The following is a 144,179-nucleotide window of genomic DNA, read 5'->3' on the forward strand; positions in this document are numbered from 1 at the left end:
AAAAGTCTTATGATATAATGTTAAATGAAAAAAATTGGTTATAGAATGACGGTTGAACTCACTTGTACATTTGTTCTTTTAACAATTCTGGGTTTAATTTTTAAAGATGCAGGGCACTGGGCTACAAAGAAGAATTAGGATCTCTTTCATTTAAAATTTTTAGTAAAGAGGTGTTGCACACCTTTCAACAGATGCCTAGAATAAGATGGGGTAAGTAAGTGAGAGGAAATATGAATATTCTGGGTGAGGAAGTTGGTTTAGTCATGGTGTAAAGGCTCCCTAGAGGAAGTATGACATCCATTACTTAAAAGGTATGGAAAAGATATGCAAGAATGAAGTAAATATCCAATATGTTAGAGACTATTTTTAGGTGGTGTGATTATAGGTTATTTTTATTCTCTGTTGTATTCCTAAATTTTTTACAATAAACATCCACACTGCTGTATAAACAGAAAACGACAATTTGTTTAAGATTTATAAAAAATCCATTTTTAAGAAGTACCCAATGCCATGATAAGTTGGCTAATTACAGAAGAGAGATAAAACAACTCTTGATCTTGGGGTGCCTCAGGCACCTAAGTGGCCAACTCTTGATCTCAGCTCAGATCTTGATCTCTGGATTGTGAATTCAAGCCCCACCTTGGGTTCCACACTGGGTGTAGATCCTACTTAAAAAACAAACAAATAAAAACACCTTTTGATCTTAAAAAATAATAGGTACTTTGAATAATGAATAGCTATTAGATTTTATCACCTTTTTTCATTGCTCAATAATATTTTAGTTAAAGATGTTGTGTTTGTAGCATCTCCCTTATTACATGTCCATTTTTATACAGCGTGGTAGATAAATAGTAACATAGAAATACATTTGCCCACAAAATAATGAGGCTTACTTAGATGCCTTCTGATCATGCGTGGCCATTCTTCCTATAGCCACAGGGATAGTGCATGCACCAGCAGCTCCGTAGTCCAACGAGACTTAAAGTTATTCTCACTTCTATTCAACGAATGTTGGAGATGACAAGTGCTATGCATTTTGTAAGGAAACTTTCATGGAGTTATGAAGTAGTAGATTATATGGCATGTAGATTTTTTTTACTTCCTTACAGTATTGGCTCTTTTTATTTTTTATTTTTTTATTATTTTAAAAAATATTTTATTTATTCATGAGAGACAGAGAGAGATAGAGAGAGAGAGAGGCAGAGACATAGGCAGAGGGAGAAGCAGGCTCCATGCTGGGAGGCCGACGTGGGACTAGATACCCGGGACTCCAAGATCACGCCCTTGGCCAAAGGCAGGTGCTCAACCACTGAGCCACCAAGGGATCCCCAGTATTGGTTCTTTTTAAATTTATACTTTCTTTGTTTAGTCTTTCTCTTGGCATGTTTTTTTTTCTTTTTTTTTTCTCTTGGCATATGTTTGATGTTAATTTGCATAGCTGTTAAGATACATAGTACAAATTGCCATGTTAAAAATATTTATAGTCTTTGATATGGACTGGGTTACAACTGGGATGCCTGTATAGTCAAAAAATGCCAGAAGCAAAGTAGAATCTTGAACAAAAGCCGGAGTCAACATGAAACAAATAGATCAGCTGATGGACGAAAGAGGAGGGAGAAAATTGGAAAGTTCAATTGATCTCCTCTCCAGTTGCTTCTTTACTACCTGCAATACATCTGACTCCTCCCCCATATCATTGCAATGTGTTTATATGATAAATCAGATGGCTCTTTTAAAGATAATTTAATGCCTTTTAATTAAGGAAGCCTATTTTAATAGTTAGCCTTTGATCAGAATCAAAGCCACTTTGATACATGTGGTGCTCACAGCTCCCAACACATTGAACACCACTGCTCATTAGGAAACCCTTTAAAAAGTCATTTAGTGCAGACAGTGGATTCTGCTTAGCAAATGCAAACCTATAATTCAGGCTCACCATAACTGCATTATTATTCACAAGCTCAAAGACAAATATTATAAACATCTAAAAAAAAGTTACACTTATGTGTAGAAGATCACTGGACACATATACCAGAATATATCTTAAATGGGCATTAGAGAAAACTCACCATTTTAATTTTTCTTTTACTGGGAATCTATGCACTGGCAAGAACTTAGCATTATCTAGAAATTAATAAGTCAATATTTCATTGCTTCTACCTCTGCAAATGGCTTTAGATTTAAAACATTTATTTTATTGATGGAAACAGAAGTCTAAACTCCAGAAGTCTAAATTAAATTTAATGACATTCTCTTTGCTGAGTCCGTGTCTCACCCAGACAGGTTAAAGTGCACGGAGAATGATTTGATCTCATTAACTTGCTGCGGCTGGTGGCCGGTGGTTATCACAGATGGTGAGGGTTTTCATCACAGAGCTATGCAACCTGAGACCCTGAACAAAGGCGGCCCTCCTAGCCTCCAGGTGGTCATTCCTGGTAATTAATGCCTTGGGGAAGGTTCAGCTCTGTAACAGTACAATAGCTGGTAAGCCTGCCGAGGAGGTGGCTCTTTCCAAAACTTTTCTTTCCTTTTTTTTTTTTTTTTTTTTACCTTTTTCTTGTCAGTCTTATAACACAGTAGACAAGAGATTTGTTTTCTAACAGAGGAGCCAATTAGAAGGTAAGTATTCAGTGTAGTTTTTCCTCTTGGTCTTGTTGACAAAACCCAGATATTCTTTATCTAGAGCCTTCAGTTTTATTCATCACTTACCACTATCTGGATTTTCCTGGGAATGGCTTATGCATCTTAAGTGCCCGATTTGTGCCATATACAAAATCTAGTGAAGCTAATCACTTATATGTTGTGAAAAGGATTATTTGCTTAGTACTTGGCAGACTCTAACAGCTTCTCTAGTTGCAAAGGGCTAATTGTATGTTTCCAAGTAAGAAAGCTGTTAATAACTATTATTTCTGAATCCCAACTTGGAATTATATATTAGCTGCTGAAAAATCTTAAGAGATATGAATAAGAAGGATTAGGGATTTGTGAAGGATTGTAAGCTAAACCTTTCAGAATGAACCATCCTGTGGCAATGGCTACCATTTGCTGAATGCTTATGTGTCAGTCTCCTAGCAGATGTTATATTATGTAATCTTTATGACAAACCCATGAAATAGAAATCATTATTTTAATTTTTCAGAAAAGGAAATGGATCCTTAAAGAAGTTAAATAATTTACACAAATTCATAAAATCAGGTGTGGACTTGGACTACAGCTCAGGCCCCCTTGCATTAATTTTTTCTTCCCATATAGCGGTCCTCAAACTTTAGTGTGCATGAGAATCAAATGGATTTGTGTCAAGACACAGATCTCTAAACTTCAGTCCAGAGCTTGTGATTCAGAAAATCTGGGTTAAGACCCCAGAACTTGCATTCCTTCCTTGTCATACCTGTGTGATGCTGATGATGCTCATCTGGGGAATCACACTTTGAAATCCAGTGCTCTATACCATGCTGTGTTTCCTAAGAAGTAAATTGAATTTAGGAAAGTGGACTAATGGATATCAAAGTTTAGATAACAATAAACTGTAGAAAAGCTTTAGTTATAATTAACACCATTCAGTAACTTAATTTGGGGGCTATTTCATTTTTGACATTGTTGATAATGAAAAGTTTTTGCTTAGGGAGTATCAGTTCAACTCTACGAGCTTTAATCTATACGATACATATATCAAGTATCCAACTAGAAGCTGATTTAGGAGGTACAATGATAAATTAGAAATGATACTCCTTTCTCAAGGGTTTAAAAATCTCAAGAGATGTATATTTACAAATTAGTAGGCAGAGCACATAAATATACAAGGTAAAAACGATACATCTGAAAATACCAAGACTGGAGATATTCATTCCAACAGGATATTAATTTCACTTTGGGAAAAATGATTTCTGAATATTAGGTTTATTCTTTTTAATTTCAGATGTATTTCATGCCATACTTCTGTTAATCTTTTTGCTTTCATCACACTGTAGGTAAATAAAAATACTTTTATGAGTTTTATGTAGAAGGTGGGCATTATTCAGCAGGTGAGTCCATCTCCTGTTATAGTCTAGCAATAGTGACAGTAGTCTAAAAATGAGTTATAGCCTTCCCTCTCATGTGGATTTGCTACTGAGTTTGCCCTTAGAGTGTCTCCAAAGGGCCCCTGGCCAAGAGACAGGGAGGACCCAGAGCTCCATGAACTAAAAGGTTGTAAATTTTGCTGCAGGGTAATGCCTTGCCTGGCTGGGGATCTGCTTCACTCCGAGTGCCTCTCAGGAGTTTGATGTGTTCTCTGAGGCAGAAGGGAGGGGCAAAGGAGTTTTGCTCTAGATAAGAAATCATTATTAGGGTGGGATAGAGTATGAAGTGAAATCTGGGATTTACTAGGAGGTATATTCAGACATAATCATATTTAAATTCTTCCCCCCAAAATTATAGAAGGTAGATACTTTGTTTTTCTACACAAGAAATTAGCAAAGCCTTTTTATCCTTTCTCTTAACCCCCTCCTCCACTGTCCATTTCCTCTATGCAAATTGTTTTTAGAGATTAGTTGTAGCTCAGGCTGGAATATTTTCCTTGAGAATCCTCTAGAAGTGGAGAATGGGGTGCTTATTCTCCCCCCCAGGCTGCACTGGCAATCCTTTGAGGCCTTTGAGGCCTCTGGACATCCACAGAGCCTTTGTATCAAATGTTCTCTCCATGTGGTCCCCAGACACAGTGAGTGACATTCCAGCAATTGTTCCCTAATAGATCCTGTTTCTTAATATTTTCATTTAATACATTATTCTCTTTTTTAAATGAAAGATTCTCTTGGTTTTTCTTTAAATGCCAAGGTCTTTAGTAACGCTGAAAAAAAATATGCATTTAATCTAGTATTTGAACTTTAAGAAATTATGTGCCAAAGTATTTTTTATTTTCTGAGGGAACGAGAGAGGGAGGTGTAGGGGCAGAGGAAGAGAGACCATCTTAAGCAGGCTCCAGGCTCAGTGCAGAGCCAACATGGGCCTCGATCTCATAACCCTGAGATCCTGACCTGAGCAAAATATCAAGAGTTGGATGCCTAACCAACTGAGCCACTCAGGTGCCCCAGAAATCATGGGCCAAAGTATTCTTAATATAGACCCTACATTTGCTGAGATACCCTAAATTACATTTGTCTTGTGCTTACTCTGTTGTCCACAAAGGATGTGAAGTGAAAGTATGTTTTTGTTCTAATTTTGAAACTAGTAACTGATATTATGAGTCTTCTTATAGTACACTAGCTTCTATGTGAAGCCTTTCACATGCATTAAAAAAAATCCATCCCCACTATAACTAGGTGATAGGTGTTATTGTAATTCCTACTTTTTAGACGGAGAGTCTGAGGCTATATAGGATATATGATTTGCACAAGAACATACTGACAAGGCTGGCTATATAATTTGTGGGACCCAGTGCAAGATAAAAATGTGGGCTCTCCCTTGCTCAAAAAGTAGAAAGAAGCCTTCCCTTTTCTTTTGCAGTCTCTGTCTAAAGCTGTCATAGTGCTTTTTACTTGCTGTGGAGTGTTGCCCTTACTTGGATATGAAAATACTCACCTGATACACATTCTCCCAGATATCCAGAGCCTTACCCTGCATCTGGCTGCACTGAGGATACAAGCCTAACTTGCCTGCCCCCCATCCAAGCCCCCAACAAGGGGCGGAAAGCAGCAGCAGTCACAGGACAGACCCATGATGGGAGCTCAGGGTTCTAGGGGAAGCTGGAGCAGGCAGCTGAGAACAGCCCCAGGAGGGCAGGACTTTGTGGGAGGGAAGATCACGCATGAACCCAGACTCCAAGCACTTATTGAACGTGTCGTTGTCCCCTTAGACTTTGCTTAACAGTTGCAAGTTAAGAGATAAATTTATGGAGAATTTTAGGACACTGGCTATAAAGCACTAAAATCCAAACACAGGACGCTCTTCTGAGCTTTTCCTTCAGAGGGAAAGAGTTCATGAAAAGGACTGAAGTTCATGAAACTTCATTAGGTCAAACACTCGTGAAGCCAGTGCTTGTTAGTACCAAGTGCACAGTTTAGAATCAAACACTGTTATGAAGGGTTCCAAAGCCTAATTCCTTCCCATCTTGGAAGTCATATCATACCAAAGAGGAAATAGGAGTCACAGAAGTTCATCGAGGACCAAAAAATACCCATGGAAGCCTTTGACTAAGATAAGAGGCATCCTCATATAGGTCTGATGTTGAGGTGGGAAGACCAACGTCTACCTTTTAGGCATCTGTGCCACCGTGTATGCTGGACTCTCGGTAGTCATTATGCTTTCCTTCAAATGGTTTGACCTGCATGTTGTCTATGTAAAAGCATGCAACATGAATAATGCATCATTATTATTGTTTAAAAAGTTTTCTTCTATTATAGTGACCTGGAAACTCTCTTCCTTAGCCTGTTAATTAGGTTTTTCTGAAGCAATGCTTAATCTTGACCATTTGATCCTCAGCCTCAGATGGTAGCCAACTGGGGATGTGATGACCAACTTCCCCAAGAAGTTAGGCTAGAGTCCTCTGTTTGGAGTAGGAGGCTGACACTCGGCCCAACCCACTCTGCTACTATAATTTAATGACAAATTTCCCTATTAAGTCTGTGGTTCAAATTTCATCTGAGGAAAGAAAAGCAAATTCACCACCAGACCTTCACGTTTCCCATTACCCTTAATAAAACATATTCCACAGTGAGGAGTGACATTTTAAAAGAACAGACCTTTCAGCAGACTGTCTCTATGTCATTGTGCATAACTGAAGCCTGCCAGGTCACAAAGGGAGATGCTTGGGAAGTGGATTAATATGTAAACCAACCTAGGCGACTTAAAATGATGAATTCTAGGGCATACTTTGTGAAATTCATTTCATTTTGAGAGCAGTTGTACTCAGAAATGAATTTGTATTCATAAGGCTTCTCCCTTTTTTCTCTTTAGAAAATGAGAGGCTTTCTTCTTGAGAAGTTTGTTTTTAACAATGTGGCAAATTAATTCTGTAGAATAAATATTTGTAACCAAAGCATGATATAGAAAATTATGGATAGAGAATTAAATATATTTTCCTAAAATACATAGAGTGTCCTAGTTCTCCCATAGTACCTGACTTTAAAATTCAATGGATATAGTCTATTGTGTGTTTTTGGATTTTTAAGCAACATACTAAAATTCATATATGTAAGCCTTGCTGATTTTAACATGATAGACGTAAAAGCACTCTTAATTTTTAAACTAATCACTACAGCTAAAAGCACCAGAATTTAATTATTGCCCCATTCTGAGTGCTTGCCAGTCCTTCATATCAGATAGGAGCCAGTGGAGAACAGCATAGGGGATTTGAACAAGTCTCCTGAGGACAGGATCTGCATTGACCTGACATTCTTCTGGAAGTTTCTTTTTAAAGATTTTTTTTAAGATTTTATTTATTTATTCATGAGAGACACAGAGAGAGAGAGAAAGAGAGAGAGAGAGAGAGGCAGAGACACAGGCAGAGGAAGAAGCAGGCTCCATGCAGGGAGCCCGACGTGGGACTCGATCCCAGGACCCCAGGATCACACCCTGGGCCAAAGGTGGCGCTAAACCACTGAGCCACCCAAGGATCCCGCTTCTGGAAATTTCTATTGTGTATCACTCTATCAGTAGTATCTTTCTACAGGATGACAAAACATTATCTTAACATATAGTAGAATATCTATGATAATTACATTTCAAACTCCTAGGTCTTAGATCCCACCTAATGGATTGTCAGAGAGAAACATGGAGCCATGGGTCATACATTTGTCAGCTGGCAACTCCATACATCATCTTCAGTACTGTCTTCAGAGGGAAAGTTCATTAAAAAAGACTGAGCTCTGCAAACCATGCACTTCCTTTTTAAAAATAGGAATAAAGGTGCCTCTGGTTAGTCAGAGAGCATTAAAGGATGTGTTTGACTATGTGATGGGCATGCAGGTTTTGTTGGTGCAGTGACTCAGCTTTAACACTTTTCTTTCCTGTGGTGACTATTATTAAGACAATATTTCTACAGATTTCAAAATAATCCATTGACTAGAAAAATCTGCAGCACTATGGCTTTCAATGAGGAAAGTATTCAAGACAGTACTTGGAATTGCTGTTTGTCATTTATCCAAACACAAAAGGGAAAGAACAGAGGAAGATAAATACTATGTGACAGCTCTTAAAGATGGCAGCAGAGTCCCAGGAACAATGTTGAGTCAACCTGCATTTCTGAAAATGTACTCAGAACTCTTTTTCTTCTTGTATACTGCCCAAGTGGAATCGCTTCCAAATTTGCCTTAGATTAAATTTGCCCAAATAGCTAAATGAGGCTTACCTGCCCTAGTACCCTCCCTAAAGAAACCCCATGTTAAAGAAATATGCTGCAAGTGCAGGATATTCCTTTTTGACTTCTCTGGCTTGAATCCCACACGAGTCATCCTGTATCAGCACTGGAAAGGGGTGATCCCCTTAGACTCCAGTTAAACATAAAGAGCTAAAAAAACCCACACGTATTTTTCAAATGATAGAAGATTTAGACAGAAATTGTAACCAAAACATGACTGTCTTCTCAAAATTCTTAAAGTACCAGTTAGGTCATGGTGACTCCTCACCTCACATGCCTGCACCAACTTTCCACACTGCCTCCTGGCTTTCTCTTCTCTGGCCCGACTGATGTATAGATCCTTCCCAGGTTTGGCCCTTCCTCTCTCTTCTCTGGTCTTTATCCTGCACAACCTGCAAGTAGTTGAATTACATGTAATTGTATTGCAATTTTTAACCTCTCCGATACAGCCTCATATGTCATAACTACACATTTCTTCCATAATCAGAAGATTTTACTCGAAAAATAAAATAATTAAAATTAAGGGATATATAAGATGTTTAAAATAGTTTCCTTTGTAAATTTTCTTTCCTTATAACAGAATTGCCTACTTCACATTCTCTCTCTTCAGGAGCATGTCACTAAGTATTTTTTTTATGGCCACACATATCACAGGATGCTCATACATTTACGTAAGCACCACCAGTTTTTAATCCACATTACCTCAACCATCCTTGAGCTGGTTGGCAGCAGGAAGCATCTCTAACCCAGAGGGTGTAAGTTTTAATGTGGATGGACCACAGATTCATGGTAATAGTAATGGTGGTGATGTCACCCAGTTAAGAAGAAATAGCCTATCCATATAGTTTATTTTCTAAGCTCCTATTTATGTTTTGAAACAGAATGAGAAAATTTTCGATTTAGTTTTCCTAATATAAAGAAAAAAAATGTAGTCCGATGTCTCAATGTAAAAACTATTGCTCCAATTTTGCAATCTCCTGCTAGAAATTATCAGAAAAATAATTTTTTTCATTTGATTTGTGGATTTTTTTTTCATTTGATTTGTGGATTTTCATCCTTTTAAGAAACATTCTCTGGAGAAACTAAATAAGCACCATCTAATGTTAATGTGTCTACAAGTTAGAATGAAGGAAAAGAAAAAAGTACTAACCATATTTTTAAGATTATTAGCTGGTGTGTGTGACGTACTTATTAAAGCTACTGAACTAAGTAATGTGTGTGTGTTTCCTTTCATTTTTTAAGCTGATTTTGTCTAGAAAACAAGTGATTAAATAAGGAAAAAATGACAAAACATAATAAAGTCTTTGGCTTTTTAAAACATTTTTTGGGTTGAAATTGTTTGACTCTTTCTCCTGAAGTGCCAGAATGTGAGCAAACACCACCTAAAGGGTAAGTTCTCAGAGGAGTGGGGACTCTTCTCCTTATGGCCATTACAAAGCTCTGTCTTTAATCCTGGGCCATTTTGTCAGAGTAGCAGAATGTTAAACTGATTTATTGATATTCTGGTTGCAAGTCAGCCTTTCAACTCACAGCGAAACATTATTCCATGTCCCAATAACTAATTAACCAAAGGATAGGATTTTATTTTTGGAGAGAGGAAGGTATGTGTGCATTAAGATAACAATGAGATGTAAAACAGAAGTACACAACTATGGCGAGTGTGTGTGTGAGAAGCCTATAAGGGCTATTACGTGCCCACAGCATTACTCGAGAGCAACTGTAAGTCAGTGATGATTCACTGTAGGTAAGATCGGCAGGAGCAGTGCTTGTGCACATTTTATCTGTCTCTGGTGAATTGGACCCATATGGTGTATTTTGGTTCAGTCCCATTGATTGCCCTTGGGTAAGCTCAGTTAATCTAGGAGAGTTTCATTTTAGTTCAGTTTGTATTTTTATAGCAAAAGGCCTATTTTTCTACCTATACCATTCTTCTCAAGGATCGCACTTGACATTTCAGGATGCCTAAGATTGTCATGTTCTGATGTTCATTGATAAGAATAGCTTTTCAGTAGGACATCATCCCTGTGCTGAGATGCGTGGGTTAGGACTCAGAATAAAGGCCAGTGTTTCAACTGCTGCAACAGAAGCACAAAGAACAGTTTGGCCAGGTACTTTCTGAAGTGCAGTGTCCAAATATATTGGATTTTTCAATTCCCAATCTATCAAATCAACAGCAACCTCTAGAGAAGAATAAATGGACAGCTTGCTCTCATCCAACACAGTCCACACCAAATATCACATTGTTTAGTAGAGTGAAAGAAAACTTTATTGATTTTTTTCATGGGGAATGTGAAAACAGGCTAATAATTTAGCTAGACTTGTCAGTTAATCTGGCAAAAAATGGTACCATGGAAGAACTTTTCCTCTTAAAAGTATTATTAAATCAGGAGAATCTGGAACAAAGATAATATAAATATTATAAGTATATTAAAAACATTTTTATGAAGAGGAGAAGCTTTCAAAAAATATGGTATGTTTGTACAAGACTCAGCTCATATTTCTTTATTTCTTCATTATGGATTAGGTATTCACTCATAATTAATCTCTGTATATGGCTGTCACAGAATACTGTAAATACTTTATTTTTTTTGCCTTCAATATAACACAATCTCTTTGCACATAAGGGTTTTGGCATTTTCACTCTGTGAACCCAGCATATGGTTTAATGCCTTGTGTAAAGCCGTAGAAAATAGGTATCTTCTATTTTGTATAAGTATGAAAAAAAATTGATCAAAAGGAGGGTGGTATTATAATTCCACACCTGATCTCAGTTGCATCTAGTGGCTAACAATGTGGGTTCCCTAATCAAACAGAATGTAAATCTAGAGCATTCTGTACTAACTCTGTGACCCGGGACAACTTACTGGAGCTCTCTAAGCACTCATTTCTTGATGTGTAACATGAGGGAAATTGTAGTGCATACAAAGGCTTCATGAGGATCAAATGAATCCCAAAGTTTTCTTCCAAAGTTTTCAGAAGACTGCCCGACTTATAGTAAGTGCTGAGTGAAGGTTATTTATATGTATCCTTTAAAAATCAAGCATCACATTATCACTCTTCTTACAAATTATAGCTTTTCTCTTGTAAAATAACATAAAAGAATAAAAGAACGAATTTGGAGGTTAGACACTTGGATTTGAATTCTAGCTTTGCCACTTCTTAGCGACCAGGAGGACCAATAGATTTGCTTCTCTAAGTATTTTGTGGATTAAGGATATTAAAATTTAATATTTAAACAAGTTTAATATTTGTTGTGAGTATTGAATGGAATGACATTTGCAAAGTGCCTAAAGCAATGCGATAGCACAATATATAACTCACTTTCCATTTAGCTAACTTACTGATTGGATTAGTTAGCTTTTCAGTGCAGAAATTATATATCAATTTACCAAAAATTCAGGAAAAGTAGATTTGAGGACCATATGTAATAATGAAGTTACATAGATATACATTATATTGCTGAGGGCAATGACTAAACTTTGACATTATTATAGGTCAAAGATACTTTTCCCACATGTTCTGATGGTTTTGTCTTTCTAGAAATGTCTTTTGGTGGGAGGGAAAGTTCACTTTTGTTTCAAGGTAGTAAGTCTTAAGGGCAGACAGGTTGTATCTGGTAATTTGTATTTTCCAAAGTATACCATGCAATAAAGAATTCATGACAGGAAACCAACAAAGAATTACTCATTAATAACTGATAGATTTGTGGGGTTTTTTTAAAGATTTATTTATTTATTTTTATGATAGACAGAGAGAGACAGAGAGAGAGAGAGAGAGAGATTGGCAGAGAGAGAAGCAGGCTCCATGCCAGGAGCCCGATGCGGGATTCGATCCAGGGACTCCAGGATCGCGCCATGGGCCAAAGGCAGGCGCCAAACCACTGAGCCACCCAGGGATCCCCAGATTTGTGTTTTATTACACAGAGCTGCTGAAATGAGATACTGCCTAATATGACCAATATACTAACTGGACAAAAGTGAGTAAAATCTCTTATAAAGCTTAAAGGCCATTCTGGTTTTCTTATCATTAAATATTTTCATAATTAACATATGAATCCATTTTCTAGATCTCAATAGGCTCTTTGCAAGTATGTTTATAGAGTACTCTATTACTCACCAGATTAGATTGATGGAGAAGAGAGTAACCAGGTATACAGACTACAGACAGAAGTAGAGATCTAGAAAATTTTCAATTAATTTGATCATTTAGATAATGGGTATTTATCTTCTTTTTCTGTGTAGATATATCCCTGTTGTGTTGGAATTTGATGCATGTAACAATAGGGAATAATTTAACTGAATACTTTCCATTTCATAAATATGTCATCTTGATTCAGAATTGGGAACACATTTAATGGAAAAATCATTTATATTTAAGCACTATATCTCAGCAAGTAATTCAGATTAAATCTAATTACTGAAGGTGTTTATTTCAACTGATTATTCTTTATTACACTGTATTACCAATTTATCCTAATTAAAATGCTGATGTTCTATGTTAATAAAGGATTATAATTAAATTTTTTAATTTTCCTAAATTAGCAAGACTGAAACATTTACAAAAAATTCTACTTGCCTGTGTACTAAATAATGGAATTATTTCAAAATAGGATCAGAAGCAAACTGGGGCGAGAAGCTGTTCTGGTGTTTTTTTATTTTTCTTGAGACATTTGTAAATCTTGCTTGCCTAGAAACTTTTTAGATGCCACTTCTGTAAATATTAAAATATAGGGATGGAAGTAGAATCTTGAACTATTTGTAGCAATTCCAAACTCAATTCTCTATCTTCCCTCTGCTTAGAGTTTATTACACTAGCCCTTATTTGTGCTAATAGTACCAAAAATACATTGCATATTAGTAGGTATATTTGTCAAAATAATGCATTTGAAAGTAGCAGATATTGGTTCTAATTATCTTTCCATTATCTAATTTAAATGGGAATTAAGTCTCAGCCACCATTTGTTTACTTAATTTACATCATGTTTATACTGTCACGTTAAATCCCCATAATGTGATATCATTGTGCATCCTAACAAGAGGCATTCAGGGACATACAGCTTGTTTATGATTGAACTGAATACTTATATATACACGTTTAGCCAGAGAGGTTTAAGAATTTTTATGAACCAAGAAATGAGGTTTCCCAATGTAAATAGAATATACTTTCTTGCCTGTAGTTCTGCAGGTTACTTAAAAATTCTATGCAAAAGACCTTTATTTACTTATATTTGTTTGTTTGTTTCAAGTTTTTAGTTACATTCCAGTTGGCTAACATATAGTATAATATTACTTTCAGGAGTAGAATTTAGCGATTCATCACTTACATATGACACCCAGTATTCATCCCAACAAGTGCCCTCCTTAATATCCATCACCTATTTAATCCATCCTCCCACCCACGACCCCTCCAGCAACCCTCAGGTTGTTCTCTATAGTTAAGAGTCTGTTTTATGGTTTGCCTCTCTTTTTTCTCCTGTGCCCATTTGTTTTGTTTCTGAAATTCCACATGAGTGAAATAAATATGATATTTGTCCTTCTCTGACTTATTTTGCTTAGCATAATATTCTCTAGTTCCATTCATGTCATTGCAAATGTCAAGATTTCATTCTTTTTTATGGCTGAGTAATATTCTGTTGTATACCTACACCCAACTTCTTTATCTATTCATCAGTCAGTGGACATTTGGACTCTTTCCATAATTTGGCTATTGTTGATAATGCTGCTATAAGCATCAGGGTGCATGAGTCCCTTCAAAACAGTATTTCTGTGTCCTTTGGAAAATGCTTTCTTAACGAAATGGGCAGAAGACATTTTTCCAAAGAAGACATCCAGATGGCTAATAGACACATGAAAAGATGCTCAACATCACTCATCATCATGGAAATACAAATCAAAACTACAATGAGATATCACCTCACCCCAGTCAGAATGGCTAAAATTAACAACATTGGAAACAACAGATGTTGGTGAGGATGCAGAGAAAGGCTAAAATTAACAACATTGGAAACAACAGATGTTGGTGAGGATGCAGAGAACTCCCTTACATCTTTGTTGGAATGCAAACTGGTGCAGCCACTCTGGAAAACAATATGGAGCTACCTCAAAAAGTTAAAAATAGAATTACCCTGTGGGAAAAAACTTTAGAAATAGCTTTCGATCTTGTTGGATCTTCACATTTTTTAAAAGGTTTTTAAAACCCCAGGATCATGACCTGAGCCACAGGCAGATGTCCACCCACTGAGCACCCAGGTGTCCTTGCATCTTCACATTTTTATCTTACTCTGAAATATACTACTACCTAAGTCTAGTGTTAGGAACATGCACTATGATGAAATGTTTGAAAAATGAAAGAATTTAGGGGGAGGAGCAAGATGGCGGAAGAGTAGGGTCCCCAAATCACCTGTCTCCACCAAACTACCTAGAAAACCTTCAAATTATCCTGAAAATCTATGAATTCGGCCTGAGATTTAAAGAGAGACCAGCTGGAATGCGACAGTGAGAAGAGTTCGCGCTTCTATCAAGGTAGGAAGACGGGGAAAAAGAAAGAAAGAAACAAAGGTCTCCAAGGGGGAGGGGCCCCGCGAGGAGCCGGGCTGAGGCCGGGGCGAGTGTCCCCAAGACAGGAGAGCCCCGTCCCGGAGGAGCAGGAGCTGCACCGACCTTCCCGGGCGGAAAGGGGCTCCAGGGAGTTGGAGCAGGACCCAGGAGGGCGGGGATGCCCTCGGGCTCCCGGGGACAGTAACAGCAACTGCGCGCCCAGGAGAGTGCGCCGAGCTCCCTAAGGGCTGCAGCGCGCACGGCGGGACCCGGCGGGACCCGGAGCAGCTGAAGGGGCTCGGGCGGCGGCTCCGCGGAGGGGGCTGCGCGGCCCCGGGAGCAGCTCGGAGGGGCTCGGGCAGAGGAAGAGGCTCCGTGCGGAGGGGGCTGCGCGGTTCCAGGAGCAGCTCGGAGGGGCTCGGGCGGCGGCTCCGCGGAGGGGGCTGCGCGGCCCGGGAGCGCGAATCCAACAGCGCAGGCTCCGGAGCACAGGGCGCCGGGACACAGCCCAGGATCCCGCCTCCCCCGGGACAGGCAGAGGCCGGGAGGGCCCAGGACAGCAAGGACGCTCCTGCCCCAGCTGAGCAGATCAGCGGCCCCGCCCCGGAGCCTCCAGGCCCTGCAGACGGAGTTCCTGCCGGAGCTGAATCCAGGGCTCCAGAGCTGCCCCGCCACTGGGGCTGTTCCTCCTGCGGCCTCACGGGGTAAACAACCCCCACCGAGCCCTGCACCAGGCAGGGGCACAGCAGCTCCCCCAACTGCTAACACCTGAAAATCAGCACAACAGGCCCCTCCCCCAGAACACCAGCTAGACGGACAACTTCCAGGAGAAGCCAAGGGACTTAAAGTACACAGAATCAGAAGATACTCCCCGGTGGTTCTTTTTTTGTTTGTTCGTTTTGTTTTTGTTTTTGTTTTGTTTTGTTTTGCTTTTTGATTTGTTTCCTTCCCCACCCCCTTTTTTTTTTCTCCTTTCTTTTTCTTTCTCTTTTTCTTCTTTTTTTTTTTTTTCGTTTTTTTTTCTTTTTCTTCCCTTTTTTTTTCTCTTTCTCTTTTCTTTCCTTCTTTCTCTCCTCTCTTTTTCTCTTTTTCCCAATACAACTTGCTTTTGGCCACTCTGCACTGAGCAAAATGACTAGAAGGAAAACCTCACCTCAAAAGAAAGAATCAGAAACAGTCCTCTCTCCCACAGAGTTACAAAATCTGGATTACAATTCAATGTCAGAAAGCCAATTCAGAAGCACTATTATACAGCTACTGGTGGCTCTAGAAAAAAGTATAAAGGACTCAAGAGACTTCATGACTGCAGAATTTAGAGCTAATCAGGCAGAAATTAAAAATCAATTGAATGAGATGCAATCCAAACTAGAAGTCCTAACGACGAGGGTTAACGAGGTGGAAGAACGAGTGAGTGACCTAGAAGACAAGTTGATAGCAAAGAGGGAAACTGAGGAAAAAAGAGACAAACAATTAAAAGACCATGAAGATAGATTAAGGGAAATAAACGACAGCCTGAGGAAGAAAAACCTACGTTTAATTGGGGTTCCCGAGGGCGCCGAAAGGGACAGAGGGCCAGAATATGTATTTGAACAAATTCTAGCTGAAAACTTTCCTAATCTGGGAAGGGAAACAGGCATTCAGATCCAGGAAATAGAGAGATCCCCCCCTAAAATCAATAAAAACCGTTCAACACCTCGACATTTAATTGTGAAGCTTGCAAATTCCAAAGATAAGGAGAAGATCCTTAAAGCAGCAAGAGACAAGAAATCCCTGACTTTTATGGGGAGGAGTATTAGGGTAACAGCAGACCTCTCCACAGAGACCTGGCAGGCCAGAAAGGGCTGGCAGGATATATTCAGGGTCCTAAATGAGAAGAACATGCAACCAAGAATACTTTATCCAGCAAGGCTCTCATTCAAAATGGAAGGAGAGATAAAGAGCTTCCAAGACAGGCAGCAACTAAAAGAATATGTGACCTCCAAACCAGCTCTGCAAGAAATTTTAAGGGGGCCTCTTAAAATTCCCCTTTAAGAAGAAGTTCAGTGGAACAGTCCACAAAAACAAAGACTGAATAGATATCATGATGACACTAAACTCATATCTCTCAATAGTAACTCTGAATGTGAACGGGCTTAATGACCCCATCAAAAGGCGCAGGGTTTCAGACTGGATAAAAAAGCAGGACCCATCTATTTGCTGTCTACAAGAGACTCATTTTAGACAGAAGGACACCTACAGCCTGAAAATAAAAGGTTGGAGAACCATTTACCATTCGAATGGTCCTCAAAAGAAAGCAGGGGTAGCCATCCTTATATCAGATAAACTAAAATTTACCCCAAAGACTGTAGTGAGAGATGAAGAGGGACACTATATCATACTTAAAGGATCTATTCAACAAGAGGACTTAACAATCCTCAATATATATGCTCCGAATGTGGGAGCTGCCAAATATATAAATCAATTATTAACCAAAGTGAAGAAATACTTAGATAATAATACACTTATACTTGGTGACTTCAATCTAGCTCTTTCTATACTCGATAGGTCTTCTAAGCAAAACATCTCCAAAGAAACGAGAGCTTTAAATGATACACTGGACCAGATGGATTTCACAGATATCTACAGAACTTTACATCCAAACTCAACTGAATACACATTCTTCTCAAGCGCACATGGAACTTTCTCCAGAATAGACCACATATTGGGTCACAAATCGGGTCTGAACCGATACCAAAAGATTGGGATTGTCCCCTGCATATTCTCGGACCATAATGCCTTGAAATTAGAACTAAATCACAACAAGAAGTTTGGAAGGACCTCAAACACATGGAGGTTAAGGACCATCCTGCTAAAAGATAAAAGGGTCAACCAGGAAATTAAGGAAGAATTAAAAAGATTCATGGAAACTAATGAGAATGAAGATACAACCGTTCAAAATCTTTGGGATGCAGCAAAAGCAGTCCTAAGGGGGAAATACATCGCAATACAAGCATCCATTCAAAAACTGGAAAGAACTCAAATACAAAAGCTAACCTTACACATAAAGGAGCTAGAGAAAAAACAGCAAATAGATCCTACACCCAAGAGAAGAAGGGAGTTAATAAAGATTCGAGCAGAACTCAACGAAATCGAGACCAGAAGAACTGTGGAACAGATCAACAGAACCAGGAGTTGGTTCTTTGAAAGAATTAATAAGATAGATAAACCATTAGCCAGCCTTATTAAAAAGAAGAGAGAGAAGACTCAAATTAATAAAATCATGAATGAGAAAGGAGAGATCACTACCAACACCAAGGAAATACAAACGATTTTAAAAACATATTATGAACAGCTATACGCCAATAAATTAGGCAATCTAGAAGAAATGGACGCATTCCTGGAAAGCCACAAACTACCAAAACTGGAACAGGAAGAAATAGAAAACCTGAACAGGCCAATAACCAGGGAGGAAATTGAAGCAGTCATCAAAAACCTCCCAAGACACAAGAGTCCAGGGCCAGATGGCTTCCCAGGAGAATTTTATCAAACGTTTAAAGAAGAAATCATACCTATTCTCCTAAAGCTGTTTGGAAAGATAGAAAGAGATGGAGTACTTCCAAATTCGTTCTATGAAGCCAGCATCACCTTAATTCCAAAGCCAGACAAAGACCCCGCCAAAAAGGAGAATTACAGACCAATATCCCTGATGAACATGGATGCAAAAATTCTCAACAAGATACTGGCCAATAGGATCCAACAGTACATTAAGAAAATTATTCACCATGACCAAGTAGGATTTATCCCTGGGACACAAGGCTGGTTCAACACCCGTAAAACAATCAATGTGATTCATCATATCAGCAAGAGAAAAACCAAGAACCATATGATCCTCTCATTGGATGCAGAGAAAGCATTTGACAAAATACAGCATCCATTCCTGATTAAAACTCTTCAGAGTGTAGGGATAGAGGGAACATTCCTCGACATCTTAAAAGCCATCTATGAAAAGCCCACAGCAAATATCATTCTCAATGGGGAAGCACTGGGAGCCTTTCCCCTAAGATCAGGAACAAGACAGGGATGTCCACTCTCACCACTGCTATTCAACATAGTACTGGAAGTCCTAGCCTCAGCAATCAGACAACAAAAAGACATTAAAGGCATTCAAATTGGCAAAGAAGAAGTCAAACTCTCTCTCTTCGCCGATGACATGATACTCTACATAGAAAACCCAAAAGTCTCCACCCCAAGATTGCTAGAACTCATACAGCAATTCGGTAGCGTGGCAGGATACAAAATCAATGCCCAGAAGTCAGTGTCATTTCTATACACTAACAATGAGACTGAAGAAAGAGAAATTAAGGAGTCAATCCCATTTACAATTGCACCCAAAAGCATAAGATACCTAGGAATAAACCTCACCAAAGATGTAAAGGATCTATACCCTCAAAACTATAGAACACTTCTGAAAGAAATTGAGGAAGACACAAAGAGATGGAAAAATATTCCATGCTCATGGATTGGCAGAATTAATATTGTGAAAATGTCAATGTTACCCAGGGCAATATACACGTTTAATGCAATCCCTATCAAAATACCATGGACTTTCTTCAGAGAGTTAGAACAAATTATTTTAAGATTTGTGTGGAATCAGAAAAGACCCCGAATAGCCAGGGGAATTTTAAAAAAGAAAACCATATCTGGGGGCATCACAATGCCAGATTTCAGGTTGTACTACAAAGCTGTGGTCATCAAGACAGTGTGGTACTGGCACAAAAACAGACACATAGATCAGTGGAACAGAATAGAGAATCCAGAAGTGGACCCTGAACTTTATGGGCAACTAATATTCGATAAAGGAGGAAAGACTATCCATTGGAAGAAAGACAGTCTCTTCAATAAATGGTGCTGGGGAAATTGGACATCCACATGCAGAAGAATGAAACTAGACCACTCTCTTTCACCATACACAAAGATAAACTCAAAATGGATGAAAGATCTAAATGTGAGACAAGATTCCATCAAAATCCTAGAGAAGAACACAGGCAACACCCTTTTTGAACTCGGCCATAGTAACTTCTTGCAAGATACATCCACAAAGGCAAAAGAAACAAAAGCAAAAATGAACTATTGGGACTTCATCAAGATAAGAAGCTTTTGCACAGCAAAGGATACAGTCAACAAAACTCAAAGACAACCTACAGAATGGGAGAAGATATTTACAAATGACATATCAGATAAAGGGCTAGTTTCCAAGATCTATAAAGAACTTATTAAACTCAACACCAAAGAAACAAACAATCCAATCATGAAATGGGCAAAAGACATGAACAGAAATCTCACAGAGGAAGACATAGACATGGCCAACATGCATATGAGAAAATGCTCTGCATCACTTGCCATCAGGGAAATACAAATCAAAACTACAATGAGATACCACCTCACACCAGTGAGAATGGGGAAAATTAACAAGGCAGGAAACAACAAATGTTGGAGAGGATGCGGAGAAAAGGGAACCCTCTTACACTGTTGGTGGGAATGGGAACTGGTGCAGCCACTCTGGAAAACTGTGTGGAGGTTCCTCAACAGTTAAAAATATACCTGCCCTACGACCCAGCAATTGCACTGTTGGGGATTTACCCCAAAGATACAAATGCAATGAAACGCCGGGACACCTGCACCCCGATGTTTCTAGCAGCAATGGCCACTATAGCCAAACTGTGGAAGGAGCCTCGGTGTCCAACGAAAGATGAATGGATAAAGAAGATGTGGTTTATGTATACAATGGAATATTACTCAGCTATTAGAAATGACAAATACCCACCATTTGCTTCAACGTGGATGGAACTGGAGGGTATTATGCTGAGTGAAGTAAGTCAGTCGGAGAAGGACAAACATTATATGTTCTCATTCATTTGGGGAATATAAATAATAGTGAAAGGGAAAATAAGGGAAGGGAGAAGAAATGTGTGGGAAATATCAGAAAGGGAGACAGAACGTAAAGACTGCTAACTCTGGGAAACGAACTAGGGGTGGTAGAAGGGGAGGAGGGCGGGGGGTGGGAGTGAATGGGTGATGGGCACTGGGTGTTATTCTGTATGTTAGTAAATTGAACACCAATAAAAAAAAAAATAAAAAAATAAAAATAAAAAAAAAAAGAAAAATGAAAGAATTTAAACACAAATCTGGGAGAGAAATCTTTATCATTTTAAATCTTTCTGAATTAACCAGGATAACAGCAACATAAAGGTGCCTAAAGGCATCACTAGCAGAATTTAATGTGGAACCACAACCACTACTTAGAGAACTACTTCTGCCAATCACAGGGAAGACAGATGGCAATGAACGTAACAATGAAGGATTGTTTCTACTTAATCTGTAACTGCTGGGAGGTATACACACTAATGATGCCTTGTATACTAGTGAGTCTGAAAATTTACCCTTTAATTTTTATTAAACTGTTTGAAAAATGTTTGGTATCGGCAACTATTATCTATGATAGGTCCAAGTAGTTTGAAATAAATTATCTTTAATTGAGCCAAGAACAACTCACATGGGAGCAATAAGGAGTAGATTCCCCTTAAAATGTTTAATTATGAGATATTTTAAATGCGTGGAAAAATATGTAACAACAGACACTCGTGTGCTCATAACCCATAGTTACCAGATATTGCCATATATATGCTATGATCTGAATGTTTGTGTTTTCCCAAAATTCATATGTTGAAATACTAACTTCTAAAAATTATGATATTAGAAGGTAGGGCCTTTGGGAGGTTTTTAGGTCATGAAGGAGGAGCTCTCATGAATGGGATTAGTGTTCTAACAATTGACACCTCACAGAGATCCCTCACCCTTTCCACCAGGAAATGGTACAATGAGAATGTGCTATCAACCAGGAAGTGGATTCCTACCACAACATGACCATGCTGAAGATATGATTTTGGACTTTTAGCCTTCAGAACTGTGAGAAATATGTTTCTATTGTGGTATTTTGTTATAGCTACCCAAGTGTACCAAGCTTGTACTTTTTTGGAAAAAAGGAAGTATCTCATATACATCTAAATCACTTCTTCTGTGTTTCTCCCTTCCTCCCTTTTTTACCACCAGAGATTATCACCATTCTGTGGCTGCTGCAACTCATCTCTAGATATGTCTTCATACTTTTTAAACATATGCATAGAACTGTAGGAATAAAGAAAATTGTTTTAGACATTTTTCAATTTCATAAAAATTGTATAGTATACATATCCGTTTGCAACTTGCTACTTTAACTCAATTTTAATTTTTATATTTATCTGTTTTAATGCATGTATATTAGTTAATTCATTTTAATGTGTATATTATTTCATACTGCATGAAAAAAGCCATTTTCTCTTTTTTATTGATGTGCATTATTAATGATTTCCATTCTATAAAATGCTATTGTAATACAAGCATTCTGTGCACAAGTACAAGAAATACTCTAGTATAGGGGCACGTGAGTGGCTCAGTTATTTAAGTGTCTGCTTTTGGCTCAGGTCATGGTCTTGGAGTCCTGGGATCCAGCCCTGCATCTGGCTTCCTGTGTAGCAAGGAGTCTGCTTCTCCCTCTCCCTCTGTGTGTTCTCTCTCTTTTTTCAAATAAATAAAATATTTTTTTAAAAAGAAATACTCTAGTATATTTATCTAAAACTAAAATTGCTAGATCAAAAGTGTGCATTTTAGCGATTTTAATGAATATTGCCAATTGCTTTCCTGAATGATTTTTCCAAATAATACTCTCATTTGCAGTGAATTTGAAAACAGCTCCAGTTACTTCACATACTAATAAGCAACACTTTTAATTTCTGCCAATGTGATAAGTATGAAATGATTGTTTTAAGTTATATTTCATGAAACTGTTACCATGAAGGATCTTTTCATCTAATTTTTAATTAAAGAAATATCAACATATAATTGAAGAATTAAGCAATTTTTCTAGTTCTCTCTAGGGCAAGAAGGAGGAACAATCCCACCATTTCAAGAAAAAAGAGCCATACTTTAATTTTAATTTCTTTCCATATCCATTAAATGCATGGCAAACAACTGGCCCCAAATATAAAGAGAAACAGTAGCTATAGAAGAGAGGGGAGGTGTAAGTACTCACTCACCTGGCTGTACAGAATGTAGCACTGACTTCCAGCTTTCCACAACAATTATAAGACCTTATGAGAAGGCAGGAAAAGGCACATTCAGAAGAGACAAAGCAATCATTGGGATTGCTTGGATCTGACACAGATGTTGGAATTATCTGATAGGGAATTTAAAATGATTGTGATTTACATATCAAAGATGCTAATGAAAAAGGTAGAAAACATGCAAGATCAGATAATTTCAGCACAGAGATAAAAATTATAAAAATGAACCAAATTGAGGGACACCTGGGTCGCTCAGTTGGTTGAGTGTCTCACTCTTGGTTTCAGCTCAGATTGTGATCTCATGGATTGTGAGATTGACCTGGTGTTGAGCTGCACACTCAGCATGGAGACTCTGCTTGATGATTCTCTCCCTCTGCTCCTTCCCTTACTCGTGCATGTGCTTTCTCTCTCTCAAATGGATAATTTTTTAAAATTATATTTATTTATTTGAGAGAGAGAACACAAGCAACGAGGAGAGCAGAGGAAGGAACAGAGTCCATGCTGAGCAGGGAGCTTGATGCAGAGTGTGATCCCAGAACACTGGGATCATGACCTATACCCAAGGTAGCCACTTAACCAACTGAGCCACCAAGGCACCTGATTTTCAAATGAATAATAAATCTTAAAAAAATGAATCAAATATAAATGCTAGAAATGAAAAACACTGTAGTAAAGAATTTTTTTAAAAGACTCATCAGTAGATGTGGCATAGTAAAGGAATAAGTAAACTTGAAGATAGGACAATAGAAATGATACAAAATGGAACATACACCTACACACACACACACAAAGAGAAAAAGAGAAATAGAAATGAGATATTAAGAGATATGGGACAATAGTTAACATTTTAACATAAGCATAATTGGAATCCCAGGAGATAAGAAAGAAAATGCATAGAAGAAATCGTTGAAGAAGTAATGAGCAGAATTTTCCAAGATTAATGGCAAACTCCAAGTCACAGATTCAGAAATTCAGAGATCAAACAGAATTAATCCCACCATATACCCACCCCCTCCTTAAGACATGTCATATTCAAACTGTTAAAAACAATAGACAAAGAGCAGATCTGGAAGGCAGCCAGAGAAAAAAAAAATTAATGTTATTCACAGAAGAACAAAGAAAATATTTATGGCAAACTTCTCTTCAGAAATCATGTAAGCTAGGAAGGAAGCTTCTAAAGTTCTTAGAGAAAACAAACAAAAAAAACCTGTCACAGCAGAATTCTATACCCACTGAACATAAATTTCAAAATTAAAAAATATAAAAAATTCTCAAACAAAAAACCTAAGAAATTCATTGTCAGCATATTTGCTCTACAAGAAATGATTGTTTAGGCACAACTAATATATCGGAGAAAAACTGAATCTGTACAATGAAATGAGGAGTACAAAGAATGAAATAGGTGGGAGCATGGAACAAGGAATGCAGATTGCTTCCACAGCCTGAAAAAGGCAAGGGAACAGCTTTCCTCTTCAGTGCCTCCAGCGGGAACTGCCTTGCCAACATCTTGACTTTGATCCACAAAGGCTGATCTTGGACTTCTGACACGCAGGACTGGAAGATAACAAATTTGCATTGTATTAGACTACTAAGTTTGTGGTAATATGATACAGCATCAGTAGGACACTAATATAGGTGCATATTGTAAATATTAGGGGAACCATAAAATATCTTTAAAGACATAAATAATAAAGACAATGAAAATTTTTAAATTCTTGGTTATTGTAAGAGAAGGCAGAGAAGAAAAATAAACAAAGAATAGATAGAATAAGCAAAAAGCAGTCAGCAATGTAGATTTTATTGCGACCATATCAATAATGACCTAAATGGGAATGGTCTAAACACATCGATTGAAATAGAGGTTGCCAAACTGGATTTTAAAAGCATACCAAATCATAAGAGGTCTGTGTGAAACCATTTTTAATATAAAATATATAGGTTGAAAGTACATGAATGATGCAAGCACTAGCCAATAGAAAGCTGGAGCATATTGATATCAGACAAAGTAGATTTTAGAATGAAAAGTACTAGAAATGAAGAGGGTCAGTACTTAATGCCTAGGGGTACAGTTCTCAAGAGAACGACTCTAAATGTGCCTATATCTAACAATAGAGCTTCAAAATACATAGGATGTATACTGAAGAAACTGAAAGGAGAAATAGATGAATCCACAATTATAGCTGAATACTTCACGACGCTTTATTGAACAAAGTAAAAGGTCAATAAGGATAGAGATGATCTGAACATCATAAGCCAACTACATCTAGCAGAGAGCAGTCTATCAAGAAAAATAGCATATACTTTATTTTCAACATAAATGGAATATTCACCAAGACAGAGAATGTTCTATGTCAAAAAAGATACCTGAACAATTAAAAAAAAAATCCTACAGAGTATGTTTTTGGACCGTAACAAAATTAAACTAGAAATCAATAATAGATATCTGAAAAATCCCCCAGTATTGGGAAATTAAACATCATTCTTATAAAAAATATTTTATTTCTTTATTTGACAGAGAGAGAGAGAGAGAGAGAGATAACAAGCAGGAGGAGTGGCAGAGGGAGAGGGAGAAGCAGCTTCCCTGCAGAGTAGGGAGCCAAATTTGAGGCTTGATCCCAGGACAGTAGGATCATGACCTGAGCCAAAGGCAGATGCTTGATTGAGCCAGCCAGGCACCCTTAAATAACATTATTTATAGAATTTATGCATCAAAGAAGAGTGTCAAGGGAAACAAAAACATATTTTGAACCAAATGAAAATTAAAACTACATCATATCCAAACTATGTACCTGATACGAGTTCTTAGAGGAAAAATTACATGGTTAAAAGCTCATGTTAGAAATGAGGAAATTCTAAAATCAATATCCAAGCTTCAAAAAAAATATCCAAACTTCCAGCAAAATAAACCAGTAAAAACAGCAAATAAAGAGAAGGCAATAATAAATATAAGATGATGTCAATGAAATTGAAAATAGAAAAACAGTAGAGACAATCAATGAAACCAAAGTTTCTTTCAATAATATTGATAAATCTCTAGTTAGAATGTCAAAAAAAGTAAGAGAGAAGACACGAATTACCAATATCATAGACGAAGATATATCACTATAGTTCCCACAGATTTTACAAGGATAAGTCTATAATGCAGCCCCCCAATGACTTCTAACGATCACCACTTGGTATTCATGCTCTTGTGTAATACTCTCCCTTTGACTATTAACTGGCCTTACTGACTTGTTTATAATGGAGAGATTATTCTAGATACAGTGGGATATCTCTTCCAAGATTAGGTTATAAAAGTACTTTGATTTTCACCTTGGGTCCTCTCACTTCTTTTTTCCTATAATCCTTGTCCTGGGGAACTCCAGATACCATGATGTAAGACAACTTTATGGAGGACCATATAACAGGAGACTGATGTAGGCTAACAACAATCTGAGTAAAGTGGATTCCCCCTCTTAGATCAAGTTCAGATGAAATCATTGCCCTGGTCAATGGCTTACCTGCAACCTCATAAGAGATCATGAGCCAGGCTCTTTCTTTGATTCATAGTTTCTGACCCACAGAAACTGTGAAGAAACAAATGTTTAATGGTTGAAGCCTCTGTCTCTAAATTTTAGTGTAATTTGTTACCCAGCAATAGATAACAAATTCAATAAGGAGATAAAACAATTCTATGCCCATAAAGTTATATTATAAATCAAATTGATACTACAAATAAAATGAGCCAATTTCTTGAAAGACAAACTACCAAACATTACTCAAGAAGAAACAAATACCCTAAATAATTCTATACCTTTTAAATAAATTGAATGTATAGCTAAAAATCTTTTACACACACACAAACAACAGGCTCAGATAATTTCATTTATGAATACTACCAAATGTTTAAGGAATAAATAATAAAAAAGTCTCTTCTAGGAAATATCAAAGGAGGGAATATTTTCTAACTCAGTTTCTGAGAACAGCATTATCCTAATATCAAAACCACGAAGAAAAGTGTTGTGAGAAAAGAAAACTACATGCCCTCATGGACATAGACACAAAAATCCTCAAAAAAAAAAAAAAAAAAAAGATCTTTGCAAATCAAATCCAACAATGTATATAAAGGATAATATATTATGACCAGTTTGGGTTTATCCCAGAAAAAAAAAAGCTCATTTATTACAAAATCAATTAATATAATGCAAGATATTAACAGACCAGGTAGAAAAAAATTAATTTTAATATATGTAGAAAACAATTCAATAAAATTAAATATCCATTTATGATACAAACTTTCAGCAAACTAAGAATAGAAGGTAATGTATTCTCTTTTTTTAAAGATTTTATTCATTTATTCATGAGAAACAAACAGAGAGAGGCAGAGACATAAGCAGAGGGAAAAGCAGGTTCCCTGCAGGGAGCCTGATGCAAGAACTTGATCTCAGGACCCTGGGATCATTACCTGAGCCAAAGGCAAGATGCTCAATCATTGAGCCACCCAGACGTCCCAAAGGTAACTTATTCTACTAAAGGACATCTATAAAAGCCTACACGTAACATCATACTTATTAGTGAAGACTGAATGCTTTCTCCCCAAGATCTGTAGCAAGGCATGAATGTCATTTTTCATGACTCCAATCTAATATTGTACTATAAAATCTATCCAATGCCGTAAGGCAAGAAAAAAAGAAATTAAAAGCATACAGATCAGAAAGAAGAAATAATTCTTTTTGAAGAAAACATAATTGTCTGCTTAGGAAATTTCAAAGAATATATAATAAAAATTAAAAAAAAAAGGGGGATCCCTGGGTGGCTCAGCAGTTTAGCACCTGACTTCAGCCCAGGGTGTGATCCTGGAGTCCCGGGATTGAGTCCTGCATCGGGCTTCCTGCATGGAGCCTGCTTCTCTCTCTGCCTCTCTCTCTCCCTGTCTCTCACGAATGAATAAAAAAAAAAAAAAAAAGAATATATAAAAATGCTCCTAAAGCTAGTAAATCAGCTTATCCAGGTCACAGTATACAAAATCAACACCAAAAGAAAATTAATTATATTTCTGTAAATTATAGGTAACCAATTGTAATATGCAATTCCAAGAACAGTACTGTTTATTATTACATCAACAAATTTAATATGGAGGTATAAATCTGAAGGGAAGAAAGTAATATATAAGGTGAAAACAATGAAAGATTGACAAAAGTAGTAATAAATAAATTGAAAGATATACAATGTCCATGGATTCGAAGACTCAATAAATATTAAGATGTCAGATTTCCTCAGTTTCACTCACTGATGAATTCAACTAAATTTCAATAAAAATCCCAGCAGAGTTTTTATAGACATTGACAAGGCTATTCTAAAGTTTATTCTTTTTCAAACACTTGGTGATCTTTGAATACCTTTTAAAGTCTAAGTATTAGGCTCTGAAAAGTTCACTGAAACCTCTGTATGCGTTGGTGAGGCTTGCCATTTTAGTGAGCTTCACTTCAGGATGACAGCACAGAGCTTCGCATTTTGCCGGAAGACACACATACCAGTATTTGTTGAGCTTATCTTTGGGCTCTTCAATTTCTCTTGGAAAGAACCATTCGGTTTATGACTTATGATGTGCTGATAAATGCCAGGCTTTACACATTTTGTTCAAAGGAGCTGGGAAATAAGACTTGGGTAGGGAAAGTGCTTCACTATATAAGGGGTAAAATTTCACTTAATATCTTTTTTCTTTTTTTCTGCAATATCTCATCCCCACTTTCAATTGACTAGTTTCTCTGAATCTAGAGTTTCTATAGTTCAGTTTATCCCAGAAAAAGGCTTCTGGTTTCCCCACAGGGAATTGGCAGGGAAGCAGAGGAGACTTTGGTTCTAACTCCATTTTATGCTCACTTTAAATTGGCCACTGTACTTTTCATCCCATCTTTCATCTCCTCTGGAAATAAATGATGCTTCCATCCTGAGCCTTTTATAGGTTTTACTTGCCGAATTAGTGTTCTCTGTTATAGGCATCCTCTGTGCTGGAATTGAAGCTTAAATTCTTTTTACTCCTTTATGTCAAAAAACCCTAATTTGTCCACTTCAATAATATATCTTACAAATATTTATGGATATCATTCATTGACTGTGGTTTCCTTTTCCATTGATACCCATTTACTATTATTTTAGTGCAGCTGCATAAGGCAGTAAAAATAAAGAACATTTTAATTCAAACCATTTAATTTTATGTTTGAGGTTGATATGATCATTGCTTATTCTCTCTTTCTTTTGTGAATTGTCAGTTCATAATCTTTCTCCATTTTTCTATTGGGTTGTGTGTGTATGTGTTTGTGTTTGTTTGTAGGCAATCTACTTCCTGGGAGACGAAAATAATTGGAACAAGAAAGAAAATTGTATCATAAGACACAGAAACATGACATCCCTTTTGATTAAGAAGAGCAAAATATATTTATTAAAAATCTTTCTAATTATTTAAAAAAGTGTTATGGAGCTCCTACTACATGTTACACATTATGCTAAGAAGTGGAGATTGCAAAACTTAATTTTTATTTTTCTCAAAATACAAGATTCAATTTTTGTGGCCCTTCAGATGCACTAAGCCCCATCTCACCACCTAGCTTAGTTGTTTGCACTTCTCCTAGCCTGAGCATCCCTACATACAATTTTGATTGAGATTGCATTGGATCAGCAGGCCAGTTTGTGGAGAATTTCTTTATAAAAACTGTATTTTTCAACAATGAATATTTACCATTTTAACCACTTTAAATATATAGTTTAGAGGCATTTAAGTACATTCAAACTGTTGTACAACCATCACTACCATCCATCTCCAAAACTTTTTCATCACTTCAAACTGAAACTCCATATCCATTAAACAATAATTACCCACATCCTCTTTCTCAGAGCCCCTGACAGCCACAATTCTGTTTTCTAGATCTATGAATTTGACTATTCTAGGTATCTCATTTAATGGAATTATACAGTATTTGTCCTTTTGTGACTGGCTTATTTCACTTAGGATAATGTATTTAATGTTTATTCATGTTGTAGCATGTGTCAGAATTTCCTTGTTTTTAAGGCTGAATAATATTCATTGTGTGTATATACCACATTTTATTTATCCATTCATCTGTCAATAGACACTTGGGTTGCTTCCCGCTTTTAGTTATTGTGAATAGTGTTGCTATGAATGTGGATATACAAATATCTGTTTAAGACTGTGTTTTAAATTATTTTGGAAGTAGAATTGCTGGATCATACGGTAACTCTATTTTTAGTTTTTTGAGGAACTGCCACAACATTTTCCATAGCCGCTGAGCCATTTTACATTCCCAGTAACAGGGGTTCCAACTTCTCCACATCCTTGCCAACACTTGTTATTTTCTGTGTTTTTGATAAATAGCCATCCTGATGGGTGTGAAGTGGCATTTCATTGTGGTCTTAATTTGCATTCTCTAATGATTAGCTGTGTTGAGTGTCATTTCATGTGATTATTACCCTTTTGTATATCTTCTTTAGAGAAATGTCTATTCAAGACTTGCCCATTTTTAAGTTGAGTTGTTTATGTTTTCTTGTTTTTGTTGAGTTGTAGGAGTTATTTATTCTGATTATTAACCCTTTATCAGATGTATGATTTGCAAATATTATTCCTTTTTGGGGGGTTGCTTCTAATTCTATCGATGCTGTCTTCTGATATGTAAAAGTTTTTAATTTTGATGTAGTTCAATTTATCTGTTTTTCTTGTGCTTTTTGTGTCACATCCAGGAAATCACTGCCAAATCTAATGTCATAAAGCTTTTTGCCCATGTTTATTTCTAAGAGTTTCACAGTTTTAAGTCTTATATTTAGATTTTTGATTCATTTTGAGTTATTTTTTTACATATGATATAAAGTAGAGGTCCAACTTCATCCTTTTGCATGAGGATATCCAGTTTCTCCAGCATCATTTATTCACTCATTAATTTTTGAAAATCCTTGGACAGTGTGTCTTCAAATATTGCTTTTGTCATATACTCTCTAGCCTCTTTCTCTCTTAGAAATTTTAACAATATACAGTATATCTCTCACTCTTTCCTGCTTTTTATCCCTTTTCTCTCTGTGTTTCAATCTAGCATTTTACAGTGATTTACATACTAGCTCACAGTGATCTTTGCTGTGTCCAGTCTAATAAGCCTATTTATTCTTAATTTTGGTTACTATATTTTTTAGCTTTTCTGCCTCAAGAGAATGAACACTATGGGCTGACCTAAATTCCACAAATTAGGAGTACTGGCAGAGAAGAGGAGGAAGGAAGGAGAATAAATGCATAATATTTCTAACCCTTGTTTCCTCCCTCTATCCCTGAAGAGTGTATTCCTGTAGCATTATGTTCTGTGAGCCAACTCTCTTAACAAAAATTTATCTGAGTTCAGTAACTGCTCTTCTCTTACTCTTTAGGCTTAAAAGAGATTATGTATCCTGCTAGTACCAGTTTTTAGACAATGCAGTAACTCTAGGGTTTTCCTGATAATCCTACACTTAGCTTTGTCCTTTCATTCAGCACTCCTCAAATCGCTCAGTTTGGGTGAACTATTTTTTCTATATTGGACATTAACTGTAGTGAATTCTATATATAGGAAATTTTGGTTTATCAATATTTTCTTTACTGATTCCAGGAGTTTGTCATACTTTAAAAGATATTGTCATACAAGTATTGTATAAAGTGTCTCATGTTTCCTTTTACCACTTTTTTTTTCATGCTATATTATCTTTATGTATAAAGACTTCTAACCATATCAACAAGAGACCAATTCATCCACTGCTCTGTTTGGCTGCCAGTGTCTTGTCTCTCCATCAATGGTGAGGTAGATACCCTTACCATGGGGAAGAGAAATCCACGGTTTATTGCCTTTGCCAATAACAAAAATGTTGGAAGCTTCAAATTTACATTCAAATCTATGATTCATATGGTATTTCTTATGGTATTAGAAATAAGGTATTACTCATTTCCCCCTCCCCCACAGTTTTGTGGCTATTTTTACTGGTTTATTTTCTGTTTGACATTTTGAAACTGCTTATCAAATAAAAATATAATACTGGTATTTTTATTGAATAAATAAATATAAAATTTGTAGATTAACTTAGGGGTAAGTGAAATCTTTGAGTTCACTTAGTCATGAATAGTACTATTTCCATTTGTTTAAGTCTTCATTTGTATTTCTCACTAGTTTTTGTTTCCTTTGGAGAGGTTTTTTTTTTTTTTAAAGGTCCTTTACCCTAGATATTTTACACAATTGTTACTGTAAATGTTGTCTCCTTTCATTAGAACTTGTAGCAGGTTTTGATTTACACATATGAAGCCTAGTTATTCCTGATATGACTAATTTTGAACCCAGCCACTTTATCTTATGTTTGTAATAGCTATAAAGTCTCCAAGTTTTCCTTTTAACCAGCTTCTGATAAGAGAAAAACAGAAGCAGCTCTCAGATTCTGTGTTCAACAGAAACTCTAAACAGGAGGTGATCCTTTAACTGAGTCCAAAGGTTCAAATGGGACTCTGACAGTTGCAAATAAAGGTAAGAGATAAATGGGAAGAATGTTCCAGGTTATGAAAGGAACAGCTTTTTCTTTGTGGAATCACGATGCTAGCCAGGACCCTATACACATATCCTGAAAACTGGAGGGCCTTCAAGCCTCTCATTGCTGCTCAGAACAGCAGGGTTCCAAGTACTCTCTGCACTACCCCACTTCCACTTTGGCCAAACCAACTATACCCCTGAATTTCTTTTTTTTTTTTTTAAGATTTCATTTATTTATTCATGAGAGACACACACACACACACACACACACACAGAGAATGAGAGAGAGAGAGGCAGAGACACAGGCAGAGGAAGAAGCAGGCTCTATGCAGGGAGACCGACGTGGGACTCGATCCCGGGACTCCAGGATCAGGCCCTGGGCTGAAGGCGGTGCTAAGCCACTGAGCCACCCAGGCTGCCCTACACCCCTGAATTTCTTCATAAATTTCCTTCCAGCAAGATTCCAGAATTTGAAGGTGACGATGGTTTCTCTGTGTTCGAGGGAAGTGCCATTGCCTACTGTGTGAGCAAAGAGAAGCTACAGGTAAGTACCACAGAGCCAGCAGCTCAGGTGGTACAGTGGGTGAGGTTTGCGGATAGTGACCTAGTGCTCCAAGCGAGTACCTGGGTGCTCGCCACTTTTGGCATTGTGCACCACAACAAGTAGGCCACAGAAAATGCAAAGGAGATGAGGCCAATTCTGGGGCTACTGGATGCTTAAAGATGAGGACTTTCATGGTGGGCAAATGTGTGATGCTGGCTGATATCACAATTTGTCTGTCATGGCTCAATAAACAAATCCTGGAGCCTTCTTTCCACCAGCCCTTCTCCAACACTGACCACTGGTTCCTCACTTACATTAACTAGCCCCATTTTGGGGCTATTTGGGGGGAGGTGAAACTCCATAAGAAGATGGCCCAGGTTGATGCTAAAAAGTTTTCAGAGAGCCAGCCTGAAAAGGACACCCCATGGAAAGACAAAGTTTCTTGAGAAGAGAAGCGGAAGCCCCATGCTGAGTGGAAAGTGGGAAAAAAGGGCTGCTGCCCCTGCTTCTGAGGAGGAGATGGATGAATGTGAGCAGGTGCTGGCTGCTGAGCCAAAGGCCAAGGATCCCTTTGCTCACTTCCCTAAGAGTACCTTTGTGTTGGATGAATTTAAACACAAATACTCCAATGAGGACACCCTGTCTGTGGTGCTGCCACTTGTTTCAGAGCACTTTGATAAGGATAACTGGTCTCTGAGGTATTCTGACTACTGCTTTCCTGAAGAGCTCACCCAGACCTTCATGAGCTGCAACTTCATCATCAGAATGTTCCAGGGGTTGGACAAACTGAGGAAGAATGTCTTTTCCAGGTGTCATTCTCTTTGAAACCAACAATAGCAGCCCCATTTCTTGAGTCTGGGTCTAAGGCCAGGAGCCTGCCTTTCTGCTGAATCCATATTGGCAGGCGGACTTCAAGTCATATATGTGGCAGAAGCTGGATCCTAGCTGTGAGGAGACCCAGATGTTTGTTCAGGAGTACTTTTCCTGGGAAGGGGGCCTTCCACCTTTCAGTATGTGGGCACAGCATTCAATCATGGCAAGATCTTCAAGTGAACATCTTTTTCCATCACCTAGCTGCCTGCACCTTCTTAAAAGAAGATGGGGATTATTAAAGGAAACTGAACATTGAGGGAAAAAAAGAGGAAGGAATATAAGATAATGGTTAAAAGAGACAAAGTTCATGGTCAGCTTGAGAGCTTAGATGTCATTCAATATCATGGGGCAATGGGCTATGAAATGGAGAGTGGTGAGACATGAAAAAGATAAGAAGCAATGAGTTCATTTAGGGCCCTAAAAGAAGGAGCTCAAGAATCATGTTAAGAACAGTGGAAACAATTGAAGAATTTTAGCAGAAGACCAGGTATGAAGACTATCAGTGTGGAGAGTGAAGTTTTATGGTTCAAGTGTGTTGGTACAAGTGTGTTGCAATAATATGAGATATAAACTTTGTGACACAAATAAAGAGGAATGCATGGGTTGAAGACCTTTTAATGAGGTAGCATCTGCAAAAGTTGATGACTAACTAGAAGAGAGAAAAAAAAGAGAGGGAGAAATGAAGGATTCTGGCTGGAGCAGTGCATGGAGCAGGGAAGGATTTGTGAGAAGGGGATCTGATCAGATTTGTTGGGGGTGCATTTGAGAAGTCTGTAGAACATATACATATTAATTTACAAAGTAGGTCTATGTGTTAGATCTAGTCATTCACTTATTTGACAAATGTTAATTAAATGCCCTTTCTAAATCAGATGCTTTCTCCCTGGCAGGAAGGGAAATTGGAATAAGGCTCCTGCACTACTATAACAATCAAGATAGGACATTATGAAAATATTTATTACTTACATATTTTATATCCAGAAAGAAAACAAAGTGACTATTATGGGCTGTATTATGTCTCTTTAAAATTCATGTGAAGCCCCAAACCCCAGCACCTCAGAATGTAGATGTATTTGGAGATAAGATCTTTAAAGAGGTGATTAAGTTAAAATGAGACTGTTAGAGCTGGGCTCTAATCCAGTGTAACTGGTGTACTTATAAGGAGAGGAAGAGGCACCAGGAATGCCCACATACAGAGGAACAAATATATAAAAAGTGGCAAGAGAGTGGCCATCTGGAAGGCAACAAGAGAGGCCTCAGAGGAATCTAATCCTGCTGGCACCTTAATTTTGAACTTCCAGCCTCTGGAAGTAGGAAAAAATAAATTTCTGTTCGTTTTTTTTATGATAGTCAATGTGATATTTTTTAATAGCAACCCTAGCAACAAATACAGTGATTAATAATTAAAACATCCATGTACATGTACACAGAGCAAATAAATTAATGATAAGGAGAAATCAAGAACTAGACAAAGAAGATGCATAAAAATTCCTTGTTTCCAAATTTATTCAGGAATAGTTGACAAATATTGTTCATTTGTAGTATACAACAGGATGATTATATGCATGCATATATACACACATGAATGTATACATACATATATATAGAATGATTTCTAAGATCACAATAATTAACCATCACCTCACACAGTTAGCTTGCATGTGTATGTGTGGTGAGAAGGCTTAAGATTTACTCTCAGAAACCATTAAGTACACATCACTGTGTTATTAACTAGAGAAATTATTTGTCTTAAATATTTTTCAGAGGTAACTAAATATTTAAATGTAAAATTAAATTGGACTGTATTCTTTCAGCAAAGGATATAACTTATTAATAGAACTTTAAAATGTTTGATTCATTTCTTTTATTGCCCTTTTCTTTGGTCAAATGAACTTTGCATTATTCTTGAGAATCTTGGAATGATTCAAATCCAGGGATAAAATATGGAAATTAAAATGTTTCTTATTCTGTGACATGAAGTAATTAGATGATTTGCTTCAGTATGTTGACCTTTCATTTATAAGCTATTTTTTGAAACATATTCTTAATGTATTATACAGAAGCAATGTTCTCAGAAGGGTAAATAACAAAGTTAATGACTTACTATTTTTTTTCTTTTAGTAAATGCCAGTTCTTCAGCCTTTAACAAATTATTGCCGGAAAATAAGCTCATACTTCAGTGTTTCTGGAACATATAGTTTGTGATACCAATATGAAAACACTAGCTGTGAAAGAAAACTGGATAATAAAGATGAAGTAAGCCAAGAGGGTAGCTTCTGTGAACCACTTCAAGCTACTTTATTCACAATCACTGCCTCTCTTCTAGAATGTAGACAAGATGTCCAACAAAGGTCACCCTTAAATGTTTCCAGAAGCCAAGATTTAAGTAATGTTTTTTCTCATTGGTGAAATATACTTTTTAAGAAGCATCACTCAGATTATATTTTAAAAACATCTGATTTTTCCATTTACAGGCTTGAAAAGTAGCACAATGGTGCATTTGCAGAGGCAAAGTAGGCCTCTGTTAGCCTGGGCCTCTGATCTGGATAATTCAATCGTTTGGAAGCAAGTTCAAACTGACTTAAGAGATAGAAAGAACCTGCTGGTACTTATGCTGAAAACTCCAGAGTGTTGGTAGACTACAGGTACAAATTAATTAGGTTTCTACTCCATCTTCCAGGGATTCTTTTGGGAATTCCTCCTTAGCTTGTTGACTATGTTGTAACAGGCCCTGACCTCAATAAATTAATTATGGCCAAACAAGACCCACCTCTAGAGCCTGGAGTGGGTATAATTCCTAATAGCCTAAGCAAAGGAGATATTGTAAAGATCCCTCTATCCTATTGAGATCATTTTTATTTTTATTTTTTAAAAGATTTTATTTATTTATTCATGAGACACACACACACACACACACACACACACACACACACACACACACAGGCAGAGGGAGAAGCAGGCTCCATGCCGGGAGCCCGATGTGGGACTAGATCTGGGGTCTCCAGGATCACACCCTGGGCTGAAGGCAGGTGTTCAACTGCTGAGTGACCTAGGCATCTGAGATCTTTTTTATTTTAAATAAAAATGATCCAGGCTCATTTTGAAAGATCTTACTGGTTCATAAATCTTATTCTATTAAAAGTCAAATAATTTTGCTTTGAGAATAATATACACTTACACACATACAGTACATTTGGCTCATAATGCCCAAGCAAGTCTATGACAGATAGTATTGCTATTTCCAATACTACTGTGCTTATTTTGAAAAGGGTAGGGGTGCCTGGGTGGCTCAGTCAATTAAGGTCTGCCTTCAGCTCAGGTCCTGAACTCATAGGTTCTGGGATAGAGCCCCATGTCAGGCTCCCTGCTCAGCAGGGAATCTGTTTCTCCCTTCTCCTCTGCGCCTCTCTCTGGTTCATCCTCTTTCCCAAATAAGTGAATAAAATTTAAAAGAAATAAAGGAAAAATATAGTAGACCATCTAAGCTTAGGTTTTCTAAGAACCCACTGGTTGGTTTACTGTAGAGATCAGACAATTATAAATCAATACTTTCAAGGCTCCTTTAGGGAAATACATTTTATTAGGTGCTAATTTGGCTGATTAGACAGCAATCAGACTTCTTTGTATTCTAAATAAAGCAGTTAATATGACAATATTATTTCATTTACTCTGATTAGGACTCTTGATTAGGTCATGAAGGATATTTAAGATAAATGGTGACAAGTCCGAGAAGAAGTTGGGAATCTGATTTAGAGCTGATGTTGTCTTACTTAACTGTAGTTAATGCCACAGAAGAACTGAGAGGAACATTGTTTGTATTGATGTCTTAATATTTATTGCATGGATACAACATTGTCCCTATTGCACAGACTCTCATATATACACTCATTCAACAATGATTTCCTCACATTCAAAGATCTTATGATTCAATGGGGAAAATACATACATACATGAATTTAAGTCGAAATGCTTAAAAGAAATATAAGTAATATTATAATAGAAGAAGGGAGAAAGAACAATGCAAATGCATTGGAAGATGTGGAAAGTCTTCCTAGAGGAAAGTTCTTTCAACTGGTGCTTGAAAGATAAGAACAGTGGTTCAGTAGAGGTAAGTCAGGGCCCCACCTACTCTTAAGAAGAGTGATGCCATAAAGTAGCAATAGATGTGAATGTGCATTGATTCCATGATGGGAAATGGATGGTATGAATGGAATATTATGATCAAATTTACAGTGGAAGGTCTTGAATCTCATGGTAAGAAATTTAAACTACATTTTATGACTAATGAGGAATTGTTGAAGAATGAACAATAAGAGAGTAAAAGATTATATAGAATATTGATTATATAGACTAGTAACTCTTATAGCTGCATGAAGCATTGAGCACTGAGAACTTCCAATACTCAAAAGAAAGGAGGAAAAGAAGGCAGGAAAATCAGTTATCAACTGATTGCAGTAGTATTCATGAAAACTATTTTCAGAATATCATTAGAGTGAAAGGAAGAGTCGAAATTCAGAGACATTTAGGAAATGAAATTAATAAATTTTGATGATGCAAAGGATGAGGTGAATGTTGAAGTCAGACATAGCTGTGGTGGAGATTGCTAGTTACCTTTCAATATTTATTCTCTTTGTCTTATACAGTGCCCAGAATGTTAGCTGGACACATCAGCTAAATGATGATACTTTCAAATCTCCATAGCTTGGTATAGCTTGGTTATGGCCATGGGATTAAATACAGGCCTGAGAGGCATAAATGCAACTTCTAGAAATTCTCATTAAAAGAGAAATGTTTCCCTCTAGCATTTTTTTCCTTCTAGGTGCTGAGATATGGATGGGACATGTGACAACACCACTGATCCTTCCTGTACTATGAAGCGGAAGTCATGTGCTACATGTGCTGCTCTTGCTTGCCTTAAAAAGTGGGAAAGTGGAAGTGAATCACTGGTGATGGTGGAGCAGCCTGGGAATACTTACTTCTGGCTGCCTTTTACCTAACACAGAAGTAAAGGTGAAAGTATCTTTTTGTCATTCACATTTTAACTTTTTTATATTATATATACCTAAGCTTATTCCTGACTCATTCAGTGACATCAGATTTCCTACTTGAGAAATTCTATCGTAGGTTGTCTTTTAGTTTTGTTGACTGTTTCTTTTGCTGTGCAGAAGCTTTTTATCTTGATGAAGTCCCAATAATTCATTTTTGCTTTTGTTTCCCTTGCCTTCATGGATGTATCTTGCAAGAAGTTGCTGTGGCCAAGTTCAAAAAGGGTGTTGTCTGTGTTCTCCTCTAGGATTCTGATGGATTCTTGTCTCACATGTAGATCTTTCATCCATTTTGAGTTCATCTTTGTGTCTGGTGTAAGAGAATGGTCTAGTTTTATTCTTCTGCACGTGGCTGTCCAATTTTTCCAGCACCATTTATTGAAGAGGCTGTCTTTTTTCCAGTGGATAGTTTTTCCTGCCTTGTCGAAGATGAGTTGACCATAGAGTTGAGGGGCCATTTCTGGGTTCTCTACTCTGTTCCATTGATCTATGTGTCTGTTTTTGTGCCAGTACCACACTGTCTGGATGACCACAGCTTTGTAGTACAACCTGAAATCCAGCATTGTGATGCCCCTGGCTTGGTTTTTTTTTGTTGTTGTTGTTGTTTTGTTTTGTTTTGTTTTTGTTTTTGTTTTTGTTTTTTTAATATTCCCCTGGCTGTTCAGGGTCTTTTCTGATTCCACACAAATCTTAAGTTGATTTGTTCCAACTCTCTGAAGAAAGTCCATGGTATTTTGATAGGGATTGCATTAAATGTGTAAATTGCCCTGGGTAGAATTGACATTTTCACAGTATTAATTCTTCCAATCCATGAGCATGGAATATTTTCCATCCCTTTGTGTCTTCCTCAATTTCTTTCAAAAGTATTCTGTAGTTTTTAGGGTATAGATCCTTTACCTCTTTGGTTAGGTCTATTCCTAGGTATCTTATGCTTTTGAGTGTGCGATTGTAAATGGGATTGACTCCTTAATTTCTTTCTTCAGTCTCATTGTTACCCCAAAGATACAAATGCAATGAAATGCCGGAACACCTCCACCCCTATGTTTATAGCAACAATGTCCACAATAGCCAAACTGTGGAAGGAGCCTTGGTGTCCATCGACAGATGATGGTTAAAGAAGCTGTGGTCTATGTATACAATGGACTATTCCTCAGCCTTTAGAAATGATAAATACCCACCATTTGCTTCGACATGGATGGAACTGGAGGGTATTATGGTGAGTGAAATAAGTCAATCGGAGAAGGATAAACATTATATGGTTCATTCATTTGGGGAATATAAAAATTAGTGAAAGGGAATAAAGGGGAAAGGAGAGAAAATGAGTGAAAATATTAGTGAGAGTGACAAAACATGAGAGACACCTAACTCTGGGAAATGAACAAGGGGTAGTGGAAAGGGAGGTGGGCAGGGGGTTGAGGTGACTGAGTGATGGGCACTGAGGGGGACACTTGGCGGGATGAGCACTGGGTGTTATGCTATATGTTGGCAAATTGAACTCCAATAAAAAATTAAGAATAAAAAAATAATAATAATAAAAAAAGAAATTCTATAGTAGTTAGAATGAGTGTTATATTTTAAAGGTAAACCATCCCCAAGTTTCAGTGACTCAAAGCAACAAAGGATTTTTTTTCCCGCGATGTCACATGGCCATGCCTGTCCTAAAGGGAATGTAGAAATGGCATCCCCTTTGTTCCCAGAAGGACAAGAGAACCAGAAATATTGGTGAACACTATTAATATTTACTACTCATTTTTGAAAAGTGATGATGTCATTAATCAGAGAGCGAGAAAGGAGGAAGAAGGTAGAGAAAATGAATTTAATTATGGATATCTTGCCCATGGAATTCAAGTTCTTTGGATGGAATGTAAAACTGGAAATAAGGATCTGGAATCTAGGTGTCAGTAGAAGAAAAGTTGAGATTCATCTACATGCATATAGAATTTGAATCTCTGGGTGACAATGAGACTATCTGGAGCCAGATTGCAGAGAGAAAATATGTGACAGTATCTCGTAAAATTACTACATTTACATGTGCAAAGAAAAGAAAAGTATCTAATGAAGGCATGTGAAGACTGGTCAGAGAAGCAGCAGGAAAACAAGGACAGAGTGGGATCACAGGACCCAGAAGAGAATTTTGCAGAGATGTGATGTCAAACAAAAAACCCATCGATTATTGGAGAAAGCAAGTTTCAGAGCTGTGGTGGTTGGGGAGCCAGACTGCAGTAAGTCATGAAGCAAGTGGGATGAGGCAGGAAAGGTGAACTGAAAGTACTCGTGAGGTGTTTGGAGAGGGACAGAAAAACAGATCAACAGAACACCCAGGAGCTCAGCCAACCTTACAAAGATCTAGGAAGATGAGAATTTTGGAATTAACATTTTATTGGACAGTTATATAAACTTTATAAGCATCCTTTTTAAACCAATATTAAATATTAAAGCAACCAATCCCCCTGCATTTATACTATTATCTGTGAGACTTTCTTTGGCAGAAACAAAACAGTACAAAGGACTCAAATCATTCTACCCCAGTAGGAATGTAGTGTGCAGGACAATAACGATAAACCTAATAGCAAAACAAAACAACAAAAACCCGTGAAAACTCAGTGTAATCTGGCAACAGTCTAGAAATAAGCGATGCTGGTTGTTCAATCTTGAACTGCTAAACCAACGGGAGTGATTTTCAGCAAGGCTAATAAAGAACTCAGTCTGCTGGGGATGGTCTCTTGGCAGAATCATTTTCCTCCCTGCTCCTGCCTTCCTCTGTGTTATTCACCTACTTCAGGACCAAATCATTTTTACTTAGCAACAGAGTAAATTTTCTTACTTCAGTTATTTGCCTCAAGTTATTTTTTGCTGAGCATATAACAGAAGTGTAACACTGAGGTATGAATAATAAACGTATAAATTAGGGGCAACTCTGAAGTGGTAGACAGTAAATACACTCATACACAAGTCCAAATTAAATTTTACTCCCTATGTGACAAAATTGTGCATAATGTGTGTGGCAGGCTGAAAAATCAATCAAAGAGCAATTAAAAATTGGAAGTGTGATGGATTACTAGTGAAGAGCTTCAATTACAAATTCTAGGTGAATCAAGCTGAATTTTCTACTTAATCTTATGAAAAATCTTTTCCTGTTGAAAGCACCAAACAATATCATTACATACATGTTGTGATTATAGGAATCACTAAAGAATTAATTTTTGAAATTCATTTCTGTAGCTATATATATTTTAATTTATTTAAGAAACTGGGTCATGTATACAGATTCTTTCAGTAGCAGATTTATAAACTATACCTTGTGCCTCACTTTGAAGGAAATTTGAATTAAGTAATTTTACCTTGTAAAATAATGAGATCTTTGGGGGAGAAAAGTACAGTCCATATTATATTAAGATAGAAGGAAATTCTACTATCTTCCAAAGTGCTTAGTAACCATCGCTAAGGAAACAATTCAGAAGCCTATTTGTTGAGCTTACAGGAATATGTAATAATCACACACACTTAACCATAACCCTAAGAGGGTTATATGCAGTCATTCCAAATATTGCCACTCTGAAATATCCACATTTAATGCAGCAACTGTTCAGCTGAATTTATTTCCTAAATGAGAAATTCTCTTTCATTGGTCTTGAGAGTGTTCAAAAAATTAACTCAAATTAACTATATGGAAGCATGATCTTGAATCAGACTGTGAATTGTTGCATGGCATGAGCTAAATTGGTACCTTAAAACAACCTCAACAGTATATTGCTAAAGAAGCAGCTTATATTGGGGTTGAAGAAAGAAAAATATGGTATGTTTCAGGTTTCTCATTGCTTTTGTGCATTTTCTTTTTCAAGTACTTAATTAGTTTGTTTTTATTTGACTCATCTAAATTGTGATGATAATATATATACTCTAAGAATAAATGTGTTCCCTGATTGTTCAGTAAAGCATCTAAATTGCAGGTAAGATGTGCCACAGTATTAACAAGAGGACATTACCAAAACACTGTGTTCAGAACTAATATGAGCCCCCGATGAGTGGCAGAAAAATCAAATGAACTGCATTTCTTTGTAGGACAGAGGATATTAAGACTCACCGGGAAGGAGATACAGAATGTGTTGTTACGGGCTATAGTATTTGAAGTTGGTATAGTGGATTAAAAGAGTGAATGTGGGTGAGTATAAAAAATAAGACATGGTCATGGGGAGGGAAGTTTTGAATTCTTACCAGGAGAACCTTGGAGAGTAGATTAGGAAAGAATTTAGATAGAAGACACCTTTTTTCTTCTTTTTTTTTAATAAATTAATTTTTTTATTGGTGTTCAATTTACCAACATACAGAATAACATCCAGTGCTCATGCCGTCAAGTGCCCCCCTCAGTGCCCGTCACCCAGTCACCTCCACCCCCTGCCCTCCTCCCCTTCCACCACCCCTCGTTCGTTTCCCAGAGTTAGGAGTCTTTATGTTCTGTCTCCCTTTCTGATATTTCCCACACATTTCTTCTCCCTTCCCTTTATTCCCTTTCACTATTGTTTATATTCCCCAAATGAATGAGAACATACACTGTTTGTCCTTCTCCGACTGACTTACTTCACTCAGCATAATACCCTCCAGTTCCATCCACGTTGAAGCAAATGGTGGGTATTTGTCGTTCCTAATGGCTGAGGAATATCCCATTGTATACATAGACCACAGCTTCTTTATCCATTCATCTTTCAATGGACACCGAGGCTCCTTCCACAGTTTGGCTATTGTGGACATTGCTGCTAGAAACATCGGGGTGCAGGTGTCCCGGCGTTTCATTGCATCTGAATCTTTGGGGTAAATCCCCAGCAGTGCAATGGCTGGGTCATAGGGCAGGTCTATTTTTAACTCTTTGAGGAACCTCCACACAGTGTTCCAGGGTGGCTGCACCAGTTCACATTCCCACCAACAGTGCAGGAGGGTTCCCCTTTCTCCGCATCCTCTCCAACATTTGTTGTTTCTTGCCTTGTTAATTTTCTCCATTCTCACTGGTGAAGACACCCTTTTTCTGTTTCCTCATTTGTAAATTACCAGGCACATTTTTGTAGAAAAGATATTTCAACTTTTGTGGTGGTGATGTGGTCCTTATTCACATTCTTATTCCTCCTCCTCCCCTCCCCACTCCAAAATAGCCAATAGCATTGATTCTCTGTTTAGGAGATCATTGTTACTGGGGAACTGATTGTGTCATTGAACAAGGAGGTAATAATTACTGTGACCACATGAAATCTGAAGACAATCTATTTCTCTGCAAAACGACATTCTTGTAGGCTCTTTCTGGGTAATATTTGAAAGCACATAGCATTTTAAAAACTACAGTTATTCTTTGAAGCAAGGATTCTTAATCTGGCAGGTAATGTAAATGAGTGAGACAGGCTGGGTGAGGATAATGGGGCTGTAGATGGCAGGAAATTGGAGAGGGTGTCCCTATTCAAAGGGGACACCACTCCAGTAGATTGCTGCCATGAAGGAATTAAATTCTAGTCTTGCTAGATCTTCCAGTTTTTAAAGGCAAAACAAGAATCTGGAACTTTACGTAAAAATCGCTTGGTTTTTAAAAGAAAATTCTCCAAAAAATGTAAAACATAATATCTCATCCAAAGGACACATTTCTGCACCCAGACTAGCTAGCTGACAGGCTGCTAGCTTGCAACCTCTGCTTTGAAGGCATATTTGTTTCAGATTTTTAAATATACTGGAAAGAGATCAAGGTCTCTTTATCTTCAATTCAAAAAGTAGTTATTAAGTGTAAAATTTAGGCATGATGATGTCCTGTCTTAAAGTTCTCCAGGTATTGTGAAGTTCACAAAAAAAATGGACCACAGGCTTTGAAGAATTTCTGAGGAGAAGTGAGCCATACATATCAAACTAAAAACATAAAATCGATACGCTGAGTGAAGTAGGTCAATCGGAGGACAATCACCATATGGTTTCACTCATACGTGGAATATAATAAATAGTGAAAGGGATTATAGGGGAAAGGAAAGACAATGAGTGGGAAATATCAGGGAGGGAGACAGAACATGAGAGACTCCTAACTCTGGGAAACAAACAAGGGGTGGTGGAAGGGGAGGTGGGCGGGGGGTTGGGGTGACTGGGTGACGGGCACTGGTGGGGGCACTTGACAGGATGAGCACGGGGTGTTATGCTATATGTTGGCAAATCCAACTCCAATAAAAACTATACAAAAAATAAATAAAATACATAAAATTGATCACCAGTGCTCATGTTACCTACTTCACTAAGTATTTTTAAAAATTTTTCAGTAGTAAATTAATCTGTTTAAAATATACTCTTAAAAAATCTGCTCTTAATGTTTATCTTATATCCTATCATATGAAAGCAAATGGCTACTTCTATATGATGATAAAATTTCCTGATTCTGGGAATTTTACTTTCTGAGGAATCAAGGTCAAAATACCATCCTATCTTCAAAGGAGCTTCACCTGATTATTTTGAAGTTCTTTTTTTTTTTTTTTAATTTATTTGAGAGAGGGAGGGAGGGAGAGAGAATCTCTAAGCTGGCCCCTTGCTGAGTGCAGGTCCTGTGCAGACACACAGAGGTCTAAATAGACACACAGAATCCTAGGACCCCGGGGATCATGACAGGAGCTGAAACCAAGAGTCAGATGTGTAGCCAACTGTACCACCCAGGAACTCCTGATTATTTCAAAGTTCTAAATTCAGTATTCAGGGTTCCACATGTGCTAGATTTTTAGGAGATTTGAATAACTTCTAAGCATGAAGGGGAATTTCCTGCTGAATTGACATGACAGCAAAACAGTGAACTGTTCCCTTAGTAAGCAGACGAAAATTCATCTTCAACCTGTTGACTTGAAAATGAAACTCTGGGAAACAAACAAGGGGTGGTGGAAGGGGCCACCCTTAGTGGGTGGGCTATGGCAGTTGGGTAGTCTATTGGTAAGTCTTTCTTTTTTTCTTTTTAGAAGTCTTTCTTTTTATAGTTAAGTGGGGAAACAGCATTAAAGGGAATGAGCAATTGTCAGGTGGCACAGAGAGTTGGAAATGTTTGATGAACTGGGGAGGGCAACTCTAATTCTCCTTACCCCAGAATATAAAGTTGGAAGCATATATAGTTGTCCCTCCAGTACTATGTTCTTTCTTTAAAACCCATTGGATAGCACCTTAATAATTAATTGCTAAATATCTAGTATGTGTTTAGTGTTTTACAGGGTCTAGTCAAAGTATGATCTGTAGGAAGAGAGGACATGTACGTAGATAGCCAAAATGAGCTTTAGAAGAAGCATAAGACAAAGCAATGAAGAAAAATAAAAGGTGAAAGCAAGTTGGTAAAGCGCTAATGTGTTTCTCGGGATTTGGTGAGCTGTAGTCATGAGATGTGAGTGGAAGCTGGAATGTGCAAAGGTGGCTTTGCAGTGGATATGGAATTTGATGGGCTTGGAAGAATAGAAAGGGGAGAACATTTCAGGTGGACAAAGTACCCAAGGAGAAGTAGGAAAGGGGATGCTTATCCCATTTGCTGAAGCCTCCACTTTCAGTTTGGAAACTATTAGATTCATTGATGCTAACAAGGCTCAGGGGCCAGGTCAATATTCCTTCCCCACATATATTTAATAATTGCACTTCTCCTTGGACATGGCACTTCCTCTCCCCAAGTATCAGTGGCCAGGTCTCTAGGGACATATGTTTAGATTCAGGCCCCCTAACAGCTATGTACTTTGCCTATCCCCTAAAATTCTGCCTTCCATCCCTACCCAAGCCTGGAATGCTTTAGATAAGATAATAATAGTAGTAATCATGTCAAGAAACCAGCTCAGGTTTACAGTGTTGAGCAAACTTTTAAAAATACACTCCTGTCTTTCTCTCCCAAAACATTTCATTGTCAACAATCCAGTCTCAGAAATGATTATTTGGACAGGAAAAAAGAAAAATGATTGTATTGATCCTTACTTCATAGCATTTGGCTCTGGGTCTATATTCCAGAGACTAAAGGTAAAGATGTGTATTGAGAAGAGAAGACATGAAAGGTAATCCTTAAAAGGGAACCACTTTTTTTTTTTTTTGACATGATGAGAGGACAGAATGATGTGACTCTATAAAAGATCTCCTTTAGTTATTTTTGTTTCTGAGCAGATTTCTTTTTTTTTTTTTTTTTTTAATTTTTATTTATTTAGGATAGTCACAGAGAGAGAGAGAGAGGCAGAGACACAGGCAGAGGGAGAAGCAGGCTCCATGCACTGGGAGCCCGACGTGGGATTCGATCCCGGGTCTCCAGGATCACGCCCTGGGCCAAAGGCAGGCGCTAAACCGCTGCACCACCCAGGGATCCCTGTTTCTGAGCAGATTTAAATAATATCCAATATTATGTTTATCCCATGATGATCAACTTTTTTTATTGAAGTTCAATTTGCCAACATATGATATAACACCCAGTGCTCATCCCGTCAAGTGCCCCCCTCAGTGCCCGTCACCCAGTCACCCCAACCCCCGCCCACCCCTCCTTCCACTACCCCTTGTTCATTTCCCAGAGTCAGGAGTCTCTCATGGTTTGTCTCCCTCTCCAATTTTTCCTACTCAGTTCCCCTCCTTTCCCCTATAATCCCTTTCACTATTTCTAATATTCCACGTGAATATGAGTGAAACCATATGATGTTTGTCCTTCTCCGATCAACTTACTTCACTCAGCATGATACCCTCCAGTTCCATCCACGTTGAAGCAAATGGTGGGTATTTGTCCTTTCTAATGACATGATAACTTAAATAGACAGGAGTTCGCAGCAAGCACAATACACACAAACACGCACAAACATGTACGCACACATAACTAGGTTACGCGTTAGGTGCCTAGTCAATTTGCTACCAATGGGTACTTTCATTTAAGATGTACCTCCATTCCTTGCTCAGTGTCCTGGCAGCTGGGCTTCTAATTATTGGATTTCTGTCTGCTGCTTTGTTTTTATTTCATTTGACTAACTTTGTTATAAAGGGGTTTTATTTTCACTGCTTAAGGTATCAGTGTATTTTCTTTCTCTTTAGAAGAGTAGACATCAAGTATTAGTGGTAAATTTATGCATTATTAGCAACCCAGTGAATTTATTTTCAGCCTCTGAGATGTTCAGAGCTGTTTAAGATGCAGAAAAATGTTTATTTTTACTTGTGCGAATAAAAAAGTCACTCAGCACAACTTTTAAATAGTAGCTAAAACTTTAAGTTTTATGCCTTCAAGGCTGTAAATTTCAATTATTCCCTTTATCCATATGTACAAAGAGATGAGTTTTTAAAAGCGAAGTGGTGTAACTAAAAGCACCTGCCATAACAACAACAACAACAGCAAAAAACAACTCTGCTCCATATTCTTGTTTGAATGTGGTCTAAAGACAGTCATGCCTGAATCAGTAAAGAAAAAGAAGGCTATAAGGAGTATTCAAAAAGAGCCACATACCCTGTAGGCAAGTTTCTCCTGAGCCATAGTCATGTCAGCTCTAAAACAGAAAGCTCTAGCCTCACAGGACTGAGGGGATGACTTGTAGGGAAGCATTTAGTTTAAGGTCTAGCATTGGGCTCATTATCAGGGTTTTGAGTATATGGAAAATTCCTGATCCATGGAAAATCTTCATTAGAATTTCCAGGGTCCTACCAAGGAAATATTAACCATGAATTAACCCGAGCATAGATTAATTAAATTATAGAGTTTGAAGGGGCTTTTAATCTAACCCCCTTATCATATACTAAAGGAACAAGGATCTCTCAAGTTTTGTTGACCTGCTGAAGTCATTTAGTGGTTTATTTGGAAAGCCAGGAGTAGAATTCTCACCTCCTAACTCAACTCCCAGTTCAGGTAGGTTTTCTTTGATACAGCTAAGCCTTAGAAACCTCAGAGCACGGGCTATGGCAATGTAGCTTTGTTTGCTTTGATGTCCTGATACTTTTTTTGATCCATGTTGTACACTAGGGATTTTGTCATTATCGTTATTTTCTTTTTATGTTACTGTTGTTTGCTTTTGAACAATGAAGGTGGTGCCCGGGGCTTACTTGGAGAGTAAAAGTAGCCCTTCACACAGGGCTCCCAGGAATTTCCTCGGAGACCACAGTGAAAAAACCTGACCTTAAGAAAGTTTGTTAGATACGCGTGTTAAGCCCTTGGTAACATGGTGCACTCCAGAGTTCATCATATGCTCCGAGGGATACTGGCTCACTTGGCTCCTATACGCCTGTACTTGGTACTTGGCTAATACCAGTGTAATCGTCTCCATATAAAGTACCCATCAAGCTGTGTTCTCTGTTACTAATTTGTACAGTGTTTATGTGCAGTACAGCCAATTTGGAAGCTATGGTTCTTTGTCGATATTTGAGTTACACATTGGATGCATAAGTTTTAAATTGGAATACTCTTATTTGTGATAGTTTGTTCAAGTTTGTCTTGCTCTGACCAGGAGAAACTTTACATGGGAAGTAGCACAGGATGGTTAAGGAGATAAAGTGGGGGAATGTGCTGCCCAAGCCAGAAGCTGAAAAGAAGGACAGGTTCACATAGGCAGACCCTAAACCAGCACTCACATCACCTGACTCCAAACTGGGAATTAAGCTCCCAGAGCCAATCACATAGCTCACCAGTTACACTGGACCCCTATTACAACACATTATATTCTTTGATGCCATCAGGATGAACTAAAAATTAACATTAGGAGGTCTTAAAGGATGAAAGAAGGCCCTGAAATCCATTTTCCTTGCCTTGGTGATGGTGGAAGGGTTCTGAACCAACTTGTAAAAATAGAACTTTCTTCATGGCAGCACCTGGTGGAGGGTATATTCGAGAGAGCTCTAGACCGGGAACAAAATATTGGGGCTTGTTTATTCTTAAATTTCTTAAATTCAGTTTCTGAGACTTGGTTCCTGAATCCTTAAAGTAAAATAAATTTTACTTCACAAGTTTATTATATAACAGTGCTTATAAAAACACTTTGGATATTTACCCAAAGAATATGAAAATGCTAAATCTAATAGATGAATGGATAAAGAAGATACACACACACAATGGAACATTACTCAGCCATGAAAAATAAAATCTTGGATTTACAACAACATGGCTGGATCTAGAGGATATAATGCTAAGTGAAATAAGTCAGAGAAAGACAAATTCCATATGATTTCACTCATGTGAAATTTAAGAAACAAAACAAATGAACAAAGAAAAAAAGAGACAAACCAGAAAACAGACTCTTAACTATAGTGAACAACTAATGGATACCAGAGGGGAGATTAATGGCAAGTAAGTGAAACAGGTGATGGGGATTAAGGAGGGCATTTGTTGTAATGAGCACTGTGTGATATATAGAGTTCTCAAACCAATGAACTGTACATCTGGAACTAATATAACACTGTGTGTTAACTATACTGGAATTAAAATTTAGAATTTTTTTTAAAATAAAGAACTTCCATATACCCTTCACTCATATTCCCCACTTGTTAAAATTTTATTGTATCTCTACTACAGAGAGTGAAGTAGCAGTTACCAGGGTTTGGGAGTTGATGAAATAGGGAGATGTTGGTCAAAGGATACAAACTTCCAGTTATAAGATTAATAAGTTCTAGGAATCTATTGTACAACATCGTGATTATAGTTAATAATTTTGTATTATATACTTAAAAGTATATAGGTATATATCACTTATAGGGCCAATTGCCCTCATTGTGCTAACATTCTAGCAAAGGGTTGAAGGTAGGAGAAGATGAGAAACATAATAAGAAGAACATTATACATCAGATACTGAAAAGTTTTATAGAAAAAAGTATTAGAGAAAAATGTTAGTATAGATACAAATTGTATGATAGGAAAAAAAGTGGAACAGAACAAGGAGAATAAAGAGAGTGAGGATTGGGAGAAAATTTTAAATAGGGTGATGAGAGGGGGCTTTTTTATGAAGCAGGTGACATTTGAGCAAAGAACTCAAGTTGATGAGGGCTTTTACCATTCTTCTACCTGGTGAAGAGCATTCTAGGCAGAAGGACTAGAGGGTTTATGGAGTGTTGGGTTATAAAAGATCTTCTAGGTGGTTTCAAAGAGGTAGGCCTTTATTTTGAGGGGAATTGGGGGGCTGTTGGAGGGTTTTGTGCACAGGAATGACATGATCTATTTTGCTTTCATAGTATCACTCTGAATGGTATCTTGAGAATTGATCTTTTGGTCATATTGTCTCTAGGGAGACAAGGATCTCAGCAGGAATTGCAGTTAAGAGGTAACTACAGGAATCTGGGAGCAAGATGATGGTAGCTCATCCCATGCTGTAGAGGTGGTTACACTCCTGAGTGTGGAACCTGTGGCAGCTCAGTTGATATACTGTTACTTTGGGGATGATTGCATCTTTATTTAGGGTTCACTTTTTCCTGGGACCAGGTTCAGGCAGCGAGGGTAGGCTTTTAAGGTATATTCTGAGATAAGAGAGATTGCAAGACATTTCTACTGGCAATTCTGTGGGTTTCCCTAATATATCTCTTTGGGTTTGAAACTCAAAAAAAGCTTTGTAATAGGGATCTTGCAATCAAATCCTTTTTTTCCAAACCGCATGATCTCCTTGAAGAAAATAATGAATTTTTAAAATTTATGGTAGAGTATGACCTCACTCAATGCAATATGACTCCCAGCTGTGAGACATTGCAGAGATTATTATTTTTTTTTATGACTAGGGTTTGTGTCTGTGCCTTTTCACTTTCAGATTTTGTTGAGGAAAAGATAGTTATGTTGTTTTCAGTACATCAATAATCGGTATAAAATATAGTTATTTTAAAACTACTTTGAAATGGAAAAATCATAATTTCCAAGCCCTATGTCTTCCAGCAAAATGAGAGAGCTATGATTGTGAATCTACCTTTACCTTTTCAAATATATACATTTTAAAAATACTTAATCATATATTTTCTATATATTTATATTATATAAATTAGATATATGCTATATTTTTACCATGAGATAACTTAAACACTATTATAGTACTTTTTATAAATTTTACAAGTAACCTAATTTGTTAGTATTGTATAAATTTTGTCTTTCAGCTTTTAAAAAGCTGTGAGATTTTTGAAGTGTTTAAATTTATCATCTTCAAACTTTTCACTAAGAAAAAGAAATCAAACAACCAAAAAAGCAAACCAGCCTTTGATATTTTAAGACCTAGGACATAATTTTCCTCCTGTAAAACAGAAGTGTAAGAGGGCATTTATTCTCATCTCAAAGCAGACTAACCACTTCAATTAAAAATCTTTATAATTTCTTAGGGAAAGATGTTGACGAGGTTTCATCAATTTAGCAAGAGCTATGAAAATAGGCATACCCGGTGAGTTTCCAAGAGTAAATATTCCATGTCCTTCTGAATCCCAATTTCTCTGCCCTCTTTCTCCTCAATTAAATCACCTTCTTGAGGTCTTCAAGCAAGCCTCTGCCAGGTAATCATGACGTTCAGAGCTGCATCTTCCCTACAGTTGGTATATACACATATGCCAAAGTCTCTCCAACTTCTCACTAGACATTTAATCTTAATTTACTTTTAGTCCCAATGGCTGACTCCTCAGTGTCTAGTTTATTGTTCTGCTCAGAGAAATAGATACATGGCAAAATAGGTCTCTAGATTCTTTGATTGGTTGCATTTTTTTTCAGTGCTGTTCACCATATGTTTCTGGCTCCTTTCATACCAAACTTGTGTTAGAATTGTAGATCCTTACCTCCTTAGAAGTTAGGTATGGGGGCCATGTGGTGGTTAATTTCATGTGTCCACTTAGTTAGGTCTTGTATTTGGCCAAGTGTTTGGCCAAACACTATTCTAGATATTTCTGGGAAGATATTTTTCAGATGAAATTACCATTTAAATCAGTAGACTTTGAGTAAAGTAGACTATCCTGCATAATGTGGTGGGACTTGTCCAAACAACTGAAGGTCTTAAGAGAAAAGACTGACTTCCCCGAGAAAGAGGGAATTATGCTAGCAGACTCGAGTTGCAACATCAAGTCTTTCTAGCCTGCCAGCCTACCTTGCAGATTTTGGACTTGCCAGTCTCCACAATGGTGTGAGCCAATTTCTTAAAATAAATCTTTCTCTACACACACATGCACACACCCAGCTGGTTCTGTTTTTTTAAGAACCCTGACTAATGCAGGGCACATGACTTGTTTTAACCAACGAAACACGAACAGAAGCTTTGACTGCCAGTGCATGATTTGCCACATTTGCTTTCATGCCTCAGAAAATGTGAAAATAGAGCGGAGCTCTAGCCAAACAATGATGGACATATAATTTGAGCAAGAATTAAACTTTTATTTTTGTAAAATATGAATCAAAGATTGTATGCTACTACAATATAACATATATTTTCCTGACTGGTACAATAGCCTCTAAGTTTACACTTCAAGGTCAGGCTTTTCTTCCCTTTCTAGATTTTACCATTTGCCCTAATACCATTTTTAATACCTTGGCAGTACAATAATTTAAATTGGGCTCTTACAAATATTCGAACCACTTACCCAATCGTTCAGTTAACTTTGAAGAAAACTTGAACTCAAGAATGTAAAGCTGTTTAATCCAACCTGCACAAATAAATGCTAATCTATCCTCACTTCCTTGGCTCAAAATACCAGTTGACCACTTTACTCATAGAGACTATGAACTTCTCTCTTGGGATATTATCATCATAAAGGGTCTGACACTTGAGAACCTGAAGACGGTACATTGAATGTTCTAATTGCAATGATCAAAAGATAGGCACTGTCATTCAAACAAATGTCTTTTCAACCCTTAGCAAAACTTTAAATAATTCTTTTTTCTATTAATAATGATGTATTAGTTTTTTATTGCTGCATAACAAATTACCGCAAACTTAAAGGCTTAGAACAACAGAAATTTCTTATTTCATAGGTTCACTGAGTCAGGCTTCTGGCATGTTTTAGCAGTGTCCTCTGCTCAAGATCTCACAAGTATGAAATGACTGTGTTGGCCTTCTGCATCCTCATCTGGAGGCTCAGCTTGGGAAAGATAGACTTCTGAGCTCCCTTGGTTTCTTGACAGAATTGATTTCCTTGCCGTTATGTGACTGAGGGCCTTGTTGTCTTACTGGCTCTCCAAGGACCACTTTCAGCTCCTGGAAGACAATCTCAGGTCTTTGTTGCAGGACCTCCTTCTTAGGTGTTCTCATACTTCCAATCTTTCTCCAGCCTGCTAGAAGGAGTCTTAAAATTGAAAGTAACCACAAAATGACTATTTCACCACCATTTGCTATATAGCATAATTTAGTCAAGGGACTGACTATCACATCATATTTATAAGCTCCATTCACACTTAAAGGCAGAGGATTATAAAAGGTGTAGACATCAAAGAATGAGTATTTGAGGCATCATTTTAAAATCTGCCTACCACATGGGATCAAAATTGTAGTGAATAAGTAGAGGAAGCTGGGGTAACAGATCAGGTGACAATCCTAGTTGAGCTATTAAGATCCTTTTTACTATATGAATGCACAAGACCTCAATACATAGACCTCCATGGATATCCAGGGATATCTCATTTGGGTATCCTTCCCACTCTGCTGCTCCTTATATCCAGAAACTCTCTTGTTGCCCTTTACTATTTATTCTTTTAATCCTTTCTAGCAGTGCCAGCTCAAGAGTTTCTACACAGAAAGAATGTAGAATTACAATAAGATTGGAGATATGTATTTATGGATGTATAAGGCTTGAAGCTTCATTATGAAAGGTTTTCTTACTTGAAGATTAAAACATTACATGCACAATCAAAAAGAAGTCAGCTGATGAATATTTCAGGGAATGAGTCAGATAACTGACAAATTCATATGTGTATTTTAGAATGATTTCTTTGGAGCCAGTGAAGAAGACACCTGGGGTATGGGTGTGTAAGAGGTGATGGTGCTGGGCGAAAAGATGACTTCTAAATGTTGCAATTGATAGGTGTTTGGCAAACATTTTCCATAAAAATGAGCAAATATTTTAGGTTTCGTAGTCTAGACAGTGTCTTTGTCACAAAGATTCAGCTCTGCTGTCGAAGTGTGAAAGCAGCATAAATCCCATGTAAACAAATGGGTGTGGCTTTCAGTGCAACTTTATTCACAGAATCAGGCAGCAGGCTGGATCTGAGCCACAGGTAGCCATTTGCTGACCCCTGTAAGAGACTGTAATGGCACTAAGGCACTGGTAGTGGGGCTAGACAGCAGATGAAGGGGATCGACTCAATTATATGTGTTTTTGAGCACCTGGTTCTCTTCTAGACACAAGAAATATGCACGAACAAGGGGGTAGTGGAACGGGAGGCGGGTGGGGGGATGGGGCGACCGGGTGACAGGCACTGAGGGGGGCACTTGACCGGATGAGCACTGGGTGTTATGCTATATGTTGGCAAATCGAACTCCAATAAAAAATATACAAAAAACCCATGTATGAACAAAATAGACAAAATCCCTTCCCAAACAGAGTTTCCATTTTAGGAAAATTAAAAACACAAACATTTTTACCATGAAGTTTGCCTGTTAGCAAGGAAAGAGAAACATCAGTTGGGGAGAGGGACAGTAGTAAATAGCTAATTCAATTCACAAAATGAATTGTGGCTGGTCAGGGATTGTGCAAAAACACAGTATTGATTAGAGAAAGCTTCCGCAGTTATATATGCATTATTTTTTTTTTTTGTCTACCAACATGTTACAGTGTGTTTTCCACTTGATGTAAAATCTATACAATAATCAGCATTCATTAGAAAATACTTCCACGTGAATGGTCTAGAGCTTCAGTCAGAGAATGAATTTTGCACAAAGATGAATAAAATAACTGTATACTGAATTGTATAAGAACCACTCAGCAAAGAATAATACAACAGATGCCCCTATCTGGCGATACTGAACATGCAGTCATTCCTCTGGGTCAAGTGGCAATTTGGCAATTCTCACTGGTACTATTGTTTGGAAGCCCAACCTCAAGGTCAGCACCTAAATTCCTACTCTCCCAATGAGCACTGAGATTCATTAAGAATGATTTATAGGCATGGATTCTCAGAAATAGTTGAAAATGAAAACGTTAAGAAAATACTGGAATTTCTGCCAGACAAGGAGAGGACAGGGAAACATGAGATTTTGAAGGACTAATATGAATATATCATTGGTATTATAAGCCAAGGAAACGTGGGACCTACTAATTATGCTTACAGGACAGAGTGGTAGTGTGTGATACTACCCTGCAGAGTCTTGACACTTCAACTTTTCCCTAACTCAGATTTTAAAACTATGAGTTGCCCCTGCTGGAGCTAACACTGTTAGACGCAGAGCAGCAAACAGAGATCCACACTGGCCAGTATCCCAGCTCCTCATAGGGTATCAGGTGTGAGGAGGAGAAGACCAACAGGCAACGTAACCAGCGGAATGAGTACTTCTCTCTGATGCCTGAATGGGGGAGCAGGAAGCAGCTAGCTGGAAAATGTTAGAAGCAGCTGTGTGCAGGCATTCGGACACATGTTCCCCTCAACTCCATGAAGAGTATTGGAAGAGGGGAAGTGGATAAGAGCACCAAAGAATCTCCCATGTAATTTGGTGTGACATCTTCAACAGTGGCTTTTGTACACAGAAAATATTATCCAGAAGCTGCTTTTTAAAAGACTGTTACTTATTTCACTAATATTTCAAGTAAATCTAGCCCCTTTTTATCCTTTGAAGTCCAAATTACTAATCTTATCATTTTACTTATTAATATGGTTATTAGTATAGTAAATTCTAACATTGCTTTTAAGGGAGATTTTACAATTTGGTTAATTAAATTCCCTTAAGGACTTAAACTGCATGTACACATTTAGTATATTTGGTTTTGTCTTTAAGTACTTTGTCTAACAAGCAAACCTTCCCAAGTGCCAAGACACATTTTGCAAATTGCATGAGTTAAATGTAGATGTATCTTAGTAATTGGATTATAACAATTTTAAATCTCTTAAATATTCTAATACTGTTTTCACACCTGGTCAAACACTCTTGTACTTCTCAACCTAAAACTCTAAGTCTAAATCAGGAACTCAATTGCATATTTAAATTGGAAGCATAACATTGATGTTTAGATCCTCTAATATTCTAAATTCTCTTTAAGATGATAAAATTAAAGATTATTCCCAAATATAACACAAAATATTAATATTACTAGTTTTGTTTTCACTTCCATTTCTGTTTTTTTAGTTCTTAAAATATGGTCCCAGAACCAGAAGCATCAGTATCACCTAGGAGCTTGTTGGAAATGTGAATTGTCAGGCACTACCCAAGACCTCCTGAATTTGAAATTGTCTTGAGACTCAGCAACTTGTGTTTTAATAAGAGCTGTCGGTCATTCTGATGCATGCTGAAGTCTGATAACTACAGCTATATTTAATTTTAAAGCCCATTGAGGGTAAGGTGTTCACCATACAAATTAAACTATTCCAAGAAAAATGTGCTACACTTATAGACTAGTTGGTGGTCTTCAAACATAGTGATTGCATAGCCCACATCTGCTGAACTCAAATCACACATTAGTTATTTATCAAATCTGATGTAAGTTTGTAATTCCCATCTAGTTTCACCACTTGATCAGATTTAAATCCTTTACTGCTTGATCTTGGTCTGGACTTTTGTCATGCATTTTTTTTTTCACCTGTAGGGCTACAATTCTTATAGATGTTTAATGATGTCTACTTTGATTCTTAAGTGACATCCACTTTGATTCTGTCTGTCGCAAAAGTTTTTGTGTCTCTTGGGACTTAGGATCAAAATTATCTTAGTAATGGGAAGATTCAAGAGTAAGGCTTGTGAGTTGCTTTTATCTAAAAATTTCTGAAGCGGAACCATGCAAAGATATTTCAAACCACAAGAATGGAAAGAACAGTGGAGCCAGTGCTATAGCATCCAAAGACATTATTTATAGTAAAAAGATCATGGGAATGGTAGCCCCTAGAGTTATGTGACAAAGCAGCCTTGTGTCTGAGCAGGAGTGCACAGAGGACCCAAATTTCCATTGGCTCCTAGTAAGTACCCAGTGCACTGACAGGGAACCCACAGGCTTGCCAGGAAAAGGGTCACTAGGATAGGTGACCATGTTACAAGACACAGAGGGCTGTACCATGCGCTGTGGAGTTAGGAAGACAATGTAGCTCATCTCAGAAGAAATTCCAGGCCAGGGAGCTGATTTCAAGTTACCATTAGGGAGAGCTAGCAGAATAGGTTGGGGTAAGAGGGGGAGGGGCATGCACTGAAGACACCTGTGCAGAATTGTTCACAAGATGAGTTACATGGGGAGTAAATGGCCAGCATGTGAGCAAGCTAGAACAACATCAAGAAGCAAAAATAAACACGAGCTATGATCAGGAAAGAAGGAAGTGAAAGAACGTAGTAAGAATAGTTAGGTCTACTCTGTCCATAATAAATATTTCCTTATTATGACACTCAAAAGAATTGTGGCTCACTGGCTTGTTCTCATCACACGCTCTCCAGGGAATCCATCTGGTTGTGCTATGCCCACCCCATTTGGCCACAAAGCTCTGAGCCTACAGTTGGCCCTCCTATGCTAGGGACTAGCCTTTGTGAAAATGACACAGGCAAATTCTGGGGAAACTTATACTAACTAGTGAAGCCAATAAACTGCTTATTTCATTTATAAATCTAAATCAGTAGCCACAGATCATAAAATATTTGAGGAAAAACTAACAGTTTGAAATAGAATATAAAAAAGGAGTTAAGCAACCACAATAAAAATGAAGATAACACAAAAGTTTAAAGATAATTATCAAAATAATAAATTCAGAGAAATTCAAAAAAATTGCATTCATAAACACAAGAACTGACTGTCATGAAAAGCAGGTAGTCAGAGAACAAGAAAGAACACAAACACATTAAACATGTAATTGCTGAAATGAAACACAACACAATATGAGTTGATGGAATGGACAGAACTGAGACTATCAGTGATCTGGAGGAAATTTCCCAGGGTATAGAATAAGAAAAAAGTATGGGAAGATGATTAAGAACAGAAATCGAAAAAACAATTAATAAAAAAATTATTTCTTGAGCTGAACACACACAGACACATGCTGTTGGATGTGAGGCCTGTACAACATGCCAAGCATGTGTAAAGAAAACCAATCCAAACCTGGATGTGTCGTGGCCAGAGTTGTGAACTTCAAGGAGAAAGGAAAAAAATTCCTAAAAGTTTCTAGGGAGAAATATTAGATTATTTATAAAAATGAGAAACAAACTGGTTTTAGTTGGGTTTTACTTGGGATACTTGAAAAAAACGTGGGTCAAACTCTTCAAAGTTCTGAATGGAAATGCTTTTGAATCTAGAATTCTATACTCAGTATCAAAAAGTAAGAGTGGTTAAAATATAAAGTGAGGCAACTTAAGAATTTTAAGAGTTTATTTGAGTGAAAATCGATTTGAATCAGGCAGCAGCCAATCTAGCAGAAAGGAGCTTTCAAAAGCTGTACAAAATGAAAGCCTTTTATAGGCAGAAAGGAGTAGGAAAAGGGAGTTAAATGAGGCCATGGTTTTTTTTATTAAAGGGTCACTTTCCTTTAGGGGATGGCAGGGGTCCGTCAGGCACATCACCCAACTGGTGCTGGTCACGCACTTCCTGGTTGACTGGTTTCAGATTCCATTTCTGGGAGAGTCAAACTATAATCAAATTGTTCTGGTTTTTGTGATACAGAACTTATCATGAGTCTTTATATTGGGTCTGTTGTCTTCTTTTTAACTGAGTACAATGGAATTTTTCAGACATGCAGTGAGTTTTGGAAAAATTTGTTTTATAGGCCAAAATCAATGGATCAATCAAACAGAGACAAAGGGAAAGAAGAAGATAGAAGGAAAAAAGCAGCAATGATAAAACTTGTAAAACTTATAAAGTTCAATAGCTAGATTAAATAGTATTTGGTGTGATAGTAATTCTCTTGTTAAAGGATTTCTTAAAATATAAAGACATATAAAAATATTAATACCAATTAAAATTCTGGGTGGTTTGAATAAAACATGGGTGGGGAACAGAGAGTAAACACAGTAAAGATCATGTATTGATTATGTAGTCTTAGCACTAGAGATATTTTAGATTTTAGAATTTGATTGAAAAACAGTTATACATTTTTTTTTTAATGAGAGGGTAATACATTCAAAGAGTAACACAGCAAATTCATTCACTCACTTAATAAATAATCATTGAATATCTGTTCCATATCAGACCCTGGGCTCAGTACAGTCGATACAATAGGAAGATGTGACATGGCCCATAGGAGCCTCAGATACGTTTTGTTGAATTAGGGATCTGACACAGGAAGCTCAGGGCAATACAAGAGCACTTAGGCATGGTACCTGACCCAGACCTGGTAAGGTGTCAGAGGAACAACTCATTCCTTTGGGAAAAGATGGCTAAGATGAGACCAGAGAAAATTACTCGTGGAAAGAAAGAAATGTATGCATGAGGGAGTGACACTGAGAGAGCTCATGGTGCTTTTAAAGAACTGAAACACTTTCAGGCTGGCTAGAGTAAAGAGTCGGCTGGATGAAGATGCATGAGACAGAGCGGGAGAGGCAGGCAGGGGCTGGATCATGCCAGTCTTTCTAAGCTATGTTGGAGCAGTAGTAATAGCCACTGGAATATTCTTCCGCAGAAAAAGTAGCATGATAGGTTTGCATATTAGAAAGTTAACTTCTGGTTAAACGTGGTGGAAATACATGCTTTTACCTCCCCAAAACCAATAAAATTTTGGTGTAAGAGTGTATTTTAATGTAACTAGGTTTGTAATTTTGGGTGCAAGTCTCAGCTCTGTCATTTACAAGTTGTGTGACCTTGAATATATTACTTAACCTTTTGAGCTTTTGTTTTTGTCTTGTAAAGGAAAATACTGATGTGTTCCCTGAAGGGCTTTTGCAGAGTCAAGAGCTACAAATGAGAATTTAATGTGAAAACATTAAGCACAGTGCCGGCTATATGTGGGATCTTTTGTTCCAAGTAGCAGAAGTCCATCTTAAACTGGGTGTGAAGTCAAAGGGAGGCAATTGTGAGAACACTTTGGCACATCCCAGAAACCATGGGGGAGAATGAAGTTTGGCCTCATGAACATCTAGAATCAGGGATTTGAAAACTAAAGATCCTGCACCTCTCATCTACACATTGGCTTTCTTCCCATTCCCTAGGGTCTGAGAGTGTGTGCCCACCAAAAACTTGGGGTTAATGTTTATTTTGATCAAAGTATTAATTTGATTAATTAAAGTTGTAATTTCTTAGTTTCATTTCCAAAGTTCTAGGAAGGGATTCTTCTTTGCTCATCGTAGTACTGGAGTTTTTTTCCATACCCAGTCAACTGTGGCAGTAGATGAGTTCATGCACTAATATGGGCATGGGAATATTTCCAAGGAGAGGAGTAATTCTGGAAAAGGAGACATAGTAGGACCTCAATAGAAATTACATGGCTCACACAAATGATAACTTACGAAAGGTTTCTATAAAAAGTGGCCAGCCACAAAAATATGGGTAAGTTATAGAAGTGTAAGAGATCATGCATAGACCTGGACTAGCTGCATCTGTAGACTGTTAAGGATGAGAGGAGGGAGGGTTTCCCAGAGCCCAGTATAAGAAAATTGGATGGCTCTGGATGCCTTCAGAGTAAAGATAACCTTCTGATCAGGGGCGTGGCCAGCCCATAGCAACCTCATGGGGAAGGAACCAGGAAATGTACACCTTCCATGCCTTCCCTCCCGTTGAGGGAAACAACAGGGAGCCCGAGGGCACAGGAATCTGTTGGGGCCACTCACACAGATTAGCCTCTTGGGGCAGACAGCACAGGGAAGAGTTGTCAGGCCTCCACTACACTGCCATATAGGATACGTTTATTAAACTTTAATTTCTGTCTTCTAAAGCAACATCTACATTCCATTCAGGATATATGTGGATGTATATATTTATACGTATATACATAAATGTATATTCTGCACGCACACATATATACTGACTGTTGCTTGGACATTGACTAATTTCATCCATCGACTATGATAGATGATAAACTGCATTTTTTAAAGATGAATGGTATAAATTTCAGTTATAAAACTGCCAGGGTTGGCCTTTATCGAGTCTACTTCACATAGAAACTCATTCTTTCAGATCCCTAATATTCAAAATATCAAAGGTGAGACATTAGTTGGAAAATTTGGTGAGTGATTTTGCTCTTTAAAGACAAGTGCATTAAAGTAGATATTTATAAAAAGCAATTTTCTGAGCAATTTCATTGTACCTTGGCTAACACAGTTTGTATGTGAATAAATGCTTAATGTTTTATTCAGAATTTCGATATAGACCTTTCTGAGAATTCTAATCCCTCATAATTTAGTATCTAAACATTTCCATTGATTCAGATTGTTTAAAAATATAACTTCATCATATACTTGGGACAAATCTATACAGTCTGTGACTATTCTAAAAATAATGAGTTCACAAGGGAATATGAGGGGAAAAAGGCCAAAAAACTTTAAGGTGATTTCTCTGCTGGAATAAGCTATATGAGAAATCTAAAACAACCTTTCATTTTAAAAATGGTACAGTGCCCTTTTTAATTAGATTGGACAAAATGATGAACATCTAAGTTAGGAACACTAATAGTGTAGGACCTTTTTTTTTTTTTTTTTTTTTAGAGAGAGTGCATGCACTCGAGTGGGGAGGAGCAGAAGGAGAGAGAGAATCTTAAGCAAAGCATGGAGTCTGATATGAGCTCAGTCTCATGACCCTGAGATCATGACCTAAGCTGAGATCAAGAGTTGAACACTTAACTGACCAAGCCACCCAGGTGACCCTATTCTCATTCTTTGAATTAGTCTTTGTAGCTACTGAAAGGTTAGAATGTGACATTTTCCTTAGACTAGTTGATGTTTACAAATGAATATGTTTTTTAAATGTTTATGTCAACTAGGGAGCAGACCCTGGTAAACAGAAGGCAACATCTTTGGGAACAAGGAGAGAATTTTAAAAACATAGTCTATTATAATCGCTTTGCTGTCCTAGGTAGTAGAAATTCCAGACTTTTCTGGAAAGCATTGGCATTATATTACTTATGGTCTCGGTTTCTGAATATGTCAATTTGGCCTTTCTGTAATATTAGCTACTTACTAAAAACATTATTTTAGGGATGCCTTGGTGGCTCAGTGGTTGAGCGTCTGCCTTCAGCTCAGGGTGTGATCCTGGAGTTCTGGGATCTAGTCCCACTTAGAGCTCCCTGTGGGGAGCCTGCTTCTCCCTCTGCCTAGGTCTCTATTTTCTTTCTGTGTTTCTCATGAGTAAATAAAATATTTTTTAGAAAAAGGTTTTTTTAAGATTTAGAAGTTATTGGAAAGGCAACTGGCTTGTTACTATCTTCCAGATGTTAGAAAAGTCATAAATAGTCTTGCTCATTCAGAGGGACCATCCAAGGCTAGGGCTGGATATGTATGATTCCATCATCAAAGGACTGCCAATTAGTTGAGCCACAATATCTCACTGACTTTGGGAAGCTCATTAGTTTACAACCTCTGATAAATAGGTTCTAAATCTGAACCAGGATTACCAAAGAGAGCAACAGGCTGATGAATGTTATGCAGCTTGTCTGACTCCTTGTATTGCAGGTAAAGCAACTTAATGAAAATGGTCATTAGCTCTGATTTTATACAAATGAAAACTTAGATTCTGATTACTTAGGAACTATTGTGTTAAACCTTTTTCCATTTAAGTCTATATGAAAATAGGGATATATGACCAGTTTTATAGTATAAATTAAATACAATGCATTTATCAAATTAAAACCATTGAGTTTTTGTATTTTTCAGAAACACACAATATGAGAATGCTTACAATATAGAATTGAATTACAAAATCAAAAAGCAAAATAATATTTAAGATCCTAGCTTTGTTAAAATAAAGTTTAAAATTTACGGTAAGTTAAATATTAAAAAATAGAAACTTTATATGATGAGAATAGGAAAAAGTTTCTTCTTTACATTCCTCTATATTGTCATTCATTTTACAATGAATTAACAGAAATTATTTTTATAATCATCAATGTTATTTTTAAAAAAAGAAAAAAAGCTGAAAGTTCTGAAATAGCATACACAACCTATTTAAAAATGTTTAACCATTCTAGGTAATTGTTTAAAGAACATATGCTATAGGGATGCCTGGGTAGCTCAGTCACTTAAGTGTCTGCCTTCAGCTCAGGTCATGATCCCAGGGTCCTGAGATTTGAGCCTGGCATCAGGCTCCCTGCTCAGTGGGGAGCCTGCTTCTCCTTCTCCCTCTGCCCCTCCCCACAACTCATGCTTCTCTCTCTCTCTCTCTCTTTGGCTCTAATTCAAATAAATAACATCTTAAAAAGATAACATATGCTATAAATAAACAAGCCTACCACCAATTCTCCTGAAATTAGGGCTATATTAGAAAAAGTATATAAATGCTGCTTATAATTAAAAACAGCAGTACAAAAGCAGCCCCTTAGTCTTGTAACTTGTGATTCATAACCAATCATTTTCTTATTCAACATTAATAAATACTCCTACAATTACTATTGTATTAAGAATAGAAAAAAAATGTACTTGTGTACTCCTTGAAAAATGCAAAGTCCCAAGCTTTGTGACTGCCTCTATTTTTTGAGAGTGGTCCATAGTGTCTCATCAGTCTGTTCCAGATGCCCTGGAATAGAGCCAACATAAGAATATTAATAAAGAGTAAGTGCTGAACAAAATAATTTAGTTATCAGCTGTTGGTTTCTCCCATCTAGTTTAGATGAATCTTTATTACAAGAGCACAAAGGCATCATTTTATTAAAGCTGGCAAATACTGGTTACATAGTTTCCTGTAGAATAATTAGAATTTGCCTTGTTCATTTACATGGGTTTTTGTTTGGCCTGTTAAAGGCATTCAACTTTGTCTATTAGAATTGTGACAAATATTTTCCTATATTGCTGATTAACATTTAATTCTGTTTATTGTACTTTTTAAAAATACATAAAAGTTATTTCTTTTATAGGGTCATATCCATTGGCCTTTTTATTTTTGTTTTCTGCTGATTTTATTAGTTGATTCAACACATATTTATCACATACTATGCCAGGTTCTCCTGTGTGCTATAAGTGCAGCAGTAATCCAAAATGACAAGAACTGCTGTTCTCATTGAGCTTATATTCCTATGGAGGGAGACACACAATAAACAAGTAAAACAGATCCAAGTTTTACAGTGCCAGGAGCTTAAATAATTTGAGGGCTGTCTTTAAGAGAAAAAATAGAAAATAGGGTGCAGGATCTTGAAAATGAACTGTGCAGATGAAAGATTTCTGAATATATCACATGAGAATGAGTGCTGGGGTGGCAAATAAAAGTGGAAGTGTTAGGGCAGGGATGGACCTCATAACTTTTTATTAGGGGGTCAGAGAAGGCCTTACTGAGATCAAATTTAAACCAAGACCCAGAGAAAGGAAGGGAATGTGCCAAGGGGAACATCTGGGGCAGAGAACACCAGGAAAGGAAGAAAGAAAGTACAAATCTGTATAGGGAGAGCATGCCTGTTGTATTTGAGGACAGAAAAGGAGTTTAGTGTGACAGGAACAGACGGAGCCAAGGAGAAAGTGATAGAAAAAAGGTCACAGAGGTAACAGAAGAGAAGTTGCAGGAAAGGGAGAGCAGATGATATAGGACACTGTAAGTTCTGTAAATTTTCTTGCCTTTTGTTTCTGGGGGTGGAGAAGTCACTAGAGGTATAGTGACTTGACTTATGCTTCCATTCAGGTCACTGAGTTAAGAATAAACCATAAAAAGAAAGGATGCAAACAGGGAGATGGATGAGGATACTATAATGTCCAGTCAAGAGATCGTGATGGCTTTGACTAGTCTGGTAGGGGGATGAAGAAATGCGATTTGTTTCAGAATATGCCTTGAAGGTAGAACTGACTAGATTTTCTGGTGTATTAGACATAAGTCGTGAAAAAGATGGACTTCAAAGAAGGATTGTGGGTTTTGTCTTGAGTAAGCAAACTTGGAATTTTAAATCAATAAGATGAGAAACGTTCTCAGAATAAGCTTTTGGATATAAGATAAATGAAAACGTCCTTTTGGGGAATGCTGAATTTGATATGCCCATCGAAAGTGCTAGTGGAGATTGTCAAACATGCAGTTGGTATTTAGTAGAGAAGTCCAGACTGGATATGCACATTTGAACATCAGGAGTTTATAGTTGGAGTATAAACCATGATATATGTGAGTTCTATGGGCCACTGTATCAACTAACTTAAGAAGTGTACAGATACAGAAGAAACTGAGATCTGAGACTAGAGCTCTTAGAGTGGGCCAGTGTTTAGCTTATAGAAATGTGGAAGAATCATCAAGGAGAATGTGGCAGTAGATTAATGCCTGCCCCCATTTATGCTCACATCCTAAATTCCCAAAACCAGTGAATATAATACCTTACATGACAAAAGAGATTTTGCAGATTGAAATTAAGGCTGTTGGGATGGGGAGATCTTTCCTGGATTATCCTGATCAGTCTGAAGTGATCACAAAAATCTTTATGAAAGGGAAGTAGGAAGGTCACAATCAGAGAAGGAGATGTAATGACAGAAGCAGAGGTCAGAGGGATATGATTTTTGAAAGAGGCCAAGGAATGCAAGCCAAGGAATGCAAACACCTCCAGAGGCTGGAAAAGGCAAGGAGGCCAGTTCTTCCCTGGAGCCCCCAGAAGGTTTTACTTCTTGATATTAGCAAGGGAGCCCATGTTGGGCTTTTGATCTCCAGAACTGTAGGATAATAAATCTGTATTGCTTTAGACTACTAAGTTCGTAATAATTTTTATAGCAACCACTGGAAACAAGTACAGAAACTGAGAAAGGGCCAGTTAGTGAAATAAGTAAGGGGGTAAGAGAGTGTAATGTTCTGGTGACCAAATGAGGGAAGTGTTTCAAGAAGGAAAATTATCTCTAATGATGCTTGTAGGTCAGGTAAGCTAAAACTGAGAAATCACCATTGTATTTAGCAATATAGGGGTCATTGATGATCTTGAAAGTAGATTGGTAGAGACACTGTGGGGAAGCCAAATTGGAACTGGCTTCAATAAAGAATAGAAGGGAAGAATTGTTTTCTCTCCTTCTGAATGAGAATGTTACTGTCTCCGTGCCACTGGAAGAAAAGGAAGAAATATCAATATACACAACAACCATTTGGTTCTTAGGGATAAGAGGTATGCTGAGTGAAAAGACAATCTCAAAATCATATACACTGTATGATTCCACTTATACAATGTTCTTGATATGACAAAATGATAGAAATGGAGAACAGATTAATGGTTTCCAGAAATTGGGAGGGTAGGGGGAGAGAAGGAGATGGGTGAAGGTAGTAAGAGGAATTTTTATGCTGGAATTGTTCTCTATTTGACTGTGTTGGTAGTTCCACCATCCATATATGGGATAGGACTTCTTACACCTGAACACACACACACACACACACACACACACACACGCACATGTAAAACTGGTGAAAACTGAATAAGGTGAGTTGACAGGATCACTGTCAATTTCCCGGTTGAGGTATTTTACTATAGCTATTCTGATATTACCATTGGGAAAAACGAGTGAAAGGTATATCTTATAACTTCACATCAATCTATGATGATCTCAAAATATGAGTTAAAAAAGTTTAAAAAGTTTTTAAAAGCCTTAAAAGTTGAAAGAATGGTAGAAATAAATCCAAAGTGAATTGACTACATTTGCAAGTTAAACGGCAAGAATTCTTAGAGTAGATTAAGAAATAATCCATCTGCCTGTGTTTTATTTATAAGAGACCTACTTAAAACATAAGATGCAAAAACGTGAGTGTAAAAGAATGGAAAATTATATTTGAGGTAAATACTAAACAAAGAAAGCTGATGTCACTATAATAATATCAAACAAAAGAGACTTTAAAGTCAAAAGCATTCTTAAGGAAAGAAGAGGTTACAGCCAATTAATTAAGGGAGCAGTTGATCAGTATGTACTTAACAGTGTTGCCCCCAAATATATGGAGCAAAATTGGACTGATTTACAAAAAATAAAAATCAAATCTATAATTATCATGGTTTATTTAACATACTTCTTAGACGATTTTAAGATCTACCATATACAAACTATGTGTATATGTACAAATTATATATATATGTATATACATATATATAAATGACTATGTGTAATATTCATTTTATTTATACATTAATTATATATATAAGATCTATAAAAAAAGTTACAAGTTTGACATATATAGAAACCTGTACCCAAGAATTAAAGTATATTGTTTTCAAACATATAAGAAACTACTAACAAACGACAACATATTTAGGCATAAAATAAAGCATACAGATCACACACATGCCTACAATGCAATATAATTAAAAATTAGGAGAATATAGGAGAAAAAGCCACCAAATATTTGGAAATAAAAAATTTATAAATAACCCCTGGATTTAAAGAACTCATGAAGGGTGCCTAGGTGGTTCAGTCGGTTAAGCAACCTTTTTTTTTTTTTTTGGAAGCAATTACTGGTCCTTTTATTCATGAAGGAGAGGATGAATAGAAATGAAAGTAGCAACAGCCCTTAAAAAATGGATTCTTAATAGCCACATCGGCAGAAAAATTAAACCAAAAGGGTACAAAGTCACTCTGTCCCGAGGTTAAGAAAGCCAAATAGAAATTAGGCTTAAAGTTAGGCATAAAGTTGTGGGGCATTTATGTACACTAAATACACAGATTGTCCAGTTTTCTTGGTGTAATGGAGGATAGAAGTCTCAGAAGAAGGAGGCCAAGGAATGGGGGATAGTAGAAAAGAAGAGTCCCATGAAGGGTCAAAGAATCCAAGGTTTTGGGGTTCTTGATTTCAGGTCAGGTAATGATTCCGGGTGGTAATATCTAGTCCCATGTCAGGCTCCATACTGGGTGTGGAGCCTGTTTGGGGTTCTCTCTTTCCCTCCCTCTCTGTCCTGCTGCCCCCCCAACCCTACTTGCACTCATGCAATTTCAAGTAGAAATGGTGATGGAAATTAGAAAATATTTAGACCTGAATGATAATGCAAACATTATAAATTAAATTGTGTAGGATTTAGTTGCAATCACTCTTAGAAAGCAAAGCCTTAAATGTACATATTAGAAAAAAAGAACATTAAAGTGGTCATAGTAGTTATCTCAAAAAAAAAAAAAAAAGAAAAGAAATACTGAAATCATAGCTTTCAACTTATACAGATAAAAAAGCAATAATGAAGTCATTTAAAGAAAGTAGAGGAAGGGAAAATGTAAGGATATGAACAAAAAAATTTTAAATAGAAAATAAAGAAGGAGTAGGGAGGGCAAACAATGTCTAAAGTTATTTTTTTAGAAAAACTAATAGACAAATCTCTGGCAGGTTATGCAATATGGAGAAGTTGTAATGAGAATTAGGCCACAATTATACAATAGCATTTTTGCCAATGATTTTGCAAATATAAAATACTTGGAAAAAGTTCCTTGGGAGAAACAACAGCAAAAACAATAACAACAACAACAAAAATCACCCAAATAATGTGACATGAATCCTTAATCTATTTACAGGATACTTTAACCACTCAAGGGTTAGATAATCTCTATTTTATTCATACTGTTCTAAAAAAGAAGAAATATGAAAACTCTTCCACAATTTTATGTTTTGGTAAAGCAAATATAGCATTTGCTTATAACGTTGATATAACCTGACAAGGACAGTTAAAATATCTATTGGTGTAATTTATCATAATAGGTTTAAAACATAATTCACAGTACTTGCAGGAAAATTGTTCAATAAACTCAGAGCCCATTCATGGCAAACTGTCAGCAAACAGGAATAGAAGAGATCCTATTTACTATGTTAAAAAGTTCATGACCAAATGTTATTACATGAGACAAGATACTCCGTAATAAAATACTAAAACATTGTCTTTAAAGTCAGGACTAAGACTTCCAGTTTTCTGATCAACATTATACTGGAGTCTCCTTTAAATCAATAAAGCATGAAAAATAAATTTAAAAGCACTAAAAAGAAACAAAACTGCCATCATTTGTAAATATTATGATTACGCATATGAAAGTTAAAGAGCAGCTATCGAGAATGATCAATATTCTAAAACAAAGAAAGTAAGGTATTAAAACAGCAAACAATTTAAAAATATAATTTGAAAATATAGTCATCACCATAATTTAAAACAAGGATGTGTGAAGCACAGTGACCACTTAAACATTTTGTTTCCATAGGATCACTGAGAAATACACATGAAAATCAAACTATTAGGTTTCAGTGAGTGTGGAAAATGCATTTGGAGATTATATATATATATTATATATATAATGCAGGAAATTGATAATGGTATAATTCTCATAGAAATTCACATTAAAATCCTGACTTATGACATCTTCTCCATTCTGTGTCACACCAAAAAACAAACATATCTGAGATCCTATACTAAGTCTATGGGAAAATGATTCAGAACACATATGTCATTTACATGTAAGTTTTCAGTAATGCTATTTATATATATGTGGCATAGGTACACCTTACAGTAAAGATAATTTAATAAGAATGACAAATAGTGTCCTAATCCATGGTATAAAAATTTATATTATTTAAAATGTTATAAAGTATGATGGTCAGTTATAATCAATACTTTCCCCATTACATTCTACTGGAGTTAAGTCGTTTGAGTCTGGCTTTTTTCTCTTCTGAGTCATTCTGCTTTACTATCTCATCTTCCTTCAGCAGTCATTATTCTAATTGGTCACGGTGTTGCAGGGAAAAGACCTCTTAGCTCATCTTGGTGGCCTAGATTTCCTTAGATTACACCAATTTTGTTTATTAGGCCACATAAGGTCCATTTCTAAATTAGATGAGTTTATGTTGTAGTATTAATAGTGAGAGTGAATATAAAATATGAATGATGACGACCATTGCATTATTCCATTAAGGTGGAAAGCTCTATAAACATAGTTCATTTTACTCCCATCCAGTCTGTCTTTGTTTCCATTAATCAGAACTGGAGATGTTGAGTTTTTAGATCATTGGTTTTCTTTAGGTTAACACTTGCTCAATTTCACAGCCTCCATGTCTTGAAAGCATGCAAAACTGAGCTGTTGAAAGTAAAAGACTACAGGGAACAGATTTTCTATCAAGCAGAGAGCACTGATTTTCATATATTTTTATTTTGTTAACAGTATAGGTTCAGATTTTGTGCTAACTTAAAGTGGGATACTTCACCAATGGCTCTCCTGGGTCCTGAAGTTTTGTGTGTAGGAAATCTAATGGTGCAAATTAAAGCTAACATTGTTAAGTCTTGATTCTTTACTGTGCTAAAAGAACTTCTAGTAAAAGAAACTGAAGGGGTAATCATTTTATTTATACCATGTTCATGCAGTTTAACCTGTACAAAAATCTTCAAAGTTATGTTTGTTACTAGAATTCTTTCTGTAAACCCAAATATAGAGTCTGTTTGTCTCCATCTTGGATGTTTTACCTGTTTTGTGAACATGCATATCTTGAACTAAGCCTGTGTTATGAGATTGAAACAAAATTCTGTGTAGGCTTGAACAATTCACAGCAATTAGTCCTTCTATTTTCTGAGTCACTGGATTCAAAATGTTTAAATACAGTATCCTGCATTTGAAACTATTTTTGTGTTTAAAATAGCAAACTCTCTGAAGAAATAAGTTAAAATAAATTTTGTTGGAAATTCATGTACTTACATGTGTTTTTGCCTTTCCTTTTGATCATCAATAATAGGAGTATTCTGTGGAGTTTCAAGGTGTGTCAAGAAGCAAACTATTAGGATTGATGAAAATCAAAATTTATTTTTCTAGAATATCAAGGAAAAGTTTAAGATTCTAATTCATTTGAATGTATTTATTTTTAAAGATTTTTGAGTACCTACCCTATGAATGGTTAATTAGGTCTCAAGATGAGATGAAACAGCAAAATGACTCTTCTGTTACTATCATTGAAATCACAATATAATGGAGATAACAAGGAATATGCCCAGGAAGAATTAAAGGAGAATAGGGCAGTGTAGACTAAATAACTATGAGAGTAATACAGAAAACCTCCATTAGGGATATTAAAGACAGAAGAGGTCACAATGGGTTGGAATGTTGAGGAAATCTATAGGATTTTGAGCTATAGAAGTTTATGGTAAAAAAAAAAAAAAGTTTTATGTTGAAACTTCAAGAGAAAGTACATTGAATAGGTTAGGAGAAGTGTGACTAGAGGAAAAAAGGAAACAATAAAAAGTTTGCTAAGAAGACAAAGTCAAGAAAAGTAAAGCAGAAAGGAAATTAACATTAAAGTTAGAATCTGGCCTTGGAAAAAAAGATGGGCATCTATTCCCTGAGAAAGATGAGAAGAAAGAGAAAATAGGCAAAAGTTTGGGATACTGGGAACTTTAACAAACAAAAGATTGCATCCTGTACATTGAATCATATGAAATTGTGGCTATTAGACTTTTTTTTTTAACCTATAAAACATCAAATCCATATGATTCAACCTACCCCATCATCATCCTCTGCTCGCTATCCTTCATACTATGCCTCATTCTCCATAGTTTTTATCACCACTTTACATATTATATACTTGTTTATTGCCTCTCCCAGCTAGAAGATTGCTTTAGGAACACAGAGACTTTTCTTATTTGTTATTAAAAAACTCTTGCACCTAGAACAACGTCTGGCACTTAGAGGACTCAATACATATTTGTTGAATGAAGAAACCAGTAAATTTCTTTTTCTGTTTTTCATTTCCTTTTTTTCTTGCTTTCTAATTAAAGAAGGATTTGGAATTATTAAAAAGATGTGCATTCATTGCAGAATCAAGGATGATCAATAGGATTACTTCCTCCCAAGAGGCCCCAGCAGAAACCAAGAAGCATGAATGAGTAGTGAGCAAGATATCTGTATTTCTAGGATGATCTAAAGAAATATTCTATTATAAAATAGTCTTTTGTAAAATTCCAACGATGAACAAAAAATTGAATTGGAGATAATTAGAAAATGAAAAGGAATCAATAAGTGTAGGCAACTGGCAGAGCCCAGGCAAGGTTTTCCAGTATAGCCTGGAGGCTGACAAACGTGGTAGCCTGGAAATCAGTACACAATTGATCTTAGGAAGGAAAAGAAGCTTCAGGGAATCTGGGGAAGTGGAAAAGTATGTTTGGAAAAAGGAAGAACTAAGTATGATGAGGCAAGAATGGTGATTAAATAGAATATGTGGGTCAACTCTATAACAAGAAAGAGAACATGAATCTTCTTTACTGTGAGATAAATACTGCCTGTATTTTAACAAGCTGAGTTCCACAGACATAGGCAATATTCTTTTCCAATCATCAAACATTTCCTTCTTCCTAATGAACTTAGCTACTGTGATTTACATACATTTCTTTTTAAATTCTAGTAATTCCTGCCTCACTGCAGGGTGTCTACATACATTGTCACATATCATCAACAGAATAATGATGTTTAATATTTTTATATTTTATTTTATTTTTTATTTTTATTTTTTTAAGATTTTATTTATTCATGAGAGAGACAGAGAGACAGAGAGACAGAGAGAGGCAGAGGGAGAAGCAGGCTCCATGCAGGGACCCCGAGGGACTTGATCCCGGGTCCCCAGGGTCAGGCCCTGGGCAGAAGGTGGCTCTAAACCGCTGAGCCACCCCAGCAGTCCAGAATGATGTTTTAAAAAAAGGAAAAAGCCCATCATCAGATACCTCCTGAAAGTTCACTCATCAGTAATTTAAAATATAAATGGAAAAGCTGTTTTTATTTTTTAAATTAATTTATTTTATTATATTTTTGGTTTATTTTGTGGGTAAATATTAAACATTTAATTGTTTAATTAAATTTAAATATTAAACAACACATTAATACACAAGCAATGGGTGAAATGAATTAAACAGCAAATCAAAATATGTCTCAAAACAAAAGAAAAAAAACCACAGTATTCTAAAACCTATGAGATGTAGCAAAAGCAGATGTTAGAGTGAAATTTTATGTTATACATGCTTATATTAAGAAAAAAAATCAAATAAGCAACATTACATCACAAGGAACTAGAAAAAGAAGAAACATAGCTGAAATTTAGTAGAGGAAGGAAATAACAAAGAAAAATCAGAAATAAATAAAATGGAGACCAGAATAAAGAATAACATAACATTGAAAATAGTGACCAGAATAAACAAAACTGGCATTGCTTTAACTACATTACCTAAGGAAAACAAAAGACAAGACTTAAAAAACATGAGAAATGGAAGAGAAAACAATACAACGGATAATCACAGAAATACATACTGTGATAACAGATTACTATAAACAATTATATATTAAATTAGATAACTTTGAAAAAAAATCCAAATAATTCCTGAAAATACACATTATCATGATTGAATCATGAATCTTGAATCCAAGAAATAGGAAATCTTCTTAGATCAATAGCAAAGAATGAAAATTGAATTAAGAATCAAAAATCTCCCAACACAGAAAAAGCCCATTGGTTAATTCTACCAAACATTAAAAAATAAATAAATAGATGGCAATCTTTATCAAAATCTTACAAGTAAAAAAAAAAAAAAAAAAAAATCTTACAAGTAATGGAATAGAGGGAACATATTCAAAATCATTCCATAAGGCTAGTTCTACTGCAATACCAAAGCAGGATAAAAACAATAGAGGAACAGGGACGCCTGGGTGGCTCAGCATCTGCTTTTGACTCAGGGCATGATACTGGGATCCGGGATCAAGTACTGCCCTGGGCTCCTGCAGGGAGCCTGCTTCTCCCTCTGCTTGTGTCTGCCTCTCTCTCTCTCTGTCTCTCATGGGTGAACAAATAAAATCTTAAAGAAAAAAAAAAAAAAACAATACAGGAACCAAAAATCTAGTTTGTCAGATATAGTATTGCCCATCCAATTGCGTGATACATGTTTCTTTGTCCCCTAAGTTTCAATCTGCAGGTGTCTTTAGGTCTAAAATTAGTCTCTTGTAAGCAGCATATAGATAGGTCTTGTTTTTTTATTCATTATGACACCTTATGTCTTTTGATCAGAGCATTTAGTCCATTTACATTCAAAGTAATTACTGACAGATATGTATTTATTGCCATTTTATTTCTAGTTTTGTCATTGTTTCTGGAGATTTCTCTGATCCTTTCTTGCTTTTGTCACTTTTGGCCTCTCCTTTGCACTCAAAGCATCCCCTTTACCGTTTCTTGCAGGGTTGATTTAATGGTCATGAATTCTTTTAATTTTTGTCTGAGGAAAAAAATCTCTCTATTCTGAATGATAACATTGCTGAATATTCTTGGCTGCAGATTTTAGCACTTGCAATATATCATGCCGCTTGTTTCTGGCTTGTCAAATTTCTGTTGAGAAATCTCCAGCTACCTTATGGGTTTTCCATTGTAAATTAAGGATTTCTTTTGTCTGTTTTTAAGATGTTTTCTTTATACTATATCTTGCAAATATAATTACAATTATGTTTTGGTGTTAGCCTGCTTTTTGTGATTTTGATAGGAGTTCTCTGTGCCTCCTGGATCTGGACATCTGTTTCCTTCCCCAGCTTAGGGAAGTTTTCTATTACTTCTTGAAACACATCTTCTGCCCGCTTTCTGCTCTTCTTCTGGGACTCCTTATAATATGAATGTTATTATGTTTGATGCAGTCACTTGGTTCTCCAAGTCTATTCTCCTGTTGCATAATTCTTTCTCTCTTTTGTTCAGTTTCATTATTTTCTATTATTTTGTCTTCTAGGTCACCAATTCGTTCTGCTCTTTTCCAGCCTGCTATTCATCGCATCAAGCCTGTTTCCAGTCTCATTTATTGCATTCTTCATCCCTGATTATTTTTTTTCAACACATTTATCTCTATGATAAGGGCCTCCCTGATGTCTTCTTTTCTCAAGCCCAGTGAATATCTTTATGACTGTTGCTTTCAAGTCTCCATCAGGCATGTGACAAGTTTTAACTAAGTGTGCTCTGGTCTGCTGGTGAAATGAGACCTGACACCAACTGCACCAGAACTGAGGCCCTCCCGGGCTCTCTGGTTGAGAGACCTGGTGTGGTAAGGAGCTGGTGCTGGTCTTCCGGGGGCAGAGCCCATGTACTGAGGCTGCGGCCGCTTGAGAAGGGCGGTCCTGCTGGAGCACAGGGGCGGGCTGCTGTCCTCCGGCTGCTTCCCTCAGGGGCTCTCTGTTTATGCTGAGGGATGGGGGAGGGAGCTGGGGCCAGTGCCCTTTGCTCTCGGAGCTGTCTGCCGGAAGGCTGCCTCTCAGGGAAGCCTCCTAGAAGAGCAAAGGATCTCCGTCCTGTGTGCCCGAGGCACTTTCCAGATCGCTGTTGCTAAGGGTTGTCCCTTCCCTTCCCTTCCCCTCCCCTCGGGAGCACCACGACGCCCTCCTGGCCCCGCCAAACCTGCTGACTTACACTTGGGGCTTCAGAGACGTGGTGTGGGCAGGGGTGTGGGTAGGGCCCCGCCGTGCTGGGACTGGGGTGAGTCTGACTGACAAGGGCAGCCCCGCCAGAGCTGGGGGGCCGTCGGTGTCAGCAGGTTGCGCGCTGGCTCGAGGCTTGCACCGCCCCTCATCAGGGGCTGTGCCCGGGGGCTCTCCCAGAGGAGCCACCAGTCCCCCACCCTGTGCCCCGGGCGGTCCCGAGGCGTTTGCCTCACTCCCCTCCGGGAGCAGGGCCCGTCAGGCTCTGTCCCCGTCACGCCTGCTGAGCTTTAGGACCCCCGCGCCATGCCTGCTGCTTGCGAGACCCCTGGAATTCAGCCGCTCAGCTTCTGAGTGGGCGGCCCTGGGAGGGGAGCCCGGCCCTCCGCGGCCCTGGGACCTGCTCCCCCCAGCCCGGCCCTCCGCGGCCCTGGGACCTGCTCCCCCCAGCCCGGCCCTCCGCGGCCCTGGGACCTGCTCCCCCCAGCCCGGCCCTCCGCGGCCCTGAGGACCTGCTCCCCCCAGCCCGGCCCTCCACGGCCCTGAGGACCTGCTCCCCCCAGCCCGGCCCTCCGCGGCCCTGGGACCTGCTCCCCCCAGCCCGGCCCTCCACGGCCCTGAGGACCTGCTCCCCCGCAGCCCGGCCCTCCGCGGCCCTGAGGACCTGCTCCCCGCAGCCCGGCCCTCCGCGGCCCTGAGGACCTGCTCCCCCCAGCCCGGCCCTCCGCGACCCTGAGGACCTGCTCCCCGCAGCCCGGCCCTCCGCGGCCCTGGGACCTGCTCCCCCCAGCCCGGCCCTCCGCGGCCCTGGGACCTGCTCCCCCCAGCCCGGCCCTCCGCGGCCCTGAGGACCTGCTCCCCGCAGCCCGGCCCTCCGCGGCCCTGGGACCTGCTCCCCCGCAGCCCGGCCCTCCGCGGCCCTGGGACCTGCTCCCCCCAGCCCGGCCCTCCGCGGCCCTGGGACCTGCTCCCCCCAGCCCGGCCCTCCGCGGCCCTGGGACCTGCTCCCCCCCAGCCCGGCCCTCCGCGGCCCTGAGGACCTGCTCCCCCCAGCCCGGCCCTCCGCGGCCCTGGGACCTGCTCTTCCCAGCCCGGCCCTCCGCGGCCCTGGGACCTGCTCCCCGCAGCCCGGCCCTCCGCGGCCCTGAGGACCTGCTCCCCCCAGCCCGGCCCTCCGCGGCCCTGAGGACCTGCTCCCCCCCAGCCCGGCCCTCCGCGGCCCTGGGACCTGCTCCCCCGCAGCCCGGCCCTCCGCGGCCCTGGGACCTGCTCCCCCCAGCCCGGCCCTCCGCGGCCCTGGGACCTGCTCCCCCGCAGCCCGGCCCTCCGCGGCCCTGGGACCTGCTCCCCCCAGCCCGGCCCTCCGCGGCCCTGGGACCTGCTCCCCCGCAGCCCGGCCCTCCGCGGCCCTGGGACCTGCTCCCCCGCAGCCCGGCCCTCCGCGGCCCTGGGACCTGCTCCCCCCAGCCCGGCCCTCCGCGGCCCTGGGTCCTGCTCCCCCCAGCCCGGCCCTCCGCGGCCCTGGGACCTGCTCCCCCCAGCCCGGCCCTCCGCGGCCCTGAGGACCTGCTCCCCCCAGCCCGGCCCTCCGCGGTCCTGGGACCTGCTCCCCGCAGCCCGGCCCGCCGCTGACGAGCTCCCCTCCAGCCCCATCTCTGCGCCTCCGCCCTCCGACGCGGCCTCTCCTCTTCCTCAGTTGGGAAGTTTGTTCTCCGGGTCTGAAGGCCAATTTCCGGGATGTTGAGGATAACTCTCCGGTTATCCAGCTGTATTTGTGGGAGAAGATGAGCCCACGCTCTTCCGATTCGCTACCATCTTTGATCTTCGTTGTTGTTTTTTTTCTTTTTTGTTTGTTTGTTTATATTGCAGGGATTTTAGTGTGACAGAAGGTTTAAATCATTACTACATATTTTCTCTGTGGAAACACAAAATATGCAAGATTTGTCGGCATAAAGTATTTCAGGAAATCGGATCATATCTGTATCTCTTAAATGTCCTGACATTTCCACCTTCCCGGCGGGCACACCGGACACCTCACGGGTCCAGCAACCACAAGTCCTGCGACGTAGCCTAGACTCTGAGGCAATTAGACAGCTTTTAACCTGATTTTTGTCTACTTCAAAGACATATAATTAACTATAACATTTTTATGACTTAGAGGTTTGGAGTTAATTTGACAAAAATAATTGGCGTATGTTAAATATTCATGAAACTAACTTTAAAACAGAGCATAGTGAATTTTATCTTCGTAGGTCACACTTTGATCACCTCGGCAATGCGATTCTACAGTATCAACTGCAAAACGGTAAACAGCAGAACTAGTTGAAATCTCAGAGCAAGATTAATCTCAGACTTCAAACATGAAAATAGAAAAAAAGATATCAGTTTTAGTTATTTACCTACTGTTGGCACTTATCTAAAGAGAACTAGAATTCTTTTGCCTTCTTTTTCATAGAATGATCTCATTTTATGTGCTGCCTATTTCTTTTTCAGCAATCTTTCAAGGTCATAAAATACTTAGTAAACTTTTAAGTAACTTTGAAGTTTAAAACTTCTCTATCCCATATTATTGCTAAAACAATGACATCTTGCATTTATAAAATACGTTTGCCTTCTTTCAAATCTTTTGACATATATTACTTCATTTGCCTCATAAAACCATTTATTTTTGTCAAAATGTTTTACCCAGATTTCAAATATTAGAAAAAGGTAACAAGCACTTAATATTACTTTTTAAGTCATCACAACAAATGTAAATTGTATCCTCACCAGAAGAATGAGACACTAATATATATAAGAATATGTCTACATACAAAAAAACTTACAGGAGATTGCTTTGTGTGCATTTATACTGCTAGTGGGAACTGCAGTCTTTGGAATTGTATGAATCGTTAGTTTTTCACAGTATAAGATGCCTTGTTTCAACCTTGAGTGACAAGTTTTGGATTGGACCCATTAAATATGTAATCATATATAGAGACATTAATATGAAGTAATGAGATTTGAGAAAATATTCACTTGCTTTTAATCCTAACGTTCATGCCTTCTGAGAAACAACTGGAGGCATAATTTTCAAAATGAACAGCTAATTTTAATCTGTGTTTTTCTGCAAGGTAAAATGATCTTTAATTGTTATGGTATAGGCTTGTTAAAAGTCATAGCCCTTTTACTTTAAATTCTGCTCTGTTTTTTTAAGTAAGTACTGTGTTGACAGTGAATACAGTGACTTGAAAATGGGAGTTATCAGTGGGTTTGATATTCTTTGTATGCCCCTGGCATATAAAAGGGATTCAATGTATCATTATAACGACAGATACGGGTTTACTAATTTTTGTGACAGCTATAAATTCACCTTCAAAAAATGCCTAATGGACTTCCAAATCACTTCCTAGGTAATATTCCTTTTATTATTCAAATGTACATGTTTTTCAGTCTTAACGTATCTTATGTTCATCTGCTTTTCAAATCAAATAATTAATTTCAGACCAATTCCTGGATTTGTTTCCTGGATCCTACCAAGTTTTACTTCTCTTTCCTTCTTTTCCTCCTGTTTACCCTCCTTATCTTGTAGTGGGGATTTTCTCTGGCAGCGTGGGGACGGGGTGGTTTGTATGCATGCTATAAAGTTAGAGTACCACTTATTTAAGTCCAAAAGCCTCCATTTATTGTTGACAAGAGAAAAAAAGGACTTGCTGATGTCCTACTAATTAGGGACAGACTACTATTACTCCTAACTGTAATAATTAATATTTATTGTGTCCTTACCGACGTCACTCTTTGGAGCTGTTATCCCCTGTCTCACTGTTAGTATAATCTAAAGAGGGCCTATATCCTTGATGAACATAGATGCAAACATCCTCCATAAAATATTAGCCAGCCAAATTCAACACATTAAAAGTACCATATACTATGATCAATTTCTTCCACAGGTGCAAGGATGGTTTCACATCTGCAAATCAGTCAAGATGATATACCATATTAACAAAATGAAGAATAAAAAATCATATTATCATTTCAATAGATTCAAGGAAAAGCATTTAACAGAATCAATACTCATTCATGATAAAAACTCTCAAGAAAGAAGGAAGGTACCACAACAGTAAAGGACATATAGTTCAAGCCCACAGCTAATATCATACCAGGTGAAAAACTGAAGGCCTTTCCTCTAAGATCAGGAACAAAAAGATCAGGATAATAACTCTGGCTACTTTTAGTCAACACAGTATTAGAAGTCTTAGCCAGAGCAGTTAGGCAAAAAAAAAAAAAAAAAAAAAAAAAAATCGAAAAATAAAACTTCATCCAACTTCCTGGAAAAGAATAAATAAAATAAATCTGTCACTATTTGCAGATGATATGATACTATATATAGAAAAGTTATGGCTATTAGTTTAAGGAAATAGTATCTTAGTGGTAGTCTATAATATCTGCTGTTGTAATATTATAATTTGACATGGAAATTAATAGCATATAATACTGTAATGATTGACCTTTTATATGTGTGATTCATGAGCTTCTGAGGTAATTATATTCTCTCGAGTTTCTCATGAAATCTAGGGACATTAGTCCCCAAAAATGCAGATGATAGATGAACAGGTAGGTAGGTAGATAGACAGATGATACTAAATCTAACTTATAATTTCAGAGGAGTCACAGATCATTGAATCTCTAAGTAACCATTGGCCTCATATGACCCTTGCTTCAAACATTTGAATATATCAATAAACTGCTTAGACCTTGGGTATAGAGAAGTCACCCAAAGACCGTTATATTATCTTGGTAGAAAACCCCCCGCAATTTACTCAACCACTTAAAATTTTATAAATGAAATATACTTATTTAAATCTAAATTTTCACCAGTTACTATTACGTTTTTATATAGAAGTTAAACCATTTATGATTATAAAGAAAAACAATAGGGATCCCTGGGTGGCACAGCGGTTTAGCGCCTGCCTTTGGCCCAGGGCGCGATCCAGGAGACCCGGGATCAAATCCCACGTCGGGCTCCCGGTGCATGGAGCCTGCCTGCTTCTCCCTCTGCCTGTGTCTCTGCCTCTCTCTCTTTCTCTCTCTCTGATGTGACTATCATAAATAAATAAAAGTAAAAAAAAAAAAAGAAAAACAATAATTTAGAAGTCTCAATACAATTAGGAATATTTACTTTACTAGAGCAGTCTTTATTGATGTTATTAACTTAAAGTAGGAAACCCTAGCCTGGTTTAAGTTAATAACCTACTTTTATCCTTCCTTTCATTTCTTGGGACCCAAGATTTTCTCTGCTGAGCTCACTGTTGTTTTGGCTTTGAGGCTTAACATGTCAGAGGTAACCGTGAGGTATGCCATGCGTTGAAGTCTTTCAACTAATAAATGATGGTCCTCACAGAGCTGGTAAGTGGTGGCTGTTTATATGAGGGAGGGAACAGAGACTGCATGTGTATACTTTCTGCCTGATTCAAATTACAGCTGGACACAAAGGTAAGGAAGATGGCAGTCGTTTTGTTCCTTGGTTCCTGCTACCATGTTTACCCCGTTAAGGGAAGATACAATCTATGTCAGTCATTCTCCCTTCTCTTTTAGGGATTCTAACCCTCCTCATTCTTTGCTGTAGGTGAGAGCGCTACTGAATAGACAAGTGGCATAGGACTGGAAGTTTTTCTCCAGCTTTCCACTTCTGCCACAGTTATGGGGAAGATCTGCTTTATCAAGTGTTTCTTAACAGAGGTATTTTCAAGGGATCACCCATTTCTTTTAAATATCAAGTATATTCTGCATGCAGTGGCTATGGAAAGCTAACCAGTTACATGCATAACACTATTGCTTTCTCAACAATCCCTGAAGACAGCTGGATTTACAACCAGAAGACAAACACACTATATTGAACGACACTTGCATACTTCATTTATTTTCTCCTCAAGCACTGCAGCTGGAATAGCTGCTAGGAAGCTATAAAAATATGCAAGAACATTTTAAACCTCCAGGAACACTCAGACTTCAAACTACTTCTTCTTCTTGTATAAGATGTTTAAATAATTAATTATTTCTTTTGTTTCTCTTTTGGTCTTCTGGTTTGGGAAACATTAAGGTAACTGGAAATGGAAGGAAAAAATTACAGAGGGATTTTTATTTGTGATTTTTCAATTTCCATAAAATCAACAACTTTGCTCCTGAGACTGCTAAAATGGATTCTAACCGAGGTCAGTAGTACACTCGTATGTCATGAAAATTTGTTAACATTCTTATCTGGAAGCTACAGGACAGCATCAGAAGCCTATGTGAACAACAATGCGAGGGATCTCCAGGATTCTGTTTGTATTATCACCAGTGGATTTTTTTTTTCAAGGGCATTTTTGAGAAATGGTCATAAGCTAGCATCAAATGGTTTGGAACGAATCTGTTTTGTTGGAAGAAAGGGTTTAATTAAATTTTGAGCTGCACAAATTAATCTGGACCTGAGCAAGGACCTAAAAATTGATTAAACTGTGAGCACCTATTCAGAAAGTGTTTGACCAGGAAGTAAATTCATTTCTTCAAGGTCAATGACCCTACAAGTTGATGGGTGGTTTAGATTAATGCACACTAGGTTTCCAGTTTCAACTACTGCTGGGCAGATCTCCTTCACCCTCCCCTGCTGTTTGCCTTCTACCAGACCTTGCTGTTACTTCTTTTCTCTGGGCCCACATTTTCTCACAGAAGCCCTTTTCATTGTTTTATTTTGGGAGGAGGTGAGCAAGGCATTGCAATCAAGGCTATGTTTTTTTTTTAATTGTTTTATTTTTATCCAAGTATGAATTGTAACATGTTAAGATTTAAAAATAAAGAATGGCCTTACCCAGATTAATTTTTCCTTCTGAAAAAAATATTAAATGACCATCAAATAGAATGTATTTATCAGTTTCATAAAATACCACTTGATATAATGATTTGCTATTTTCCAGCAAATTTTTTCTTTGAGGCTAAACATACATCACCCACACAGTGAGCACTTGGAAACTCTTATATCACTAGAAGACTCTCCTTTTAGCAATGCAAGCTGGGGGGTCAGGTATTAACTATAAGAAAATATTGAAATGATTAGAGAACTTTTGTTTAAGGATGAGTGAAAAGATCGACTGTTCATTCTAAGAGGAGAGGAAATGGCAAAAAAAAGTCACATTATTGACTTAAGAAGAGAATTTGAAACATGATTCGAACTTGCTGCTCTCATTTATAAAGTAATAAATTGTGGTCTTATAAGGTTCTCATCTACTATGTACTTTCATAATTTACATGAAATAGCAAAAGGATGATTTAAAGTGTTTCTGTTCCTCCTTGATTTAATGTCAGGCATAATTTAGTGGACAAGTATATGCAATCCTTCTAATAATTAATCTTCCACACCAAATTAGGTTTTAGCAGCCTTTCTCTTATCCTCGTATAATCTTTCTTATAGAATAATCCACACTATTGTTTTCTTTTTTATATGAGTTCTTAATTATTTTTGAAGTAAATGTTACTATCCTACATAATTTCTAAGTAAAATCTTCAGACTTTACTAATGCATATGTTTCTTGCTATAGAGTGAAGCAAGAGTGAAGTTTTTACTCTTGGTAAAAACAAGTTAGCAAATGAATACCTAGAGAAGCATGTTAGGGTTTTTCTAAAAGAGTTGAAGTATTAGATGTTTGGTGGGGAATATATGCATGGAGAAAAGTAGAAAGGTAGAAAGAATGACATCCATAATCCTAAAACTCAAAGACAATCACTATTAACATTCACTGCATTTTCACCCTGGTTTTTCAATATAATGTTGCTGGGATAGTACCTTGTATTATTTGTTTCATGTTATAGATTTTCTTTACAATCACAGTTTTTATTGGTTATATAGCAGTCTATTATATCTCTATCATGGCTTCTTTCTTTAATTATTATTATTTTTTTCTATCATGGCTTCTTTATGCATTTGCCTGTTATCAAAAATGTCAGATTGTTTCTGATTTGTAATATAAAAATAATGACTTAATGAACATCTTTGTGTAAATATTTTCAAGACTCTTTATTTCCTTAAATTCCCAGAAATGAAATCAGTGGATCAAAATATATGAACTTTTAAAGGCTTTGGACATATATTGCCAGGGCTTGGATTATTTATTGGTGATCAAAGTTAATGGGAAGGCACTGTATTTTAGGAAACCCCACACTCAAAGGGCCATTGTATTGTTTATATGAATTGATTATTGTTGATTTTGATTACCCATTTGCATTCCTCCTTTGCTACCTGAAACGGTATCTGTTGAGTTTAACCTAAAAGTATCTTGATTGACCTACAGAGCAATTAATTGTAATTTTTCCTACGAAGGTTTGCAAAGCCAGCATATTAACTGGAAATGAGGTTGGTGTATTCATGTTTGGATTGTGTGTGACTTCTCAGATTTAGGCTGATTGAGATGAAAGATTTATTCCTTTTGCAAGCAATGATGATAAGCTTTCTTTGTCTTTTGGTCCTACTTAAGTGAGGAATTTTGGTTTTCTGTATTTGTCAACAACATGTGAGTGGGTAGGATGAGGGACTAATTAAGGAAATCTTGAAGCCAACCTATTTTTTTTTTTAAGATTTTATTTATTTATTTGATGGAGATTGCACAGGCAGGGGGAGTGGCAAAGGGAGAGGGAGAAGCAGCTCCCCGCCAAGCGGGGCTCAATCCCAGGACCCTAGGATCATGACCTAAGCTGAAGACAGATGCTTAATGGATTGAGCCACTCAGGTGCCCCAAAAGCCAACCTATTTTTATGTTTTCCAGTTTGTTAGAATATACTTTTATTTTCATTTTATTTCTGTAACAGTTTTTTTTTCCATCAGGCAGGCAAATTTTTGCTTTTTAGAAATAAAATTTCTGTAATGCTTCGGTAATCATAAAACTTCAGATTTAGAGGGAGGGTTTTTTCTTGGGGGGGGGGGTGATAAATTAGCCATTCTCTGTAGCCAAGAATTTGATCACAACTATTCAATCCACTGGCATTTAGTGATTTGCCATTATAGTAATAAGAAACACATATTTCACCGACTTATATTTAAGTCTGCTCAATTCTATTATTTGTTTTTTCTCAAGGTTTAATAAAAAAATCAGATTAAAATAATACTCAGGGATGTGGTACAGGCTAACTAACACCTTCAGATCTACTCCACCTTCCCCACCTTTTCTGTATCTCAAGACATCCCCAGGATCCCATTCCCATTGGCATCTCAGTAGTCAAAGGCATGTTGTGTCTCCCCAAATAATTCAACCCCTAATCCTCACTGTAGCTGTATTTAGAACTAGAGCCTCTAAGGAAGCAAACAAGGTTAAGGGAGGTCATAAGGGTGGGGACTTGATGTGATAGGATTACTGTTCTTATAAGGAAGAGGTTAGTAAGAGCTCTTTCCCTTTCTCCCTCTACTCTTCATGCCTAGAGGAAAGGTCATGTGAGGACACAGCAAGAAGGAAGTCATCTACAAGCCAGGAAGAACGATCTCACCAGAAACATTGATCTTGGACTTCTGGTCTTCAAATCAGTGAGAAAACAATTTCTGTATCGTAAGGCACTCCATCTATGGTAATTTGTTATGACAGCCCAAGTGGACTTATATAGGCAGGCAGGAGTTGACCAAAGATGAGAGAGCAGGAGGAGGAGAGAAGTATGGCTGTTTCTGCCCATTCTCCTCCTGTGATGTCTCTAGCAGTGACTGCTTCTCTGTAACTCTAGTCCTCTCATTCTGAGGTGCCAGTTCTGACCAAGATGTTTGTGCCATGGCTCTGGCTCCCAGCAGATAGACAACGTTACCTGCCATTTTCTCTTCTGTCGTTGAGTTAGTAATGGCTTCCTTCTTGTTGCCTTATTCTCCTATTTGTTCCTCAACAATTACATCCTCTGTGAAACAGTTTTTTACACTAAATCCTTCTATATTAGAGACTTAGGGTGGCTTCAGCTTTCTCGGATAGTTTGGTTACTACAAGTGCATTTTTGCTCAATAAGGCTTATTCTTTCAGAGGTTAGAGTAGGTCTCTCAGGTAGCAATTGTTCAAAAGTCCTTGCAATCATCATCTCTGACTTGACAAGTTGGCAATGTGAAAACTTTTTCTCACTGTCTACTAAAGTCTCTCTCTCATTTTTTTTCATCATGACTCATATATATTGAAAGAGCATAACAGCAGCATAAAAGCTTCTTCTAGTATATGTTACAGTATTCACTTTTTATTTTCTTTCATGTTCTCCCTCCTTCTTACTAATTTTTTTGTTATATCTGTCAGTTTGAATTTTTTAAAAAAATGATGGAAACAAAATAATCCGTGCTAAAATCTACTAATAGATACCAAGAAATCAAGAACTCAGACACTAATTTTGTCACTGTGATTGCTTCTCTAAGATCTCTGATGGTCCTTCAGATGATGTATTAGGTGGTGAGTTCTGATTCCCACAGATTATTGAGTCCTGTATCCCTAGCTTTAAATTTTTTTTGTCCACACTTTAAATTGTGCTCAGAATATTCCCTGGATGGAATTTGATTGCAGATGTCTATTATATTTTGATGAATTCATATCAGTTCAGTCTTCCAAAGCATTTTCTATTAAAGTTAAGCTTATCTTGTAATATAGTAGCACATAGACCATTGAAATGTCTCTCTTCTATAATACTAGCCAGTCACAATTGACTTGGAGAAGCTTTGATGGACATCCACTGGAAATTTGTCTGAGTATGTTCTTCACTTTGATTTCTTTCCTCAGGACCTTGAGTTTTATTTTTTTTAATTTTTTAAAATTTTATCTCTTTATTCATGAGAGACACACAGAGAGAGAGGCAGAGACATAGGCGGGGGGAGAAGCAGGCTCCTCAGAGGGAGCCTAATGTAGGACTCAATCCCAAGACCCCAGGATCATGACCTGAGCTGAAGGCAGACACTCAACCACTGAGCCCCTAGGTGTCTGAGGACCTTGAGTTTTCTATAGCATATTTCAAGTAAGGGCTGCAGGAAACATTTATAATATTTTCACTGAGACCAAATAAATGTCCCATAGAGAAGATTTTCTATAGATTTTGACCATAAGTATGAGGTGTTTATTAAATACCATTCAATATTCTACATCAATATTTATCAAACATTTCTAAGAGATATGATGCACTTCTCAATTGCTATATATTTTCAGCCTCATTCAACTAAAACTAGTATTGTACAATTAAATAAATATTATATACCAGTAATTTAATTGAAGCTCTAAAAGTAATCTAATTTATAACCAGAGAAAATATATTTTGACCTAAGATTATCAACCCTTATTAGAAAATTCAGTGTTCCTTTATTCCCTTCCACATTTTCATAAACAAATAGGATTTTTTTCTCACCTTATGCTGGAATTAGCAATAGCTTGGCCTCAGTAACTTCTCCCCCAACACATATGTGACATTATCTGTTGTCAAGAAGACCCATTTAGTTTAAGTGTCTGTTAGAATTTATCAATTTATAAAACACTTTTCTTCTCGTGCTTTATTGTGCATTCATCACTCTTCTCATTATTGAATAATACTTGATGCAGTCCTCAAATGCATGATGCTGGCTTGGAGACTAAATTGTATTGAACTGCCTCTGTCCTTTTTAGGAAGAGAAATTTGCATAACTGTTAAATAGTATAGAAAAAGGTGAGAGTTGGGGATCCCTGGGTGGCTCAGCGGTTTAGCGCCTGCCTTTGGCCCTGGAGTCCCGGGATCGAGTCCCAGCGTCGGGCTCCCAGCATGGAGCCTGCTTCTCCCTCCTCCTGTGTCTCTGCCTCTTTCTCTCTCTATATATATCTATCATAAATAAATAAATAAATAAATCTTTAAAAAAAAAAAGAAAAGAAAAAGGTGAGAGTTAAATCTTAAAAAAAAAAAAGAAAAGAAAAAGGTGAGAGTTAAATGTCACATCTAAATCATGGGTTCTGATGTGCTCTATCACAATCAGCATTTTACAGAACTCAAGTGCACTGTATGTTTGTGTTCTGAGCTAAAACCAAGCTAGATAGAAAAAAATTTCATTTTCTACCCTGTAAGTCTGCTGTGCAAGAAATGGGAAAGGATGTCCCCAGGCAGTGTTAGAATGACTGCTGCTTTCCTTTCTCAGTCTAATTAGAGTTCTGGCCCCAGCCGACTGGGTAGGTACAGAAGCATGTGACTAGGCAAGTATAGACACAGGTGACTTGTTTTTGATAGACGAGCCCATGAAGCCACTGGATGGGAGTATCTTTTGTCTTTTGGACTAGGCTGTTGCCTCCTCACTAAGCAAAAACTTGAATTCTTCTTCATATCACTCAGAATCAGACTTAGAGTTGGAAAGTACCTGAGAGACAACTTTCCTGAAAGGCTAGCATCTCTTGCAAAGCTTCTATAACACACACTGGTTCCATATCTGGTGGACACATTTTCATGAGCATTTTATAACTTTGGGTTTGCAATTTCAGCCCTTGCTGTTCTTTTGACCTGCTTAGAGAGTTTTCTCCTCCAACTGGGGCTGTAGACTAAACAACAACAACAACAAAAATATATATATATGGCATAAGAATATGCTCTTTTTCCCATAATTAATATGTGATTTTCTGACCATATTGAAGAATTAGAAGTATGCCCATTCCATAATTTAAAAATAAAAGAAGTATCCAAAGATACGAATTGAGCTTTAATAAGTGAAATCTGTGACTATCACATAGCAGTATGTCTGTGGTGGAAATAGTCTCTTTTTATCTTGTATTATCATTTAACCCATAATAGAACTGTATTCTTTCTTTCTAACTGATCCAGAATCCTGCTTTAATTCCTTGACCAGGACAATTTCTGACACTTCTTTTTCACAGTCTGTTGCAGAACCAACTTGGCAGCCAAGAATTGTTTCTTGAATTTCAGGCAATTATATCTTATTACTTACTAAAAGGCTTGAGTTGGATGCTCCATGGACAACTGAAACTTAACCTGTGAAAAACTGAAGCCATCATTTCTCCCATAGAAAACCAGTTTCTACTCTGTGGTATTCCTTTGTTCAATGAATGCCATCTGACATAACCATTTGTCTAAAAAGGAAATCTTGGAATTGCCTCAGACTTTCTTATTTCCCCATCTGCTCAATTACATATCCATCCATTTTGCCATCTCATCTGTTATTGACTTAGCTCACATCTTCAAGATTTCTTGAAAGAGAAGAATGCCAAGATACAGGTGTGTGTGTGTGTATGTATACACACTGAAATGTTATTTGTAATGTCCAGCAATAGAAGATTTGTTGTGTAATTCACGTATGCATAGCTCATACAATAGAATGAATACATTGCAGCCACTCAAATATTGATATGTATATGTTTATATGTGAAGTTTTACAGAAAAAGATGTTTATTATGACTGCATTTGTAATTAAACCACACACACACACGTAGGGGAGCCTGGGTGGCTCAGACAGTTCAGCCGCTGACTCTTGGTTTTGGCTCAGGTTATGGTCCAGGGTCATTAGATTGGGCCCTGGTTCGGGCTCTGCACTGGATGTGAAGCCTGCTTGAGATTCTCTCTCTCCCTCTCTTCTTCTCCTTTACCACTTGTGCACACATGCTCGCTCTCTCTCTAACAACAAAAAAAAGTTTATAAAAATACATACACATGTATTTTTGAGTAAACCTATTTTTTTTTTTATGAGAATATAACCTAAAGCTGACAACGCGGTCATATTTGGGGAAAGGAATGAAGGGTTGGGTGAAGAAAAAAACTCTTTTGGATATAGAAAGAAAGAAAACAAATTTATTTTCTTTGTTTTATATGATGCTTGAATTTGCTTCTCACATGTAATTCTTCCTTAAACAATTTTTAAAATTCTAGTGAACTTATTCATATTTTATGATAACTTATAAGGTCTGACAAACAAGAGACAAAGTTTTAGCTCAAGGAGCATAACTACAGGAGTAAAACACTTGAAATGAAATGAATGAGATAGGAGTGTGGCTGGTCAGTACTAATATCTTCTTGGGAGTCCTGGAATTGCATTAAAGTACTCATCTCTTGTCTGGAGTCCTAAAGGGGGCCCCATCTAGACTTTTTCAGAGCCTAGATTTGGGTCACCCTCTGGAGGAAAAAACAGAAAACATGAGTTAGAAATGCTCAAATTTGGTGTTGATAATATGTAGCCGAGTACTGATAAACTCTGGTTAAGGGAATCTCAAGGGAATGAGTGATGGTTAATGGTTACTTGGAGTGGCTTTCTGAGAATAGCTGGACTCCTGAAGATATTTATGTGTATGTACTAAACCCTTCAGAAGAGCCAAGAAAAGTGCTCACTTCCTGGGTATCTTGTCATGAGCACTAATCTGTTGCTCTGTACTGTACTTTGGACGTTATATATGCTATGTCTTTAATCTGCATGACAACTTTTAAATTAAATATTAATATTCCTATATAACATAAGAAAAGCCTGAAGTTTAGGAAAGTTAGGTAACTCTCCACGGTCACGTAATAAGCATCAGAGCTGGAGTTTGAACCCAGGTGGCCTCACTGCAGACAGCTTAACAACTGGTGTTAGTGAAAGAAATGTCTGGGTTACACACTCGGATAAATGCAGGGTCCAGGAAGCTAGTGGGAGCGAACACCAAGGGCCGGGGGTAGGGACGGAGGGGGGGCTGTGTAACCACAGAGCTCAGGGCACATCCCGTGTTGTCAGACTGAATGAAAATTCACCCGTGTTTTGTGTGGAGACAATGTGGAAAACTTTCATAAAGCAGGTCAGTAATTTTTTACCTCCCTCTCAACACGCATGCTATGATGGGGTATGCGAGGCAATGCCTGTTTGCCTGCCGGACTTGTACCCAGAGAACACATTTAGCTAATAAAAGTCTTTGGAGACAAATTGTCTCATATCCTTTCTTTTCCCAAACATCTAAAATAGAAACTGCGATGAGCAGCATAGGAGGTTGCAGCTCGCACTGAAAATGGTCCATTCTCTGTCCCTTTACTTTTAAAAGATGAAAAGTTGTTAAGTGCTTATTGAACTAGACGCTTCGCCACATTATCCCATTTAACTCGCACAAGAATCCTGTGAGCGGATGTGGTTCCACGCCGCCGAGCCGTCACGTCGTTTCTCAAGTCACCGAGGGGTCCTCCGGGCCAGCCTCCAGCCTCCCGCCCCAGCCTCCCCGCCCGCCGGCCGCGCCCTCCCAGCCTGCGCCGCTCGGGGCGCCCGCCCGCCCACCTGCGGCCAAGCCCTCCGGGACCCCCCCACCGTCCCTCCCGGACGTGCCCGCTCTGTCCTCGCCCGCGTCGCAGCCGCCTTGAAGCCTCACGACTCTGCCTCCCGGATACTGTCCCGCGGCCAACAGTTCTTCCCACGGCGAGACTGCCCGCTGGGCCAGCCTGCCAGTCCCCGGCCTCCCCTCCCCGCCCCCCCCCCCGCCTCCCCTCCCGCAGGGCCTCCCCTCCCCGCTCCCCGGCCTCCCCTCCCGCAGGGCCTCCCCTCCCCCCAAGCGTCCCCTCCCGCAGGTCCTCCCCCGGGCTTTCCCCAGTGCTCCCGGGCCATTCTTTACAGGGAAGAGCCAGGGAGACCCCCTCCAGCTCAGACCGCCTTCCGAAATGCAAATACCCATCACGTCAATTCCCCACACGACAAACTCAGATCCTTCCTCTATTTAAATATTTTGGTAGTGGTTTCCTATCACTTTATTTTATTCTTTTTCATATTATTTTGTTTTTAATCATTTGTAATGTTCTGAAGATCATATATAAACATTTTTTAGGACATGAAATAACATAGTTTTTTTTTTTTTTTAATAAATCTCAACTGTAGAGGATCTTAAAAACACAAAGACTAAGTCAGCTTCATACAGAGAATGGGGCAATCGGATACACAACACAATATGCATCTTTCCAAACAAGTTTGCTAAGAAACAGCTCCCATATTTAGAGTTAGAAATAAAACAAAGTTTTCATTTACAAAAATCAGGACATCATTTGATTAATGAAGCCTATTCTTCCCCCAGTTTTACACTTGCTTATCTTCATTTAGATGATGTAAATTCATGAGAAAAGAACAAATTCTGGTATGTAACTTGTAACAACAAGTTACAAATGCTCAATTTTTTAACAAACAAAAAAATTTTCCTTCCCCAAATGCAAATATCCAGTAAATAAAACAAACATAATATTCCAGGTATAGAAATACTAGTAATTCACTTATGAAAGATGTATTCGATGGTACCATTTTTGCTTGTCCTAAATATGAAAGCACTTTACAAAAGAACCAGGCCATTATTATTTAAAGTCTATTCCTTCACCCAGTTTCCTACTCTGAATAGAAACTCACCAATTCTATAGGATTTTGGCTATAGGACTGAGCTACAGGAAAGGTCTGAAATATCTAATAGTCTTCTGGTTGGAGAAAACTGTTTCCTGGAGACCTATAGTCAGTTACTCATTACTTTGCGCTTAAAAGCATTCCTCATCAAACTTCTTCCCAGCAGCCTTTAGAATAAAGTACTGGATTTGGGCTTCCAGAAGGGGTTGCTTCCAGCTGGAACACCTACCAGTAGGGCATCCTTGCAGGCATTCTGCACGCAGCCTATGGGAGCTCTGCAGCCACCTGAAAGACCTTGATTTTCTCTATGCTAGCCTCCAGCTTGAGCGGCTCCACCAGGCCATGTACCGTACGCATATGGGCCCCAGGTGACATGGTTGTGGCACCGAGCTCCCAAGGCAAGAAGTTTTCTATCACTGCAAAGACCAGGAACAAAATCTCTAACCTGATCTTGAAGGCTTACCTCAACCAGCTGTAGTGTACCTCCTACAGCTTCTCATGTCATGTGACACATCTCTCTTTTCATTCTAGCTTCAAAGAGAGGCAAAACAAGCCAAATATTTCCTGCCATGGGGCCTTAGCACACACTGTTCCTTCTGTCTAATAAACTCCCTCCCACCCTCTTGCATGGTTATAACCTACCCTTTCTTTTGACCTCAGTTTAATCTTCTTACTTTGGAAAGCCTTTCCTAGGCCTCCCAGCCCAATTTTCCTGCTGTTAATGACCCAACACTTCACTTCTTGGTTATAGAAAGTAATTTTATACCTACTCAGGTGATATAATGTCCAGATATGACCTAAGATTCATTTTATGGAGCCACTTTTGTACACTACCATATTCCCAACATCTTTTTAAATTCTTGGAAAACATTGCTCAGTCAATGTTTGTTGAATGGATAGCTGAAAGAATTTTTTTTTTTAATTTATGCTATTTAAACATTGACTAAATAGTCCTCCTTTCATGCACTAAAACGATCCATGAAGTTTTTCTCCAACTATTTTGGTAAGCATTATCTTTCTTGTTTGAATATCACACAAATGATAAGTTCCATACTATTGGCATTTAATTGTTCTTTCTGTTTCTATAGCAGATATGCCCCTTCAAGTCAAGGATCATCTAAAATGTACATCTTAGCTGATTTACCTACTCCACTGCCTCCCTCCATCTCATGCTACATCTTATGCCACAAATAAAATACCACTAGTTTAGATTTGGTATTAAACAAATACTAATTGATGTGACGTTTTATAAAACTCATTAGGAAATTTGTGGAGAAAGTGTGAGAAAAGCAACTTTGCTTTTAACTTTGCTCTTAACATCACTCTGGTTTTGCAATTTTATATGGACCTAACTGGAAGTTTAGAAAAAGAGTATGACAAAACACAAAGATATGTTAAAAAGAGAAAAATGGAAAAAATATAACAAATGCCAACAGGGTGGAAATATGAAAGTTGTATGAAATGGAATTTAAGGAAAAAATATTTGTGAATAAAAAGTAGTTTATATTAATTAAGAGCCAATTCACCAAGTACTTCTTGCAGCTATAAACTTGCATATACTGAATAACAAAAGATCAGTGTAAATATAGTACAAACTGACAGAAATACAAGTAGAAATTGAAATAATAATTCTAGAAGTCTTTAACTTAAAACTCTTAGAACTGGTTATGCATACATAGACACAGTCACATACAACATTGAATCCAATAAATAGAGACTTGACATCATTTGCTAATGATGTGTTTTTTACAGAAGTCTTTCAAATGCCGGGGTCAACAAAAATTCTAATAACTTCCTAAAACTAGATATTAAATCTGCATTGTATGGAAACAGAGTAAAATAATTAGCATAGTGAGAAGTTATCTAATCACTTAGAAAATGCATAAATCAATTTCTTAAATCTTAAGTTATAGATGAAATCACAGAACTGAATGTATGGAATATGTAAGCATATTATACTAGTTGCAAAACATGATATTCAGAAGAAAATTTCTTGTATCATATAATAATTTTAAAATGAAAATAAATACACTTAAGTACATAAGATAAAGAAGACATAGGAGTAAATAAACAAAACATACCTATCCTCCATCTCTAAAGGCACTTGACACCAATGGTTTCACCAATGATGAATTTTGTCCCAGTCTATGAGAGCAAGTAATTATTATTTATGTCACTCTCAAGCTTTGAAAATATGTAGATATTCTTAATATTTGTTCTATGACTTCAGGATAATCATAAAAAACAGATCCTAAGTTCAAATCTAAGAGAAAAATACTCCGGAAATACCAAAAATATTTGGAATAAAAGGAATAAATTCTGAGTTGTCCTAACACATATCAGAATATAAGAAGTAGTTATATTAATTGCAACATTTTGGCATTTTTCTCAAATAGACAAATAGATTCAATTGGAAGAAGAAATGCTAGTTATTATTTGTGAAATAATAGCATAAGATTTGAAAAGCTGTTGGGATAATTTGAGGAAGACATGTTAGCATTTTACTTCACATCTTGTCCAAGGAAATTCTATAAAAATTAGAGATCTAAATGTAAGAACCAAATATTATAAAATAATTTTAAAATGGAGGGCTTCTGGGGGCACCTAGGTGGCTCGATTAGTTAACCACCTGATTGATTTCAGCTCAGGTCATGATCTTGGGGTCATGAGATTGAGCCCTGGGTCAGGCTCCATGCTCAGTGGGGAGTCTGCTTGAGATTCTCTCCCTTTCCCTCTCTCTGTCCTTCTGCTCTCTTTCTCTCTAAAATAAGTAAATAAATCTTTAAAAAATAAAATAAAATGGAAGGTTTTCTAACACAGGAAATGCAGCAGTTAAAAAGGAAAAGATAAATGTTTATGACCTTTCAGAAATATAAAATTTATATGTGGGGCAAGATACATAAATAAGCGATAGACTGGGAGAAAATATTCCCTACATATATAAAATACCAAAAACTTAGTATCACTGACAAAGAGCACCTACAAATTAATAACAAAATATCAAACAAATAGAATAGAGAGGTGAATTTGAGAAAAAAGTATAAAAGTGTCTTGAAAACATAAGCTCTGTCATATTAGAAACACGAGTAATAAAAATTAAAATAATAGTGATCCAATATTCCTTACCTAACAATTGGTGAAAAATTTTAAAATATATAATATTCAGTGCTAGCAAGGGTGTGATAAAAGAGCATACCCACTTTTGGCAGGTGTATACTTGGTAAAAACTTGGGAAGATTTTAAATGTTCATACATTTCACTCCAATTATTCCACTTTTAGATATCTATGCAGTAGGAATACTGTGAAGATGCATGCAGAAATGTGTACAAAGATGTTCATGCAATGTTGCTTAAGTCACAAAAATTAGAAACAACCTGAGTGTCCCAATAGTTGATAAGGTACATCCAAAGGTGATAGTAGCAAGAATGAACACAAAGATAAACGACAGTGCCACAGGGGTGCTGACCACGTAGAATGAATTAATCAGAATAGACGTGGACCATAAATAATAGACACAAAGAGCGTTGCTGTAATCTGGCTTGATTTCAGCCACGGGTACATCATTTTAGGCAGCTGCTTTTAAATTTCACACTGATTTGTATCAGTGTGGATACCCTTGAAAGATACCCATAACATACTACTCAAGAGAAACAGTAAGTTGAAGAATTGTCTCCATACACTTAACATAATTTTATGTTTTACAAAAAAACAAAAAACAAAAAATCCATTGTTTATGTAGCAGAGTGTGCTGTGTATGCTTTTCTAAATGTTTTGAAATATTTCATATTTAATTCATCACATTAATATTTTTTATTTATCAGTTAGTTGTTGACCACCCTTCACCATATTTTCCTATGTGCCTTAACCTTCCTCTAATCAGCTACTCTTTTTTGCTTCCTGCCTAGCAGAAGTGATATAGCAAAGAGAAGAGGGGAAAAAGAAGTAGTTGATTTTGAATTTCACAAGTTTACTATGGGGGAAGAAATGGAAATGATGCAGACATGGAGAAGAAATTTGGAGGAAGACATGGTGAAGTCAGAGAATACCTTACCTTCCATCACTTCCCTCATCAAAGAGAAAGGGGGAGGATAATTGCATGGTAAGCAAAGAGATGTTGATAGAAAAGGGTTTGTGAGGAAGAGACTCTGAGTCCCATCCTTCAGCCATCCTGGAGCAAAGCCAGATTAAGATCAGGGTAGAGTGGTGACAACCTGCTAGTTTATTTAAGGAACCCAAAGGAGGACGGGACCCCTCTTCAGAGAAGTGACTGTGTGGTGTGTCTGGGGAGGTGGGTCTGAGTCAGCTTCCAAAGTCAGGACTTCCAGAGTGGTGCAGGAACCGAGGTAGGATTCCTGTACAACCAGGGGACATTCACAGTAGTTCTTGTTAGTCCAATGGCAGCATGAACTGAATATCAGAAGTCCTCTGACTGCCAGAGCCTCTGCAGGGACGGACCTCTTTGAATCTACCACCCACAAGAAGATAAGAGACATTTCAGTAGATCCCACAGTGGGAGGATTAAGGACAAGAACAAGTTGCTTTGGCACTTGTAAGCTCACAACCATGTGCCCAACTCTAAGGAAGAAGGTAGTGTGTCATTAAGGGGAAGAAGTGATTCAATAACCTGGGAGCTCCTACTACCCACCAAGTGGTTGCAGAAAATTATGGTTTTCTGTATGCTTGACTTTGTAGAGTGAAATTTGTACCTGCATTATCTGAATCTCTGTCTTCTCTCATTTTCATTTATTTAGTTAGGTAGCTTTTATTTAATTACAGTAACGTTAAAATACAGCGTTATATTAGTTTTAGGTGTACAATATAGTAATTCAGCAATTCCATACAACACCCGGTGCTCATCACGAGTGTGCGCCTTACTCCCCATCATCTAGTTCATCCATCCCCCACACCCCTCCCGTCTGGTAACCAGCAGTTTGTGCTCTATAGTTAAGAGTCTGTTTCTTGGCTTCTCTCCCTCTCTCTCTCCTTTGTTTGTTTTGTTTCTTAAGTTTCACATATAAGTTAAGTCATATGGTATTTATCTTTGTCTTCTCTCCCTTTCTTTAAATCCCAAACAGCCCCGAGATTTTTTAGGGAGCAGGTGGAAATTTTACTTTTTTCCTTATAAGTCTCTATGTTATGTTGAACGTTTTACAATGGTGCACACTTCCTCTGTAATTAAATAACAAAGAAATAATAATTGACACATACTCCCAATACATCAAAATAGTAGGGTATTAGAAATGTCAAGTTACTTGTTTAAGGTTAAATGTTTCCAAAGTAAGCATCCCTTTTATTTTTGGCTGCAGTAATCATTCATATTTTCTACATCTAAATTTAAATTGATTGACCAAATAAAGTAGATGAAGGCTTTTTGTTTAAAGAACACTGTGAAATGTGTCGGACCTGCTTCTTTTCATGCCTCACCATTGCCCAGCAATTGAAGCAACTATTAACTTGGCTGATGCCTATTAAGGTCTGGATGCAGTCTTTCAGCATTTCCTTCCTAAGACAGCAGGACAGAATCAATGGCAGTTTCAGCTCTCCTGAAGATTGATGCAGGGCTGCAGTGCTTAGCAAAACCATGTGATCTTTGAATCAATCACTGAAATAAATCTATGCAACTGGTGTCAGGAATCAAAGTAATTTCACACTTATCTTCCCAATTCCCTAGAACCAAAGAAAATGGAATCCAAATCAGACTCACTGAGCCACACTACTGAGCCTCCACTCCCAAAGGGGTTTAATATGTGTCACTGTTCAAAAGACTTGTCTTGCAATTAAAAAAAATGGAGGTTGGCATATTTATCTGTAAATATGAAAGTGATGGAGCATTCCCGATGGTCCTGGCTCAAAAATGGCTAAGTCAGAATATAGTTGGATGAAACCATAATGCCTAATCACTGGCATGTCGATTGTAGCTGTATCTTTTCATAGGATGCTAGAAAGGTTTTGCAGAAAATCTTATGATTCACTCTCCTGATTCACATAAAATTTAATAAAATATTTCTACACAGATTCTTTTTATACTCTTAAATATCTTGAGGAAAGAAGTGTCTCTAAAAATACAATTTATAGCCTCCTCTTCCTTACTTCTAGGAACTTCTTTCACATAAGATCAACTCTTGATTTAATCTACATGATAAAAAAGATGAGTGAACCAACAAGTACAGAATGATAAATAATTTAGAATTTTAAACTTGCCCTGAAGTATTGTGGGAGCATTACATGGTAAATAACAATGTGATGTTATCTTGGTAATGTTTTCAAGAGCTTTTATTAGCTGACCCACCTTAAATTCAAGTGAGTATCAAAGGAGTGACTGTGTTCAGTGCTTCTCAAATTCAGGACCAAAATAGCATCTTAAACATCTTCATGGCCTCTATGTTTGAATGCATAGCCTCTCTCTGAACACTTTGCTCGTTGCCTACAATCTCACTGGATATGCAGGTAGAGGAAGCAGCAGAAACATACAGTTGACTTGAATCAATGTAGTTCTCAGCCTTTTATCTATACTTAAAAATATATATATATTGATCAACATACCATAGCGTATAAAGCCTGAGCTGAAAGCATACTGAGATCTTCATAGCACGTCAGGGGAATGGGAAAGGAATAGGAAGTAGTGACCAGAGTTGAGGAGCTAACTCTACTGTAATGTGGACTCCAGAATGAGAGGATCCAGCATTCACCCACATAGGTTAGGAGTATGGTTAACTTGAGCTTGATCGTGATTGTGGGAAGTATCCCAAAGCATGTGCTGTCATTGTTGAGACATAATAGTAGTTTCAAAGCAGCATTATGCTCTATGTGATGAGGTGGGTGGCATCACAATTCTAGATGATCCTAGCAACAGCTGGGAGTATATCCAAACAGAGTTCCAGCTCCCTGAGAGAGGAAAGTTTTGGCAGGGTAGCAGGGTCAATCCAAGTCTACAGCAGATGCCAAGACATACAGACAGAAGCCAGACGTACAGACTAGACAAGTGGGCTTCAGAGGAAAGGCTGCGGTTCTCTAGACAAAAGATTCTCAAGGCATTGAGCATGCCAGATATTGTAAAATCAATCAGATCTCACCAGCTGGTCCCTTGGAAGCTACTATTATACTCTCTAATCAACTCAGAAACTGGGCAGATATGAGGCTTTGGTTAAAGTCCAAAGATTCAGCAGTGATGAGAAAATCATGAGCTATGGTAGTTAGACTTTTGGGATCCTCTCCTACCAACAACTGTGCTACCAGGTGCCCCAGAGATATATGACATAGATAAACCACAAGATTCCTTCTAGGAAGTATTTCTCTCCCTGCTCAGATTTTAAGACTAAATAATTTGTTATTTTTAAATCTAAATTTAAAGGTGATTTATTGTCATTTCAAAGCATAAGCTACTTTGTGTTTCATAAATGAAAACCAGGTGAACTATATCCTTTGAAAGACATTCTTTGGGGCTATGTTTAATCAAACTCTAACACCCAGATGATGGTGTTCTTGGCAAAATTTCAAAATAAAGGCCACTCTGAGAACAGGACATGAAATTATATTATAGCAAGGAATATTTAAGCAAGATCCTAGGATGACAATGCTAATTGCAGTGATTTTGGAATGCAGGACTGTGAAGTCACATGGTCCTATGAAATTAGGTCAGGATGTTTTTGATAATAAGGTGGATTTAATTTAGGAGTGGTGTCACCTAGAAACATAGACAACTTATGTCTTATGATTTCATGACTTTTCTCCTTTTATTATAAAACATAAAACCATTAAGAAGACATTTTACCAATGTTAAGTGTATAACATTTTCTTTGCTGAAATCAATGATTTTTAAAAAGCAGATAATGTGTGGGGAGTATTGTAACCTTTTCCAAAAGTAGATATTTGCATACCATAAAACCTGTATCTAAGGCTCTTATGCCAGGGATCAGAGACAAGCAGCACAGTGGTACAATTCCAACAGAATTGATTTTGATTTAGGACAAATGATTGGTCTCCTGCGCAGTGAAACTTACCACCTCATCTCTTTCCAATGAGATGAACAGAATCAATCCACTTTCAAAAAGGTGGTCTTCATGTCTCCAATGTGACTGTGTCTACTAAGAACGTGTCTGCCATCTGGAGAGAAGTCTAGCCTAAAACGTTAATCTTGTTGGAAAACTAATTAATTTTCTTTTCTGAGGAGCTAAACTATAGTATCATGGAAAGATACGTTGAAATTCTGACAGCATACTGGCAACGACTTCCTACCCTTCAGAGCAGGGACTGTGTTCTTTGCAGTGCTATGCAGATTCTAAAACACAATGCTATAATTTACAGGCTTGGATTCTGTGTATGTTCTCAGGCCTTGAGACATGAAGGTATTAAGTTTTCTTTCCCTGAAACAACGCAACGTTTCTTATATCTGATTATTTAGTGCGGCAGAGACCACATCTTGTGCTGCATTAGAAAAAATGATTTATCCATTAATGCCTTTTAGTCATATAGTATGGAAACAAAACTCTGTTAAATCCATGAGTCTGTACCCCAGGGATCCTTTTGTTTTGGATAAATAGGTGGCCCCAAGCTAGCTTAATTTTCCTTTAGAAGCCGGGAGCTAAATGTTAGAACTAGCCTTTGAACTTGGGAGAAAGCTGAGTTGCTATGTCTGCACCTGCCTCAGTAAAATAATTTTAAAGTCATTCTGAGTGTAACTTCTGGACAAACCAATTAGGAGTAGTAGTCCCTTTAGAATTAAGATCAGAAACTTACAGTATTTACAGCCAAGATGTAGTAGAAGATGATTTTAGCACAATGGAGAAGTTCTAAGAAAAAGCAGGCATGTGAGTGAGAAAGGAGGACACCGCCTTCTGATTTGTACCCCCAGGTCTTACTACTTCTTCCAAAACCTTGTGACTCCAAAGTCCCTGAGCAGGCCGCTGCTTGTTCTGGCCAGAGAGCAGAGCCACCCACCAGGTGCCTGCAGTCTCCTACCCAAAAGGGAAGAATCAAGAATAATGAAAGCACAGGACTAGAAGGTACCTCACTCAAAGATTTAGTCTGTCTCATTCTTGAATCTCCTCTGTAGCATCCCTGCTGAATGGGCATCCAGAAATAGGGGATTTAGTCTCTCCACAGGCTCCAGCTATTAGAAAAATCTTTCTGATTAAGAGCTGAATCCTCTGTGTGTGTAGCTTGCTCCACTCACTGTTGCCACCATTCCTACTTGAGTGTATACTTAACACATGGAATCCCTCCTGTTTACGGCGGTTCCTCAGACATTGGAGCATGGTTATTCTGTTAAACCTGAGGCTTTTGGTTTTCCTTCAATGGTAAACACTACTACTCCTTTGACCATTTTTCATTTAACATGGTTTTAGAACCCTTGCCAGTATAGTTGCTTTCTTTGAATACATTGAGTTTATTTACAACTTTTAAAAAATATGGTATTGGCACCAGAACCACTCTAAGATTGGAATCATCAAGAAACAGAAGAGAGCTGGCCTCTGGCCTGCCCCTGCAAGAGTCTTTGCTTTCACACGTTTTTGGCTATCTCAGTACTCCACTGACTAATCTAGAGCTTCTTCTTGAATAAAAGCTTACATATTTTGTATTTATGGTCTGTTATGTACCACATTTTCTCCAGCCTATACTTGTACAGCTATTTTTTAGATCCAAATAGAGAACCTTGTATTTTCCCAGGTTAAATTTTATCTTATTAAGGTCAGACCATTACTCAAGTATCTCAGAATCTTTTGGTATCCAGATTTAGTCAGTCAATATGTTCTCCTTCCACTCCTCAATTTCCTCATAAATGAGAATAAAAACTACCTCATACGATGATTGTAAAGACTGCATGATCCAATACATGTAAAGTGCTTAGAAGAAATATGTAGTAAAACTGCATAAAGTAAATTATTATCACTTTATAAGCAAAGCCAGTCTACAAAAATGTCTTTTAACTTTAAAGGACATTTGTTGACATCACGCAAATAATCCCCAATGTTTTAGAATAAAATATTTTAGTCAAAACTATTGTAAGCAGATTTTCAACAACAAAAAAAATTGTTTAAGCAATGTAAGTGAACACTAGAGGACTTTACAATTGCAGAATTCAAGGAGAAAATAATTTTTTAAAATCTTTATTCATTTCCAAGTAAGAAGGCTATATAATTGGACAAGCTGAGGCTCATTTTGAATTGCCTCCTAAAACCCACATTCTTACATCCTAGAACCATCTGCTACTAGCAAACTCTAAATCTACCAAAATGATAAATTGCTTTGCTTCTCCTCTATGTGAAATCATTACTCAAAGCTGTAGGGGTGGATCCAAGTTAATGACACAGCTCCGTGTGTGAAAAAGTTGGAACTTTCCGTACTGTCAATCAGAAGAATTAGCAGAATGACATAGTGGAAATGCTCTTGGTTTGTAATGTCTCAGATCTGGGTTTACATCTTAGCGCAAGAACAGTTCAGTTATGTGACCTTGGATAAGTTACTACCCCTCAGTCCCTCCATTTTCTCATTTGTGGGAGTGGGATAATTATAACTTCTAGAGTTGTAAGGAATTTGAAGTAACATGTGTAAAGTACCAACTATGATCAATACTAGCAGTTATCAGTCATTCATATGAATGGATGAAGATGGCAGTAATCAATAAGAATTTGTAGATGCCTACAAGTTTCTACAAACAGAATTTGAAAATCAGCCATGTCAATAATACAATCCAACTAGAAGACAATAATAAGAAGAGAATGTAGACAACAGGACTATATTATATTCTAAGTGCTTGGGAAACAATGTGGAAGCAAAATCCCTCTTAAAATAGTAACTTTTAATTTCTTAAATGAAAACATAGGATAGAAGAAAGTTAGATGGTCTTAGAGAAGGGCCTAACATTCTGGCATAACACTTCATCTAAACATGAGAATATTACAAATTTTTAACTTCACTCAGCCTTTCTTAAGTGACTGATACATGACAGGTAAACCATAGTCTAAGAAGACAATGCCTTTGGTGTTCATAAAACCTTTTTTTATAGCACTTCTCCAGTGTCTAAGCACTCCTTCTGAATCTATAGAATTATAAATTGAAAATATTTTTATCTCAAAAATCATTGAATCATGGAACACTGTTAATATTTTCTTTCTTTCTCTATACAGCACATTAAGCATGAAATGAAACTCCTTATCAAAGAGTGAAGGTTCATCTTTTGAATAGCTTTTCTTTATTTCAACAGTCAGTGAAGTCTTTGCTTTGTAGAATGGAAGGAAGTTGTTGGCGAATAAAAATACATTTAAAACATGCAAAGAATTCAGTATAATTTAATCTCTGTATTATAAAATTTAAGGTGTGCGATCTCATACAAAAGGTAGATGTGGGTCTAGTTTAATTTTGCAGTAGATGTTGATCCCAAAGCTGAAGGAATACTTCAGTAAATTCTCCTTTAAAATGGAGACTACATTTCAATTTTAAATTTTCAAATTTTTAATATTACTATTTGGTTCTTTATATATTATCATTTAAAGTGATATACCTTGTTTTCCCGAGGTATTAATTGCTTTGGCATCCCTAAAAGTTTCTACTTATAAATCTTCTAAATGTTAGACAAGTTTAATAAAAGAACATTTTAAAAATGTATTATTTACTGAGAAAATATTTTAAAAACTTAGATTTTTAAAAAGATTTTATTTATTTCTTCATGAGAGACAGAGAGAGGTAGAGGGAGAAGCAGGCTCCATGCAGGGAGCCTGATGTGGGACTCGATCCTGGGACTCCAGGACCATACCCTGAGCCAAAGGCAGATGCTCAAACGCTGAGCCACGTAGGCATCCCATTCAATTTTATTTTTTAAAAAATCAAAGTTTTTTTGGGTCATCTAGGTGACTCAGTGGGTGAGTGTGTCTGCCTTTGGCTCAGGGTGTGATCCCAGAGTCCCAGGATTGAGTCCCACATCGGGCTCCCTGCATGGAGCCTGCTTCTCCCTCTGCCTATCTCTGCCTCTCTCTCTCTCTCTTTGTGTGTGTGTCTCATGAACGAATAAAATCTTAAAAAAAAAAGGAAAAAAGAAAGAAAGAAAAATATTACTGAACAAAAACTGGGTAATCAGACTATTGGGTATAAAGCAATCAGTCAAAGATTAACCATAAAGTAAATCATATGTCTAGATATAGTGGTTTAGATTAACTATTGAAAGTTGTTAGTTTTTTGTTTTTAAGGTTATCATTTCCTGAAAAAGACATAGTCAAATATAGGAGGGCGACCATGCCAAGAAAAAGAGTATTCGAAACAAAACAAAACAACAAAACAAAAAGAAAAAAAAGAAAAGAAAGAGAAGAGAAAAGGGGGGGAAAAAAGGGAGTGGTCTTATGTTTGTACACATGTGCCTTAGAGGCCCATTATGTAGGTTGCTAATGCAGAGACTCTACTGAGAACACTGTGCTTCCTCAGATTCAGGCTTTCACAGTTGGAAGCCCAAAGATGAGATGAGCTTACCTGTTGTGATGAGTTGGGTGAGGAACAAGCTTCTAAACACCAGTCTTTACCGTTGACAGATTTCCTCTCTCAAGTACATCATCAGCTCCCCTCCCCATTTGTGAATAAGAATGAAGAGGCCTACTAGTACAGGTTGCAGAGCAACTGGTCGGCTAGGTAATTCCCCAAGTCAAAAGTGTGGAACAGATAAAGCAGCCGGAAACCCAAAGAAATGAACAATGAAGGTTCAGTTTCTCTGCAGATAAGTAAGCTAAGCTAACTCTCTGGATTAGGATGAATTCAGATAAGGAACAATTTAGAAACAGAGTAAAGGATTCAAAAAAGGTAAAAAAAAAAAAAAAAAAAGAAATCCCATGTATTTACAGAGCAGCAGCCTTTCCAAGGAAGATGGGTCATGAGAGAGAGCCCATCAAAGTGAGTTTTTCAGATCAATTTGGAAATGCTAAATATTTTATCTCTCCTAGGGAGAGTCAGAAAGCTTAAAAGAGAAGTCCTGCAGCAAATAAATCTGCTTCATTTCGTTTAATAATTGATCATATTAAAATTTTCTTACCATAAAATTTACCATCTCAAGGACATTTTTATGCCTAGCCAGGTCTAGGGAGGGCAAATGATTTTATTTTCATAAACAAATGGAGATATCAGATGACTGGTCGAAATTAAGGCCACTGGGTACAAGGTGGTGGCAATGCCTGCCCCAGAAATCCAGGCCATTATCCGGGGCATGTGGAGCTACATCAGCACAGACACAGAATCATGAAAGAAATGTAAAAAGGCGACTGAGCCTTGTTGAAAGACAGCAGATAGAATCAATAGTGTTTTAAAAGAATATGAGTTAAGGGTCAGGAGATATAGGTCCAGTTACTTGGCTCCATCACTGGCTAACTGGCATTGGTTCCTTTAAACTGGGTGAGAATCATTTTAGGACATCCAGCAGCCTATTGCTTCTTCTGACGGCAGAATCTCTTATGTGAGGACTCATGGTTGAAGAGAACTGATTCTACTTTCCTTTGTTCTCTCCCTCTCACCACAGGGATGGCAATGACCCACTACAGCCTTCCTCCTGCATCCACCCCAGTCACTGAGATTGGTTCAGGGAGTAGCACATGGCCAGAGTTCGCCCAGGAAGACAGTTTCTTTTTGTTACAGTTGTTAAGCTGGTAAGATGTGAGTGTGGGCCTAGAGGAGGGGATCGTTTTTCGTTCCCCCTTTTCTCACCACGTGGAAAGAGCTTGGCTGAAAGACAGAGATGGTGGAAGAATTTGGATGGCATCATACATCAGCTTCTTGTACAGCTGAAGTGGCTGTATCCTTGGTCTTGCAAATCACACAAGTCAGTAAATTCAGCATCCTATTTAAAGTCAGCTTGAATTGAGTTTATGTTGATAGCAACTCAAAGAGTCTCAATTAATTTAAACCATTATAGGTTGGATGTTTTGTAAATTTAGAAGGTATTTATGTTACTTAAAACAAGAATGCATTAAGCTCACCTCTGGAATGTGAGGGAGGGAATTTCACACTTGATCCTTTTTGTTAATTATTCAGCCCTTGAAAATTCATGGTGGGGGAAATGAATAAAACATGTATTCCCAAGCTGAATTTGTAGAAAAATATAGGTAGCCTCAAGAAATTCAGTTACAGCACTTTCTTTAGGCCTTCCATATTCATGCTTATCTTGAGCTTGAATATATAATGTACAATGAGCCTTGTGTGTGCTACCTGAAGGCATGGGGAAAAGTCAAATTGAGTTGTTTGAGTTGTTCAGGCCTCCACATTAATTATAGAGAATAGCGAGTACTTCATCTGTAAGGGGAAAAGTCACATGTATGTGTAGCTCGTATGTATCAGGATCACCGAGCACACCTGGACATAAATCAAGCAGAAGACAGCTGGGGATCCCAGAATCCCCCGAAGGCGCCTTTAAATTCCATGATCCTTTGCACTCAACTTCCAAGGTCTAAGTTCATAGCTAGTACAGAATCATGCCTATGTGGGATACTAAATAATAAATATTTATTGATAATTAAGAAGATCTGGCAAGGCCTCTTTGACCTTTGGATAGAAGTTAACTGAACTAGCTCACAGGATGCTTGCAATTGGTGCAAGACTCTGAGAGGAAAGAGAATTGAAGGAGGAATTAACAATTTTCCACATTCTTCTAGCATTGCTTGCACTTTTACTGGTAATCTTTGATCCTTTTTTTTAATCCTCTAAATGTATACTTTCCTAGTCACCATTTTGAGAATTCATAATTGGCCTGTAAATTTCTAGAGACTTAATGGGTTATTTTTGTTTTCATTGATCTTCTTCAAATTTAGGTTTCCCTCTCATTTCTCTTAACTTAGTGTTGAAAGATTTTTAAGCTGTGCAATATACAATCTTTGACTTTTCTGTCCCTTGGGGTTTCAGCTTTTTTTTTTCTTTCCAGTTCTTAGGTGAAGATTGAAACATATATGTCAAGATCTAGACTAAGACTCCAGGCACCTCGCATAAATCTTGTTCACTGAACATTTTGGGACTATTGTAACTATTTCTATGTGTTATTTTATTGCAAACAAATAGTATAAAACAACTAGGGAATATGCGATACTGACTACGGTGGGATGGATCTATTTCATCAGTATATAATGTGGGAAACAGACTATATGAGTGTGTGCATGTGTACCTGCCTTAATCAATACTATTTAGAATATGAACTGCATGATCCTGCTCAATTTATAGGAAAATAAATAAAGCAAAAGAGACATTCTAGATCCCAGAGGGATTCTTTTCCCATAGTAATCAGACATCTGAGTCTTGGTCTGATAAAAATCAATGACTCTTTCAGGGCAGTATATCTTTAGATGTGAGCGAGTACATAATGAAAGAGGAATTGGTGAGGGTGGAAAGCTTATACAAAAAAAAATTGACACGACAAACTAACATTTTCTGCTTGTTATAAAGTGTGCTGACATGTAGACGAGAGCAAAATTATGCATGTATATTGATATCACCATGAATTCCAGAAATAGTAAATAGGAGCAACTTCTTTATTATTTGACTCTTTGGGGTAGATCATATGTCTTCCCTCATGTGTGTTTATTTGTGCCTGGTTTTATGGCTCAAATGAATAGGAATCATCTTATTTTCTTAGTAGTAACTTGTACCATGTATACATGAGTGCTTGACAAACACTATCTGTTTGACTTATGAGTTCAGAAAATACTATCTAATGGAAACCTGCTTTAAAATGGGAATAGGGCAGAGTTTTGTTCCAGTATTATCACAGATGGCTTGACCTTTCATGTATTGATCGCTTTGTGCCTGCATTTACCCGCTCAAAAATATTTCAGCAAATAGGCACTTACATATATTTAGAGAAGGAAATTACCCATCATCTCTTCAAACAAACAAACAAAAAAGCAGACAAATGAATACATGCTTTGTTTATTCTCATTGTGTATGTATTATTTAGGTTAGAAGCAAGCCACTGTTTGCAAGCTTACGGAGGAGTATTTTAAAAATGCATCTGGTTATCCTTACAACAATCCTTGTAGAAACTTCCTCTGAAATGTACTGAATTTATCAAATACAAGTAGTAAATTTAAACTTCTATTGTGATCACCATAAACAATACAGGGCCTGCTGATAATATTACATACTTAATTTTTCTAGACTATACTTTCTAAGAATTTTTAAGCCTAGCTGATGCTATAGAATTAATCTTAGACTTTCAAATATTTCAAGAATTTAAAACAATACAAAAATATTTGGAAAGGAAGACAGTGAGATGGGCCATGGAAGCAATTAACCATTGAGCATTTAAATTCAGGGATGAGAAAACAATTACTATTGTTGGAGCTGACTTTAAAACATATCCCATTTGAGCTATTGTGCACATATCTAAATGGGATTTGGCAGGTGGATAAAAGATCTGTTGATTCCTGTTTGGGGGATTGCTTTAGACTTGCTGCTTCAACAGAAGCTTTCAAACTAGGTTTGAGTCTTATAAAACAAACTGAGCTCTGGAATCCTTTCCTGGCATTGCACCCCAAAATGACAATTATAATAAGCCAAGGCTAACGAAGGCTCTAAACTGCATGTGGAACAGCTGTTGTGTGGTGTTGCAGAAGCTCAAAGGGGGAAATGCTTTGGGGGAGAAAATTGGTTGTTGATTTGTCTTCAAACACCCGAGAAGCTGCTGTAAACAACAGCACATATTAGCTTGACTGTGCATGATCTAGATGAATCACTTGTCAATTATTTGCTCCCTCATTCAATGGGCTCTGCTTTCATTGTGCCATCCAGTGAGAATACAGAGATCTGGAATACGTAAGGCATTGGTTAGATGATGTGTGATTAGTCAGTTTAGAAACTGCTGTCTATGGAGGCCTGGCTGGGTGTCTGAAATTGTGCTTTGATTATTGTAAGTAACGTACCCTGAGTCAAGGAGCGCTTGATTCTCAGGGATAAACATTTCTACCCAAAGGACCAAGATTGGAAAGATAAAATTTATTTCTAAGTTCCCTCATGAAGAAATGTATGAAACATCTTAAGAGACAAGAAAATGTTAAACAAGTTAATTCAGTAGAATTGTAGGATGTCCTTTTGGAATCCATCTTTTTCATTATAGGGATGAGGCCACTTGACTACTCAGCTTTCAAACTAGTCAGAGACTGGAACAAACAAAATTTTCTTCATCATAGTCCAATGTGCCTTTCCCTTCCTTACTCACAATTAGTGTAGGAAGACATCACAGGACTGACTCTGGACTCAAGGAGAGGTCAGAGTGACTTGGAAATCAATAATCAGGCACAGGGACTGTCCCCGGAGCAGGTCTGATCTTAGACCTGAAACAGTAGCATGGCCTTTATATTTCGTCTTCCCTCAAGCTCCCTCAAGGTGTCCAGCACCCAAGTTCTTAATACATTTTCAGGGACAGTGGGATGGTCTGTATCAGAATCATAAGAAAAATAACACTATCAACTATTGGCTAAGCCCCTTATGTGGAGGCCACTGAGGCTCAGAGGCATCAGTGGCTGGCTGCACAGCCTGAGAAGGGTTACAACCCTGCTAATCCACTTGCTGAGTCTCACAAAAACCTCTCCCTGCTTCTGCCATATTTCCAGGAGGGTTTCAGGAAGTATCAAATACCTCCCCATGGACTATGTCAAATCTAGCAAGCTTTTACAGAAAGCCATTTCTCTCTCTCTCTCAGGGCTTCCCACTAATTACTGACCAAATGGTGGACTTAAGCGTGGGATGATATAACCTGCCTGTTTGCATCTATCTCTCTCAATTCCCAGTCTCTTAAGGCTGAAATTATTTTCTTAGGTCAAATACAGAGAGTGACTTTTAAAAACTCACTTTCCTTTACAGCATGACTGTGGGAAAGGACAGATGCTCCATACATTCTGGGCAGGATTAAAAACTTTCATTTAACGTATTTGTTAGAATCAAAAAAAGAGAGAGCCAAAGGCAGGATGAGGCAGGGAGTGGCGTGGGGTACGGGAAAGTGGTTGCCATGTGGCCATCAGGGAATAGGGAGTGTAAAAAGCTTCTTGCACATATCGCCTCATCTATAAAAACCAGAACCACTTGGCATCTCTCTAAGTAACAAATGGATCTAAGGGCTGCAGAGAAGAGTTGTTGGAAGGAAATGGTCCCCAGGGCTATGATATTTTCAGACCGTGTGCATTTCCCTATGATGCATAGATCATGGATTACAGAGCTCTGTTCACAATTTTTTTTTTTTTTTTTTTTTTTTTTTTTTTTTTTTTTTACCTAAGGACTAAATTTTGCAGGATCTGGTTTGTCTGACACTCATAATTTCTCGGAGTAAGAGAATAAAATAAGAGAATAAATTTGGACAGTGGAGGTAAGAAGAAACTAAATTTTCTTTTGAGTTATAGGGAGGAGGAAAGAAGTGTAAAGACGTATTAAGGCAAACAAACATGGATGGTATTGAGAGAGGAGATGGTAGTCATAGAGTTGTTTGAGCAGGCCCCTTTTGCAATTTTCAGGACTTTGGCTTTAAATCGAAATGTCTGTTGTACACAAGGAAGTGAAAATGGACCTGGAAGTGCGAAACATTTTTGCGTCTGAAACTCACTGTAAACATGCACCTTGCAGAGCAGGGCACATAGCAAGAGTCCTACAAACTCTCATTGATTGGTTTTTGATCCCAAACAGATTTCCACCAGAACAACGAATTCACTGATGGGCTAGTAAGTGTGCATGAAGAAGGAACCCTTGGCAGATGTTGCAGCCACCGAAAAAAAGAACCCGAGTTTAATTTTAAATGTCTGGTTTGTCTCAGCACGAACTGATTGTTCTGTCTTGTTTCTCGCTTTCAAACATGGAGGCAGCAGATTCACTTGGTGCCATTGAAACTGTCAACAAAATAAGGAGCCTCCACTTGGTGCCCTACGCATTAACAAAAGTAAGCTGCCTTCCATGACTCAGCCTTGACTACAGGTTGACTGTGCTCCCCTCGCCGGATGCAGAACACAAAAACAAATAAGCAGACCCTTCCCAGCAAAGAAGACAGAAACAACAGGCAAGGCTTCAAAATCCTTTTTCTTAAGTCTGAAACGTATCAGCATTCAAAAAACCGTTCGAAGGCATACTTCCTGGCATGATTTATGTTGAGAGTGAAGTGGACGTCTACTGAGTAGTACATGGGATGTCAAAGGACAGTCAAACCTTTCGATCCTGATCTTTGAGTCAAACTACAGGTTTACACCCATGGTGCTTCTTCCTGAGTAAATGGGACATTATTATTATTCAGTTTTAGTCAATCTTGTATCTGCTACTGTGAAGTCTTTCATTGCTACAGCATGGAGGCTCCTTTGTTTTTTTGAAAACGGTTAGGGTCCTACCCCAGGTGCAAGGATAAACTGCTCTTACCAAGTTGAAGCTTGAAGTGATGGCCCCCGTTGGGCCATTTTCACAGCCACGGCTCTCGAGGCTCTTCTTCCCATCACCGTCCCTTCAGCACCCTGGCCAGCTCCGCGCAAGCCCGCGGCCGCGCCTCCGGGCCCGGTGGGCGGGGCCGACCCCGGGACAGTCGCGTCGCCCCCGGCTTCCGCAGCTACTTTCCCTCGCATTCGCGCTTTCGGTGTTTAGTGCGGAGCCGCACCCCGCCGCCGCCGGTCGGGGGAGGGCGCCGGCGGCCAGCGCCCACGTGCCGCCTTCCCGCGGGGCCCCCTGTCGGCTCCGGCTCAGGGCCAGGCCTACCCGAGTGGGCAGGAGCGCCTCGTGGGAAGGCGGAGGGCCGCCCCCGCCCCTGCCCCCGCCGCCCCCGGCCCCACCACGTGCCCCGCACCCCGCACCCCCTCCGCGCCGCGCACCCTGGCTCCTCGTCGCCCCGCGTCCCCCCTGCCGGGAGCCCAGAAAGAGCACGAGGAAGCCGGGAGCAACACACTGCAGCCTTGCATTTATTAAGGAAATGTCAAATAAGGGGGGGAAAGTCAAAACGGTGTGTCATGAATGTCAAGAGCACTTCTGCGGCGCAGACCCTGCGGTCGTGAGCTACGAGTTCCAGCCCGGTCTGTGCCCGGGGCTGCTGGGGCGCAGCTCCCCCCCCGGCCCCGGCCCCGGCCCCCGCCCCCCAGCCCCCGCCCCCCGGAAACGCGATAGAAGAAGCAGGTCACCGGGTCCCCGTTCGCAGCCCCCCCCCCATAACAGAACTCCAACCCCGGCAGGCAAACGGGCCACTAGGGCAGCGGAGGGCTTCTCACACGTGTGTCCGAGCAGACGAGCACAAACCCCGCGCGGGGGCACGAGACGCTCCGCCGACGGCGCGGAGCCCGCGGAGCCGGAGCAGAGCCGGAGCCGGAGCCGGAGCCGGGCGGGCGGGCGGGGGACAGCGCGGCGCGCACTCGGGGCGCTCGGGCACCGGCCGTCGACGCCGCGGGGCCCGCCCCGCCCTGCTCGCCCCCCGCCCGCCAGCGTGGCCCGCGCTCGCGGCAGCGTCCAGAGTCCGGCCCCCGACTGCCCCGCCCGCCGCCCGCCGCCCGCCGCCCGCCGCCCGCCGCCGCCCGCCGCCGCGCAGGCAGGGTCCCCTCCGCGCACCGCCGGCACCGGGCGCTTCACCCCGAAAGGCGACGGTCCAGGGCAGCAGGGGCTCGGGCGGGCGGCGCTCAGTAGGGCCCCACGACCACCGCCTCCACCTCCTTGGACGGCCTGCGGTCCTTCGCCAGGAAGTTGATCATGCCCTCGGACTTGATGAGGAGGTTGCAGCCCAGGAAGAAGATGCCGAAGACCACGGTGAGCGAGAGCACGCACATGACCGCGATCTGCACCACGCGCAGGACGTACAGGCTGCGCTCGTCCGGGCCGCCGGGGCCGGGGCCGGGGCCGGGGCCGGGGCCGTCGTCGGTCACCACCGCCGCCTGGGTGCAGCAGCGCACCGCGCGCGCCAGCGCCTCGCTGCCCTGGGCCAGCAGCAGGCCCGCCGCGTCCGTGCGGTTGTCCGGCGCCGCGCTCATCGCGGGGGCGCCCGGCAGGCGCGGTCCGAGGCCGGGGCCGCTCGCTCGCTCGCTCGCTCGGTCGCGGGGTGCCCGGGCTCCGGACTCCCTCTCCCGGAGCCTCGCCGACGCCCTGCGCCCTGCGCCCTGCGCTCCTGCCCGGGCGGTGCCGCTGCCGCTGCCGCTGCCGCTGCCGCTGCCGCTGCCGCTGCCGCGCTCGCTCGGCTGCGGGCTGTCGGAACCCGCGGCGGGGGGCGGCGGGAGGGGCGGGGCGGGGCGGGGCGGGGCGGGGCCGCGGGAGGGGCGGCGGGGGGCAGCGAGAAGTGCAGCGGGGCGGCGGGAGGGGCGGGGCGGGGCCGCGGGAGGGGCGGCGGGGGGCAGCGAGAAGTGCAGCGGGGCGGCGGGAGGGGCGGGGCGGGGCAGCGGGGCGGCGGGAGGGGCGGCGGGGGCAGCGAGAAGTGCAGCGGGGCGGCGGGAGGGGCGGCGGCTCTGAGCGAACAGCGGCCCCTGGCGGCGGCGCCTGGGCTCCGCGCGGGCGGCCGTTGGGCGGTGGGGGAAGCGGAGGGCGAGCCTCCCGCCCGGCCCCTGCGGCCTGGGCTCGTTCCCAGCTCCCGAGGCGGCGGAGGAGCCCCCGCGGCGTTAGGCCCGACGGCCCTTAGAGTCGCGGCTGCGGGACGGGCTGCGGGACGGGCTGCGGGACGGGCTGCGGGACGGGCTGCAGTCCCGGGACGTTCCGAAGCGCGGCGCCCCCTGCCCTCCCTCCTCCCCCGCCCCCCGCCTCCGCGGGCAGTAAACTGTTGCTGTGTTGCTCCCGGATACCCATCACCTGCAACGCTGCCCAGGGGCTGCAGGCCCTTCCCATTTTCCATAAACTGCTGTATTGCACCTTAGTCATTTTAAACAAAACTTCAGATGCTTCAGGGACCTGACTGAGGCTGCAGCCCGTTATGATTTTGCTGCTGGTTTCAGGGAAATGTTACAAAACTGTCAGATCGTTTCTTTAGCTCTAACAGAATGCATCTGACTTTTTTCTCTTTTCTACTTTCTTTTCCCCATCACCCTCCTCCCCCCCCTCCTTCCTTCTTTTTTTCTTTCAACTGTAACAGGTGGAAACCAGTAACCTGAAGCCCAGTCCAAACCTTTTATAGAACACATGCAGCACATTTCAACTAAAACATAATAGCTGTCTTCCATTTTCAACTCTGTTCTCAATTCCATTCTTATTGTCTGTTAAACCCTCTTATGTTTCTGTCCCCAAACATCATTTGTTCCACGTTGAGAGATTTATTTTTTCTTACCACTTCATGACCACCGTAACATACGGTGAACCATCTTTTAGTTAAGAGTTTTCTTTTTTTTTTTTTTTTTTTTTAGTTAAGAGTTTTCAGTGTTTGGATGTCGGTTATCTATCAGCTTCAATAAGGCTAGGTTCTTCTAAATTGCTATTTTTATTTTAAAGGTAGTTTAATAGCTGAAAATCCAAGCTTCTGGGCCTTATCTATAATTCCCCTGGTTTATTCTCTTTTCTCACGATTTCACTAGCCTTCAAGAATGCTCCACTGCTAACAATTTTTTCTTAGGACAAAAGTATTATTAATTGATTGGAAAAAAATTGTTTGAATCTCACTATACAATCTATCTTAGTTAATATGGGTGATACCTAACAATAAAATATAATGTACATATGAAAAATTACAACAGAATTTAAGACAATATAAAGTAATACTGAAATTAATAGTAAAGGCGAGAAGTAGGGCTTTAGGAGAGCAAGAGGTGGAGAACAGAGGACGCCTTTCAGGGATGTTATCTTGCACAGGGTTGTATGTTTAGTAGAAGTTGAGAGGAACTGGGTAGAGGTGGGTAGTCCCTTCTTTATGTGACAAAACCAAATAGAATTATGTAGAACATTTGTAAGATCCAACGTGGTAGGACTTGAGTTACAAAAAATGCCTTAAAATGATTCAATTAAGAATCACCAGAATTTGAATATGCTTATTGAGATTTTACAGTATTACTGTTTTAGTTAGAAGCTAGTGTAAAAATGATCAAATCTTGGAGTTCAGTGGAAGTTTGATATCATTAAACCTTTAGATTTGGGGATAACATTCTTACAAGAAATAACTTTCTTATCTTTAGTGTTATCTACTAACCAGCCACAAAATTGGGAGTAAGAGGAGAATCACTATTCCCACCGGTTAGCTCAGATCGCTGGGAAGGTGGTTCTGTTTCTTTCATCTCCCCACCACTGTGATTTCATTGAATGAAATTGTCTGCAGTATTTAGATGAAAATTAACTATAAACTTACTGGTAAAAAAAATAATATATCATTATTAGGAAATCTAATTTAAGGTAATCTAGCTAGGCTGCTAAAATTTTTCTGCAGGGACTTTTTTAAAGGTTTTTTTTTTTTAAGATTTTATTTATTAGAGAGAAAGCAAGCACACAAGTGGGGGGAAGGACAGAAGGAAAGGAAGAAGCAGATTCTCCTCTGAGCAGGGAGCCCCATGCAGAGCTCTATTCCAGACCATGACCTGAGCTGAAGGCAGATGCTCAACTGACTAAGCCCCCCAGGTGCCCCCAGAAATTTTTTATTTATCTTTCTATTTTGTATTTTGAGTGAATATTTTTCTCTCTGCTTTACTCCTGTTACTCACGTATTTCCTAGGAAAATCTTACGGATGTGGGGAAAAAAAATCCTTTAAAAAACATGGCTATAGAAAAACTTAATTTCTAGAAATATAGATGGTGGTATGGAATATTCACTTCAAAAAGTTTCAGTACATACAATGGCCCACTGTTATATTTATTTAGCTAACGACCTACTTCATTGCAAAAAGTTTTGATTTTCAGAAAGTTAAATGCGCACCATCTCACAACGTACATGTTATACGAGGAAAGAGACACTTGTTTATTTTTTACGTGTCTATGGCGTATGGTAAGCTCTACAGGAATATCCTCGGTTGATAGCGATGGTGCCTGCAGTCAGTAGCCATTGGCTCCGTTGACTGAATTATAATTAATGTGGGACCAGACACTTTCAGTGTCAAAAGCCTTTTCCTTTGTTCTCTATTTGCGTGTACTATGAAAATATTAAGTAGACATTTTTCAAAAGAGCATATCAGACATAGAAAGGGTATTTGTTATTTGGGGGCAAGATGTTTTAAAGAATTAATTACATTATCTGAGGAGTAAGAGTAAGCACTCATGTTCATTTAGAACAGCAGGCTCAGTGCCTGGAACATGAGAAGCAGCCAGAAATTAGCAAAACATGTCATCAAACCACCAGAATAGATATCATGAGAGCCAAATACCTAAACTCAGACCTTTTTACCCTTAGAATGACCCCTCAAGTTCTCTCTCAAACCTGTGCACCGTCGCTCTGCAAAGAGTTTTAACTCTTTCTTTACCTGTGTTTCCTGATGACGGGATGTCAGTATCAGCACGTGGGTTGAGAGGAGAGAGTGATCAGAGGTCGGTACTCCTAGAGCCATAGGGAGCCCAGCAGGAAGACAAACGAAACAAACCATTAAACAACGTGAGCCAGTTTTCTAAAAGTGTACAGGAGTAGTTTGGAGATATTTAATATAGAGATGAACATTCTCAGACGCCTGGGAGGCTCGCTAAATGGCTAAAGGCATGGACTCTGAGTCCCGTCATCCTTATAAGTAGCTGTGTGATCTTGGAGAAGTTGCTTTCCCTCTGTGTACTTCGTTCCCTTATCTGTGAAATGGGGAGGATACTTTTCAAGATTCTGAGAGAATTGTTCTCATCTGTGGAAGTAACTGAGGACAGCATCCAGCACTTAGCGACGTCTCAAAGATATATGACAAGAGCTTCTGAGGAGGCAGCGATGTGTCTAAGTCACTACAAGAAAAGGGTCAAATCTTGGTCAAGATTTCCCTTTTGAAGGGGAGAAATAACTGATACATTTTAGGAATATTTCCATATGAAATGATTGACCTTGTTGAGTAAAAAACTGCAAGGAGGCGGAAGACGTAGAACTCTTGTGAATTGCTGGTGGGAACGTAAACTGGGACAACCTCAGTGGAAAAGAGTATGACAGTTTCTCAGAAACTTAAACACAGAATTGCCATCTGATCCAGTATTCTATTTCTAGGTATATACACCCAAAATCGAAAGCAGGGGACTTGAACAGGTATTTGTATACCCATGTTCATAGCAGCAGTTATTCTCAATAGCCAAAAGGTTGAAATAACCCAAATGTCCATCAATGGATGAAGGAATTAAAAAAAGTGACACATAACACACACACACACACACACACACACACACAATGAAGTTCTGGTACATGCTATGACATGGATGAACCTTGAAGAAATTATGCCAAATGAAATAGGCCAGACAAAAAAGGACAAATATTGTATGGTTCCATTTTAGATATCCATATTTAGGTATCTACAATAGTCAAAATTATAGAGACAGAGAGTAGAATAGTGGTTACCAGCAATTAGGGGAGGAAGTAATGGGCAGTTTTTGTTTAAGGAGGACAAAATTTCAGTTGGGGAAGAAGCTGGATGGAGATGGGTGGTGGTGATGGTTGTACAACAATGTGAATACTTAACACTGAGATGTACACTCGAAAATTATGAAAATGGTAAATTCTATGTATATTTTACCACAATAAAAGTTCTAAACATTTTAAATTACATCTAATAGAAATATATAAAATTCTAAAATTCAGAAAAGTTAGAAATAACCCCCCAAAGTCATTAACCTCCCCATAGTTCAAAGATAGCCATCCTTAGTGATTTTGAACATTTTCTTCCTGTCCTTTTACCGTGCTTATTTTAAAAACTATTTCATTTATTCATTCGTAGAGACACAGAGAGGCAGAGACACAGGCAGAGGGAGAAGCAGGCTCCATGCAGGGAGCCCGATGAGGGATTCGATCCCGGGACTCCAGGATCACAACCTGAGCCAAAGTCAGATGCTCAACCCCTGAGCCACCCAGGTGCCACTACTATGCTTATTTTAACTTAGTCTTGATCATGCAGTAACTACAATTTATACTTACTTTTCCCTTTTAATGCTTTATTTTCCCAGAACATTAAAAACTGATTATTTGCCCGTTTTTACTTAGCACTTTATTATGTGACCATACCATTGTTTATTAAACAATTACCCTATAGCTGAGCAGTTACGTTACTTCAATATTGTTATTGAATCAATTACACACAAAGAACATTTTGTTCATGAATGTCTTCTCTATTTACATAACAAGGGTCAGAAACTTACAAAATCACAATTTTACTGAAAATGATATTATTTTTTAAAAAGGAGCACACAGACAAATTGTTTGGGAAAAGGTTGTACCAATCTTTATTCTCATTTGTATTCTCAAAAGTATGTGAGTACCAATTTATCATGTCCTCTAGAGAAGCATCCTCAACTTTGGTCACATTTTAGAATTACCTACAGAGCTTTAAAATTTTTTAAGTATCCAAATAGATCCCACAAGGATTAAATCATAATTCTGAGGGTACAGATACTCAAGTATCTGTATTTCTTAATTTCCCCAGAGGATTAGTAGTCCAGCCATGGTTGAAAACCACTACTTCAAGTAATATTTTCAAATTTGCCTTAAGATCACCTAGGATAGGGATGGGAAATTTCTGACTCCCGGGGCCTATGGTGAGCTAATTGAATCAGAATTTCTGTAATTTGCTTCCTGAGTCCATCTGCTGGGACTCTGCTCTAGTGGGTCTGGGATGGGTCCTATGAATTTGTATTTTTAGAAAGTACTCTCAGGAAATGCTGTTCTTGAGCACCAGGTATTATGATTTAAAAAATTATCAGTGCAAGTTTAATAAGGAAAAAAATGATACCTTATTCAAAATTGCATCGTTGGTCCGATTGTGGAGGATAACATTTTCACATATGTGTTATAGAACTGTAGTATATCCTACTTTGTAGTCTTTAGGCTCAGACTTAGGTCTTTTGTGTATTTCTCATTTGACCTTTTTTCATTTGTATTGATTTATTGACTTATAATAAGTCTTCTATATCAAATATGTTAACCCTATATATGAAATATTTGTAAATATCTTTCCAATTGATTTGACTTCTGAATTGGGCTGTATTCTTCTTGGGCATATGGAATTTGCACGCATCAACATTTTTATCTATGATTTGTTTCATCACTTAATTTTTTAAAAGGGGAAAGCACATGTTTATTATATCAGAGAAAGTTCTTTCACATAACACCCATCTTAGGGACACAGGTTCAGACGGGTCTCTAATATAGTTGCTTTTGGCAGGTGGCTCATTGGGGATGCACACTCCAACCCGGCTCTGCTTTAATCTTGTAGAATGCTCCCATAACATCTGCCAAGACATCAAACTGGGGTGCAAAATCATTGCAAACTCTTGTATAACTTTTTTATCTTATGAACAGTCTAGAGTTGCAATCATAAAATGAACCATTTCTCGAATAAAATACAACATTTACATTTTATATCCAACATCAGCCAGGATTGCTTTCTCCTCCTCACTAGGTGCCAGCTACAGGAAAGCTATTTTGAGTCTCAGATTATATGGATTATACACCCATCTACCAGAAGACTTTAGAAATAACCCACCCGGGAGACCTTTCACATCCCTCTGGTAAATTGCCTGGCTGATCTTGCAAAAGAAGGGTGAGCAGCTGATGGTGGAGGCTGATGATCCATTCATACTGATACTGGTAAACACATCTAAGTTCTCTTTCTCTTGGTCACCCATAAAACCTTAGTGTGTAGAAGGAAGTAAAATGAGATAAAATAAATTCCTATGAAATACAAAGTTAAGCCAAATCTATTAATACATAAAACCCACCTCGATTAAGTGAAGTAAGCCAGTCATAGAAGGACAAATACTATATGTGTACGAGGTATCTAAAATAGTCAAACCTACAGAAGCAGTAAATACAATAGTATTCACCAGGGGCCGGCGCATGGGGAAAATGAGTTGTTCAGTGGGTAGCAAGTTTCAGTTACCCTAGATGAGTAGGTTTTAGATGCCTGCGGTACAACAAAGTGCTTATAGAAAGCAAAATGGTAACGTGCACTTCAGAATTTGCCGAGAGGATAGAACTCATGTTAGGTGTTCTTACCACAAAACAAAACCCCCAAACCAAAAGAGAAAACAAAAGGACACAAGAAAACTCTGGGGGATGTCTATTACCTTGATTGTGGTGATGGTGTCTTGGGTGTTTTCATAAATTCAAACTCATCAGATTGTACACATTAAATACACACAGTTCTTTGTGATAGCAATTATACCTCAGTACAGCTTTTTTTAAAAGAACGAATTCGTTGTCTGAAAGATAGTGTCTTTCAGAATTCACCGCAGAAGGAAAAGTTGCCTGAAATGTTCTGCATATTGGCCTCTGACCCTATTAAAAAAAAAAAAAAAAGAAAAGAAAAGAAAAAACCCCACAACTTATCTGGAATATCACTCCCATCAGCAAAGCTAGTATATACTATGTATTCAGGAATCTGTGGATTAAGGGGAAATTTTTTTCTTTGCTTCTAAACTTCGAAAGTTTACCCTCATTCAGAATTTTTTATATGTTATTCTTTTTTATTTTTAAAACACTTAAAAATAATTCCATTGTTTTACACTTAACACAGTGTTCAATCTGGAAGGTATTTTGATATAAGGTAAGTTTGCCACCACCTTAAAGAGTCCATGAACAGGTAAATGATAATACTGACAAATTTTTAAAGTTTAGAACTTAAGGGATATTCGGTATTGACTTTTTTGCAATGGAAAATATGTGAACTGTCATTTCTAATGAAATACTCAGACTTTAAGCTTCTAAAGTTTTGATGCCCTCAAATATTTGTATAAAAACATGAAGGAGGGATCCCTGGGTGGCGCAGCGGTTTGGCGCCTGCCTTTGGCCCAGGGTGCGATCCTGGAGACCGGGGATCGAATCCCAAGTCGGGCTCTCGGTGCATGGAGCCTGCTTCTCCCTCTGCCTGTGTCTCTGCCTCTCTCTCTCTCTCTCTGTGACTATCATAAATAAATTAAAAAAAAAAAATAAAAATAAATAAAAAAATAAAAACATGAAGGAGACATCATCTTAGAAGCAAGGGAGGAAAAGAAATCTTGCCATCGCATGCTGAATTTGGAGTTGTGAATTTGAGGTCATGAAGATAGGTGGGTTTGGCAAATTCATAGACACTATGTAGGGAAACAATGAAGGTCACCTATTTTCAGATAACAAGCAGCAGTGGTAACGTTTTTGAATTTATACACCGGTAATAGTGGCAACAAGTAGTCCAGCATTTACTATATGCATATTTGTGATTCTGTGGTTGACAAATCTATCTTTAAAGAGGTTTTTAAAAGTCATTGTGATGATGTAATTGGGCAAGTCACCTACTAACATTACTGCACAATTTCGTTATCTATCAACTAAGTGTCCTTTCCCTCCAAGATTTTTGTGACAAGTAATTAATAAATTTATTCAAGAAACATTTATGGACCATTTTGTGTACATAACACCATTTAGGGATATAGAGCTGCTGTCGATGGAATGTTTGTGTCCCCCCAAAACCCATGTGTTGAAATCCTAACCCCTCAAGTGATGGTATTAGGAGGTGGGGCCCTTGGGGGATGATTAAGTCATGAGAAGTCCATTCTCATGAATGAAATTAGTACCCTTATAAAAGAGACCCCAGAGAGTTCTCTTGCCCCTTTCATTCTGTGAGATTAATCAGGAATTCGGCCATCTATGAATGCAGGACAGATCCTCACCAGGCACTGAATGTATCTTGGACTTCCCAGCGTCCAGTACCATGAGAAATAAATGTTTGTTATTTAAGCCACTCAGCCTATGATGTTTTTGTTATAGCAGCCTAAAAGGACTAAGACAAAAATCAAGAGATGCAGTCTCTGCTCTCCAGTAATTGGGAAGGCAGATTGACAAAGACACAATTTTGTAGACCATGGTGAACTCTATGGGAGATACTATGAATAACTTCTAATCCAGATTGGGGCTTAAGGTGGGTGGTGGTGAGGACATGATACTGAACTGAGTCAGTAGGATCAATAGAAGGGGAATTAGCCAGGTGAAGCATGCTGAATGGACCGAGGTGTAAGAGAAGGTGTATTTTACCTTCTTCACCTGTAAGTACTTCGTATATTTGGACTACCACAAGATGGCAAATGATGAGTTTGTAGAGGCCAGACTATGAAAAGTTGTTTATATTATTTTATGGAATTTGGATTTCTACTTGAAAGCTGTGGGGGAGAAATGGAAGAGTTTTAAGCAACAGGCTGAAAAAGCCAGATTTGTATTTTAGGAAGAATCTCTGCATAAAGATTATTAAGTTAGATGAAACCTCCCTAAAGAGTATAAAGTCCTGGGCCTTAGCTATGAAATAAAGCACATCAAAGATGATTGGTGGCCCAACGACAGAGGTTGCTCCTCATTTCTAGAACTTCATTTCATAACTCACTGGAGACAGTGTCCAGAATATAAACACCCTCATTTTGGTTCCCATTTCCTCAGTTGTGCTGGACACTTGTGAAAGAGGACATTGTCCCCATAGTGAACCTGACTGATCAGAGGAGCCATTTCCACCCAGTGAACTTGAGTTCTTTCTCTGAGATGACCACTCCTCCTGCTGCAGTGTGTCTCCACATGCAGCATGCCACATTTGATCATACTGAGCAGCAACTCTGAGTCCTTCTTGCTCAGATGTTCTTTTAGGGCCTACTTGTCTCTCAGCAACCCAGAGTATAATAGTCAGCTTCAAGTGGAGTTTTTGTGATACTTTGTAAATATATATATTTTTTCAAGGCTGCTGGTGACCTACTTTCACATTGATAGTCACCAACCAGCTCCATGTCCTACTCACTCAGGATGTCTTTAATGATATGCCTAGTGCTGCAATCAACATAAGAACGCAGATATCTTTGGGGCCTAGGTGGCTCAGTCAGTTAAGCAGGGTGGACTGTTGATTTTGGCTCTGGTCATGATCTCAGGGTTGAGAAATTGATTCCAGTGTCAGGCTCCCTGGCTCAGTGGGGAGTTTGCTTCTCTCCCCCTTTCCTTCTCCCTCGCCCCTCCCCCAACTCATGTTCTCTCTCCCTAAAATAAATAAATAATTCTTAAAAAAAAAGAAAAAAGAATGCAGATATCTTTTCCACATAGTGACTTTATTTCCTTTGGATTTATATATATCCTGAAGTGAGATTGCTGGATCATATGGCAGTACTATTTTTAATTTTTTGAGGAACCTCAAAACTTTTCTATAATGGATATACCAATTTATATTCCTACTAACAGTGCACTAGGGTTCCTTTTTCTCCACATCCTCTGACACGTGTTATCTTTTGACTTCTTCTTTAAAAAAAAAAAAAAAAAAAAGACTTATTTACTTGAGAGAGAGAGAGAGAGAGCGAGAGCGCATATTCGTGCAAGGGGAAAGGGGCAGAGGAAGAAAGAATCTCAGGCAAGTTCCACACCCAGTGCAGAGCCTGACATAGAGTTTAATCTCACGACCCTGAAATCATGACCTGAGCTGAAACCAAGAGTCAGATGCTCAACTGACTGTGCCACCCAGATGCCCCTAACTTTGTTAAAAACCATTCTAACAGGTATGAGTTAATATCTCATTGTGGTTGTGATTTGCATTCCCCTGGTGATTAGTGATTTTGAGTGCATTTTCACATAACTGTCAACCATTTGTATTTCTTCTTTGAAAATTATTTAGGTCCTTTGCCCATTTATTAATAGGTTATTTATTTGCTATTGAGTTATATGAGTTCCTCACATATTTTAAATATTAAACCTTAATCAGATAAATTGTTTACAAATATTTTCTCCCATTGCTTAACTTGTCTTTTTATTTGTTATTTCCTTTGTTGTGCAAAGCTTTTTATCTTGATGTGGTCTCACTTGTTTTTTGGCTTTGTTGCCTTTGCTTTTGTTATCAAACAAACAAACAAAATCATTGTTCCAACGACTGGCAGAGACCTTACTGCCTCTGTTTTCTTCTAAAAGTTTAGCCATTTCAGGCCTTTCATTTAAGCCCTTAATCTACTTTGAGGAGATTTTTGTGTATGGCATAAGATAGAGGCCAATTTTCATTCAAAATAGAACACATGACCTAGAAAATGCTCTGGCATGCTTAAGAACTTGAGAAGATAAAGGAGCTATAACAAATCAATAGGGAAATGGATGAGTTATAGAATAAATGGTGCTGGGAAAATTGGATTAAAGGAAATTCATTAAGATTCCTATTCCATGTCATATATCAAAATAAATTCCATTCCATAAAGAAGCCAGTATCTAGACCAAAATATAAATTAATTTCTCCTAATAAAAGTAAAAGAAACTGAATAAATAGCACTTGAGTACATTAACATTAAAAAAATTCTTAGTACTTTTTTTTTACTGCAATTCAATGTAATTACTATAAAAGTTAGTTTAAAAGAAAAATTTTATAATCAATGGGGAAAGGAGAATAATTTCCCTCAAAAATAAGTTTATGTCCTGATCCCTGGAACCTGTGACTATAGTACCTTTCATGGCAAAGGGGCAGGTTGCAGATAAAACTAAGTTTGCTGGGCAGCCCGGGTGGCTCAGCGGTTTAGCACCTGCCTTCAGCCCAGGGCATGATCCTGGAGTCCTGGGATCGAGTCCCACGTCCAGCTCTCTGCATGGAGCCTGCTTCTGCCTCTGCCTGTGTCTCTGCCTCTCTCTCTCTCTCTCTCTCTGTCTCTCATGAATAAAAAACAAAAACAAAAAAACTAAGTTTGCTAACCAGTTGAGTTTAAGAGAAGGAGATTATCCTGGATTATCTGGGTGGGAAATGTAATCACAGGATCCAGAAATGGGGAAAAGGGAAGCAGAAGAGGTAAGAGTGATACAATCTGAGAAGAACCCTAATCACTATTGCTGGCTTTGAAGACAGTGTAAGAGGGCCATGCATTTAGGAATGTGGATGGCCTCTAGGAGCTGAAAAGGGCAAGTAAATGGATCCTTTCTTAGAGCTTCTGGGAAAGAAAACAATCTTGCCAATTTTTAGCTCATTGGGGCCCATTTTAGACTTCAAAACTACAAGATAATAAACCCATGTTGTTTTAAGCCACTAAGTTTGTTACATTTTAGATCATAGAAAACTATGATCTAGAGGTAGTTTTCAAAATTATAAAAGCATATTGTATACAATTCTATGCAAATACATTTTAAAGGGTAGTTAATTTGTTAGATAAATGTAAATTATCAAAATTGACTTATGAATAAGAAAACCTAGCAGGTTAGAAATCAGGTACTATGTTAGAAAAGTAATTTAAAATTATATTTAAGAAAGATACTGGTCCCAAATCATCTTACTCATGAGCTAAATTAGACTTTGAAGAAACAAATGATCTCATGTTCCATAAATTGTGCAAGATCATAGATAAAGGTGAAGAGCCCTCTTACACATTTTGCATTTTGAAAATATGTCTTTACCTTGTTATCCCAACCTTAGGACAATGCTAACAATGAATCACACACTAATCTTACTTATGAATAAATACAAAATCATGAAGAAAATATCTGTTAACTCAATCCAATAGTATCTTTTTAAAAAAATATTTATCTATTCATGAGAGACACTGAGAGAGAGAAGCAGAGACATAGAGGGAGAAGCAGACTCCTCGAGGGGAGTCCAATTGTGGGACTCCATACCAGGACTCGATCCTGGGACTCTGGGACCACGCCCTGAGCTGAAGGTAGACGCTCAACCACTGAGCCACCCAGGCATCCCAATCCAATAGTGTCTTAATACTATGTGATACTAATGAATCAAGAGGCCAGACAAGCATTTTAGAAAACTCAGAACCAGATCTAAACCATGCTATGTTTATTTCTATATTAATATGAATTTCAAATCAAAAGATGAATTTTATAATATCTGGAGCTAGGAAAACTGGGGAAAAATAAAATTCTAATTCCAGTTTAAAAATTAGTTGTAAAATGTGACTAAAATGGTAAACTACACATAAAGGAGCAAACGAAAGTGAAGTATTAAGAGTTTAAAGGATTCTGAGAGGATGATGCTGGTGGTGAAATAGTTTATGTATCTTATCAAATTCCCATGTACTTTAAGACAGAGAGCAATTAAAATATGAGTATCTTACCCAAAGATGAAATATCCTCATTAACCCTAAATTATAGGACAAACCACTGACAGCTATAAGACCAAAGTAGTATTAGCATCTGTGCAGGAAGTAGCAGAGCGAAGCAACAGGGCATCCGAAGGACATGAGGACACCAATCAGCCTGTTAGTTGGGTACCAGCCCCAAAGCTCAGTCTAGCAATTGGAGAAGATCAGCTAAAACTTTATAAATTGGTTTGCACGATCCAATAATGGCTGAGTACAGGTGCTCCACAGACAGAACTAGAGCTGGCAGGAGAGCCTAAGATCATGGGTCTTAGATGAATCAACCAAATCTCTCTTCACAACACAGAATAGAAAATGAATTGAGCAGAAAAACAAAGAAACAAAGGAAACAATGTTCATGTAAATGTGCAGAAGGCAGCAGAGCTAGAAGTCTCAGAAATTAAAGCTGCACCATCTTGACTCAGTTGATATTCATAGGACACTGCCCACAACAAGTATAGAATATGCACTTTCTCAGTGCCTGTGACACATCCATTAAGATGAATCATGTGCTGGGCTCTAAGACTAGTTTCATTAAATTTAAAAGTATTCAAATATTATGGAACATATTTTCTGATCATGAGATAATTTAGTATTCAGTCATAATGAAATATCTAAGGAAACCCCAAATACTTAGAAATTTGACAGTCAGCTTTTAAATAATCATGTGTAAATGGGAAAATGTAAAGAAAATGAAAATTTCAAACTGAATGATAATGAGAAGACAACATATCAAAATATGTGAGATGTAACAAAAGCACTGTTCAGGGGGACACTTTAATCTTTAAATGTTATTAGAAAAGATGGGCACCAAATGAGTGACCTACAGTTTGGCCAGAAGATGTTAGAAAAATAAGAGCAAAATAAGCCCAATAAGTAGAAATCAGGAGATAATAAAGCTAAGAGCCTGAATCAATGAAATAGAAAGCAGAAGGATAATTTAACACAGAAATTTGGTTCTTTGAAGATATCAACAAAATTGACAAATCCCAATAAAAAATAATCATTGTTTCAGTGAAAGGGGAAAAATATGTAATATTAGAAATTAAAAATCCTACAAATATTAAAGGAAAAATAATAAAATATTGTCAACAAGTTGTATTCCAAAATTTCTACAATTTAAACGAAATGGACAAAATCTCTGATAAATATAACTTGTCAAAAATTGACACAATGTGAAACAGGAAATCTTTCTAGATCTATATCTACCAAAAGTGAATTTATTATTATTATTATTATTATTATTATTATTATTATTATTATGTTGAAAGCCAGAGAGAGAGAGAGAGAGAGAGAGGGAGATGGAGAGCGGGGCAAAGAGTGGCAAAGGGAGAGGGGCAAAGAGAATCTTAAACAGGTTCCATGTCCAGTGCAGAGTCCAACTTGGAGATAAATCTCATGGTTCTGAGATCATGACCTGAGTCAAAATCAAGAGTTGAACCAACTGGGCCACCCAGGTACCCCTAAAAGTGATTTTTTTAAATCAAAACATTTCACCCAGATAAGAGAGATGATGAGTTTACTGGTGAATTTTGTCAAAATTTAAAGAACTAAATCCAATCTTACACAAAATCTTTCGGCAAATACAAGGATATTAAAGAGGGAACATTTCCCAACTCATTTTATAAGGCCAACATAATCCAAATGCTGAAACCTGATGAGACATTACAAAAATTAAACCATTACAGAATAAACACAGATGAAAAAAAACTTGAACAAAATATTAGTAAATCAAAGTCAAGAATATACAAAAAGGAAAATATATTGGATCAAGTAGAGTTTAGCCTAGGAATGGAAGCTTGGTTTTAAAATTTTTTAATGTCATTGTAGTTCACCAAGGTAATAGAATAAGAGAGACCAACATATTATTTTGAGAGATGCATTGAAAGTATTTGAAACAATGTGTGTTGAATTGCCAATTTCTAATAAAAAAACTCTCAGAAACTAGAAATAAAAGGCCACTTTCTCAAATTGATACCTGACATCTACAGAAAAACTTAAAGTCAATATCTCTGAGAACATTTTCCCCTATGATTGGAAGCAAGACAAGCATGTACTCTCATGACTTCTATTCAGTATTGTACTGGCAATTTTGCCTATTGTAGTAAAGCAAGAAAAATAATAAAAGTTTTAAGGTTCACAAAGAATAAGACTATTTCTCTCAGAAGATGAATTGTTTAGTTTTATAGGACCAGAGAATTAAAAAAAACAAATACTAGAAACGATGAGTGAATTTTATAAGGTCAGAGGATCAAGGGTTAATCTATAAAAAACAAACTTTTGCTGCTACTCACAGCAAACAATACTTGGGGATAATTTTAACAAAGATGAACAAGATCTCTTAAAAGCACTGAACATCACTGAGAGAAATTAAAAAGGTCTAATAAGTGAACAGATACACCACATTCATGCATTTGAATTCTCAATTTTATTAATATGGCACTTTCTCTAAATATATATATATGAAATATATATGAAATATATATACATATATATATTTCAATACAATTCCAACAAGAATTTCCCAAAGACCATTTTAAAATACATAGTGATCAGATGGTTCTGAACAACCTAGAATACTCAAAACAATTTAAAAGGAGAACAAATTTAGTGGACATACACAATCTTATGTATGGTATTGGCAAAAGGACATAAAGAACAACAGAACAGAATAGAGTGCCTAGAAGTAGATCCATATACATGGCTAATTGATTTTCAACAAATGCTCCAGAGCAACACATTGGAAAAAGAAGTTTTCAAGAATTTGTTGCTGGGCAACTGGACAAATGTATAAATGTATGAGGAAAAACAAATATCGAACAGAACAATGATTTCCTGAAGCCAGGAGAGACTGATGGAATGCAAAGGGGACATCAGGAATATTTTGTTTTTGTCTTGTTGGCGATGGGTGTTTTACTGTGTATATATGTTTGTCAAAACTCATCAAAGGCTGACTTGCACAATGAACTTCTATTGAGGAAGAAGTTAGTGTCAAGTAACATCACAGGGAAGGAGCCAGGAAAATTAATATCCTGATTAATATCCTGGCCTCACTGTTCTTCCTGTCTTGGTCTTTTGCCAGATAAAGCTCCTATTGACTCAACTGACAGGAAATCAGAGGTGATAGCAGCCCTGTTGATGTTGTCCATATAAATCAGTCTGCAGCAGAAGAAATCAGGGTGGAGAAAGGCCTGGAGTAGAACTGCATGCGGCAAACGTGAGATACCCAGAACTGATCATCTGCCAGCGTTCAGACAAGATTTGAGGGTTTGACTCACCCCAAGCTTCATTAACAGCCTCTATTGCAATACAGAGCGTTGTCCCATTTTCTTTAGCTCAACAAGTACACGTAAACCATGGTTTCTCCGAAGAGAACGCTTTTTGACAGACCCCCTATTGGCAGAGGGGAACCCATATTTAACCATATTTAACCAAACTGGGAGCCTGACTTGAAATTTACTGTGCACATGAAATTTCTTCCAAGCTTCTTTTGGTTTGTTTCAGCTAAATATTTGATGTGGGTTTTGAATTGTACTAAGTAAAACATTTGTTTGTTTTTGTATTGAAACTAATTACAAAAAGGAAAAATCAAAACTAAAAGAGGATCCTAGCTTTTTTTAGTCTTTTCAGATCTCTATTAATTTCCAGTAATTAAGTAAAAATAATATCATGGGTTTTTTTTTTCTTGAATTTATACAATATTAAAAGCTGTAAATCTTAAATCTCCACATTTCTATCATCCACTGCCATGCCTTCTCCTGTTGCAGTAGAACTCTGTTCAGTGAGATACTGGTATTCCTTACAATGGTATGGCTTGTTAAATAAGACATGATAGGTACTGCATTTCCCTTTCAGAGACCTATAATCCACATTCAAACATTAGAAACAGGAATTCTGCATTAAAAACAAGCCTGTTGATTTTTTTAAATAGCCGAATATTTCTCAAATTTATTTGACCATGGGTTTGTTTTCTGCTGAACATGTATTCACAGTTCACAGAACACTAAATGTAATTGATAAATGTTGCTCTAGGCTAAGGAAGAACAAGTAATAAACCACCTCAAATGTGTATATTTATATATGAGTTTTTCAAAAGAAGATGAGCTATATTTCTTTTGGGGTTGACGTCCGTTGCCTAAATCCTTTATGAGTCTCTTTCTCTGTGTTCCCACAATTTTTGTTTACACCTCCTTCATGTTTAGGTCTCCTGGTGTCTGCTGGTGTTTGACACATAGAGGACGCTTTATAACTATGCTAAATTTAAAACACACTAAACCCATTCCCTAATTTTCATTTTCTTCAGATCTCTCCCAGTATCCTTTAATATAGAGACCATTATTTACTCACCAAATGCAAACATAGAAATAGAAATTTGATATTAAAATTTGGGGAGGAGGGAATTGATGGTAAAAAGAAAACCTATAATATTTTCTAGTTTAATGTATGGAATTGCTGCCAGACGAGCAAAATAATTTATTTTTTGTGGATGCAATTGACCAGATACAAGCAAAGATGCCTGCTTTTTGGGAAATATACTTTGAGATTATTTTGCACTTTTACTATCTTGCCTATAAGGATTGTAAAGAAACAGATGAAATTGCAGCCAATATTTCAGATCATACAGTGACATCTAGTGTGTGTAAGGAGACATTATGTTGTTTTCACATATCTATGTGACTCAAAAGAATTTCTCTTCTATTTTTTAATCTCTAAAGATTTTGCCCTAAAGTTGTAAAATCAAGGTAATGATCACCTTTGCTTATATTTAAGAGCTGGAAACTGGTGTAAATAATTAGGTTAATATGCAGAATGTACAGAAAAAGCCCAGATAAACTATTTACAACATTTTGTAAATTAATTGAGCAGACAGAATTTGTTAAAAATATTGTTATGGAAGGTCATTTAGCTGCTAACACGTAAGTAAGAGGTATCAAACTTCAGCATGCAATATTTAACTCTGTGTGTGTGAGAGACAGAGAGAGAACGAGAGGGAGAGACAGAGAAATCTTAGTTTAACCAAGGGATCAGCTAACTCTGAGTAACTAATTACTATTATTATCTTCTCTCAGGTTATAACATGCAAAGCTTTGGCTCCTAAGAGATTCTCAGAATTGACCAACAAAAGGCCTTTCTTCCTTTTTGTTTTGTGGATTATAAGTTTTCAAAAAGTCCAGCTTCATTTCATTAACTGGCATGTGGGGATGTAGAGGTAGGGGAGGAGGGGGTGGAGTTCTGATTGTAATTTAAAATTTTTAGTTCAGGTACAGAACTGTCTGGTCTTTAGGGTGACTTGTTTTTTACAATCGGATATATTTTGATGTCGTTTTCACCTTGCGCTATGTTGTTTGATTTTACTTATCTGATGAATGTTTTAGTGCCCATACTAGGATTTATCTCTTAGGAGCTGTGGCCCTTTAGGGTCTCAGAGAATTTAGAAAAGTGACAGAGAGCATTTTAATGCAAGCAGAACATGTTCCAGCCTAAGCGTGACTCAGAAAATGCAGATCTCACAATGATTTATTTTAAGCCACATTATTGCAGTATCTTTTTTAGTCTTGCCCCAATTTCATTTCCCCACCTGAATCAAAGGTTTAATCCTAATGAAAGGGGTAAAAGGAAAGGTTTCTGAGGTATATGCTGTTTCCAAAAGCCTTATCTGGTCCTTTGATGTTCCACTATTTACAATAGCACCACGTGCCACTATGGCCAGAAGCCTTAGCTCTCCAGCTCAACTCAAATAGTCAGCAAGTGATTGCTGAGTATCTACAGCATGCCAAGAGCCAGTCCAGGCTTAAAGATCCTGTCCTCGCAGAGCTTGTGTTTTGTTTGAGGAGACCAAAAACAAACACAGTAAAAGCAGAGATGGGTAATACTGAGTATTGGTAGAGAGGTGTTATTTTAAACAGGGTGGCCAAGGAAAGACCGTGGTGATGAGGTGACATTTGAGGGAGGAGATACTTGAGGGGAGAAGAATATTCTAGGTAGATGGAATGCCAAGGACAAAAGCAAGAGTGCATCTGGCATGCTTCAGGAAAAGTACATTCCTTAATGTGCTGGAGTGGAAGCAGCAAGAGAGGGAATGGAAGGAGGTCAGGTCAACATAGTAGCAGGGAGTCATATCATAAAGGGATTTCAGGTGATTGATGGCATTGGGCAGTTCTAAGCAGTGGTGTAACATGATCTAAATAATGCTGTAAAAGGATCACTCTACTGTCTTTGATGAAGAGTAGAAGCAAGAAGACCAAACATGAACTGTAGTCATAAGACAGAGAAAAAAGATAAGGGCTCAAATCAGAGCTTAACACTGAAAGTGGTGAGATAAGCAATCAGTTTCTGGATTCATTTTGAAACAGAATTGGCTGACGGCTTGAAGATGAGACATAAAAGAAAGAGAGTCATGATGATGACTCCAAGATAACACTTACTCTGTGTGTGTCCATGTAGCTGGAACGACACAATTGCTACTTACTGAGATGGGGATGAAAGCAGAAGGACACGTTAACTTTGGAAGTGGTATCATGCATCCTAAAGTAAGTGACAACAGGGAGTTACAAATGGAATTCCAGAGTTCAGGAGAAAGGTTTAGGCTGAAGATACACAGTTAGAAGACACCAGGTGTTGAGGTATCTGAAGCTGAGAGTTTGGATGGGATCACCTGGGGAAGTGCAGATGGAAAAGATTCAAGGTCTGAGACAAGCCCTGGGGTTCCTGGGTTTACAGCAGTACTGGCTGCTCCTTAGATTCACCCAGGGAGGTTTAACAAAATTGCCTAACTCTCTCACCTGGCCCCCAGAGATTCTGATTTAATTAGTCTAGTTGAGACCTGGGCTCGCTAGAATGATTCTTTTTAAAATTGAAGTATAGGAGTTTCACATATGCAACATAGAGAACGGACAAGTTTATACGTTATGCTGTACTCGCCACAAGTGAAGCTCCCATCAGTCACCAAACAATGGTACTAAAATACCAATGGCTACATTCCCCGTGTTGTACCTATTCTCCCCATGATATATTCATTCTATAACTGGAAGCCTGTGCCTCCCACTTCCTTTCACCATTTTTACCCATCCCCCGAGCCCCCTTCTTTCCAGCAACCACCAATTTGTTCTCTGTATTTATGGGCCTGTTTCTGCTTTGTTTTATTGATTGATTGATTGATTCCACATTTAAGTGAAATCATATGGTATTTGATAAGGTCTTTCATAGGTCTTTGACTTATTTAACTCAGCATAATGCCCTCTAAGTTCATCCACGTTGTCATAAATGGCAACAGGTGATTCTTATATGCATCCAGAATTGAAAATCACTGGTCTAGAGGCTGGAGGGGGTGGAGTATATCAGCAAAGGACATAGAAACAGTGTGGTCAGTGAGGCAAGAGGCACACAAATAATCTGTGTTACAGATTTCAACTGAAGAAACCGTTTCAAGCAGGAGAGGGTGACCAATCAAATACTGGGGAGAGAAGAGAATTGACCTTTGTGGTTTGTAGCAACAAGGAGGACACTGTTGGACAAGAACAGACTCATTGGAGAGGTAAGGATAAAAGCCTTCCCTTCTTCCTCTCTCTTTCCCACACCTGCCTCTCCCTTCCTTCCTGCCTGCCTGCCTTCCTCCCTCCTTCCCTCCCTGCCTTCCCATAGGAGCTATTAAAGTATGTTCGCATCCTCACGGGAATAATTTGGCAGAAAGGGAGAAATTGACGAGGCAGGACAAAGGGAGAAAATTCTGAAAGAATGTCCTTGAGTGCAGAGGAGGAACTTTGGTATTTCTCTTGTCTCAATGAACTCGAAAGCCATAGGGGAGAATGTGTTACATGTCTGAGGCAAGAGAATAATCCTCATTCTAGAAGCGGGAGAAAACGAATGGGCTGGGACCACATAAGATCAGTGGTCATGGAACTAAATATAAGCCAGTTATCACGGTTGTATATTTTCTCTAGCCACTGGTCGCCGTGAGTAGAAGCTCAGAGTAAATGAAGTGAATAGGAGAGCTGGTTCTTACCAGAGCTGGGTTCTTACCAAATGCACACAACAAAAGAGTAGGAGCATAAATCTTCTGAGTGGATACAAGAAAGTGTACAGTTTTGAACTATGTAATGTCACACTGGTAACAGAGAAGCTAAGACAGGAAGGAGATGGAGAGGCAGAAATAGGTGGTCAGATAAGTCAGATCCCACTGAGGTTGGAGAGTAGAGTCTGGGTACTAAAATTAGTACGCTGGGAAGAGGGGTTGTGTTATTGATGGAGTGTAAAATTATGAAGGAGATGTATAATTAATTGCTATAATAGGATTTCTTAATCAAATTTTTAATTTAAAACATGTGACTAAAGTAGTATTCATTCATGGGGAAAAATGAAGATGCAGTTCTTGGTCATCTCTGCGTGAGAGGGTGAGAGGGGCTGGGAGAACGATGGGGACTGAGATGACATGAGTGGAGGAACCGAACTGAGGGCCCAGGGAATCGTAAGGATTATCTACGAGGATCCTGAACCGCCGCAAGCCCGCAGCAGTGGTACTGGAGAGCAGGACAGCGATCTGGGTGCTCTGTCCTGAAGGAAAGGAGGATGGCGCTATGGTCTGCCCTAGACTGCCTTACAGCAGAGCAGCCTGTGGTGAGGACTGATGGTTTGAGCTTCGAAAACTGGGTTTTCGGGGAAGAAAAGGGTTCAATAGTTTGGAAGGAACAATATGCGGATGTGAAGAACACCCACACAACTTTTGGGCAATGAACAATATCTGTGGAAGAAGGAAAAAACAGCACTACTTGAGAGGGCTACAGACTTTTTTTGTTTTTACACCAGGCAAGAATAAAAGCAATATTTGTAAATTTATTGACAGCAGCAACGCGTAATGATGGTAAAGAGCATAAGCTCTGGAGCCTGATGGTTTATATTCCAGTCACAGCTGCTTCACTTAGTAACGTTGTGGTGTAGGTGCCCTCGTGTTTTGACTTCCTCATCTACGAAACTGGGAGAAGAACAGCGTCGGTCTCAGGGGGTTACTGCGCAGAGCAACCGAGTTAATACGTGATGAAAGGCTTAGGATAACACCTGGCATGTATTTTTTTTTTTTTTTACACCTGGCATGTATTAAGAACATGCAGTCAAACGTTAGCCACGATGATGATGATGATGATGATGATTACTCATTTTTAACTTGCCTTTGAGGGACAAAAAGATTATTATTATTATTATTATTATTATGACTATTACTCATTTTTAATTTGCCTTTGGGGAGAGAAGACCAGATGCTGGCAAAGAATGAGTAAACCTGTTTTCTGCCCAGCTGAGTCTACTCCAATGTGGTTTGAACATTTGGTCTCCGTATGATCTATATTAGGTTTCTGCAGCAGCAGGCCTCTGTAATATTAATTAATAATTTTCAACATATGTTATTTGCTAATTCAAAAAATTTTCTATGATATCCTGAAAAGATCTCAAATAGAGGAATCAGCTGTGAGATATGAGAGTCCCAGACATAGTACTGAGCTTTAATCCATAGGGTAAAATATCCATTGAGTTCATAATGATAGGGCTAAATAATTGAAGAAATACATTTCCGTTTGTTTTGTTTTTAGACTTTCTGTATTCTTTGGGATTAACTATATTTCTCACAGACAGCATCTTCCTGGGTATTTTTCTTCTTCCAGTTTGAGAGTTTCTGAATCTTATTTACTTTTACAGATTGATATTTATTGAAATTGCTTCCCTCCTAGAACTTAATTTTATTATCCTATTCAGGGAATTTTATTTTCCGTAATTCTTTTTTTTTTCTTTTCTATTTTTTTTTTCCTTCCTCATTCTCTTGAACAGATCAAATTCTTCTGCTTCTTTGGAAGCTACACTTTCAAATGTATCATCTGTGGTTATCCCTAAATTACTCAGACCAAAACTTTGCTTGTTTTGCTTTGTTAATGTCTAAGCTTATCAATATCTGTGTCTAGTGAATAAGAAAATAATCTGACCAAATTTTTACTTCCTTAGGTTACTTGATCCTACCCTCTTCTTTTTTTGAAAACCACTTTATTGAGGTATGATTGACATGTAAAAAGCTGTACATGTTTAATGTACACAACTCAGTGAGTTTGGTGAGTGTACACCATGACACCATCACCGCAATCAAGGCCATGAATGTATCTAATATTTCCCCATGTTTCCTCCCACCCCCTTTATTTTTTGCCCTCTTCCTTTATCAGTTTAATGCCTGGGTCTGGGTTTATTTATTTTTCCACTGGTCATGATTTATCTAGACAACAAAACACTTTATTCAGTTACTCTTTTACTTGCTATATCTGTTTCTTCCTCCTGGACAATCCTTTCTTCTTGCCAGAGTACAACTTCTATATATTTTGTTTTCTAAGACCATTTCCTTTGTAAACTGTAAAACCTTAGGCTGTAGAGAATATACTTAACTTTTAAGGGAAATTTTAACTCTACATAAAGACCTATGTTCTTTTCCTATGAAGCTATTTTCCTTCAAAGCTTGGAAGAGAATCCTCCATTAGCCTCTTGTATCCAGTATTGTTATTGATAAATTTGGTGACCCTTTCCTTTATAAGTGATCTTCTTTACCTCTGGAAGCTTGCAGATGTGTATGTGTGTGTGTGTGTGTGTGTGTGTGTTTCAGTAGATTTTAGAGAAATTTTAGGTTCACAGCAACAAGTACTGGAAGGGACAGATTCCCCACCAACCCTCTGCCCCCACACATGTATAACCTCTCCCACTATTACCAGCCTCCACCAGAGTGGTATATTTGTTTCAACTCATGAACCTTCATTGACACCTCATTAACATCCAAAGTCCATAGTTTATATTATGGCTCATTTTTGCTATTGTACACTCTTAGGGTTTGGACAAATGTACAATGGCACGTACACACCACTATAGTGCCCTATAGAGGAGTTTTACTGTCTTAAAAATCCTTTGTGTTCCACCCATTCACCACTCTTCCTCCCTTAGTCCCTGGCAACCACTGATCCTTTTACTGTCTCCATAGTTTTACCTTTACAGGTTGGCTTCTTTCACTTAGTAATACGCATTTAAGTTTCCTCTATGTCTTTTCATGGCTTGCTAGTGCAATTCTTTTTAGCACTAAATATTACATTGTCTGAATATACCAGTTTACCCGTTTATCTACCAAAAGACATTCTGGTAATTATTCTGAATAAAAATGCTATATACTTCCACATGCAAGTTTTTATGTGGACATAAATACCAAGGAGAGGGATCCCTGGGTGGCGCAGTGGTTTGGCGCCTGCCTTTGGCCCAGGGCGGGATCCTGGAGACCCGGGATCGAATCCCACGTCGGGCTCCCGGTGCATGGAGCCTGCTTCTCCCTCTGCCTGTGTCTCTGCCTCTCTCTCTCTCTCTCTCTCTGTGACTATCATAAATAAATAAAAATTAAAAAAAAAAGAAAAAAAAATACCAAGGAGAATGCCTTTGGTGGTTTTGAAAAAAAGGGTACATTTTATCTGATGGAGGTAAGGGGTGGGGTCACGGAGAGGATGTCTTTTACTTAGTTTTTCATTTGCAGTAGATAGAATTAGTGGACCTCCCCAGATTTGCTTGGCCTTTCCTGTCTCCAGTCTTCGGCCACTTGCTTAGTGGAGAGTCCACATTCACCCGTTTAAGGCCATGGCTTCAGCACAGGCTTGATCATGCCAACTGCTATGGCTTCATTCATCAGGGTAGGTAGGTCTGACCAGACTCGGGGAGGCTATGAGTTTTCCCATAACTTTCTTGCTCAGAGAAAGCCCAGAAGTGTGGGAGCCAGCTTCTAGCTGATGGAGAGGCAGCCAGTTGGAGGATGGGAGGAGTACCTAACCCAAATCGAGGTTCAGGGAAGTTAACACCTTATGAGGAAAACTTTGACCAACGAAGGACAGAAGATGGGAAGAGTTGGCAGATAAATCCTGTTCCCTGAGACCTCTGCTTCTCTGGTGTACATTGCATATACCTGAGCACCCAGCTGTGATTTACCTTGTAAAGCTGTGGTGAACCTAGAAACACATCACCTTGTATTCGCTTCCCTCTTTGTTTCACTTCCCTTTCTCACTTACTCTTGCAGTTCCCAAAAAATCTTTAGCCTGTAAGCTTTGCTTCAGGTTCTGTTTTCTAAGGGATATTTATAACATGGTATTACTTCTAATTTGAGATATTTTATTTTTCTCTAATTCTGGGAAATTCTTTTTCATTATTTCTTCAAATAATCCTGTTTGTCTTTTGTTCTCACTCTGGAATTATTAGGTTGACATTTTTATTAAATTCTCGTATATCTTATCTCCATTATTTCCTCCTTTTTATCTTTTGCTCATTCTTTCTTGAAAACTTCCTTGCCCTAATCTTTCAGCATATAAAATCATTTTTCAGGTCTATTAAAGCTTTTTTTTAAAACATATCCACTGAGTTCCTTATTTCAGTAATATATTTTTCGAGCCCACTATCACCAATTCAGACTTCATGTGCCTTCTTTATCTTGCTCATATCTTCCCCATCTCTGAAAGCAAATGGTGACTTTGTGTTCTTTCTCTATTCCACAGTTGTGCTACTTCTGTTCCTGTTCTTGGTGTTCTGACTTCTGCAGTGGCTGGCCATACCTATCAGCCACTTCTTGCTAATAAAGCTAACTTTGAGGGTGGGGTGAAAGCCTGGACCCTAGCTTCTGCTCCACCAGGACAGTTGGGATGTTGGGGATGAGGTTCACAGATGAGTATATCTAGAGTTAGTGTCTAGGTTCAAACCATCCCTTCTTTCCTTCTTCTCATCCTTTGCCATCCCTCATTCCCAGGTAACTAACTAGGATTTCTGCTCCAGAGGCCACCACTCATGTTGCAGTTGCCCAAGGATTTGTAAAGGACTCAGGATGAGGAACACTCAGATGTCTGTTTCTTTATACTATTGATTACTTGCACCATGCTTTTGGATGCCTGCAATGATCTCACTACCTCTAGCAGACTGCTGGTTTCCTGCCCCCAATTCCTGGTCAGTAATCAGGTCAGGACAATGTAGGAAAAGAAAAGCACACAGATGGCCTGCTTTTCCCTTCCTGGTCTGTGGCTCCCGGCCTTCTCCCAGAGGTCCAAGTCTTTTATCACCCCACCCCCAGCCCCCTGAAGAGCTGAGAGTTTCTAAGTGGTATGGTTAGATGGTAAATATCATCTTAAGATCCATCATCCTTCCCATCTTTTTGGTCCATTTCCAGGTTGAATACTGGGGAAGAATACTATAGCCCAAGCTGGTTTACTATATTTTCTTTATTAGCAAAACTAAAGGGGTTTAAACTCTTCAGTGACTTCTGATAAGGTATATTCTGAAGTATAAATTGCTTTATAGATCACAGAGACCACGATTTATTTTCTTCCCAGCCACATGTCCTCACTTTGCTGACCTACCCACTCTGTTCCCACAGCAGGGAGTCCTGGGCAGTCCCCTGAGCATGTGCTGCTACTGTTTCAGGCTTCTGTGCTTTGAACTTGCTAGTCTCTTTGCTATGAAAGTCTCCTTCTATCTACAAAATTCCTAGAAGTATTTACCCATCCTTTAACCATTAGCAAGCAATGAAGGGTTCTGATTGTTCACTTAGTGAACAAATATTTACTGAGCAACAGCCACGTATCAAGCACTGGGATGTATGCTAAGATAGCAACGGTGAGCAAGATAGCCTCTGCTTTCTTAGAACCTCATTTGGTGAAAGGTTGGTAATGAATTCAAGTTATGAAATGTGATAGGTGCTATGATAAATATATGAATCTAGGGGACCACCTAAGGCGGGTGCCGCATGTCTAGGGGAATTGGGGAAAACTTACAGCTTGAATTAACTTAAATAAGGAGTTAGCCAGACAAAAGGGATACAGAAGATATTTTCTGCAAAGAGGATAGTATTTTACATTCAGAGATCCTAAGGTGAGAGAGGAAAGGAGTGTCTGAGAAATTAAAAGGGCTCATTTTTGTGGGAAGCAATAGGCTAGACTGACAGGTGCCAAGACTCCGTGACTCCTGGTAGGCATGGAAGGCATTTTGCCCATTTTCTGCCAACAGGTCATGACAGCGATTGTGTGATTAAATTCATTTTTTGGAGGAATCACTCTGGCTATTGTGTGCAGAAAGAACTGTGGGGTTGGGGTGACCCTATGAGGAAGACCGATTGTGACACTGTCTTATTTTAGCCCAGGGAAGTAATAGGACTTGAAATGGAGGGTTGAGGGCAAAATTCTCATTCCTCTCTGTGCCTTCTGACTAGAGATGTACCAGTATGGTATTATAGCATGGGATTCCAATCATTTCTTTATCTGTCTACATGATTTAGACTAGGACTGCTAAATGTAGCTGTTTGCTTATTTTTTTGACAATGGATTCTCAGTACCTAATGTATGATAAATCCTCAGTAAATACCAGTAGAATGAAAAAGTGAATTATTTACTGGATGATTAATTTGCCTAAATGGATTAAAGAGGCAAAGGGTCTAAAGGCAGAGGCCTAGTCAGTTAGGAGTTGTGGAATTTGGAGCAGCTGGGGGATGGAAGAGGATGAGTGTTGGCTTTTAATGGGAATGGATGGGATGCCTGGGTGGCTCAACGGTTGAGTGTCTGCCTTCCGCTCAGGGCGTGATCCCAGTTTGGGAATCCAGTCCCACATTGGGCTCCCTGCAGGCAGCCTGTTTATGCCTCTCCTGTGTTTGTGCCTCTCTCTCTCTCTGTCTCTTATGAATAAATAAATCTTTTTTAAAAAATGGGAATGGAGACAATTTATTCATAGTAACAGGATAGGAAGAGAAGTGTGAACGTAACTTTGGGTAGATTGCAAGCAAGGTGCTGGGCAGAGAAGAGATTTCTCATCTTATTGCTTCTATTTTCTCAATGAAATATGAAGAGAGGGGGATGGGTCGATAGAGGATATTTGAAGTGAAAGGAGATGTGAAATAGCCATTTGAGAGACTGAGAAAGTGAACATAAAAGAACATTGTAGTAAGGGTGCATTCACTGAGTTCCATTTATGTTTGAGAAATTGTTGAATAACTTAAATAAGCATAAATTTTGTTCTCTTAAGATTTATTTATTTTTAGAAAAAGCATGACCAGGAGGGGCAGGGGGAAAGGGGGAGATTCTCAAGCAGACTCCATGCTGAGCATGGAGCTCACACGGGGCTCAGTCTCATGACCCAGAGATGGCAACCTGAGCCGAAACCAAGAGTCAGTGGCTTAGCCGACTGTGCCACCCAGGTGCCACAACATGAATTTTAGTTTAACTAAAACAAAGGATCAAATTCAGGGCTCACCAAAATGCTTCTAGATTCTCCTTACTCTTTCTCAATTTTCTTTTGTACCCAGTACTCAGTGGAGCTCTTTTGTTTTTCCTCACAATTAACAGCTTACTCTCCAATGGGGTTTAGTTTTACCTTACCTTTCACCTTCTTCTCCGTTCTTCATTTTTTAATTTAGTAATTATTCTTTTACCCTAGGTTCTTAGCATCTTTCTCTGCATAGGTTTTGATTCTAGGTCAGAATACGCTAGTAGTTGATCTGGACAAGGGGCTTGGGAAAACATAGAAAAGGAGTCATATTGGATTTGTTATTGCAGGATTCTTTGGCAGACTGCTAGTTGTCGTGGATGGGCAAATCTTTGGACTTTTCCAACTTCATTCTTTACCATGTCATAAAAATAGCAGATGCTTTCCTTGCTGCTTAGAACACTGGCTCTCAAAAAAACAAAAACAAAACAAAAAACACTGGCTCTCAACCATGAAAATGTATAAGCTCAAAAAATTTATATGCTGGGATGCCTGGGTGGCTCAGCAGTTAAGCATCTGCCTTCAGTCCAGTCTGTGACCCTGGAGACCCGGGATCCAGTCCCATGACAGGCTCCCGGCAGGGAGCCTGCTTCTCCCTCTGCCTGTGTCTCTGCCTCTCTCTGTGTGTCCCTCATGAATAAATAAATACAATCTTTAAAAAATGTATATGCTTATTTGTATGGGTTTGTAAAAATTCAGGATCTTCAGAAATTCAGATTCAACAGATCTTGAGTGGTTTCAGAAGCCCACAGGTGATGCACTCTAATATGCACTCTGGGTTAAGAATGACTGATCCAGGGGCACCTGGGTGGCTCAATAGTTGAGCTTCTGCCTTTGGCTTAGCTTGTGATCCTGGGGTTCTGGGGTTGAGTTTCACATCGTGTTCCCATGAAGAGCCTGCTTCTCCCTCTGCCTGTGTCTCTGCCTCTGTCTCTGTGTCTCTCATGAATAAATAAGTACAATCTTTTTTTTTTTTTTTTTTTTTTTTTAAAGAATTTCTTATCCAATAAAGGAAAATCAGATCTTCTAGGAGAAGTGGTTGATTTCAGGACTGGGCTAAGAAAAAAATATAATATGAGCCTGGAACCCTTTATGGTACCAGGAAACAAAGAAATAAATGCTAAAAAAGGGGGGGAGGGGTTTTCCCCCAATGACAATATTGAATTTTAACCCATAAAACAAATCTCTATGAATTCTTACTCATATAAGTAAATGAATAAATAAATAAATGGAAGATAAGAGATAACTATCTCACAGAATTTCAGTAAAAAGGGAAATAGATAACCATTAGGTAAATACTACAGAACAACTATTGCAGACAGGATCCACCAATAGAGGCTAAAATCAGCAGGCAAAAGTTGAAGAGAAACAGGAGGTGTGTGTCATCCCCAAGATACCAACTACAGAAGGAAAACATTAAATTTACACCGGAGTAACCCAGCACACGGCAACTTAATGAAGTGATCACTGTTAACGTCACTGGTAATAAGATATACGGATGTCATGAAACTCTTGCTTTAATGCACTGAGAACACATCATTTAAAAAAAAATTTCTTGATAGAAATGAATACACTCATTACAGTCATGAGGAAGCATGATGGTGCCTCAGGGCAGCCCCCCGTGGTTTCTCTCCCTGGAATGTGCTGCCTCCATTTCCGGATCTCTGACCAATACACAGACTTTTTTTTTTTTTTTTTTTAAAGAAGATTTTATTTATTTATTCATGAGACACACAGAGAGGCAGAGACCCAGGCAGAGGGAGAAGCAGGCTCCGCGCAGGGAGCCCGACATGGGACTCGATCCCGGGTCTCCAGGACCAGGCCCTGGGTGGAAGGCAGGTGCTGAACCACTGAGCCACCTGGGCTGCCCCTAATACACAGACCTTGTACTCTTGGTATGATTGGTTCTTTTCATTTTTTCGAGCTTTGTTCCTCCTTAACTTGGACATAGTCTCTGACTAACCAATCTGAATATACCCTCTTAGTATTTTTTTTAATCCTAGTTCTTTCCTTGTGGCCCTTATCATGATTAGAATCTTAGTC

The 144,179-nt window shown here is 38.5% G+C and overlaps 1 protein-coding gene, 6 long non-coding RNA genes and 1 pseudogene across 9 annotated transcripts; 4 read left to right on the forward strand and 4 right to left on the reverse strand.

Annotated features, from left to right (window-relative positions):
* Positions 1 to 21,011: 21,011 nt before the first annotated feature.
* Positions 21,012 to 42,401, reverse strand: LOC112674759 (uncharacterized). The gene is made up of 4 exons (XR_004804694.2): positions 42,337 to 42,401; positions 36,055 to 36,188; positions 26,507 to 26,572; positions 21,012 to 24,560 (listed from the first exon to the last, which is right to left on the reverse strand). It is a non-coding gene; the product is annotated as an uncharacterized LOC112674759 (long non-coding RNA).
* LOC112674754 (elongation factor 1-gamma-like) lies at positions 32,597 to 34,130 on the forward strand (annotated as a pseudogene).
* Positions 42,402 to 42,509: 108 nt separating the features above from the next.
* LOC112674758 (uncharacterized) lies at positions 42,510 to 56,993 on the forward strand. Of its 2 annotated transcripts, none has more exons than XR_007408682.1 (3): positions 42,510 to 42,791; positions 43,058 to 43,157; positions 55,685 to 56,993. It is a non-coding gene; the product is annotated as an uncharacterized LOC112674758 (long non-coding RNA). The 2 variants fall into 2 exon arrangements; XR_003145569.3 differs by having other exon boundaries at positions 56,246 to 56,990.
* Positions 52,258 to 54,385, forward strand: LOC118350608 (uncharacterized). The gene is made up of 2 exons (XR_004804700.2): positions 52,258 to 52,317; positions 53,889 to 54,385. It is a non-coding gene; the product is annotated as an uncharacterized LOC118350608 (long non-coding RNA).
* Positions 56,994 to 59,981: 2,988 nt separating the features above from the next.
* Positions 59,982 to 72,125, reverse strand: LOC112674755 (uncharacterized). The gene is made up of 4 exons (XR_003145567.3): positions 71,934 to 72,125; positions 71,749 to 71,824; positions 64,588 to 64,684; positions 59,982 to 61,403 (listed from the first exon to the last, which is right to left on the reverse strand). It is a non-coding gene; the product is annotated as an uncharacterized LOC112674755 (long non-coding RNA).
* Positions 72,126 to 89,801: 17,676 nt separating this feature from the next.
* Positions 89,802 to 100,033, reverse strand: LOC112674756 (uncharacterized). Of its 2 annotated transcripts, XR_007408680.1 has the most exons (4): positions 99,318 to 99,568; positions 98,199 to 98,441; positions 94,855 to 94,918; positions 89,802 to 90,060 (listed from the first exon to the last, which is right to left on the reverse strand). It is a non-coding gene; the product is annotated as an uncharacterized LOC112674756 (long non-coding RNA). The 2 variants fall into 2 exon arrangements; XR_003145568.3 differs by lacking the exons at positions 89,802 to 90,060; positions 94,855 to 94,918 and having other exon boundaries at positions 98,037 to 98,441; positions 99,318 to 100,033.
* On the forward strand, positions 99,639 to 112,012 carry LOC112674753 (uncharacterized). The gene is made up of 4 exons (XR_003145566.3): positions 99,639 to 101,119; positions 101,626 to 101,776; positions 106,267 to 106,393; positions 111,405 to 112,012. It is a non-coding gene; the product is annotated as an uncharacterized LOC112674753 (long non-coding RNA).
* Positions 112,013 to 113,221: 1,209 nt separating this feature from the next.
* On the reverse strand, positions 113,222 to 113,891 carry RPRM (reprimo, TP53 dependent G2 arrest mediator homolog). Its single transcript, XM_025471166.3, has one exon. The coding sequence runs from the start codon at positions 113,702 to 113,704 to the stop codon at positions 113,357 to 113,359; it is 348 nt and encodes a 115-aa protein (XP_025326951.1). The 5' UTR covers positions 113,705 to 113,891; the 3' UTR covers positions 113,222 to 113,356.
* Between the last annotated feature and the right edge of the window lie 30,288 nt (positions 113,892 to 144,179).

Source organism: Canis lupus, chromosome 36, assembly GCF_003254725.2.
Source record: "Canis lupus dingo isolate Sandy chromosome 36, ASM325472v2, whole genome shotgun sequence".
In the NCBI taxonomy this organism is placed as follows: Eukaryota; Metazoa; Chordata; class Mammalia; order Carnivora; family Canidae; genus Canis; species Canis lupus.

Excerpts from the sequence above, each read along its gene's own strand:
- RPRM (XM_025471166.3), bottom strand. The coding sequence starts at position 113,704 with ATGAGCGCGGCGCCGGACAACCGCACGGACGCGGCGGGCCTGCTGCTG.